Here is a 144,179-nt window from a genome sequence, read left to right on the forward strand (position 1 = left end):
GTGCCTTGGTGTGGGGCACATCTATACCTGAAAGAAATTATGGATGTGACCTGGAACATGGCCAGTGCCTGTCATTTGCCCCTCTGACAAAAGTTGACCCAACTGTTAAGATTTGGGGGGGGGGGTATCACTCCAATTTTGGAGTTGACATCTTCTCTAGCATATTGGACCACCCTGGCCTCGCAGTGTGGGCCACAGAGCAGAAGCCTCAGGAGATGGGCCAATGTACACGCGTGGTTGTAATCCTAGAGCAATGCCGTTGATACTGGTTTTTAGCATTTGGTAGGTGATGGATGGGGAGAGCTGTGTTAAAAGTGTTTTTAAATGATTTATTTTTATCTATGTGTATGAGTATTTGCCCGAATGCATGTGTACCTGTGCCTGTCTGGTGCCGATGGAGGGCAGAAGAGCGTGTGTCAGGTTCCTTGGGACCGGAGTTATGAACAGCGGTGAGCCGCCCCATGTGGGTTCTGGAACCGAACACACTGCAAGAGCATCCAGTGCTCGGAACAGCTTCTCCAGGCCCTCAACTCTTGTTTGTTTACAAGATCTCACTCTGGAGTCCAGCCTGGTCTTGAACTCTCCACTCCTGCCTCAACTTCCCAGGCACTGGGATCTGTAGGTGTGAGTCACCACCCCTGGCATGGGTGTTATTTTCAAAGAAAACATCGTTTAGCACTTGGGACTCAAAGCCCAGGGAGAAAACTGAAATAAATGAAGAGGGGGCGTTTCTGGTTTCCTGAAAACAAAACAGAGCGACCAAACAAACAAACCAACAACATGGGGGAAACGCCATTGTGAACGTGAAGAGTGCTTCTGCTCATTCAGGAGCGAAGCGTGTGTCTGAGTGAACAGAGTGCGGCATGTCCTGTGACTAAAGCCTGTGACTGAGAACAGAGGCTTAGCCGTGGGCTCTCTCGCTGCCTGTAGCCCAGTACTAACCACCAGCAGGCCTGGAAGTAAAAGTGGTTGGAGGACGGCAGTTCTGGGCAGCCAACAACAGCCTGGATCTTTTGGGAAGCGCTGGGGCTCAGATTCACTGGTAGCTGTACCTCCCAGGACGTGCTGAACGTGGCTGGTGCCTTTCCCAGCCTGCTTGTGCCTTCAACATCCCTTTCTAGGCAGAGGCTTTGAGGTGGGCCCCATACCCATAGGGATATTGTAGTAGGGCATAGGGAGTGTAAGCCTGCCTGCTACATCTCTGTTTTCTTCCAAGGTGACTGAAGAACACCTGTGTACCTATTTAAACTGTGTATAGAAAAGTATTTGTAAAATGATGGGGGGGGGGAAAAAAAAACATTTTCAGTAGGGTCTGTACTAAATGGTGCCATTGTCATAGTCCTGTTCCTGACACTCTGGACTAAAAATAAGTGTGGCAGAGGACTGTCTGGCAGGGTTGACGGGACGGAAGATGATGTCACGGGGTGGCTTCCTTGTCGGTGATAGCCTTGCACCCCGAAACCAGATGGAGTTGTCCATATTGTCCAGTCACCATTCTCAACTATTTCAAAAGATGCAGAAACCACATCTCTAAGTGCCGAGCAGACAGTCGGGGCGGGGCAGTGTTTATCCCGATACTCTCAACACTGGCTTCCTGTTGCCAGTTACACTGTCTGCCTCCCTGCCTTGGCAGGAAGAGCTTCAGCTGTCAGGTGGTCACTGAAAGGGTTTTTACCCTTTGATATATCTGTCTGAAGCCCTAGAAGACAGATGACTGCAAAATCCGAATGTAGCCATCCCTTCAAGTATGGTGTGCTGCAAAAGCGGAATCTGGGGGGCGGGGGGGGGGGGGGGAGGGGGATGCAGCCAATACCCATCTGAAGCAGCATATGTGGACATTTTTAATAGCCAAGTTTATCTTTAAAGCCACGTGACTCACATGGTCCTCTTAATGCCACCACCACCCAGAATTTAGAATTACCTTTAGGGCTTATAGATACTTGGCCTTCATATCAAGGACAACTTACTTTTTTCCCTTCTTTAGTATGGCAAGCCTTCATTCTTCTATTTATTTCCTGAGGATAGATTTGAGCTTTTGTATCATCCAAAGCTATTTAGAATGAAGTCCTGTGGATGACTGAGTGATGTAGCGGTGGGATTCCAGGTTGGTGCCAAGCCAGGAAGGTGGATGCTATCTAACCCACAAACTGAACCATACAAGATCAGAAAGGACCCCACAACAAACTGATGCTGCTTCTGGAAGGCGATGTGGACAACAGCACCTTAGCTGCATCCTTGAAACTCCCATGATGAAGGGCTCGAGCGACAGCTCAGTGTTTACTTGCTGCTCTTCAGAGGACCCGAGTTCTATTCCCAGCGCTCATGTTGGGTGGCTCAAAACTACCTATAACTCCAACTCCTGGGGATCCACTGCCCTTTTCTGGTATCTGTTTACCTGCAATGTGTAGGGCCTACACATCCCCCAACACACATGCACATAAATAAAAGTAAAGATAAATCTTAAACAAAACCTACCATGGTGAGAATGTATGCATGGTGAATTCTAGACCAACCCAAGTTCCACACTGAGACCCTTTCTTTTAGAAATTAAAAATCCTCTTTTCACACAACAAGAGATGATGGTCAATCTAATCATCTTTAGATCCCAGGGAAGTAGTTTGAGATTGGTTTGTATTGATGCAAAAATATGTAAAAAAAAAACATTAAAATTATTTATGAATATTATGAATATTAAAAATGTTACTTCTTGTTATAAACAGGCATAGCCAGAGCACATGATGTGGAGGTCGGAGGACAATTCTTAGAAGTCAGTTCTCTCCTGCCACTGTGTTCCAGGGGTGGAACTCAGGTCCTCAGACTTGCACAGGAAACCCTTTTACCCACTGAGCCCCTAAGACTGAATAAACACAATTTTAGTAACCTTGTAAGTTTATAAGGCATTAGCATTAGTCAATGGTAATTTTTTCCCCCTAGGTATGATTATAATAAAAGTTTCAAAGTTTTCAGAATTATTCTGAAATTCTAGGTGGCCTTTACTGAAGAGCCTCCCCTCCAGGGCTGATTTCTGGCTAGAAGTTAATCCCTTGCCTGCTCTGTGCCATGAGGAAAGCATTCCCCTTATACAAAGGACTGGAGTTGGGAGCAGGATAGTGTCAGCTAAGACCAAAAAGCCTCCCCCCCCCATCCCTTAAGCTTCTTAGTTCTGGCTTGCTTGTATTGAAATGTGATGGTTCACTCCACCCCCGCACCCCCCAACTCCCCTATTCCCCCCCCCCTCTCTCAGCTGGGGAAAGCACCTGGGGGTTTCTTTTCTCAATACACTGCATACTGCATTATTCTACAAATGGAAAGGATTCCCATTCTCTCCTTCCCAGCAGGTCTTCCTGGAAGATTTGTCTGTCTCTTAAGGGATGTGCCCTAGATTGAGTAGAGTTAGGAGTCTTAAGAAGTCTGATGATGGATTGCCAAGGAGGAACGGAGATGGCTGTGTGGCTGCCAGTGGATGTGCCGCCATGCAGTGGGACTGACTTTATTTCTAAGCTGTTACTGCCACCTAGTGTGGAAAAGATAGTATGCTACTACGTGGATGGTGGGAAGGTGTATGGAAAAAGGCAGAAAGGAGAATTGATCTTATCAGAAAGTAAAGATGTTGCTGAGCATCTGAAAATCACTTCTGCCTCTGCTTTGAAATTCTCCCCATGGGACAAATAAAAAAACAGACGTGCAGTGATTTGAAACCATATGAGACCCTCGATCACTGGAAAGAAACCTTGAGATTGAAGCCGGCACCAGTGGTCTCACTGATGATTCCCATTATTCTCTACTTACGGTAAGGAGAGTTTATCTGAATAGTCACAAGGAAGTCCAAGCTATGAGGATATCCTCACACGTGGTCACAGTACACATGGACACAAGCAGCAAGCTCTGGCCCAAACCTATCAGCAAGCTGTAATTACAGACTGCCTTCTCTTGATTTAAAACATCCAAGATGTATAGAAATGAAGGGCATTGCAAGGGACAGTGAATAACTATCCATATATTAACAAATTGGACAATCTCGATAAAATAGACAAATGGTTAAAAACTCCTTACTAAAACTGACTTGTGAAGAAATAGAAATCTGAACATCCCTTTAACTAGTTAAAGGGATTGAACAGATCCAGTGAGTGTAAAAGCTTCCTATTATGTTTGCTTAATGCATTTGAGTACTTGGTCCCTGTCTGGTGGCGCTGTTTCAGAAGGCTGTAAAATCCTTGGGAGGTGAGCTCTAGATGGAAGAAGTGGGTTGCTAGGGGGTTATTCTTGAATGTTAGTAGCCTAGACCTGCTTCTGGCCCTTCTCCAAGCTTCCCAGGTATGAGCCAGCTCCCACTGCCATAGACATGAGCTGATCCTGTTGCCATAGCTTCCCTGTTATAGTGGATGCTTCCCCTTACACGAGGAGCCCAAATACCTCTTTGCTCCCTGAAGTTGCTTTTCCCCAAGAAGAGTAACTAACACACCTCTATGCTGGCTAATTTTATGTCAACTTGACACAAGCTGGAGTCCTTTGGGAAGATAGAACCTCAGCTGAGAAAATGGCCCCGTCAGACTGGCCTACGGGCAGGCGTGTGGTACATTTTCTTGGTTGATGGTTGATTTGGGAGAGCCCAGCTCACTGTGAGCAGTGCCACCCCTGGGCTGCTGGTGTTGGGTGTGGAAGAGAGCAGGCTGAGTGAGACACGAGAGGCAAGCCAGTAGGAAGCAATTCTCCAGGTCCTCCGTCCGCATCAGTTCCTGCTGCTGGGGTCCTGCTCTGAGTACGTGCCTTCCCCTCCTTCAGGGAGAGACCGTGATGTGGAGCTGTAAGCTGAAATCAACCTTTTTCTCCCCAACTTGCCTTTAGTCGGTTTTTTAAAATTGCATCAATAGAAACTCTTTCTCCCTAACAAAGGAAGTTCAGCTGACTGAAAGGGGGACCCTACCAAGCATGAGTTGATACCTCTCCTCAAATCTTTTCCGAAGACTGGAGAGATGGGAAAATTTCTGACTTGTTCTAGCAGGCCAGGATTTCCAATACCAAAGGACAAAGAAGACACAAACACCAAGAGAAAGCCATAAACCAGTATCCTTTATGGATATTGACATAATTGTCTTCAATATAAAATGATAGACACTTGATTTCAGGATTATTTCAAAAGAATGATAAACCATGGCCAAATGAGATTATTCCTGGAATGTAAGGCTGGCCCAGAATATAAAAATAAGTCAACATTATACACCCCACCAACAGAATGAAGAGACGGGGAAGAATACACATGTGATCATCTCGTTTGATAAGACTCAACATCCTCCCATAAAAATACTCAACAAACTAGGACCAGAAAAGGAGACTTCAACACCTTAAAAGCTCCAAGAAGCTCACTGACATTATAAAATACTAAAACTAATATAGTAGTAAAATACTAAAACTTTCTTCTAAGATCAGGAGCAAGAAAAAGATGCCTGCCTTTTCCTTATCCATTAGCATAGTATTTGTTGGAAGTTCTAGTCAAAGCGGTTGACCAGGAGAAACAAAAGGTATTTATCTTCATTAGGGTTACTCTGGCTGTGATGAATCACCGTAACCAAAAGCGACTTGGGGACAAAAGGGTTTATTTGGTTTGTACTTACATATCACAGTTCATCATTGAAGAAATCAGGGCCGGCAATCAAGAAAGGCAGGAACCTGGAGGCAGGAGATGATGCGCAGAGGCTATGGAAGAAGCTGTTTCCTAGCTTCTTCCTCATGGCTTGCTCAGCCTGCTTTCTTATAGCATCTGGAGTTGGCCCCACCCACAAAGACTGGGCCCGCCCACATCAGTGACTAATTATGAAATGCCCTACAGGCTTGCCTACAGTCTGATCTTATGGAAGTGTTTTCTCAGTTGAGGTTCCTTCCTCTCAGATGACTCTAGCTTGTGTCAAGTTGACATAATACTAGTTGGCACAGGTTCCCCATGGGAAAAGATGAAGGAAGATTACCTGTTAGCAGGTGACATACTCTTAGGAGCCTACCAAAACACAGAGAAACATGTTACATCTAATAAATGAGAGCCAGGGAAGTAGCAAGCTACAAAATCGGCACTCAGAAATCAGCTGTGTCTCTTTAAACTAACAATGGATAGTCTGGTTTTATAAGGAATTTTAGAAAGCATTTTCATTTATAATAGGCTTAAAAATAGTTCAAAGTAAAATTACTTTGAACTAAAGATTTAGTCACCAGAAACCATAAAATACTGGCGAAAATTTAAAGACAAAAAAATGGAAAGACATCCTATATACATGAATAAAATATTGACATCTTAATATTTTTAGAAAGTCATTACTGTCCAAAGATATCCACAAACCACTGATGCTTTTTTTTTTTTCAGAAATTAAAAAAAAAATCCATCTGACAACTTCTGTGATATCCCTGGGGATATCACAAAATGACTTCAAATGAGAATAACAGATTCAGGAGGTGGTCTCATAATTCATGATTCAAAAAAATACTACAAAGCCAACAGTAATTAAAACAGTGTGATATTAGCGTACAGGATGATGATATATGTATCAGTGGAATAGATTAGACAGCTCTGAAATAAACCTTTCCAAAGATGGTCAAAAGATTGTCAACATGGATGCCAAAAACACTCAATTAGAAAATAGGCTTTTCAAAACTGATGGGGGCTGGATCTCTCCATGCAAAAGAACAGTAACGGACCCTAATCTTACAACACATCTAAAAATTAAAATGGATTTAAATTTTTAAAAATTTATTTACTTTATATCCTAACCATAGTTTCCCCTCCTTCTTATCCCTTAGTCCCTCCCTAACACTTCCTCTCTGCTCACCCCTATCCTCTCCTTCATTTCTATTCAGAAAAGGGCAGGCCTCCCATGGATATCAGCAAAATATGGCATATTAAATTGCAGTATTAAAACTGGGCAAAATAGTCAAAGACAGCCCCAGCTCCCACTGTTAGGAGTCCTATAAGAAGACCAAGCTACACAACTGTCACATATAGGCAGAGGGCCTAGGTCAGTCCCATGCAGGCTCCCTGGTTGGTGGTTCAGTCTCTGTGAGCTCCTATGAGCCCAGGTTAGCTGATTCTGTGGGTTTTCTTGTGATGTTCTTGATCTCTCTGACTCCTAACAATCCTTCCTCCCTCTCATCGACAAGATTCCTGTGACCAGAAGCAACTTAAGGACGAGAATTTTAGCTTTCAGTTTTAGAGGGACAGTCTGTAATGCCAGGGAAGGCATGGCATGGTGTCAAGAGCAGGAAGCTGGTGGATCACATTTTGTCTGCACACAGGAAACAGAGAGAAAGGACAGGAAGTTGAGTGAGGTTATATGACCCCTCAGAGTCTACCTCAAGTAACATAACTTCTCCAGCAAGGCTCTAACTCCTAAACCGACCCATAACCTCCCCAAACAGTGCCACCTGTTAGGGACCATGCATTCAAATGCATGGGTTTATGAAAGACATTTTTCATTCAAACCATAGCATAGCCCATATCTATAGGTCTGTCTCACATGCATGTACATATGTGTTATTGGCCTTTTATAGACATAGATTGAGGAACATTGTTACAGGAAAGCTTCTCACTTAGCATGTTTATAACTGTCTAGGCTCTCTCCACACAGAGCCCTACAGACCTGAAAGAAAAATGTTCTTCTCCTACTCCAATGATCAAAGATGAGGAACTGTCTGACCATATAATCCAGAGAAGAAAAAGTAATGTGCTCATTTACAGCGAAGATTTGGTTGTAGAAAAAAAAAAAAATCCAAGAAAAAACGAAAGCCCATCATCAGCACAAACATCGAAAGGCCATTTGGAATCAACCTTATCCACTGTCCCCTTGTCAGCAGGAACATTGCATATTCCCCATTGAGGTTTGTGGCTCTGGATGTCCTTAGTGGGCAGCTAATTGACAGGCTGAGCTAATGTATTAATATAAGGCTTCAAAAGTGCATGAAGGAATAGGATGCCTAAAATGAGGAGACACCATTGAGTTCCCCATGTTAGACAGGCCTTATCTCCAGAGATAAAGGGGGCCATGGTTGCAGAGGGTAAGGCAGGGTGAAGAGAGGAAAAAGTCTAGACAAGATTCTGAGGGCTTAGCCATCTATCAGGATGTGATTAGGCACCCACACTTAGCCATCTATCAGGATGTGATTAGGCACCTGCTGAGGTGCACAGAGTGGTAGCACCAGGGAGTGACCACACTGTGTAATCCCAGTGCAGAATTTCCAGCAGCACCTGAAAGGTGTGACACAGGTCAGGGAAAGTGCAATGTCCCTTGATCTGTCAATTCTGAGGGAAATGAAGCCACTAAGAATCATCATTGCCATTGAGACAACGTGTACCCCTCGTTCCTGGGTTCTGGATGGTGCAGTTAAGTGACTGGAGCTGGACACTAAGGGCTGTGAGAGAGGAGAGTGGTGACAGTGACCGATGGCAGGATGGCGAGAGGATCCCAGAATACCGGTAGACTTGCTCTCTGGAGTCTGGTGCTAGTCATCAGGTGGTCAGCAAGCAGGAGTGTGAGAGGTGATGCCACCACTCTGCTGTACTGGGGAGGGGATCAGTCACGCCATTTGATTGAAGTTTGGTCCTTCATCTGTGGCCAGGCACAGGCTGTATGGTTCATTACATAATTTTATAGTCAGACCCTTATGCCTACACTTCCTCTGAGCAGCGGGGGCAGCTGATATTTTTGCTACTGAGTCCATGATTCCCCGTGAGTATCTTAGGAATGGTTCATATGTATTGTACAAAACAACGTGTTTAGCAACAGAGTGAATATTTCTGTTAGAATGCCAGCCACAGTGTGGGCTTACACTTGAGGGCCTGGGTATTTCACTGTGGACTTTGCAGTTTGGGGAAAATCAGTCCTCTCCAGAGCCCAAATAGTACATATTCCCAGAAGTTCACAAGTGTAGGTATCTTCTTCCTCAGCAGATCTTACTAACAATGCTAATGGCCAGGAGACCCCTGCAAATAGCCAATAATCTGAGCTCAAGAGGCATATCACTGTGGAGTGCTTGTGAACAAGTTTATGGTATGGAGGAGTGGCTGCCCAATCATGGAGTTATTCGCCTGTCACCTTGATAGTCTAGCCAGACCGTTTTTAAATTTTCCATTTATGAGCCAAGCAGGTGCATGTCTTTAATCTCAGCACTCAGGAGACAGAGGCAGGTAGAGCTCTGTGAGTTCAAGGATAGCCTGCTTTACAGAGCAAGTTCTGGGACAGCCAGAAATGTTACACAGAGAAACCCTGTCTAGAAAAACAAAAAGAAAAAAATTTTCATCTATGTATGTATGTTTATATGTATGTATGCAGATTTGTTTGTATGTCCTGTTGCATGTGTGGAGGTCAGAGAATAACGTTCAGGAGTCACCTCTCTCTTGCTACCATTACGACACCAGGGACCAGACTCAGGTCCTCGAGGCTTGACAGAAAATGCTATGCTAACTTGCTGGTCCTTGCCAAACAGTTCTTGAAAAGACAGCTCCTAGTTATCAGATTATATCTGTGAATATTCAGGCTGAAGGATAAACTCAATAGAAGGCTTTGGAAGGTCATCCAGGCTTTGGAAATTGCAATTAATGTTGAGAGCTGACCTGCACGTGGGTAGTGTCTCTGTGGCAGCCATAGACTTCAGGCTGTGGTGATGAGGAGGATGGAGGCACTCTTGGTCCTGGCAGGCCATGATGATGCATTCTTTTGGGGAGGCCTTTCAGAGTTTTTCTAGCCCAGGGACTCTCTAAGTGTTGACACGGACTGAGTATAGTTCAATGGTCATTTGAAGTACATGGTTATATGAACCAGTACTTGACTTCCAATTCATTATGTCTTAAGAGCTAAGCTTTCTCGTTTTTCTGTTGGGTCAAAACCTTCCACTTAGATGTGAGGCATGCAAGGGGGTCAGCTCTTTCCTCTCCCACGCTTTAGACAAGTCAGCCATTGTCCAAAGAGCAAAGTGATTCTTGTTTCAAACACTTGGATTTAGAGTTTTTGGGGGGCTACTGCTGCTATTCTGAGATAAATGATTTTCTTATCTCTTGTTCCTCACTTTTCTCCTCCCCACCTCCAGGAAGGGTCCCTGTGGCCTTCTGACAGCTCCGTGCAGCGGCCAGGGGCTTCAGAGGTAAGGTGGAGGCTGTGGGAGAAGCCATGGCCACAGTCTTGAATTTGAAATCAAATTCAGATTGAAGTCATTGTTTGGTTAAAAGGGGCAAGAAGGGATTCCCCCTTAGAATCGTATGTCTAAGCTCTATACAGAGAATAGGTTAAAAATTGCTGACCATTAGATTATCTTAGAGCTACCAACTGGACTTTGCAAGTGTAGGCATAGTTTGTATATATCAAAAAGCATGGATTCTTTTCCCATGTCTAATTTAATAATACAAAAATTTTGAGGCAGGGTCTCAGTATGTAGCCCTGGTTGGTCTGGAACTTGCTATGTCAATCAAGCCAGTCTTGACGCAGAGATCCACCAGCTTCTGCCTCCCAAGCTGGGGTTAAAGGCGTGTCCCATAATGCTCATTGGTTATCTGGATTTTTAAAGTATTTCGATATAAATGTAAAAATAACAAAACATATGTACAAAGATCATGAAACAGTGAAATTTGTGGAGCCCAATATAGGTATTGGCAGTCAAACTAAACCAGAACTCTCTCAAAGCTTCTCAATATGCACCTGTAGAAAAATAAAGAAGTCATGGTGGTCCCCCTTTCTGTCTGGCCTCCAGTACTCGGTGGCCTACACAGAATTCATGTCAGACTTTCTTAATGCACACACATGCATGTAACATTTGTCTTCCAGAAGGTAATTGGGATAAAGGGGGATTTGTTTCTATAATGAACGTTTACATTAGCATTAGAAGTAATGGGCTTTGTTATATCATTTCCGTACATCATGTGTCATGCTTGTTCACATTTGGTCCCCTCCCGACGGGCTTCTGTTCCTCTCCTCTCTGACTGCTTCCCTTCCTTCCCCCAGTAGCCTCCTGTATTCTCACCACACATATTCTATACCCTCTATTTCACATCTGTTAAGATTTCTCTACCCCCTCATGTTCCCTTTATAGCTTCATGGCTCCTCTCCCTCTATTGCCACCCCTCCCCCTCATTTTAAACTAGGTTCCTCATATAAGAAAAAAACCACATAGCATTTCTAAGTTTGGTTTATTTTACCTAACAATGATTCCCAGTTCCATCCGTTTTCCTGCAAGTGTCACAGTTTCATTTTCCTTTGTATCTTCACAAAACTCCATTGTGTGTATGTTCAATTTTTTTTTTTTACCCATTCATCTGTTGATGGGTATCAAGACTGGTTCCATTCACTAGATATTGTGAATAAGATAGCAATATATATGGATGTGCAGGTATTTCTTTGGTATGTTTACTTGCATACTTGGTACATATTTGTAAGAGTAGGTGTAGCTGGGGAATTTTGTAGTTCTGTGTCTTCCATACCATGTCCACAAGTCCTGTCTAGCAGGCCTTAAGTTCAATCAGAAAGTAGTCGACTATCCCATCACATCCAGGCCACTATTGTGCCAGTGGGCATAGCTTGTCAAAACAATTACTTGCTCTTGTAGCTCTCAAGGTTCCCAGGTGGGTAAGATGGAATCTCAAAGGAGTTCACATTTTCCCGATGCCTAAGGATGCTGAACATTTTTAACACGCCTCTCAGCTGTTGGCCTTTCTTCTTTTGGGCACTCTATTTAGCTCTGTGCCCTGGTTTTCACTGGGCTGTGTGTTTCAACACTGTCAGATGTATAGCTGGTAAATAGTTTTTCCCCATTCTATAAGCTGCCTCTCCAATGGTGGTGCCCTTTGCTGTGCAGGTTTTTAGTTTCATTTGTCCGTTGTTGTCTTAATGTCTACATTACTGGGGTCCTGCCAGAAAATTCTTTCCTGTTCCTATAATTTGAAACATAGTTTCTACTCTGTTCACTAGCAGTTTCAGGGTATCAAGCATTGGGCTGAGGTCCTTGATCCATCTGGAGTTGAGTTTTGTGCAGGATGAATAGGGGCCTGCTTTCATCCTTCTGCATGTAGTTGTCCAGTTTCATCAGCACCATTTGTTGAAGAGACTGTCTTTTCCACAGTGTGTATGGATGGTCTCCTTGTCTAAATTAGGTGGCTGTGGGAGTGCAGGCTTGATTTGGGTCTTTAGTCTGTCCCATTGACGAATATGTCTGTAGCGGGAATCTTAAAAGTTCTTATTAATAAAACAAACCTGGAGCCAAGTATTGGGGTGAACAGTGGAAGATCAGAGAGACAGAACAAGCCACAGCTACCTCACCTGGCCAACTTCTCAGCTGATCTTGTTTCCTTAGACTGGAAGCCTCTGTGTCTTCATATCCAAATGGCTCTCAGCTGAACTGTGCTGCTCAAAACCTAAAAGCTTAACCAGCCAAATGTTGCTAGTTTCTGGTCTTCACACCTTATATATCTTTCATTCCTACCATCACTCCCTGGGATTGAAGGCTTGCTTTCTGGGATTAAAAGCGTGCGTGAGTCACCATGCTTGGCTGTATCCTTGAACACATGGATTTCTGCCTCTGGAATGCTAGGATTAAAGGTGTGTGCTACCACTGCCTAACTTCTATGTTTAATATTGTGACTGTTCTGTCTCTGACCCCCAGATAAGTATATTAGCGTGCACAATATTTTGGGGAGCACAATACCACCACATGTGTCTGTTTTTATGTCAGCGCCATACTGTTTTCATTCCTGTAGCTTTGTAGTATACCTTGATATCTGGGTGGTGATACCTCTGCTATCCATGTCTTCAGGCACCCATGTTCTCTTTTCCACTTGATCACTTTGTTGGCAAGGCTTTCTGTGGAGCTTCTTACTTGGCTTATTGAACTTTTCATTTCACATTTGATTTCGGTTGGGCCTTTAGAAGTCCTCTTTACTAAATTGTATTTTCATACCTTGAAGTTTTTCTTTGTGTTAGTCAATTGTTTGTGTTTTGTAGTCTTTATTCTGGCATTTATGCATATCCTCATTGAGTCAGTCTTGGACATGTTTATAATTAATATTTTGAAATCATTGAAATTGAAAAAATTGGAATTGCCTTTCCAAGGGAACATAACTATGGGAGTACTGGGTTTTGGAGGAGACACACTCTCTTGTTTATTTCTGTTATTTGTGCTTTGCGATGGGCTCTAGGCACCTAAAGTTAGGTTGTGTTTTTCTTGGGATGTTTTTGTTGTTTGTGTTTTTTGTTGTTTTTTTTTTTGGGGGGGGGGAGTATGGACATCTGTCCTACCTTTATTGAGTAGACATTTGGATCTCTGTTTGCTATTACCCCAAATTGTCAGGTTATGGACCATGTGAATGGTGTTTGAGTTCAGTCTTGGAGCCACTAGGTGGTGTTGTGTGAATGGGGTCCCAGATCACCTGAGGCCAGGGCTATGGTTTGCTTCTGAGCACGGGAGCTAACCTTCCGTAGAGTTAGAATGTTCTCACTGTAGCAGGTTCCCAAAAATGTGTAGAAGGCTCACTCAGTTCTGCAGGTGGTCCTAGGTAAAGGGTTGGAGTCACTGTGGTAGTGAGACTTGAGGTCCTCAAGGCAGTGGGGGATCCTTACCAAGGGGATGTGCTCAGCCACATGCTCCTCAGGCAACAAGGGTGAAGTCAGGAACTGAGTAAGGGGTTCTCTACCTGAGGTGTTCAAGAGACCTGGTCTTCAGGTGACAGGGGTGGAGTTGTGCTATTTTAATTTGCATGTCCCTGGTGGCGAAGGAGGTTGAACACTTTCTCAAGCATTTATCATCTATTTGTAGTTCCTCTTTTGAGAAGTGTCCATTCAATCGTCCACTTATGGATTCAATGGCTTTCTTGGTGTTTAATTTTTAGAGTTCTCTATATAGTCTAGATATTCCCTGTCTAATGTGGAGTTGGAAAATATTTCCCCCATTCTGTGGTCTGAGTCTTCACTCTGGCCTGTTTCCTCTGCTGTGTGGAAGCTCTTTAATTTCGTGTTGTTATTTCTGTGCCCGCCCCCATCAATCTCAGGAATTATTTCCTGTGTCGATGGCATTCTTTTAGAAAGCCCTTGCTTATGCTGCAGTCTGTCTCCATGTGTCTAACCTGTGTTTTCCATGAGCAGCTTCAAAACTCAGGTCTTTGACCCATTTTTAAATTGACTATTGTATGGTACCAGAGGTACAGATTTTGTCTTGTTCTGCTATATATGGAAATCCAGTTTTCCCAGCATTATTTGTTAAAGAGGACTTTTTTTTTCTCTCCAAGGGATGTTTTTTATACCTCTGTAGAAAATTAGGTGGCTGTAGACATTAAGTTTATTCTAGGTCCCCTGGTCCATCCCATTGATCTATATGTCTGTATTTGTGCCAGTACATAGCTGGTTTTGTTATATGGCTCTGTGATATCATTTGATATCCGGAATTAAGCCTCTAGCATTACTCTTTCTGCTAATGATTGTTTTGCCTATCTCGGTTCTTTTATGCTTCCATTTTATGAATTTTAGAATTGCTTCTGCTAGTCTATGAAGAATGCCACTGGAATTTTGTGGACAGTGTACTAAGTTTGTAGATCATCAAATTCAATATGCAGCCATTTTCACAATATTAAGTTTACTAGTCCATGGACAAGCAAGGTCTTCCTATTGTCTAATGTCTTCTGTTTCTTTCTTCATTGCTTTAAAAACTTAATTTTAAGCCAGGTCTATGTAGTGGCACACACCTTTAATCGCGACACTTGGGAGGCAGAAGAAGGCAGATCTCTGATCTTAAAGCCAGCCTGGTCTACATAGGAAGACCCTTTCAAACACACACACACACACACACACACACACACACACACACACACACACACACACACACGCGCGTGTGCGCGCGCCATAAAACAAACAAACAAACAAACAACACTTTATTTTAGAAGTCCCCCATCTCCTTGGTTATTCCCATGTGTTTTATTTTTATTTTGAAGGTATTATGAATGAGATCCCCGCCCCCATATTTCTTTTGGGAAAGTTCATTATCAGTATGCATAGATGTGGATTTTGTATCCTGCTACTTCGCTGAAAGTATTTGCCAAGTCTTAAAGGTTTCTGTGTGGAGTTTTTATGGTCTGTTAAATACAAGGCCATGTTGTCTGCAAACAAGAGTAACTCAACTTCTCTTTCTTCCCTGTTTGTATCACTTCTACTTCATTCTCTCATCGTCACTGCTCTAGCTAAGACTTAGGACTCCATATTGAACACAAGTTGAAAAAGTGGACACCTTGGGTTCATTCCAGATTTTAGAGGAAATAGTATTTTCCCACTAGTATAATGTTGGCATAGGTTTGTCTTCCCTAGCTTTTACTTTGTTGGTATATCTTCCTTCCACTTCTAGTTTCTTCAGGTTTTTGCCATGAAGGGGTATTGCCCTTGTTAAAGGCCTTCTCTGCATCTACTGGTTGATCATGTCATTCTGTCCTCAAATCTGTTATGTCCTGATTTGCATTTGTGTCAATCTGATCATCCATTCATGTCAACTTTGTGTCCCTGGCATGAACTAAACTTGGTCTTGCTGATGTGCTCTTGAATTTGGTTTGTCAGAATTTCATTGAGAATTCCTGCATCTCTGCTCATCAGGGAAACTGGTTTATAGTTTTCTTTCTCTGTTGTGTTGTCAGACACTCTTGCTATTAGGGCATTCCTTGCCTTTGTCAGATAAGCTTCATAGTGTTCACTCCTTTTCTATTTTATGGAAAAGTTTGAGGAGCACTAATGTTGGCTTTTCTTTGAAGGTTTGGTAGGAGTTGATTGGAAGTCCATCTGGTCCTGGGCTTGTCTTTGTTAGAAGACACTTGCTATTGCTTCAATTTCATTGGTTGTTATATGTCTGTTTAAGTTGCTTTTGTTTTTTTGACTTAATTTTGGTACATCATATTATGTGTCTATAAGTTTAACTATGTCCCTAAATTTTCCAAGAATATAAGTTTTCAAATGACTTTTAATGATTCTCAATATTTCATTGGAATCTGTAGTAATCTGACCTACTTTTCTAATTTTATTTGTGTCTCATTTTTGTTTTGGTAAATTTAGTCAAGGTTTTGTCCATCCTGTTTATTGTTATTATTTTTAAACCATTCTTTATTTTACTTACTTTCCATGTATTTTTTTCTTCTCATTGCCATTTCATTTTTGTTGTTGTTGTTGTTGTTATATTGCTTTGGGGTTTGCATTGTTCTGATTTTTCAAGGACTTGGAGGTACATCATTAGGCCATTTGAGTTTCTTTTATTTTTTAATGTAAGCATTCATAGATAGGGCATTTCTGCCTAGAACTGCCTTTTTGTGTCCTTGATGGAAAAGTTAACTTGTGTATTCATTTCCAAATGATTTTGGAAGCTTTAAAATTGTCTTCTTGATTTTTTTTTAAACTAGCCAATTGGTCATTCAAGAGTGTGTTGTTTAGGGCTGGGGATGTGGCTCAGTTGGTAGAGGGCTTGCCTAGCATGCACAGAACTCTGGGTGTGGTTTTCAGCAGTGTATAATCCAGGTGTTGTGGTATACACCTGTAATTTTAGCACTCAGAGGTGGAGTGGGAGCAAAGTCAGAATTGCAAGGCTGCATAATGAACTTGACACTTGATGGTCAGTGTGGAGGCAGGGAAGAAGAGATAGGGAGAGGGAAGGAGGGAGAGAGGGAAAAAAAGAAAGATGAGAGAGGAATTTCCATGTATTTGTGTGGGGTTTGTAGGTTTTTTTTTTTTTTTTTTTTTTTTTTTTTTTTTTTTTTTTTTTAATAAGAAACAATTTATTTCAATGCTTTAGTATTTGTAACCTCCAATGTGTGTGTTTGTTTTTCGAGGCAGGGTTTCTCTGTGTAGTTTTGGTGCCTGTCCTGGATCTCGCTCTGTAGACCAAGCTGGCCTCAAACTCACAGAGATCTGCCTGACTCTGCTTCCTGAGTGCTGGAATTAAAGGCATGCAACACCACCGCCTGGCTACAATGTGGTCTTTTAAGAGAAGATCTCATGGACTTCTAAGAATAGTGTATATTCTGTATCTGTTGCATGGACTATTCTGTATTATCTTTTAAGTTTATTTGACTTATGGTGTACTTTAACTCTGAGGTTTCTTTGCTGATATTCAGCTTAGATGTCCTATCTAGGGATGGAGTGGGGTATTGAAATCATCCAACATTGTATCATCATCTATGACTTTTGTTTTATGAAATTAGGAGCCCCCATATTTGGTGATATATATTTATACTTGTAATATCTTCTTGGTTAATAATTCCCCTTATTAATGTGTAATGAGCTTGTTTCTTCTAATTTTGATATGAAGTCTGCTTTATCTTCTATCAGAATAGCTATACTAGCTTTTGGTTTCTATTTGCATGTCAAATTGACTTTAGCTCTTCGATTCTCAGCCTGTAGGTACCTTTACCAGTGAGGTGTGTTTTTTAGAGACAAGAGAAGTTTGGGTATATATTTTTGTAATCTGATCATCCATTCTGTATTTCTTTAGTATGTTACTTGAAGCCATTTCCATTTAAGGTTATTATTAGGAGATGTTTATTAATTCCTAACTACCACTTTTGTTAGTTGTTAGTCTAACTGGTTACTGTTGGCTTTCCCTTGTTTATCTGCTCCTCCAATGAAGTTTATTCTTTCCTATGGTTTCTTCCTCCTCTATACATAACATTCCTTTTAACTCTCCTCTGTGGTTTTGGCTTAAAGATCAGGTTTGTTTCAAGATTGGCTTTGGTTTGTGTTTGTCTTGATATGTACTTATTTCTCTGGCAATATTAAACCAGCTCTTCTAGATATACCAACCAGCAATTCTTTACTTTCAGGGATTGAAATATATCATCCATGCTCTCTTGGCTTGTAGGGTTGCTTGGAGAGGTATGATGTTAGTCTGATGTTCCTGTCTTTGTAGGTGAGTTTGTATTTTTCCCTTATAGCTTTTAATATTGTTTCTTTGCTTTGCATTTGCTAACTGACTGTAAAATGTCCTAGAGTTCTTCTCTGGTCATGTCTGTTTTGAGTTTTTAGTGCCTGTGCTGTTTGAATCTGTCTCTTTCTCTAGATTTGGGACAATTTCTGTTTTTTTTTTTTTTTAATAATCTATGCCTTTAGTGTTTATCTCATTCCTTTTTTTTCTATCCAAGGAATTCTTGATTGTGTCCTAAAGTTCTTAATCATTGTTATTCTTGTTCATTTTTTTTCTCTTATTTATGTTTTGTAAACTTTGTCCTGATAACTTTTTTTTTGGCATGGGTGAGTTTATTGAAGATTTCTACTGTGTTTTTCAATTTGATTTCTTGGATTTTGCACTTTAATTACTTGTGGGTTTTTTTTCTCCCCAAAACTCAGCTTCCTTGCTGAAGTTTTCTTCTATGTTGTTGAGTTTCTTCTTTTTTCTTCCTTCCTTTCTTTCTTTTTTTCCTCCTCCTTCTTTTTTTCCTCCTCCTTCTTTTTAACTATATATATATATATATATATATATATATATATATTTTTTTTTTTTTTTTCTTCTTCTTCTTGTCCACTTTACTGACTTTTTCCTCTCTGTTGCTGACTTTCCTCTCCAGGTTCTGGCATGAATTATCTTCTTGTTTGTAGTCTCTCTTACCAGAAAAAAACTTGAAATCTTCATCTGGCATTTTACCTATTTCCACATTCTTGAGTTCAGCAGTTGATGAATTATAATCTGCTGTGGAATCATGCAGCCTTGCCTTTTCATGTTTTTGTTTCTTTGTTGCAGTATGCACATCTGTTGGTTTGGATATCACTCCTATTGTGGGGGTATTGTCTTATCAAGCAACCTATTCTTGAGAGCTCAATCCCCAGCATCATGAACAAAAATAATAAAACTCTTGTAACAGCAGTAACAACATGCCATCCATGATATGGAAATACACTTAACATCAGTGACAGCCAGCTCACAAATATATCACCAAGAAGACCATATATAAGCTAGGTGTGGTGGTGGTAGCGCACGTCTTTAATCCCAGCACTTGGGAGGCAGAGGCAGGTGGACCTCTGTGAGTTCGAGGACAGCCTGGTCTACCGAGTGTGTTCCAGGAAAGGCGCAAAGCTACACAGAGAAACCCTGTCTTGAAAAACAAAACAAAACAAAAAACCAAAAAAAAAAAAATAGTTGAGTGTATGAAGGGGAATAATTAAAACATAAAACATTTTTAAAATACAGTACAAATGAAAGCCCTGCTATGTGTGTAATAAAAAGGAAGCATGGGTTAGTGAGACGGCACAGTGGGGAAGATGCCTGCTGTCAAGCCTGATCCCAGAATGCACATGGTTCAAGGAGAGAACAAACTCCTACAGATTCTTCTCTGACTGTTAACACACGTGTTGAGGGCCACGGACCCCCTCACACAAACAAATATAGTGTATAGTTTTTTACTTATAAATGGAATCCCAAAGGTGGAAAAAGATGTGGTGTTGGGTCATGTTTCTGGGCCCTTGGAAACTAGAGCCTGCCAGTTAAATGCAGGGGGTGGGGGGCTGTCACCCTTGTGGACTTGTGTCTCCCGTTACCGAGTCTCTACGGAACGAGTGTATGGTGTTGACAGAGCTGGTATCTTGGCAGTTTTCCTTTACTGGCCGGGAGTCTCCGGTGACTATACTTGGCTCTGCAGTGCTGGGCTGGGCAGGTTGTACCGCCCTCCTGAGACTCCCTGGTCATAATCCTGGGGTGGCTAATGTTTTAGCTGGTGGCTGTCCCCCAAGTACTTTGAAAGTGAGGAAAGTGGGCAACAGTACTGAGGTTGGTGCAAATGGGGGACCTATCTTTCCGCGCTCAAAATCTCCTACTCATCACCCTGCTGGAGGACTGCCACTTGTATGGTCAACTACACCCCTGGAACTTCAGAGTTCTCTGACTTTCTAGCAGCGAAGGGCAGATAGTTGGCTCCAGAATTTCATCCATTGACTGGCCTCGTTCGTGCTCAGAACTATTCAATTCCAAGGTTGTTTTCAATCCAAGACATCTGTCTCAGGCCACCCAGGGAGAGATGATCTCTTGCTATATACTTGCTGGCATGAGCCAAACCTCACGTGGCCACCCCCTTCCCTTTGGCCTGTCAGTATCTACCCATCCTGCAGTCCACAGCTGCTTCTCTGTCTTCCCTCATCCGGGGCCTGTGTCGGGCCAAACTGAGGGTCACTGACTGACTTGCAGCTGTTCCTTGGCTAGCTCATTTTTTGACAATAGATCCTATCTCAGTGTGGTGCCCAGAGCTGCCCTCTGCGTCATAAAGGGTGACAGAATGGCTTTTTCTCTGCTGATGATCTGACCACTTAAGGAGTCGCTGGCTCATCAAGACCTGTGACTGGAGGGCGGAGGGGTCGTCCTGAGGGTAGGGCGCCCGGTCTTTCTCCTGCTCACCTTTTGAAAATAAATCTCTACTTCTCTCCTCTGGCAGCCAGGGAACTGAGTGGCCGAGGCTCTGTTTAGCCCACTTCTCTGTGTTGTTTTTAACCCCCTCTTTTGACATCTCTATGGATTTCTGAAGGGTTTTCTGTCTTTTCAATAATGCCTATTTTCCCTCATACTGACTTTCTCTTCCACCAGCTCAGTACAGAGGCAGCCTGTACTCTACCATTTTACTGAGAAGACCCCAAGAGAGGGGCTTTAAAGAAATACATGCTTTGAGTTAGTTTTTGGGGAAAAAAATCTACAATCATTTACTTTGAAATGTAATTTTTTTCACATTAATAACTAAAAATAACTGTAGTCAATGTTTATTGCAATAACTGTAGAAGTCTAGAAATCCAAAAGAAAGTCGCTTTTCTGATTTATTTATTTACAGAAGTAACCTCAGGGACCCCTGCTACTTTGCTGAACCATGGGTTCCAGAGCTGTCCCATCCCAAGAAAAGTAGGAGGCTTGTCTATTTTATAAGTAAAGCCACCGAGGCTTGGATGAGATTACCTGTGACCGGGTTCCCAGAGCACCGCACCACCGCACCATGCTTCTTGCCCATCCCTGTCCCCTGTTCTCTACTCCATGAGGTCCCATTTGAATCCTTGTGGCCTGCCCAGATAACTCTATTACATCCAAGTCTTCAGTTAGGTCCGGTTCCCCCACTGAAGTTTAGCCTCCCCAGACACACTAATACTTATTAGGTTTAACCCCACCCCCTCTTTTAAAAACAAAGCAAAACACACACACACACACACACACACACACACACACACACACACACCGATTCCGGACAAGTTTTTTCCTGTTTTGCATGGGAAATGGCGTGAGAGATGGTGTGAAAACTGGTGTGAACACAGAACAAGCTTGAGCTTCCCTGAGCCTGTCCCACTGTGGGTCACTGTTGCACTGAGAATGTCCTCAGGCCTCTTCTCTTTTCCTTCCAGATCATGTGTGCCCCACGGGGCAGGGATAGGTTTACTACCCCATCCTTCATCCAGCGGGATCCGTTCAGTCGCTTCCAGCCCACCTACCCCTACGTACAGCACGAGATTGACTTGCCTCCCACCATCTCCCTGTCAGACGGGGAAGAGCCGCCTCCTTACCAGGGACCCTGCACCCTCCAGCTCCGGGACCCAGAGCAACAGATGGAACTCAACCGAGAGTCCGTGAGGGCCCCGCCCAACCGAACCGTGTTCGACAGTGACTTGATAGACATTTCTATGTACAACGGGGGACCATGCCCACCAAGCAGCCACTCGGGCATCAGTGCAGCTACTTGTAGCAGTAACGGGAGGATGGAGGGGCCGCCCCCGACATACAGCGAGGTGATGGGTCACTACCCAGGTACCTCATTCTCCCACCACCAGCATAGCAACGCACACAGGGGCAGCAGACCACAGTTTCAGCCGAACAACTCAGAGGGCACAATAGTACCCATCAAGGGCAAAGACAGGAAGCCTGGGAACCTGGTCTGATTCCCTTCAGGGTGCATTTTGCAAGGAGAGAGCAACCTCGGCAGGGAGAGCGAGGCCACCGGCCCCTCTGCCACAGTGTTGTCCAGCTTTACGTCGTACAGCTGAGTAAAACCAAATGTGCAAACACGGTCTTCGTTTCTGATTCCTGTCCCGGGAATTGCATGCAAACAAGACTGGAACAATACGAACTTCCATCCGGTTTGACCACAAACAGTGTTCATCTGGGGGCAGGGGTGGAGTCAGGGTTAGAGATGGTGTGAGCTTGGCAAAGGGCGTGCAGAGCAAACCGAGGATGCTTTGAAGACTTCATGAAAGTAAGACCCACAGAGGTATTTTTGACATATTTAATTCCAAAAGGAGACTGCCGATAAAGGAGGCCAGAATGGCCTGTTTTTATAATTAACTGAATAAAGAAGGAAGAATTATTATATATTATCATGGGGAAGAATCAGCCAGTTTGCTTTTTCTCCAAAGGTGTGAAACTTTTATTTTGTTTTAAAAATATGAGTCAAAACTCCTGTTTTGTGTGCCAAGGTATGAAGCGGATAGAGGAGCGAGAGGAACTAATTTGTGTTGTATTGGTATGCTTTAAGAGTTGCACTATCTTGATGTTTAAAATACGGATGAGGGAACTGTGTTGTGTGAAGTTCTGTATGTTGTCACCTATGGATGGCTATTACGCCCCAGGAACACCCTTGCGAGTCCACAGAGTCGTCATACACGAAAGGTATTTGGGGGATGTGCCCTGGCGTTCACCAAGTTATATACATTTAAGAAGTGGTGTGTTGCAAGAAGTTGCAGCCAGATGCAGTGCACTACTAGAGTCCTTTGGAGAGGCTGGTGAAAAGAAACGCCTGCATTGTGTGTCAAGTGTCACGCAGAGCCAGCCTTGTCCCCAGCAGCGCCAGAGCAACTTAGACTTTTTTTCACTGTAGCATGAAATATATTCAGATACATACCTTATTTTATGCAATAAATTGTTTAAAATGCAAGATGGTTATTTTGTGTACTGCTGAACTGTGTAGCACAGTGAGTCCCGTGGCCTCTCCCGTCCTAGGCAGCTCTGTTGAGTTCTGCAAGGATCTTCTGTTCAGCACCTGGCACCAGCAGTTGCTCCCAAAGCCCACTTGGTTTTCTAAGTGCCATCCTGGTGATGGTTCCTTATGCTTACTATCATCCCCCTGGGCCTGACAGAGGGACACATTTGGCACAATAAGCCATTACGTATCGCCAGTGTTGCATGGTAGAGGAATCCGGTGCAGACCTACCCACATTCATGCCACAGACTCCCTTCTGTCTAGTTCGTCTTTGAACTGTGGCCAGCTGGAACACAGAGGTGGTGGGTGAGGGTGTGACTCAGGACAAGGCATGGCAAAGTTGCAGCTGGACAATGGCTTCTCAGTTTTTGAAGTCAGTTTACTATTTCTACTATTTCTAAACATTCTTACATACAACAAAAAGCCCCGGTGACTTTCTTCCACAGATAGGAGAGCTGGCCCTGTAACTGCACCAGGGCGGGCTCATGTGCAGTGGGGCAGGGTCTCTGCCTGGTGCTCTGGCCTCTGCACCTAACAGAAAGAACAGGAATGGGGAGTCAGTGGCAGTTGGACACCAAATCAGTGTGCGTGAGTGCTGTGTGCATGTGTGCGTTCCTGTTTCCGGAGGTGAGTATGTGAAGTCACTATTCTCTTACCTGAGGACTAGAGATTGTTTGAAGCCCCAAGCTGTGTCTGGCCCCAGGCTTCCCATTTCTGCTTGTCTCAGTAGGCAGGCCACTGACTGGCTTGGTTGGAGACGTGACATCTCCATGGGATTTGTCCACTTCGCACAGTAGCACCTACAGGAACACTCAGTCAAAAGGAGTGAGGACAGATAGGGAACAGCTATCAGCCCACGCTTCAACACTGCTTGGAAGGATGTACACGTGAGGGTCTCTGGCACTCTGGAGTTGCTTTTCTGTCTTGTCTGGTGATATTCAGTGGCCTCTCAGGCTACAGGTTAGCTGGGCCAAAGATGACCTTTCCCATTTCCTTGAGGCTTCCTGAAAAGTTTCTGCCTCCTGGTCACCTATGCTTCAGACTGCTTGAATGGGGCTCTGAGATACAATGGCAGAGGAAGGAGGTATGTGTCCTCCCTGGGATCTCACCAGTAGGGAACTTGTCATGGTTGACTGCCAGGGAAGGTGAGGTTATGGCTCTGTCATTCCAAATCCTAACTATAGTTTTGGTGAAGCTGGTGTCCACTCCAAATGGCTTCTCAGTCCTTACTTTAGTCTTACTTTTCTGTCAGCTGTGAGAAAGAGCTAAGATCAGAGATTTGTAAATTCCTTCGGAGCTTGGCAAGCATATGGACATTTTGTAGATGCCAACAGTATTGGCAAAACATTGGGTACCCTAGAGGACTGCCTTCTCTCTCTCTCTCTCTCTCTCTCTCTCTCTCTCTCTCTCTCTCTCTCTCTCTCTCTCTCTCTCTCTCTCCTCTCTCTCTTTCACACACACACACACACACACACACCCAACTGTGACTTTGAAGTTTTTGAGGCTGGGTCTCTTTAAGAATTAGTTTAAAAGCCAAAGCCAGCCGGGCGGTGGTGGCGCACGCCTTTAATCCCAGCACTCGGGAGGCAGAGCCAGGCGGATCTCTGTGAGTTCGAGGCCAGCCTGGGCTACCAAGTGAGCTCCAGGAAAGGCGCAAAGCTACGCAGAGAAACCCTGTCTCGAAAAACCAAAAAAAAAAAAAAAAAAAAAAAAAAAAAAAAAGCCAAAGCCAAGGTCATAAAAATGGATTGGGCCATTTCTCTCAGCACAGGCAGGAGGAGATTTAGATAGCAGCCTTCTAGCTGACAGTCCATGCCATGCTGTCTCCTGGCTCTAAGGTGCTGACTAAGTAGCAGCTGTGAGGACGGGGCTTACACAGCAGGGGCTGTTGTCTTTCAAAAAGCTGGGTGCTTAGACCCTCCTGGGGGTTCAGTTTAGAAAGCAGTGAGTTTAGGCAATGATAGATTATTCCCATGGGGCACTGCAGTCAAGATTTGCATTGTTAGAAGGAGCAGTCCTGGGCAGGCCACTCTGACTTATCTGTTGTCTCATGGACTTCCAAGAATATGAAACATAAGGCCTACTGGAATTGTTTTTTGGCCTGCATTTGCTTTTTCAGAAACTCCATAAGCAAACACTAAAGCAATATTTAATACAAGAGATTGTGAAGCCAGCTACTCATCCAATTATGTTTACTGATAAAGCATGCCGCCCCATGCCTTCACCACCACAGACACAGACCTAACCCATGAGAGATCATGACATGGCAGTGACTAAAACAAGTATATTGTGAGAATTAAATTTTTCCTTAGTAATTTTTAGCTCAAACTCAAGAGCCAAGGAGCCAAATGGGATGGATGCCTCTTCATACAAACATGGGAATTGGGTACAAAAAGAGTATTAAATATATATATTTAAATTCTAAGTAGCTCCATTTGATCTTCATCTTTATTTTACTGGGACCAAAAGGAAGTACTTCTAGAAAGCTGCTTTGATCTAGAAGAATCTATTCATATACCTGCCTTTCTCATAGGTGTAGGTTTTCCATCTTATCCAACTGTTCTTTTTTAGAATGACTCGTGGGGTAGTCCTTTTAAGATGCCCTCAAGCTATATTATTGAGGTAGCCCATGTGGCCTCCATTGTGTTTTGCCAACACTGTTGTAGATCATGGCTATTCCTGGACAATGTGCATACTGTGGATGTTTCCAGAGTTTTGCTACTTAGAGTGGCAGCTCTATACCCCCTAAAAATCTCAGCAGTCAGGTTGACGGGAGCAACTGAGAAGGATACTTGCTGTTACCTTTTCTCTCATGTCAGTCACCCATCCAGACTTGCTTGTGCCCTAAAGTGCCAAGCAATTTCATGGCTTCCTTAGACTGTACTGATTCCAACAAACCCTGTTGTGTGGCTGTCAGGAGCTGATGACAGTGCTTGGAGATGTGGACAAATCACAATAGCATTCTCAGTCTCCCATAGTCCATAGGTTTTAGAAATAAAGATGTCATTTGATAGCTGGATGTAGCACAGGTTGATGTCGGAGCACAGGGCCATCTTGCTGAGCAAGGGATTTCTCCCCATACCCCATCTTCATCCCTAGGTTTGCCGGACAGCGTAACATGACAAGGCTAGCCTAGACAGATGATGCGGTTGCACACACCCAAGTCCATCTCGAAGCAGCTGAGGTGCCTTGTGTTCAGATGTCAGATGTAGGACCCCAGCCCCAGCGTGCAGTGCTCACCTTCGTCGTGCCTCACTTGAAATGGTGCTTCTTCAACTGTTTGCTTTCATTTGTAAGGTGCTGTATATACACTGAACATAATATGCACATACTCTACCCAATGGGTAGAATAAGAAATTAATACTGTAATATACTGTATAGACACCAGTTTTACTAGAAATGGCATAGAACTTTTGAATGCCTACGTACTCCATCTTTTGTAAGGAAACTTGCAAATGATTACATACAGATAAAGTCTATGTAGTTTATTTTCCTATTAAATACATTAACACCGTGGAATGAAGTCTGAACAAGCAGGCAGCAGTTGATGACCAGCACATACATAGGAACTGAGTTGCACCTTTGCTCGGAAACACTTTATCGACTTCTAAGATGTTTTTATTTTAATCTCTTTAGAACTAGTTAGACCAGTTTAGTTATATTTTAGGCGGGGGTGGGGGGGAGGTTGCTTTTCAGCTTGCTCTGTATGCAGGCCTTCCCTCTCGGCTGTCAGGCCTCAGTGGGATGTGCAAACCTTTGAAGACATGCATGACGTCAGGCAAATGAGTAACCTGCAGCAGAGGCTATTCAGTCTCAGAGGGCACTTGTGACCATTTGTGTCCCATGTTCTCTGTGCCTTGTCTTATAAATGGAAGCTATGGAGCCAATGAACTGTCTGGAATTTGTAGGGAGAGTGCCTCAGAAAAGAGATCCTAAAAGATTAGGGTAGGGAAAATGTTTGGGATTGTCATTAGAGAACGGTCAATCAGCCAAGTACAGACTCAAGTCTATTCCTATTGTGTTCTGGGGTAGTCCTGACCCCTAAAACAACTAGGTTTTACCATCAGTTAGGTTACATGTCAGGCTATAAGTAAAGTCACACTTCTCTCTTCCAGCTCCTGTTTAGTCTTTAGTGTCCAGTTGTGGCTTTGGTATTTTTACGTTTCTTCCTTTGTCCTCCCCCTGCCCTCCACCCCTCAAGCAAAGAAGCCTTGGTGTCCATTAAAACCACCATGGATACAAAGTGCGATCCATAAAGGCAATCCATGGAATGCTGCCTTCCAATCTAATCCAATATGCCACCAGATGATATTTGAGTAATTCCAGGCTTTTTATTTGTTCTGTGGTATATGCTCTGACTTTGAAAGTCAGAAACAGAATTATCCCCCAATCAGGGAAAAAAATGCTCCAAGCTATTACTTATTCTTAATGTGCAACTCTTAATGCCAATTCAGTTCTCTTTAACACCTCCCTGCAAGAGCTGGGCAAAAATGACAGTGGGTACCTCCTAAGTCTCACCCAAGTCCAAGTTACTGTCTCTGTCTACTGCAGGGCACACCCTCAGGATCCCTGAGGGTCAAGACCTGAGGTCAATCACTGTCAGAAAACAGGCACTCTACTGAGCATCAGAATGTTCTGGACTCAGTAGTAAGATGTGTGACCAACCAGACTCCTTTCTGCAGATCCGGCCCTGCCTGAGCATCCCTCTCAATGATGCTGGTTCTTTCTGATGTGCTTGCCTTTCAAAAAAAAAAAAAAAAAATCACAATTTCAACTAATATCCTTGTTGAGTTTAAAGGTGTTTTAAAATATATACAAAACTACCCACACCATTTAATTTAATTTTTTTTTTTTTTTTTTTTTTTTTTTTTTTTTTTTTTTTGGTTTTTCGAGACAGGGTTTCTCTGTGTAGCTTTGCGCCTTTCCTGGAACTCACTTGGTAGCCCAGGCTGGCCTCGAACTCACAGAGATCCGCCTGGCTCTGCCTCCCGAGTGCTGGGATTAAAGGCGTGCGCCACCACCGCCCGGCTAATTTAATTTTTTATTATAAAGCAATCTACTAAAAAAAGTACAGCTGTATTTGCATCTTCCAATCTTTGTGAGCTATTATAATTAGAAGTCAAAGTCCTTTTGTGTTTAAACAAAAACATGCTTATTCTTTAACATATTCCTGGTCAGGTACGGGAATGATTCACAACTGTTATCCACCTGCGTCTGTTGCCCGGGTGATGATACAGTTTAGGCCTCAGGTCTGTGATTGCAATACTTTTGATGACGGATGTTGCACAAGTGCTGTTTGTTAGTTATGAAATCAGGTTTTCTGCTTGTTCTTGATGCCATGGTCAAATCATAGCACATCATTAAAAATAATCAGTGATAAATACCTGTCCCCTGGGGTTGTGTTTGTTCACCTTTCAGCTACGACGTACAACGAACAGGAAACTGATGTATGATCAGTCTCAGAAAAATACCTTCTTTTTTGTGAGTTGGAGATGGAACCCAGGGAAGAGTTCTTCCTTGGGCTACACCCCAGGCCAAAGGATAGTGCTGATCATGCTCTAGTTACTGACTCAAGGAAAATATTTGTATGTGTGTGCACGCACAGCATATGTGTACATGTGCCACAGCTGGTGTGTGGTGAGGACAACTGGCTGAGTCAGTTCTCTCCATCCACCAAGGGATGGCAAGTTCAATGGTCAAGCCTGGCAGTGAACGCCTGCAGTCCCTATCTCACGGTCTGGTTGCTGACTTTTAAAAAGGATTTCCTAGTGTCCTGTAAACCTAGACAGAGCATAGCACAGACTTCTCAATTCTGAGTTCTAACCCGGGGCATTCAGAACTGGTCCTGAGAACATCTGACCTCACTGGGGGTTTGGATGGCTGTCACACAGCAAGCTAAACAGGCCTGGTACCAAATGTTGAAGACTGCCTGACAGTGGAGGCCTTCAGAAGATGTCTATGACCTACACTGAGAGGAGAGTACTTTATTTATACTCTAAGTGTATGGATTCTAGATGACACATGTATGCATAAAGCCCGCAAACCTACCAAACAATGAGAATAAGTGAATTGAGCATGATAGTAGAAAGATTTATTTTTCCATTTCTGTGACTTTCTAATAAACAAATGGAAACAATTTCAAGATCTTACTGGAATAACTGTGTGGGCCCAAATTCTAGTCCTACTGTTCATCTTCAATTCAGAGTGAGGTTATATTTTGATAAGGGGATTATAAAACTTAAGCAAATAAAGGGACTCTCATCCTAAGGCCCCAGCAGACCACACTGTGCTCTCAGAGAACTTCGCAGTTCGGCAGCTCATTAGAGACTGTCCCCAGATCTCCCCAACCTAACACCAGTGTGAGCAAGGAAAGGATGGCACGTGCCGGGTTCTCTCTTCCCTCTGCCACTGGTCCTGATCCCCTCAGTACGAGCAGATCTGAGTTCCTCTCAGAGTCCAATCCAGGTTGTCAGAGCTGCTGCTTCAGGGAAGCAGGAGACACTGCTGAGCAGTGGTTTTGACACAGCAGGATGGCTGAGCCCTTGAAGAGCACGAGGCTGGCACTCCAGTTCACAATGGAAGACTATCTTCTGCCCAGGTCCCCTGGCTGAGGACCTAGCAGGCTCTGATGCAGAAAACAAAGACCTTACAGACAGCAACTCACCCTGGGCCTTTGAGTGAAAACACCAATTCTGCTTCTCTGTGGTAACGCTTGCATTAACAGTTTATAAGAAACTTGCTAGTTAAAACAAGTTAGATTTCCCTCACTATACTGTTTTGATTTGTTTGGCTTACATAGATTCTAATTAAAACACACACTGGAAATAGCAGCTCCAAAGTAAAGCCTTTGTATTTGGAAATTCATTTTAAACACTGCATTTCTGTCAAGACTTTAACTTTTGCCTCAATAATGCAAATGAGATTTGCTCTGCTGTACTCACTTCCAAAAAAAGAAGTTAAGAGCAAAAGCTGATTCTAATAATGTAACTGCAACAGTGATGACTAAAACCACATACCCCAAAGGCCTTTCAAGTGAAGAATTCCCTTAAAAACCTTCAACACTGCAGTTTATAGTCAGTGGCTTGTCTAATTTAACCTGTGGAACAGTATTCTCACTTAGCATTTCTTCTGTTACCAACCTTTTATGAGTATAAAAACAATCACATGAATGAACAGCAAGTATGTCTGAAGCCCCAGCATAACCAAGCACCACTTCATTCTTCCAGGGGCCACCAGCCCAACTCGGTCCCCACGTTCTAAGCATCTCATGCTACCCTGAGGTAAGTTGGGACACACTGTTTGCCACAACATTTTTGGTGTGGTGTTTTGAGGTGACTTGGTCTTGTAAACATTTCCTAAATACTGCAAAGAGCAGCTCAACCTTGGGCCCAGCAGGCTTCAGATGGTTCAAGAGCTCACCTTAGGTAACTAATGTCCCTGGCTGGAGGTAGTTCCAAATTCCCATCTATAAAGCACATGCAATTGTTTCAGCCAGGCAGAGAGAAAGACAAGGGACCACCTAAGGCAGAGACAGCAGCCTACACACCCTCAGTGTCCACATGAGGTGGCGGCAGCTGCTCACCAATGAGGTCCCATTGCTCTTGCTGTCCAACTTGAAGGTATGGGCACATTAGCCACACGCGGTCTTCTAAGTGCAGGTCCTGTGGAGGCTCTTCCCTGCATATAAGGCACGCATCTGCCAAGGCAGCGAAAAACACACATGCTTTGTTGCACACAGTTGTGTGGAAGTGCCTGGAGTTTTGTTTGCATCTTGTGGTACTGAAAATACTTCATAGGAAATTTGTCCTCTTAACAAATGAATCATAGGCTTTAAATTTCCTTTTCTTGGGACTCAGCGAAGGCAAGCACTCTATTTGGTAAAACCTAGTATTTCCTAAGGCTATCATAAACTTCTCTGCACTAACATTTTCTATAAATAGCAGTTTCAAGGGCTTCAGGTCTTCTAGCAATTGGCAGAAATTAAATGGAAAAATTAGTCTCAGCTGTCTTCAAGTGTGGCCCCGACACAGGTTCAGACAACATGACCACTGTCTAGTACTGTACATGGGCAGGAAGGAAAAGGTGAACTCGTTTTGAACCAAGGAGACAGTCTGAGAATTTCTTGAGGCAAAGTGGTCCCTGATGTATGTAATATTTAAATGTTACTATTTATACTTAATGCATAAAATCTAGACTTGATTGAAGTTTTCCTTCATTGTTTTCAATGTGGTAATTAGGAAAAGGCAAAAGGTATTGTATGACTGGAAGAGAAACAGAGTTTCAAGTATGGATTTAGTTGTGTGAAAATTGCAACCTGAATGCTTTACTAAGGCCAACTTCACTAGGTGGTAACAGAGGACAGAATAAGACTGGACCTTTAGCTTCCCCAGCCTATCCCAAACTAAGGGGGAAACCAAGCTAGAGTAAAGTCACGGACTAGTTCAAGTATCTCCCTTTGAGATCACTCTAAGAAGATGGTGAACAGAGTAGTCTAAAGGACGTTAAGTTACAAGATTAAAAGTAAAAAATGAACAGTATCAGCAGAAGAGCCAGGCTACGTGTTACCGGCAAATGTAATGAACTGGCTTGATTTTTATTTTCCTTTAGTCCAGGAGCGTGGTCTGGCATACCTAAGTACCTGCCACAAAGGGAAAGGGACCACAGGAGTTATGACTGGCTGAACTTCAGACACAGGTCTTTGTGTTTTTTTCTTTAACCAAAACATGCCTTCAATGTCCTAACATGATTCATCAGTGTTATTTTCTACAGTTCTCTAAACTTTGGGTTTGAATTATCGGAGGTAAAAACAAAGGTAAAAGCTAATCTAAAAAACAAAATGAAAGAGTGCAACTAATGAATGGTCCAGCTTGCTCAAGAAAAACTGCATTAGATTTTGTGGACATACTTGACAGTATTTTTTACTTTGGGGCAAAGTACACCTGTTTGTCACTGGTCAAAAGAAGTACAGAATACACAAGCTGTCTGTCTCCCATAACCTGCCTCTGCTTCACCAAGGAAACAGAACGTACATGTTGCCTGAGGTCCCGGGGAACAGAGTCCTATAACTACACTGCTGTGGCCAAATACTAAGCAGGTAAGGACACCCAGGACCCATTGTATGAGAAATAAAGCAACAACTTGGATACCACAGTAAGAATCCTAAAGTATGAATTCAAATAAGTAAAAATACGCTGTTACAGAATCTCCAATCTAGCACTCAGAGGTGCAAACAAGGCAATACCCGAAACCATGTTCATATAAACACACTGTTGCCCTTCCTAAAATCAATCCAGGATTGAGAGTTAACATTTAACTGGAAAAGGACGATATAGAAATGCCATTATTTTGTGTAGCATCTTTATGGAATTGTTAAAATATGGCAGAAAGTGCCTTTTACTATGTGCATGGATGGATTAAAACAGAGGCAATTTTATCTTACTGAAACAAACAGGATGAAGTTGGGTTTCAATGCTGTTGCTCTAGAAGATGGTGGGTCCAGCCAATGGCTCCTGGAAGCTTCAGGTCCCTGTAAGAACGCTGTGCTGCTGTGCACACTGACCTGCAGGGCACACTTGCACTGAGCACATTCCCTGCACACGGGGTGGTCCTGCTCCTATCAGTGATTTTTTGCTAACACTTAAATTAGTCAAAATTCAAGACAGAAAAGGCTGACAATGGAAGGTGGACAGAAGGAAAGTTTCCAGCTAATCTTTTCAGGAAAATCAAGATGCAGGAAGGTGGACAGAAGGAAAGTTTCCAGCTAATCTTTTCAGGAAAATCAAGACGCAGGAAGCATATTGTGGCAGGGAGTCGTGTTTCTCACCACCCAAGGTTTGTTCTTTAGACTGATTTCCCAGAGAAAACAGCATGATGCACTTCCCCATAGCTCACTCTGTAAGAAGCCAGATTCTGAGCTTGATCCCATCGGGGCCATTTAAGCCAATCCTCAGAACAAACCATATCCCGCTCTGCCCTCAAGGGTTCTAAACTCAGGATGCATTCTTCCTACTATGACGATCATTCTTATCAAAATAACCGAATAACTGCCACAGGATGATTAGGATCTGTAATTACTGTTAGCAACTATCAGTGATGTATAGGGAAGAATACACCTTAATTTTCAAAACTCAATCCTGGAGATGTAGGACAATCACAAACTTGTTTTGACTAGTTAGGATGAACACAGGACATAGAAGTCACAAAGGGAAAAAAAAAAATCTCAGGAAAATCAATCCAGTGAGCCTAACTTAGCATTTAACTGTGAGAAGCTCAGAGTACAAGAGAAAGTTCTCTTAAGAAGGCCATGCCAAAGTTCATGGCAAAAGAGACATTCTGGGAAAGGAGTGGTCCTTAGACCATTCCAACCATCAGGAAGATGAGGTCCAGACTCTGCTGTCCTTTGGATCTAGAACTTCTTTCTCTTTTCTTTCTTTCTCTCCTTCCTTCCTTTGCTCATGGAAACTCCACTTAATACAAAACTGGCAAATAACACACACGTGGGCCAGTGGAGAGCAAGCACAGTTACTACTTGAAGAATGAGGAGGGACACCCTCCTTACTGCCTTCCTCACACCCGTTCTGCAAATTTCCAGTTCAGGGACCCACATATCCCTTGACACATGCTCATGCGCTAATCAGGCAAGGGGTCAATGCCTGGATGATTCTGACATCATGTCCTTGCTAAAGTCGATTAAATAGTGAGCTCTTAATGCCAACAAGTAAGTGGCATGCAAGAAGGGCACTTAAATAGGGCAGAAAGAACTTTGGAACATTTAAATTTACCTTATTTTAGGTCTTATGGAGACTCAGTTTTGGAAATCTGAAACAATATTTCAGAAAATGAACTGTAGCTACCAAGAAAATTATTCCTCTAATTCTACAACAACCTCATTTTAGGAGCCCTTTAATAATTAAAAAATATGTGTGTATACTGCAAAAATCTCGATTTCAAAAAGAACTCAGAAAGATGAACTCATTTTCCCCTGCCTCACTTGCTAAATTCACCTCCTGCCCATCCTCACTAGTACCATCTACAATAGTTCCGTTTACATTTGAAGCAGTTATGAAATCCTAAAGACTTGAACCCAGTGCAAAAGGCATTTAAAAAAAGCTCACTGTGTCTAAAATACAGCTTCATTTTCTTCAAACACCTCTTCTGCCCACACTATAAAGATGCTCAAGATTCCCAGAACTGTGGTCTAAGACCCCAGAAACAAGACAACTGCCCAGCTCCAGCTCACCAAGAGCATAAAGAATTCAGAAGATGGAGGCGGATTTACAATGGAAAACTCGGGAATATTTGAAGTCTTTGTTTTATTATTTCACTTTGGGGAGAAAGCTAATCTTAATATACACATACTTCTCTTCCCTTCAGTGAAATCCAAACAGCACCCCATTTTGCACAAAAGGCTCTCAATGATGTGGTATTTTAAAAGGCTGGTTTTACTCTTATTCTTTAACAAACCAAGCCTCTTACCTGATCCATTTTCATTTGAACTTGTTCATGTGCTAGGCAAATGTTTTCTGTCCATTAAAAATAAATCAATCTCAGTCACAGCTTCATTCATGACATTAACATATCTTTCAAAAGGATAAATGTGCATCCCAGACATGGAGCTTCCTGGTTTCCCTTGCAGCTAAGAAAAATGCAAGATTTGCTGTAAATAAAATGCAATTCAGCATATATAAAATCTATATTATACAATGTGATAATTTAAGGTGACATGTTACTGTTGTCTGCTATCAACACACTGCAGGCTCCCCCATAAGTTGTTTGTGGATTGCTTTAAGGATAATATCGGCAACAGCATTTGTATGACATCTCTGATGCCAAGTAGTAATAATGTAACTTCTCAAATCTTTAGAGACTTTTTCATTGGATTTAAAAGCACATACAAGCAGCTCCTCATTTGCTATAATTGGGAGACACAACCCAGACATAAAATTGAATAGTGATAAGACTCCAATGGACTAGGCAGAAGATATCTACGCAGGACAAGAAAGTTGCAGTCTCATGATTATTAGAAATGTCCTGAGAGTCTCAGATTACCTCCACTAGATGATATATATGCCCTACGCACCAGGACAGGTAAAAGGTTTTAGGAGAAAGAATTCTATATATTACTACATTTTAGCATGGCATTCTTGGTCGTTTAAAAGGGGGGAAATGTTACTACATCAGCATTTAGTATTTTACTGTTTAAAAGCATGCTAAAGTGTGTTGCTGTCATGTTTATACTTGAAAGTGTGCCATCAATTTCTAGCAGTGCACTGAACTCTGCCTCAGATTAATCACCTGCCAAGGAACAAAAGAACAGAGGCCCATGACAAATCCCCCTCTCTAATGCTTCCAACCACAGCATTCTCACTTACAGTGCTTCCAGACAGTGACTGGGTATCTCAAATGTGATGTTATCCCCTCATTCTCTAAATCTGGGCAAATGAAGCATTTGACGTAAATCCTGTCAAAAAGCAGGGACTGAATGGGATAGCTATGTGGCAAGGTCTCTGACATTCTCCTGATGGCAAATCAAAACCAATGCCCTCTACAAAGGCCATTTCTTGCTCCAGTGTCACCCCAAGGGTTAGACCTGAAGGAAAGCCGAGAGTGCAAAATGACACACAGGCACTCCCACACCAACAGAGACAGTCTACAGGCAAGGGACTTGCCTGACAGCCACAATGAGATGTCATTACGAGCTATACACAGTCAGCAGAATATTTAAGCAGGAATTGTCCCTTCCAATATGAGAAACATTAACCACAATTCAACTGAGACCATGACAGACAGGCCTCTTGTTTTGACCAGGGATATAAGGACCAAGAATCCCACAAGGGTTTTAAGTATGGGAGAGATCTGAGATGAACCACATGGGTGCACTGCCCACCTGTTCTCCATTCTCCCCCATCGCGCCCCACCAGGAGCCTCCATTCTCGAGCACAGGCAGTTACACAGACTTGCTCCTTACAAAGTCAGCAGTGGTCTTTCAAAACTTGATGTAGTTAAGAAGAGTGAACTTGAGTTGCTCATGTATGTGATGTCAATAATAAAGTTTATAAAAACACTTTTACTTTCCTCCAAAGATTAGCTGGAGAAGACAGAAGTGAATTACAAGAAAGTCTGACAGTCCAAGTGTCCAACCACCATGCATAGTCAAGTTTGAAAAAGAATTTGCTTTAAAAATGTGATTTTGACAAGCTCCAGTTAAAAACCATTTTACAAGGGTCCATTTCATCACATAACCAATATATCTTATAAACATAAGACTGGATTTAGATAGCCTTCTTGAAATAAGATCTACCTGTTAACCGGTAGGTACCTTCTCTGGTCTCTCACCCAGAGTCGGAACGGTAGATGTTCATTCCCACAGAACTTACTGCCTTTGACTCTGGGCGTAGAATGCCCAGCACACACACTGCAGGGGTCAGAGACCAGGAAGCAAATTTGATTCTGAGGATATGGAAAAAGAACTCTGACTTCCAGGACATTAACTACTGCTTACTGCTGCAACTCATATACAATTTGTATGCTGGGTTCATTTCATTTTGAAAAACATTGATTTTTTTCCCTAATGTTATTTATCTTAAAAACAAAGCCAAAAAACTATCTCTGTTCTTTAACCCTCAGAGGACTGATACATTTAGGCAAGTAACCAAAGAAGAAAAAAAAAATTCAGAACACTTTCTTTGCCCAGAGTCTCCGGAGGGTTAAAGAGTGGGGTTTTCTCTAACATCTTACATAAGGCACCCTTATTCCACTTTTTTCTTAAAAGAAACTTTTTCTTTGGTTTCTTGTAATTTTTCAGTGAGTCTGTCCTTTGTCTCCTCCATTTTCTCTGTGATGAGCTCCTTAGTCTCTTCCATTCTGTCCTGCAAATACTCCTTGACAGGTGGTGGAGTTGACATGTAACCATGACTTCGCAAATACTTCACAGTAAAGGATGTTCCTCCCAAGGTCACAGTGTAGCGGGCAGGTGTCGCAATCTTAAGGGAAGGAAAAAAAGCAAACAGGCAGATCAACATCTGGTTATGACTATAAACAAAATTAAGTTGGAATTGAAAATTCTGGTAATAATCAGCATACACTATTCGGTTTGCGAAGGTGAGTATATAATACTCTCTATTGTTTGTCTTTCTAACAATTCTGCAGACTTATTTTAAAATGGAGATTTCAGGGTTATCACAGACAGCTGCACTCAGACCCTAAGGAATGCTAAGAGCATGGGAGCAGGTCTGCGCACAGGGCAGAAAGAGGGCATGTTTCTGAGCCCTCAGCCTCCGCCCTGCACTGCCCATCTGCAGCTGAACTAGCAGGAGGCTGAGCAAGAGTCAGACTCTTCCTTGCTGGTCTCACTTTCACTCCACTCTCAAATCGCCTCCTTTAACTCTTCCTGCAGGAGCGCTGCCATCTCACCACAGGGTCGGGAGCTGATGTCTCCCAAGGCCACTGGCAACCCTTCTTTGTTTTGACCAGAAAAGTAAGGACAAAAGCCAAGAGGCCCGAAGCAGTGGAACGGCTTTGTAAAACAAATGGCCACATGGTCCCGGGGCTCGAGCAGGCATATTACATAGCAACATTTGGAAAGTACCACCTATGCTCCCCATTCTTCTCCCCGTTGTTCCCGAGTCCCACCGACCTGCTCGCGTCAGTTTTAATGGCTTCTGGGAACAACACCCACCATTAGCTGTGAATGGCCTGGGCCACTCTAAGATGATTCCCAGGCACTTGGAGCCAGGACCACCCCCCACCCGGCCTTTCTCAGGTGCACTGGTCACTTCTCTCTAGCGTTTCAACAAGGTCTGCAGACTCTTCACTTTCTCACTCCTGATGGCCTGTCCAGGTTCACTTTTGTTGTCATCTATATATTAAGAATTCTTAATCTATAGCTCCATACTGCACCCCTTCCCTGAATTCAAATACACGTACAGCTAACTACCTAAATCATTTGCACTCGCACTTCTGACTCCATTTTAAAAATTAACATGCACAAACTTACTGACCTCTACTGCCCCAGTCAGACCTGCTTCTTCCAAAATTTTACTCACCACAGGAAATGGTAACTTTGTTCTTCCAGCTACTCAGGCCAAAATGAGTAGCTCTTAATCCGTTTCTTTAACATAATGTGTATGCACATCATTAGGAAAGCCCACTAGTTTCTTTCAAATATATCCACTACCCAATTGTTTCTGACTGCCTTTCCGGACACCACTAGGGTGTGAACATGAGGGCATGCAGTCTAGGCTCCTGCAACAGCCAGCCTCGCCCCGATGGCTTGGCCTTAATGAGAACTATTGTCACTACAGAGGTGCAGTGGTTTGACGTCACATGCTTAAAGTTACCCTATAGTTTCCTGCCCTGCAGCACACAGGCTCCTGATCTGGCAAGATGTCTGCCTCTCTTGCTCATTCCGGTCACAGTGATTCCTAGCTAGCCCTCTAGCATCCAGCAGTCCTCAAGGTTTCCTTTGCTGGGACCAACCCCCTCACCCCCTCTCCCCAGCTCCCAGAGATACCAGATCAATCTGTTAACTGCTCAGAGCACCTCCCACCTAAATCTGCAATCTGGGAGGACCTGGGGTGTGGGGATGGGAAAAACAAACTAACACACACCAAGACACCTCCTTATCTGGTTTATTCTTTCTTAAAATATTTTTAAATATTTATTTTCTGTGCATGTGTGTTTTGCCTACACGTGTATTATGCATTCAAGTGCTCTTAGCTATATTCTCCTTCTCCTCCTCCTGAGACAGGTTTCTCTGTTTAACAGTCCTGGCTGTCCTGGAACTCATTCTGTAGACCAGGCTGGCCTCAAACTCACAGTGATCTGTAGTGGGTAGCCATTCCAGCTTGGATCTGGAAGTTCCAACCCCCATTGAGACTCTGGCAACTGTCACACCTATGAGGCGGAGCCAAGGGAGGCGTCTGGAGACCCGAGACCTGGATGGGTGAGCGTTCTCTCTGTTCCTGGACCCGAGACGGTGGAGGTTGACTGAGCAGAACTCCAGAAAACACTGCTGGACTGCGATACACCTTCCCTAGACCCCCGCGATCTACCTATTCCTTCATTTGTAAGTCACCCACTAAATAAATCTTCCTTTTAACTATGTGGAGTGGCCTTAATAATTTCACCAATATGCTGAGAAACATTAGGTGACTGTCCAGGCTGCCAGCTGTCTCTGTCTACTCTTGCAAGACTCCCGAAAGTTGCTTGCATCCATCTTCCATTTCTCAGGTACCATTATGTTCCCTCTCAGGTCTTTGATGGGATTGAAGACTAGCAGTTATAGTTACAACTTAGTATATATAATATCTTAGATAGAACACATTAAGTATTAGATTCAGGTTCTTTAGGATAGGACACCTTTTGGAATGATCTTTATAACATGCCATTTACCTATGCTCTATACTTCTCTGGATTTTAGTATGTGTTTCTTGCTTGATATTGTTTGCATTGGTTGTAGTTCCATCTTATCTAAGTCATTATCCCTCATTATTTCTGGACAATATTTGATAACCATTCCTTTGTATATAGTCTTGTACTAGTTTAGAACCTTCTTATTTAGACAAAAAGGGGGAGATGTAGTGGGTAGCCATTCCAGCTTGGATCTGGAAGTTCCAACCCCCATTGAGACTCTGGCAAATGTCACGCCTACGAGGCGGGGTCAAGGGAAGCGTCTGGAGACCCGAGACCTGGATGGGCGAGCACTCTCTCTGTTCCTGGACCTGAGACGGTGGAGGTTGACTGAGCAGAGCTCCAGAGAACACCGCTGGACTGTGATACACCTTCCCCAGACCCCCGCGATCTACTTATTCCTTCATTTGTAAGTCACCTACTAAATAAATCTTCCTTTTAACTATGTGGAGTGGCCTTAATAATTTCACCAGTAGTGATCCACCTGCCTCTGCCTCCTGAGTGCTGGGATTTAAGGTGTGTACCACCACTGCCTAGTGTATATTCTTTTTTTTTTTTTTCCTGGTTTTTTTGAAACAAGGTTTCTCTGTATAGTTTTGGTGCCTGTCCTGGATCTTGTGCTGTAGACGAGGCTGGCCTCGAACTCACAGAGATCCGTCTGGCTCTGCCTCCCAAGTGCTGGGATTGCCACTACCACCCAGCCTCTTTTTTCTTAATGTTCAGTAACATTTAGTATAAATACACGCATGCACGCAAGCACGCACACTTGAGTATTTTCAACCCTTCCTTTTCTGTCTCTCCAAATTGCTCATGACCTGCCCACTCGTACTCCCTAGACTACATGCTCTACATGGGAGGTACTTAGTGTTTCATTTTCTTCTCTCCCTTTTTTTCTTTTTAAGAAAGGGTTTCACTGTCTCAGAATGTATCATGTAGACCAGGTTGGCATTGAACTCTGAGAGCTGCTTCCTGTCTCCCAAGTGCAGGAACTAAAGGTGTGCTCCTCCATATCTGGCCTGACAGTGTTTTCTTGAGTCAGAGCTAGATAAATATTAGTAAGCTATAGTGCATTGTTAAAGGGCATTTGAGGGAGCTCCGATGTGTACCCAGCTAGCGGCCTAGTACTCTCTATGTCTAGCATACCTCACTTTGGAGCTTTGCCTTAAGGAAGAAGGCATCTCTGCTGTTCTACTTGAGGTACTGTGGGTTACAGAAAACATAGGACATACTCCATTTCTCACCCTACAGAGGGACATGACGGGGAGAAATCCACAGGGTTTGTAGCTTTCCAAATGTGCTAAGTACTAATGCACCTAAAAGTATACCAGAGAGCAAAAAACCCAAAACAGGCTCCCGAATTCCTGGGAGTTCATAAGCACATAAAGAAAACACAATTAAGTCAGATGCTATGAAGAAAGGAGGAGAAAAAAATGACTTCAACTGCCATCATGTACTCTGCTACATTATGGTTAAATTTAACCTCCCATAGCTATAAAACACTGAATTTAATGTGAGAAAAACAGAGCAATTAAGCTTTGAGAAAAATTGAGCTCTCAGATGATTCTAGTAAAGATGACAGGAAAAATATTACTTCTGAATAATATTGTAAATCATTATGCTATGTACTTTATACAACATAGTAACACCTACTTCCCCAACATTTTCATTTTATTTGGATATAGAAATCATAGAATCTTGTAGTTTCAAATGAAAAATGAGATTAATATAGCTAAATTCTATGATTTACAATGAGACTTCCCTTCTACAATAAAGATATTCAGGTTCATAGAAAGGCAACACTGTGTCTACATATTCTAAGAAGTTAAGACTACAACAAGAACTAAGTCTGACATGTGTCACACAGAACAATTTGGATTAACCCTTTGCATCTCATTTGCTAAGGAAGGGTGAACTATTATAAGCAATAAAACAAATGCTAGAATTCAGTAACAAGTTAGGCTTACCTGTTTTTAAGGCACTTCTCCCTAAAGCCATAGTTTTACTCTTGGACTTGCTGTTCATTAGAAATACAAAATGTGAAATAGGATATTTAAATTATATATAAAGTTCAGAGCTCAATGTGAGTTTGACAGGAGTGTGCACTCTGTCGAGTAAGCAAGGAACCCACCTTAAACATGGCATATGCTGTCAGGGCATTCCCACTTTGGGAGTTTTTCAGGATGTCCACTACACTGTCAGGTAATCCACACATCTCTAGGAAAGGGATGACATTCACTCCTCTGAAAAAGAAACAAAAATTTAGTCACCTATAAGTAACCCTTTAAGGACAGCACTTTAGGGAGATTATCTGAAAACATAAACTACAAGTTAGCCATAATATACATTAAATTTTATTTGCTCAGGAGGCTAAAGCTGCAGGCTCAAGAATTGGAGGCCAGGCTGGGCTACATAGCGAGGCCCTTTCTCAGTAAACTAAACAACAGTAGCAAACCCAACCCAAACCACCACCACCAAAAAGAGGGAACGTTTAGCAGCTGATTCTGTATTGCCTGCTTTCATTTCTCTCGACCCTTTCCTGAAGTTCAATACAAAAGTCGTACTGTCATCCTTCGGCTCGCACGGCTTAAAAAAGCAGTACTTTGGCCGGGCGGTGGTGGCGCATGCCTTTAATCCCAGCACTCGGGAGGCAGAGCCAGGCGGATCTCTGTGAGTTCGAGGCCAGCCTGGTCTACAGAGTGAGTTCCGGGAAAGGTGCAAAGCTACACAGAGAAACCCTGTCTCAGAAAAACAAAAGAAAACAAAAAAAAAGAGCAGTACTTTGATTATAGCCAAAGTACTGGCTTGAACTAACAGAAGAGCGGTCAGAACTGTTCACTTGATGTTCATCCCCTCACCCAGAACACACTGCAACTCACATTTCAGGATCTTAAATTCTTACCTTTAGAACTCTACCAATTATCAAATGAATTATTATTATCAAATGAATGAATGATTCTGTGGGTTGGACAAAGCCAACTATTCTAAAAGCAAGCCTTTATGCTTATTATCAGATAAGGAATATCTGTAATAGTAATTATTCTTTAATAATAAGGAATAATTACAATAAATTGCAACAGATTCTTGGATGGAGAAAAGGGAGAAAATCCCCCAAGCTGGTAAGCCCTGACTTCTGTAATTTTAGTTTCCTCATTTTATTATACCACATCGTTCTAATCTTTCCTGATTGTAATTCTGTATCTCTGTATCAGGACGAGGAATCATCCACACAAACTTGTAATTATCACATTCAGGAAATTTAATGCACATAATAGTATATGGTTCGTGTGGGATATCTTTCTGTATGCTTTGAATATGTGTTGCTCCCACTGGTTAATAAATAAAACTGCTTTGGCCTATGGCAAGGCAGGAGAAGAGCCAGGCAGGAAATCCAAGCAGAGATCCAGGGAGAAGAAGGGTGGAGTTGGGGAGACGCCATCCAGCCACTCAAGGAACAAGATGCCAGCAGACCTAACGCCATGGCCACAAGGCAAAATATAGATTAATAGAAATGGGTTAATTTAAGTTGTAAGAGCTAGTTAGTGATAAGCCTGAGCAATAGGCCAAATGGTTTGTAATTAATTTCAAGCCTCTGAGTGATTATTTACAAGCAGCCTCGGTACAGGGCAAGACAGAGAAAAGCCTCTGTTTACAATGGTTAATACGAAAATGTTTATTAACATAAAATCTGTAATTTAAAAAATTGCCCCAGTATACTCTCGGCCTCTCCTCTTTGCAGTCTCTTCTTCCCTGGAGGTGACTGTGAGAGCCTCTGGGCAGAAGGCATGGGGACTTTTAGATATCCAGATAGCAAGCATGCCATCTGAGAGTGGGATTGTTTTCTCATGAGGAAATTCAGGTTAAATACTGTCCTACAGGGAAGCCTTGCAGGTTGAGCTATGTCTCGTTTAGCATATGACAACAATTTATAGCATCCCTTTCTCTCCCTTGTCCCATTCCTGGCAATTCAAAGGGTGCCTTTTAACAAAGGCAGGGTCCTCAGGTTGCTCCCTTATAACTGTCTCTTTCCTTTGTCATTAAGAAAGGGAACTGCCTGGACATACTAAGACAGTTGTGTGCTATTAATTTATTTTTAATACAAAAGTAATTGAGGTAACAGGGGAAAAGGTGACTTCTCTATGACACTAAGCCACCTGGGAGTAGTCTAAGTAGACACTGCTAATCATTACCCAGGAGGACTAGCTGGCATCAAAAATAAGACATCAGAATGGCAGAAAGAACTATCTTAAAAAGGTAAATTTCAAAATCAACCAGGAGCTCAATATACTACCATTTATCTGTACAGTCAATTTCCTTTTAAGACAACAATAAAATCCTATTAAAGTAAGGCCCAGTATTAGACTTGGCCTTTTAATGGATTAATTCTTTAAAGTAACATCCTATCATAACAACCTAGCTTAATCTTCCAGCACAAAGATGATTATGAAATTATTTCATAATTTCCTACTTCCAACTAAACCCAGCATACAAAATCTGTACAGTTAACACCAACAATAAGTAAAGACAAAATCTGACCAAATAAGAAAATGAAGAAGAAAACATTTATCATAAAGATAAGAATCTGAATCAAACCAGAAGATCCAATGTTTGCCACTTTCTGGCCTGGCAGGAATGTGTGCTTACTAATTGTCAGTTTATGGACAGCTCAACAAGGCCTAAAGAATATTCACTATCTAGAGGAAGTACAGTAAGCACCAGCAGAGCTGTGGCTGAGAGGGCATCTGTGTGATTAGGAACCCGAGTCTATGGACACACAGAATCTGAAGGCAGGGACAACATAGTTGTTATTGAGCTGTATGTGACTACACAGAATACTTATGTTTAGAGAACATAGATCTATCCCACCTTTTCCAGACAGCAGCAGTCAGGAAGCTCAGTATAAAGCATACCCATTTGCATACTTTAGCTCTGTCTGAAATAAATACATTAAGAGCTCTGGAACATTGCCACTTAGCTAAATACAGAATGATATTTTACTTTCAGGTTGTGGGAGTAACTAAGACAATCAGGTCAGAAATACAACACTGATGCCAATGTCCATCCTTCCAGAAACAGTTCTTTCTCCCTGCCTTTTTTTTTTTTTTTTTTTAACAGTAAGTAGGCAACCAACAAGGAAAGAGTGTTTTCCAGTTAGGACAAAATAAAAAGAACTACAATGGTTTTGTTAGCTGGATGGAAAACTGAAGCTTAATACACCCGACTTCAACCTGACAATAAACCATTCCCATTGGAACACATACCAATTTGTTTTCTTCTGTAGACAGGATTTTCTAAGTATATTACTTGTGGTTAAGTCATCCACTCAAATATGTGAACTTTCAATCATGTATAATCTGCACCCATTAGGAGAAGCTGTCATGCTGGGCAGTAGGTGGTAGCTCTGGCTATCAGAGTCCATGTTGACCAACAGCCCCGGGGCAAGCTGTGATGCCCAAGGTGTGTGATTTTAAATCAGGCAGTCTCACTTCTGTATTTTGACACAGCATTTTACAGAAAAAGAGGAAAGACAAGGTCAGGTATCTTACAGGGGATTGACAGAATTACCCCTGCTGCTTTAGGTGAACTAAAGAAATCTAGAATACAGCTAGTATCTCCAAAATATTTAGGGTCTACTTTTTCAATAACATAATTTGTTTATCAAAAAAGCAAGGGGAAGTAAAAGGAAGAAATTCTTTTTAATAGGCTGTTATGTGATATTTTGATCGTATTCTGACAATAAAGCTTGCTTGGAGTCAGAGGGTGGAGCTAGCCACTAGCTGACCAAAATGAACCACAGAGGTTTTGGAGGACTGAGGACAGATAGGAGACAGGAAATAGTAAGGCAGCACTGAGAGAGGATCTCAGCCCTTTCGGAGGGAGGAAGGAGAGAGAGAGGAGATCACTGGTTGCTTCTCCTGCTTCTCTCATCATTCAGGTTCTTACTGGATAGCTGACTCCTGAGTTATTATTGACAAAGAACAATAGGCCAAACACAAACTTCATGTTCAGTTAACTAAAGACTAGGTTTCCCCCAAGACCAGAAACTGGGAGAAGACATGACCTTTGACAATACTGAACCACAAGATTCCTCAAGCAGCTCCAGAAAGAAAATGTAGTATGTCCAAAGCCACATACCAGATGGCAGGACTAAATGGCCGTCAGAACGGAATACCTTCTGTCAACAAATAGGGCAGTTCTGAGGACTTCTACAAATATTCAACATGTATAGAAAGTGTCTTTAACAAACAATATAATGCAAAGAAACAGAACATCATCAATTACATAAAACCTGTTCCTCTAGAACTGCAGTGAAGAACACCCAAACCCCATGTTCCCCAAGAAGAGCACCCCATTTCCTGCCATCTTGGGAAGCTACTGTAGCTATCCTGGCAGGAGGGAAGATTATTTAAAGGGAGACACTTGTCCTTCTGCAGTCAGCTATCTGCAGAGACAGTGGTCCCCAAGGACTGGAACTGCCTCAGGGGTCATCTGCTAAGAGGAAAATGCTAGAGCCCCGGAGGCCAGCCAAAAGTGAGTGGAGGGCTTGTTGACTTAATGAACAGATGTGAGCCAAGACAATGGCGGAAAGTGATGTATTGTGACCACACTTTGACCAGAACTGAGTAGTTATACCTACCTCTTGTCTTCTATTTAAACCTAAACCTCACATCAGTACCACAAAGGTGGACTCAGGTCTGTGTTTGTGGCTAGTGGTAACAGGACCCATGCTGGTCAGTGAATCAACCAGCTTTCTCTGCTTTTCACCATCACTTGTCTTTTAAGTAGAGTAGTAAAGGGGGCTAAGTCTAGGCCCAGAATTTGACCCTAAAAACTCTGGTAACAGTATTTTCCATTTAGCAGGCTCATCAGCTTTTCTGCCAAACACAACTGTTATATTTTGTTAATGCCATATCACCAAGCCATTAAACACAACCAGGCATTAAAAATCAGTGGACTTTGAAAGAGTCAGCAAGTGTCTCCTTCCCATGCTTAGGCCACCCTCAGGCCCAGGCATGTGGCCCTTGAGGGCAGAACTGCAGGGTTCCCCGCTTCCAACAGAGTGATAATACACCTTACCTTAAAAGGTGGGAACTGCAACAAAAAGGATGCATTTCAACACTTTATATTCAACACCAGAGGGCAGGCCTACCAATCTCACTTCTGATCAGAACAAAATGTCTTACCATGCTATTAATCAGAGTGAACAATCAGTCTCAGCCTGCCATGAGTTCAGGTTAGCTAGGCTCTGGCAAAAGATAGCCTGTCAAATTTCCACCAATGCCATTCACCCACCAAAACGAGTAGCTTTTCGCATGTAGAAACACCATAGAAACATGTAAGTACAGAACTCATGATTCTGTGGGCTGGTAAGATGGCTCAGTGGGTTACGGTGCTCACTGCTCAGCCTGCTGGCCTGAGTTCAACCTGGGACCCACATGGAGGAAGGAGAGAAGTGACTCCTGCAAGTTCCCTTCTGAACTCCCATCCATCCGACGATAAATGAACGTAACAAAACAACAACGGTGACCTTACTTCTGAGTCCTCCTAAACATGCACAGCCGTCAGCAATGAGACCAGGAGACAGCTCAAAGAGAGACAAACCTACTCAGTTCCACCTCTCATTAGCTGAATTATTTCCCCTCATCCAAACTTTCCACATTCATAAATGGGAAGAACCGCACCACTTACTGTATTTGGTTGTTGAAGGAGTGAATGAAGATGGCAGTTAAAAACGGATCAAAACACTGTACCCATAAACAAAATGTTAGATATTCTCATTAAATGTGAAGATAGCTACAAAAAGTAGTTTTCCTCTATCAATGAAGGCATGAGAGGAAGGAGGGCTGGAAAGAGAGCTCAGTGGTTAAGAGTGGATGCTCTTTTTGCACAGGACCAGAGTTTGGTTCCCAGCACCTCCATAGGGCAGCTCACAACCACCTCTAACTCCAGCTCTAGAGGAATCTGATGTCTCTGGCCTCTGTGGGCACCTGCATTCACATGTACATACCCCCAACACAGACACATGTGCATATCAGAAGCAAAATAAATCTTTAAAAAAAAAATGAAGGGCCAGCAAGATGGTTTGGTGGGTACAGGTGCCTGCCTACATCCTGACATAGCTCAATCCTGGGCATACAAGGCGGAAGGAGAGAACTGACTCCCACAAGTTGTCCTCTGCCCTCCACGTGCTTGGCCACACACATACACACATACAGGTAATAAAATCAAAACTATTTAAGGCTATCAGTATAAACAAGAAGACTAACATTGTGATAAAACGTGAGAAGGCAGTCAACTAAGCCAAGACTTACTTTATAGCTGCATAGTAAAATGTTCCAAACCAAATACCGGAAGTTATTAGATGCACAGGAATTAAAACTTTTCCATATTGTCTAAAGGTTTTCTTAAATCGTTGATAAAGACTAATAGACTTGTCTTGTAAAGGATCTTGCTCTTCCTTTTTTTCGGATGGAGAGTCTCGGGATGTGGCACTGGAAGATAAAACCCTCTTGGATAAAATATCCTGCTCCCATCGTTCCTGGCGAAGGACTCCTAGTTGGGGTGGCTGAGCATCTAATAGATTCCTTTGCGTTGCAAGGCACTGAACAGCAGGTAAATGAAGCCACTGCTTTCGAAGGTGTGGTGTCCAAACCACTCTGCATTCACCTCTACGCCAAAGTAACGGTCCTTTTATGCTCTGGTGGTGTTCAAAGAGCCTGGCTTTCTGTGGTTCTGAGAATGTCCTGAGTGTCAGCCGAGACATAGTCCGTGGTACATTCCACTGCATTTTGAAGGATGATGATGGATATCAGCTTCTACAGAGACTAGATTTAGAAAAATTATTGTATTATACACAGATTTCCATTTTAAGTCAAACTCTTTAAAAAATTACCCATTATCCATTAGAAATAAAAGGACAGACAAACTGCTACCTAATCTGCAGGAAATGTGGTAAGGTATATAGTTTTAAGGCACTGGGATTTTAATATTTCATAAAACATCCTTCAAACACCAACAGTCTGCTCAGCAGACACCACAGAGGGTAATGTGAACAAGCCCTTTCACAACTAGAAACAGGATGTTTGCAAGGACTCTTCTGTTGTACAAATCTGAGTTCAGACGTTTTGGGGACATAATTTCATGTACTTTGCTTGCAGACTTTGCCTAAGTCAACAAGTAAAATGATGCCTGCTTTAACAGAGTTCTTACAGAATCATGTGCTACTTCTGATATAATCCTCTCTGTAAATACGTTACTTTCACAAGTGTTAAGGTTTGGATAGCTGTGATCAGTAGCATCTATTCTGTAACAGCCTTAGTAATAACAAAGTTGTAAATCACATACATTATTGATGATGGTAAGAAACAGCCTGGTATTTTATCTCCTTTCACCCCTATATCAAGAGAAGAGAAAGAGAAAAAAAGTGTCTCATAATTTGACTTGGCTTTAGTGTTGAATTCAGAGTGACAAGGTACTTGGGAGGCAGGGGGAGCACAAGATGGAGGCTGGGGGACAGCCTGGGCTACAAAGGGTGATCCTGTCTAAAGAATTCAAGGGGCTGGAGAAATGGCTCAGCAGTTAAGAGTACTTATTTTTCCAGAGGACCTGAGTTCAATTCCCAGCACTTTTACCAAGCAGCTTATAGCCCTCTGTAATTCCTGCCCCAGGGGATTCAACACCCTCTTCTGGCCACACATACAATCATGCCAAGATAACCTTCCCTCACTCCGCTGAAAGAGAAGACATACTTTTAAAAGAATATGGACTTCAGAAAAAGACAGTCCTTAATCAAGAATATTTTTGAGCAAAGCATTTAGTCTCTTTAAATGCATGTTTCTCAGCAGTAGATGGAATTTTAAGAACTACCAATGTATAGTCCTTATTCCATCCCAGCAATTTATTACTTCTAACATTGTGAAAACAGATGATCTTATATTATAAATTGCATTACTACTAACAGCCAGTAAGAGTTAAAAAAAAACAAAACAAAACTAGTAGTTCCTAATACCTACTTTTACATGAAGGCTCATTATCTGGAGTAGACAGTTGACAGAGAAAGCAAAATCTGTCATCATATACAAACCTTTATTAATGAATTATCCAGCTTATAAGATCAACTCTAACTTATTTCTTCTCTAGTAATTAATATCATTTCCTACCAGCTCTCACAGATCACCCTACATCAAGTATTATGTGGCAAGTGAAAATTCCATTGTAGCCTCCCTTCATAAAGGGGTACTGCTTGTGTGTTGACATGGGTTCTCTGTTCACTTCCTACTACCCTAGGCCATACATAGGCTGCATTCCATAGCATTAATGCCCTACTTGTAAAAGCTGCTGCTTTAGTGGCTGCTAAAGCTAAGCCTAATCCTGTAGAGATGTCCAACATTGTTATTGCATATTTTTGTGAGCATTGGCTTTGTACTGGTTCTATAGTCTAACTATATAAGGAAGTCAAAAAAGTATCTGGCTTGTGTATATTTGTTAGTATTCTGAATTTAAACTTTTCCAGTGGTGTTTTATGTTCTTCATGTCTCTCTGTATTGTCCTTCATATCTTGTGCCATGTGACTTTCTGGTTCCTATCTATGTTCCACTTAATTTTTTAAAGACTTATTTGTATTTCAATGTGTATGAGCAGATACCTGCAGAAGCCAGAAAACTGTCAGATTCCCCTGGAGCTGGAGTTACAGGCAGTTTTAAGTCATTCAACATGAGTACTGGAAATCTGAAAGAGCAGCAAGTGCTCTTAAAGACTGATTCATCTCTCCAGACCATTTTCCACTTAGATTATTTCAGGGGTGCCCGTATGTCCTTTAAATACACACTAGCTCAAGTGGTACATTTTTTAGGATATGGGTCTTTACTGTCCATCCTCTCCTTCCCTTCTCATTATTTCCTATCCCTTTCCTTGGGAATTCCTAGTATGTCCCATTCTCGCTTTGTAAAAGTTATGGGTAGAAATGTATGCTTATAGTAGCTGTTTTAATTAACTTCAGTTCAGGTAGTTTGCACCCTATGTTCATGTTCTTGCTAGTGCTTCTATCTGGTATTATACTCAGTTGTTTCTGAATCATCTTTCTGAGGCAAATTTTTTTTTAATGAGGTTTCTTATAATCCTTTTCAAGACTGGCATGGCCAAAAGTCTTTGCCATTTCTTTCATAGCAATTTTTGGGTTCACTTGTGGAACCCCAGGGCTAGGCCACTTGTCACTACCCGTGAGTCTCTGAACATGTGAGTTTGGGTTTGTTTTTCTAATTACAGAGTCTGGCTGGAAGCAGCACTGTTCTACTCTCTGCATGCTGTAAGACAGTGAAGTGTCTTGTTCAATGTCCTGGGACTGCACTGTTCTGCAGTTTGAGGGCTATAATTCTCCATTTCATTTTTTCTTGAGCTTTGATGGCTAGTAGGGCTCCATTTCTGATATTGGGGTGGTATGCTCTGCCCTTGGAATGAATTCTGGCAAGTCTATCTCTATTTTGTGTATCCTTTCTTTGAGGAGCCCTGACTTAAAGCCAACATCCCTGCTTTGCAAGCACTATTTCTAGGTAACAAGTTTCTGGCCAACTTGGATACCTGCCAATTCTTTTGGACTAAACTTTATCCAGTAGAGCAAAGGTACCATATACCTGGTTATATCAGGCCTCTTGCTAGTACAAAAGTCTGCATAAGTTAGCTAAATACTTTTTCCAAAAGTATATTATTTATTTGGTGCTACAGAAATTTAGTTTTCCAGAATTTTACTGGAATAAAACTATGTTGTTTATATGTTCCTTGATCCAAAATAGCCATGTGTTTAATGACTTATAACCTTAATTGTGCACTAGGTGTTGTGTATTACGTTTTATAAAGTATAAAAATAATCTTTTAATTGTTTTTGATCCTGCTGTTCTTCTCCCCAATAAAATTCTGTGTTTTTTTTTTTTTTTTTTTGTGTGTGTGTGTGTGTGTGTGTGTGTGTGTGTGTGTGTGTGTGTAGGATAATGTTTACATAGGGTAAATGTTGCTCCCAGTAACCAAATAGAACTTGGCAACCTTTGCACATCCTCTTTAGATGTAAGCACCCTACTGCCTAATTTTTTTCTCTTGCTTTTGATTATATACCTGCTATTTGATGACCATTGAAGTCCTAAAAATCTTTAAGTGGTGTCTGGTCTTAATTTTTCCTCATTAATTCCTTTTCCACCCTGATCACCTAACCACTTTCATAATCAACACACAACACTCTGTGACTAAATATGCACCCCCTTTTCTTCTTTTTTAATTTAAAACACACATATACACACCATGCAGTTCCTCAAAGGGACAACAGAATATTTTCTCTTTCAAGGTGATTTGGACACTACATTTCAATTAAAGTCAGATCTCATTGTACAAGGTTAACATGACTCTGACACTAAAACAAGACAATGGTACAACTAGTATCACTGATGAACAGACAACACTAACAACAACCCCCCCCCCACACACACACACAAAATACTGGCAAATCAATTCTAACTACATAGCCAAAAGTTTATACAGCATGAAAAGTGAGATTTACTACTGGGGTGCAATAATGCAATAATGTTTCAACGTATGAAAATTAAAAGACCTAACAACACATCAGCTTAATGAAAAATTGTGATTATCTTTATAGATGTAGAAAAAGAACATATGCAATAACTATCCCAAACAGATCAGGTATGGAAGAATCAGTACTCAACACAACTTCTACATGTGACAGACCTGTAGCCAATGCCATACTAACATGAGGAAAACCTCACCATGTTTCTTCTCCTATCCAAACACAAGGATATCTACTCTTTTTCAATATATCACTTTAGCCAAAGCAATGATGAAAGGGACATATGTGTATGAAGAGAAGTGAAATCTTTGTTTGCAAATGACATTATCTATTAAAAAAAAACTAGACTCTACCAAGACTCACAGAATTGGCAAATTTAATAAGCTGCATGATTAAAAAAACATATAAAATCTATCATTTTTATTTACCAATTCAAAACATGCATTCTTTGGGAATTAACACCAAACCTTGATACAGACCCAGCTTTCCTCCTTCCAGTGGGCTTTCCTCTCTAACCCATCCCCATTCCATTGTGTCAGCCTCCGATACCAAGACATACTAACTATCTACCTGGGCCCCCTGTGGCAATTCACACCATCCCTCCTGCCCTCCATTATCATCCCCCCTTCTTACCCTCAGCTCTGTAATAACCAGCTCAAAGGTGCCCCTTCTCCCACTTTAATTCCATTCAGTGGAGGCTCTTGATACAAGTGCAGGATCCTCCTAGCCTGCTCATCCCTGTCTCTCCAGATTATTCTTTGTCTTACTGTAACTCACTTTCAGGGGCTCTTCCTCACATCACATCTCTGACTTCCTGGGGAGTCCACCTCTTGGTGTGGACAGGACCCCTTAGCTCTTTCCCTTGGCTTCTCTCAGCCTTTTCTCTTAGGCCATCTCTTACTCCTCTCTGCCACCCACTACTACAAAAACACTCTCTGCAGGCAACCCACAGCCACACACTTTCCGAGATTAGCAGAAGCCAAGGACGGAAACACTCAGCACACAAAGATCAAATATCCACACCTAGAATCACCTCAGTCATCAGAACTCCAGGTGCCTAGAAACCAGCACAAAAATACAAATATTAACAGCCAAGACAATATGCTTCTACCAAAAACTGTAACCTTAGGAACTAGGCCCTGAGAAATGTAAGACAAGGACTTCAAAATAGCAATTATGAACATGTTCAAGTACATTAAAGAGGATATGAACAAATTCCTTAAGAAAGTTTGTGAAAACAGGAACAAACAGTAGAATGAAAATATTGAGAACAATTCATGACAGGAAAGTATTTAACAAAGAAATAGAATCACTAGAGAAAACCGAAACTGAGATAAAACTGGAAATAAAAAACTCAGAGGTAAGCCTCATCAGTAGAGTACAAGACATGAAACAGAATCCTGGGTGCCGAGGACATGGCAGAAGACATGGGGGTCCCAGTCAAGGAAATGTCTAAACCTCTATGCACAAAACATGAAGGACACCTGGGTCACCATGAAAAGACCAGATCTACAAATTACAGGAATAGAGGAAGAAGAAACCAAAGTCAAAGAGAAAATATTTTCAACAAAACCATGGAGGAAAATTTCCCCAACCTAAAGAAGGGGGTGTCTATCAAGGTATAGGAAGCATACAGAACATCAAATAGGCAAGACCTTTAAAGAAATCCCCCACAACACATAATAATCAAAGCACTAAATGTACAGAACAAAGAAAGAATTTAAAAGCTGAAAAGGAAAAAGATCAGGTAACACAGAAAAGCAAGTCCATTAGAATAGTGTTTCTCAACCTGTGGGTCATGACCTCTTTGGGGATCAAACCACCATTTCACAATGGTCACCTAAGACCATTGGAAAACAAAGATATTTGCATTATGATTCATAACAGTAGCAAAATGACAGTTATGCGTAGCAATGGTTGGGGGATAGGGTCACCACAACACAAGGAACTGTATTAAAGGGTCACAGATTAGGAAAGTTGAGAACCACTGCTTTAGAATAACAAATGACTTCTCAAAGGAGATTCTGAAAGCCCGAAGGGCCTGGATGAATGCACTACAAACTTTAAGAGACCACAGGTGCCAGGCTAGACTATTATATTCTGCAAAACACAATCACAAACAATGGAGAAAGAAAAATATTACACGATAAAGCCAAATTTAAGCAGTGTCTATCTTAAAATTCAGCTCTAAGCTGGGCAGTGGTGGTGCATGCCTTTAGTTCCAGCACCTGGGAAGCAGAGGCAGGCGGATCTCAGTGAGTTCAAGGCCAGCCTGGTCTACAGAGAGAGTTTCAGGACTGTTACACAGAGAAATCCTGTCTCCCCCCGCCCCCCCCCAAAAAAAATAAATACAAAAATAAAAAAAAAAATTCAGCTCGACAGAAGGCACTAGAAGGAAAACTTCAGTTTGAAGAGGTTAACCACACATCCAAGACACAAGGAGTAAATAATCCTAGACCAGTAAATCAAGAGGGGGGAAATCCACATCATAACAAAATAACAGGGAATCAATAAATTCAGCTTATTGATAACTCTCAACATTAATGCCCTCAATTTCCTAATAAAAAGACAGATTAACATTGGATAATAAAAACAGTATTCATTTTTCTTCTGCATCCAATAACATCTGCATACCTTAACATCAAGGAGAGATATTACCTCTCGGTAAAAGGATGGAAAAAGATATTTTCCAAACAAATGGACCCAAGAGGCAAGCCAGTGTAGCCATTTTAATATCTGACAAAAATAGACTTCAAACCAGAACCAATTAGAAGAGATAGGGAAGGACACTACATACTACAACAAAAGAAAAATCCACCATGAAGATACTGCAATTCTAAACATTAAGGCACCCAACACAGGATGCCCAAGTTCATACAAGAAATGCTACTACAGTTAAAATCACATATTGACCTTCATACAGTGATAGTGGATGACTTAAACACCCCACTCTCACCAATATACAAGTCATTCAGATAAACACTAAATGGAGAAATGCCTGGGTTAAATCAAATGGACCTAGCAGCTACTTATATAACACTGAATCCAAACACAAAAGAATTTAACAACTTCTCAGCAGTTAATGGAACATTCTCCGAAACAGATACTTGGACACTATACAAGTCTCAACAGATATACGAAAGCTGAAATACCTTTTATCCTATCTGACCACCATGAATTAAAGCTGGATACCAACAACAATAGAAACAATGGAAAGTATACAAATTCATGGAAGCACATGTTAAATGAGCCAAGACAGAAATAAAGAAATTGAAAACTTTTTACAATTGAATGAAAATGAATATACAACATACTCAAACCTATGGGACACAATGAAGGGTGTTCTAAGAGGCAAGCTCTAACACTAGGTGCCTATACAAAAAAAAAAAAAAGAACTGGAGAGATCTCATATTAATAACTTAATAGTATACATGAAAGTTCCAGAACAAAAAGAAGAAATAACACCCAAAAGAAGCAGACAGCAAGAAATATTCAAACAGCTGAAATAAAAAAGACAGAAACAGACACATACAAATACTCAATGAAAGAAAGAATTGGTTCTTTGAGAAAATCAGTAATACTGATAAACTAATAGCCAAATTAAAAGATGAAGAAAGAGAGAAGATCCAAATAAATAATATTAGAGATATAAAAGGGTGCATTACTATAGAAACTGAGGAAATCCAGAGATCTTAAGTACATACTTTAAAAATCTGTACTCAACCAAACATAAAATAAATGAATACATTTCTTGACATAAAAGACCTACCAAAGTCAAATTAAGATCAGATAGGCAAATTAAACAGATCCACAATCCCTAGTGAAGTACCAATAATTAAGAATCTTGCAACCAAAGAAAGCCCAGAGTCTGATGGAGTCAGCACAGAATTAAGACCTTCAAAGAATAGTTAACACCAATACTACTCAAATTATTCCATAAAATAAGAACTGAAGGAACATTGCCTAATTCTTTTTATGAGGCCACAATTACCCTGATAGCTAAACCACACAAAGACCCAACAAAGAAAACTACAGAACTTTGTCACTTATGAAAACTGATGCAAAATTTATTAATAAAATATCTGCAAACCAAATCCAAGAACATATCAAAACAATTATCTACAATGATCAAGTAGGCTTCACCCCAGAGGTGCAGGAATGGTTCAACACATGTAAACCAATAAACATAATCCACCACATAAATAGACTGAAAGACAAAAACCACATGATCATCTTATTAGATGCAGAAAAGAAGAGGCTTTGAGCCGGGCGTTGGTGGCGCACGCCTTTAATCCCAGCACTCGGGAGGCAGAGCCAGGCGGATCTCTGTGAGTTCGAGGCCAGCCTGGGCTACCAAGTGAGCTCCAGGAAAGGCGCAAAGCTACACAGAGAAACCCTGTCTCGAAAAACCAAAAAAAAAAAAAAAAAAAAAAAAAAGAAGAGGCTTTGGACAAAATTGAACATCCCTTCAATGATAAAAGTCTTGAAAAAAAACCTAGGGCTACAAGCAAGTCCATAAGCCAACATCAACCTAAACCTAAAGATGCCCTGAGGGTCACGTATCAGATATTCTGCATATCAGATACTTACATTACGTTTCATAATAGTAGCAAAATTACAGTTATGAAGTAGCAATAAAATAACTTTATGGTTGGGAATCACCACAATATGAGGAACTATATTAAACAGTAACAGCGTTAGAAAGGTTGAAAACCACTGACCTAAACAGATAGTATTAGAAGCAATTCTACTAAAATCAGGAACAAGACAAGGCTGTCTACTTTCTCTATAACTGTTCAAAATAGTACTTGAAGTGTCAGCTAGAGCACTCAGAAAACTGAAGGAGAACAAGGGGATCTAAATATGAAAGAAAGAAATTAAAATATCTTTATTTGCAGATGCCATGATTTTATACATTTACTGTAACAGCTTCTTAACATATATACATGTATGAAAGAACTCCAAATAATGTGGGAGACAAGGCCCCAACCAGACATCTTTCCCCTCCAAATGAAGCCTCCAGTTCCAGGGATAGGTTACATCTGGTTGAGTTGTTGGCTACTGCCAAGGCTGTTTAGTTGCTTTCCACAAACTGATGGTAAGGTTCCATTACTGAAGATAACACCTACCTATTTCATCAAAAGGGAGAAGTCAAGCAGGTTCCTAACTAGAGTCTTCACCCCTACTGACTAGTGTTCATGGTACTGGAAGGTACTCTGCAGCTACCAGAGGAGGGAAGGCAACCAGCAACCCATATACAAACGCTGCCATCTACAATGGTGACCTGCCTGCATAATGGTGCAAACATGGGAGCAACCAACCAATCTCTGATTGGATTTAAGGCCTGCTCCATGATGTGGAACCCATGCCTGACACTCCTCAGGTGGCCAAGAACCTGAGACTAGAAAGGCCCTGGGCCCAAGTGAAAACCAATTAGTATTGTTATGGTAAAGGAATATAGCAATAAAATGACTTCTAACAACATTCTGCCATACCCAACGATCAGTGGCTTGCTTAGTCACTGTGAGAAAAGCTTCCTCCTGGCAGTAGATGGAACTAACACAGAGACCCACACCTGGACAACGTGCAGAGTGAGAGACTTTGCACTCAGTCCTTGCTGTAGGATCATGTTCTTGTACACTGTAAAGACGTCATTCAAATTGGTTTAATAAAACACTGATTGGCCAGTAGCCAGGCAGGAAGTATAGGCAGCGTGACCAGACCAGGAGAATTCTGGGAAGAGAAAGGGCAGAGTCAAGGAATCACTAGCCAGATACAGAGGAAGCAAGATGTGAATGCTGCACTAAGGAAAGGTACCAAGCCATGTGGCTAAACACAGATAAGAATTATGGGTTAATTTAAGTGTAAGAGCTAGTTAGCAATAAGCCTGAGCTACCGGTCGAGCATTTATAAGTATTATTAAGCCTCCCAGTCAATTATTTGGGAAGTGGCTGCTGGGTATTTGGGAACAGGCAGGAGGGAGAGAAACTTCTGCCAACAAGTCCTAAACAGAATGTCTCCATCAAATCCCTCCTCCAGGGCTCAGGGAGCTATAAGAAGTGGAGGATGAAAGATTGTAAGGGCCAGAGGATGATACTAAGGAAACAGTATCTTCCAGAAACAACAGGACTGCCATCTAGGAGCTCATAGGAACTGTTACAGCATGCATAGGGCCTGTATAGGTTTAAACCAAATGAGGTGCCAGCTCTGAGAGAGGGAAGTGGACATGAGCTCCCATTCCTAACTCTTGTGGGTATTAATTTAAGATGTACTACATTCGTTTATGCCATGGAGTATTTGTTTAATGATGTGAAGACATGTTACCTTTGTTTGATTAAATAAAATTACCCTTGGGTCAGAAGACTGAGTCAGCAACTGAATGACAGGAAGTGGTAGGGAGGAACTAGGTGTAGTTAGGGTTCTTAAATGGGAGCTGAGCAGAAAAACATGCTGATTTGGGGTAGACTTGAGCTAGGAAAGGAGGCTAGCTACTAGCTATTCAGCCTCTCTAAGCAAATGTAGTTCTATGAATGCCTCCAACTCTGTTCTTTTGTTTAGTATCACATTTCCTATTATGGATCTTTTGTATTTGCCTTTGAATCTTGAGTTCTACAGAGGAATAGAGATCTAGATACAGTTCCCTTTAGCTGCTGTAATACAGTCGGTGCCTGAAGGAACGGAATTCCCACCAGGCTACAGCCAATGTGGCCAATCCGCTACTGGTAGCTGCGGAATCGCAATTACCAGTTAGGACAGGAGTTGCTTAAGGGGCAGCTACTGAATTTAGTGAAAAACAACACCAACCAAATGGCACCTACTTGCAAAGGAAAAAATTTTCCAATGGAGTCTCACCTAAAGGTAGGCCCCATGCCCAGCAGTAGGTGGCCAACACAACATTAACCTGAAGACTTTTTGTCTTTTACTGCATGTTTGGTCTTTTTTTTTTTTTTTTTTTTTTTTTGGTCTTACTGGTCTTTTGTATATTATGGTTTCTGATTTTGAGTTTTCATTATTTTCTTTCTTTTATGTGTATGTGTGTGCGTATTTGTGTTTCTTCTGCCTTTTCTTTGTTTTTTTATTTTTTATTCTGTTTTTTTTTTTTTTTTTGGTCTGTTTTTGTTGTTTTGTTTTTCTCTCCCCTGAAAAGACAGAGAGAAAGGAAGGCTTGGAAGCTGGGTGGGTGGGGATGTGGAGAGGATCTGGGAAGAGTTGGAGGAAGGGAAACTGTGATCAGAATATATTCTATAAAAAATAAGGGCTGGCCGGGCGGTGGTGGCGCACGCCTTTAATCCCAGCACTCGGGAGGCAGAGGCAGGCGGATCTCTGTGAGTTTGAGGCCAGCCTGGGCTACCAAGTGAGTTCCAGGAAAAGCGCAAAGCTACGCAGAGAAACCCTGTCTCAAAAAAAAAAACCAAAAAAAAAAAAACAAAAAAAAAATAAGGGCTGGAGAGATGGCTCAGTGGTTAAGAGCACTGCCTGCTCTTCCAGAGGACCTGGGTTCAATTCCCAGCACCCACATGGCAGCTCACAACTGTCTGTAATGCACATAAAATAAAGTTTGTAAAAAAAAATAAATAAAATAAAAAAATAAATAAAAATTTAAAACTTGCTAAGCAATCCCATTCACAAACAACTTGGGAATATATTTAATCAAGGAAGTAAAAAAAAAACCTCTACACTTACAAAACACTCGATAAAAGAAAAAAACCCATATAAAAAGACTTCTCTTCTATAAAGGACCAGCAGACTTACTACTGTTAAAATTTCTACACCATCTAAAACAATTTAGACTTTGTGCAATACCCATTTAAAAAAAAAAAAAGAGCCCAGTATTTTTTTCCCAAAAAGCTATCAAGTACAACCCTAAAATTTATAGGTAAACACAAAAGATCCATAATAGGGAATGTGATACTGATCAACAGAACAGAGTTGGAGGTATTCATAGAAGTACATTAATCAAAACAGCTTGTTACTATCATTAAAAATCAGACACACAGGACTGGAGAGATGGCTCAGTGACTAGTCTCGCAGAAGATCCAGGTTCAGGTCCCTAAACCCACATGGCAACTCAACTGTATGCAACTCCATCCAGTTCCAGGAATTCTTACACCCTCTGGCTTCCATAGGAACTAAGCACACATGTCCACATACATACATGCAGGCAAAACACTCCCGCATAAAACAAACAAACAAACAAACAACAAAAATGCCTAGAAGAAACAAGACACAAATCTGGGAGGAACAGAATAGAAATCCTAGAAATAAAGTCCTTATATCTACAGCCATCTGACTCTTAACAGAAGGCACTAAAAATAAACACTGGAGAAAAAAGACAGCCTTTTCAATAAATGGTACTGAGAGGGTCTATGAGAAGAAATTCAAATTTCACATTTTGCTCTCATCTAATACCATCTTATACAAAACCAACCCGAACTAGACCGGGCCATTCAAAGAGATGCTCCTTTAAAAACAAGCAAACAGGATTGATTGTAGCGCAGCTGTCAAGAGTACTTGACTAGCAGTCATAAAACCCTAGGTTTGGGTTTATGCCCAGCAAGGCATAAACCACATGTGGTGGTGCACACTTAGAATTCCAGCACTGGGGAGGAAGAAGCAGGAGACCCAGAAGTTCAAGTATATCAATTATGTAGTGAGTTCCAGGTCAGCCTGGGCTATTAGGTCTTATCTCAAAAACAAACAACAGACAAGCACTCCTCAATGAAATATCATCTCACCCAACTTAAAATGGCTATTATCAAAACTACAAAAATAACAAGTGCTGGCTCTGGTGATATTTCATTTGTGCTGAAATGTGATTTTATTTGTATGTAAATAAATAAAGTTGCCTGGGGGTCAGAGCTAATAGCAAGTCATAGCAGAAGCCGGGGCGGCGGTGGTGGCGCACACCTTTAATCCGATCACATGGCAGGCAGAGTCTTTGTGTTCAAGGATATAGCCAGTTTGGAGACACACACCTTTAATCTCAATACAAACCATCGAGACCTGGAGGTCTGTATAGACAGGCAGTAATGAGGTCATGCGGTTGGGTTTACAACCAATGAGAAGGCAGAACAGAAAGTCAATAAAAAGACACACAGGAAGTAGGTCTCTTTCTGAGGGGAAGGATGGCATCAAGGGGTAAGAAGGCGGTTTTAAGTCTCGGCTCTTAGCTACTGTTCTGACCTCTTGGGCTTTTAACTGCATTTGGCTCTGTGTTTCTTATTTAATAAGACCATTACATCTACAGCTGGCTGCTAAAGATCTAGAGAAAAGGGAATTCTTATGCAGTTGGAGATAACGTAAATGAGTTCCATAAAAAGTTAAAAATAGATCTATTATGATCCTGCCACTCTACTACTGGGTTATATATACAAAGGTGATGAAGTCACTATATCAATTTGCTATATCAATTTGTGTGTGTGTGTGTATGTGTGTGCGTGCGTGCGTGTGTGTGTGTGTGTGTGTGTGTGTGTGTGTGTGTGTGTTGGGGGAAAGGAGAGTGTGAAAGTGAGAACACCAATGTTTATGGAGGTACTATTTATAACAGTCAAGATGTAGAATGAAGCTAGGTATCAGTGGGAAATGAGTGGATAAAGAAAATATGGGCTATAAACATACACACACACACACACACACACACACACACAGATTATCTAGCCATAGAGAATAAAATCCTGCCATTTGAGGCAAAACATGAAACTGGAAGATATACCATTAAGTGAAAGAGGCCAGATACAAAAAGGCAAACATTACATGTTCTTTCTCCTATGTAAATGTTAAAACTATAAATCTAAATGTAGAATATAGATTACTGAGTTTGGGGAGGGTGTGGAGGAGAATGACAGAGGGATGTTAGATGATGGTTACCAAAACACAGACAAGAGTAACTGCTAGTGTGCTATACAGCACAGGGGAAACAACTGTAGTTTACCATAACCAATCACTTACTTTTGAGAGATGCCGGCCAAAACAGAAAAGGAGGATGGGAGGGAGGGAGGGAGGGAGGGAGGGAGGGAGGGAGGGAGGGAGGGAGGGAGGGAGGGAGGGGAGGAGGAAGGGAGGGGGAAGGGAGAGAAATGCTAGTCACCTTGATTTGATCAGGATACCAAGTATGCATTCCTTTAAATATCACAATGTACTGTACTCCATAAATCTTTTACTACAATTACTACGGTAATAAAAAATTCATCTTGACACTAGTGTCAAACAGAAATATCTTCTCAAACATACAAAAGCCTTCAACACTACAGATGGTCTGAATATTTGTGTCCCCTGCAAAGGCAGTAGTATTAGGATGTGGGTCTTAAAAGTCACTGGGTCAAAAGACCAGAGATCTCAAACTGGAGTAAGTACCCTTTTAAAAGACTCCATAGAGCTTATCAGCCCTTTACCATGTAGATTTACATGGGAAAGATGGCTATCTAGGAACCATGAGTGGGACCCACCCAAACAACATAATTGTCTACATCTTCATTTTGAACTCCCTGCTCCAGAAGTGTGAGAAATCAATTTCCATGGTTTCTAAACTATCTAGCTAATGGAATTTCAATATAGCAAGGAAACAAACTAATAACTTTGAAACACCAGTCATAGTATTAAAAGGCTGACAGCAGTATGTTCTACTGGGAAAGCAGATGATATGGTGGACTTGGACCATGTAAGTCAACCTCTGGGACACTTCACTTTGGTGTTGTTGGCTTTCTCTAGCTCTACCTTTCACTGTTAGAGTCTAGAGAAGTAAACAGTCAAAATCCTCAAGTCTTGAACAATGACTTGGTCATATTCTTATCTCTACTCTCAAGTTTGAACTGCAGTTACAAGGAACCCTCTTTCCTGACAGAACTTTCAATTCTACAGTACAAGTTTTTCCTTCTTTCTCTCTCAAGTTTTACCTTCTTAATGTTAAGACCATTAATTTCTTTCTACTGTGCAGTTTTAACTTCTGTTGCTCTTGTATGTTATAAGTATAGAACATATGTGGCAATAAGAAAAATAACTTACACTTTCCATACCAAGGGTAAGCCACTGTCATTTTTGGTAGCATTTTTATCCACATTTTCATGATATATTCCTTATGCTTTTTCCTGACCACTGCTTTAAGGCTTTTCAGTTTCAAAGCACATCTTAAACTCAATTGACATCAACATCACCCTATGTGTGACGTCTATACATAATCTGAGTATGTCTGAAAATAAGAATTAGCACAAACACACCCCTCGTTCCTGAAAACAATACTTGGGTCCTAGTTAGGGTCACTGTTGCTGTGATGATACCCATGACCAAAAGTGAATTGGGAGGGAAAGAGTTTATTTGGCTTACACTTCAACATCATAGTCTATCATTGAAGGAAGTCAGGACAGGAACTGAAGCAGGGCTGGATCCTGGCTGGAGGCAGCAGCTGATGCAGAGGCCATGGAGGAGTGCTGCTTACTGCCCCCCACCCCTGGGCTTGCTCAGCCTGTTTTCTTATAGAATCCAGGACTACCAGCCTAAGGATTTCTAATTAAGAAAATGCCCAACAAGCTTGCCTACAGCTGGATCTTATGGATGCATTTTCTCAATGGAGGCTTCCTCTGCTCTGATGACTAACTGGGTCAAGTTGATATAATACTAGCCAGCACAGGTGAGTACATACAGACGAGCAGGTGATATCTCAGGCCAAGCAGCAGCCCTAGCTCTTTCTGTCCTGACAGTCAAAGGGAATTAGGTCTGCTTCCTCTCTCTACTTCTTCCACTGGAGCCTCTACTGTTTTAGTGGTCAGTACTCAAGCATTTAGTAAGCATCTCTCATTGCCTAACATTACCACTGTAAACTTCACTCTTGTAAGCCTTCTAGGGGTATGGACCACAGTGCCTTATTTTCTGTTGTACCTCTTGAGTACCTACAGTATATCGAAGCAAAATAGTCATAAAACTGTCCTGTGTCTATTTACTCTAAATTAAAGCACTCATTCCTGGATGGAGAAAGCACATAAGTCCCAGACAGCTACAAAATTCATGAGGCCCCTCTCTAAGAAAGACTTGGGTAGAATTGTTTCTTTGGTCTGTCTTCAGGTATTTGCTTATATCTCCCTAGGAAAAGTCATGAAACTAAACTAAATGAATGCATTTTTTATTGACCAAGCACTGGACAGTACACAGAGCTGTAACCTTTTAGCATGAAGAACAAATTTGTATAAATATGATCACTGCCTTCAAGTAGTTTACAATTTAGTTATGAAAAGGTAAATATTCCAAGATTTGAGAAACATTCATAAGCCTACTGGATATTAAGGAGGAAAACAAAAACACAAACACAAAACTAAACAACAAGAAGAATCAGAAAATGCTATGAACTCTAGTGATTCGGTAATAATTACCCCAGATACATTTGAAAGAACAACTCAGACAGAACGGAAAGGGGTGGTTATTCTAGGCTCAGGCAGAAGTGGCAGGTGGAACAATACAGAGAATCAGTATGCCAGGATTCTTCGTCAAGGTGTAATTTTTGGCTCACGGCTGGACAATCTGTCTATAGTTCTGCACTCATTTTGAGACCATGGAGCAGCAGAACATCACCTCAGTAAGAGCATATGAAGTGTCTACCCACAGTAGACAGGCAGCAAAGAAAGGGGAATGGAGACCAGGTACAACCTTCTAAGGCTTCCTCACAAGGACCTCCTTTCTTCTGGAGGTTTCCACCTTTCCCAAAGCAGCAGCACCTGCTGGGCATCAGGCCCTCAGCACCTGAGCCTGTGGAGGCCATTTCAGACTTCAACCATAACAAGGGGCGATGAGAATTAAAGCTGGCACTGCAGCGCAGAACTGTCGTGTACTTACGGAACTACAAGAGACTTTGGATTTGTAAGGAACAAACGGAAATTACGACACTATGTTAAAGGCAGTACTTGAAGAAATGGCAGAGTGGGGAAAGCGAACTTGGTGGTCCCTGAAACTAGATTATTTGTAGAGATCTTCCTAAACAATTATCTAAATGTTCAGTCTTTGACCTTTGTACACAGGAAGCTGCTGACAATGAAACATGGACTTTAATTCAGAATTCTGGGTTACTGTCTTTTGTATCACATGAAATGGCATCTTATTTGCCACTAGTCTGTTTATAGATGAAGAGCTACTCAAATTATCAGCCAGAAGAGCTAGGTAAGAAATAATTCATTTTGAAAAAACAGAACTGATTTAATCATTTACTTAAGTCTAAAAAACTTGTTTCCGCCGGGCAGTGGTGGCGCACGCCTTTAATCCCAGCACTCGGGAGGCAGAGCCAGGTGGATCTCTGTGAGTTCGAGGCCAGCCTGGGCTACCAAGTGAGCTCCAGGAAAGGCGCAAAGCTACACAGAGAAACCCTGTCTCGAAAAACCAAAAAAAAAAAAAAAGAAAAAAAAAAAAAACTTGTTTCCAATTTTAATGTACTCTATTACATAAAACTTTGCCCACCTTTAAAAATCTTTAAGAAGCATCTATAAGCAGAATTTCTGCATTAGTGAGCATTTTATGGCACTTAATACTAAGTTCTTCAGCTCTGATTCTACTTGAACAGAGCTTCAGAATACGGAGAAGATGACACCAAACATATGGGGGTGTTCTAAGGAAAGCAAGGCTGTGCCAGGATTATTACCAGGGCTCTATACCCCTACATAGTCACAACATCATCTCTATTTCAAACTTCAAGGGCCAATACCAAAGTGTTATTATCTGGGAGTACTGGACAATAAAATAGTTTTGTACTTTTTCAATAGAAAGGGGGCTTTAAAAAGCCCAGTAATTTTATTTTTTTGTTTTTTTTGAGACAGGGTTTTTCTGTGTAGCTTTGCGCCTTTCCTGGATCTTGCTCTGTAGACCAGGCTAGCCTGGTCTACAAAGCCCAGTAATTTTAAAAGCTAACTAGTATCCCAAATATTGTATTATCTCATGAATAACCTTTATTTCTCAAGTGGGTAAATTCTAGGTCATATAATCACTAATAAAATCTAGTACAATTTTTTTATGTGTATGTAGGTGTGTTAGTATCCCTCTGCGGCTAAATATTTAGACAAAAGCTTCACATGAACAACTCAGAGCAGCTCTGTCTGTAGTTTTCTGTAACAATGGCAATGTTCCACATTCACAATGAACAATAAGGCAGGTGCTCTTGACAGGCAGGCTACTCAACACTTGGAGTCTGACTAGTGTGACTTAACTACCCCAAAATTTCAGCTTTTATTTAGAAAAAATAAAAATAAAAAGACGATAGTCACAGATTCCTGAAGCTACTGTAGATCTGAAAATTTCAGAGAATAACTAAAAACTAAAATAGATACTATGTCAACTGAACTACTTGGCACATCAATATAATGGATACTATTAGTTGCCTACTCAGAACACTTTTAGAAGCCCTGTATAGATAGTTTTATTAACTTTCTTTCAGCTTCAATATTGAAATCTGATTAAAACTCCATATGGGGGTAGGATACCTGCAAGAAGGCTCCTAAAGGCACTTGCAGCTAAGCCTGATGGCCTGAGTTTGATCTCTGGAACCAACACGGTGCAAGGGGAGAACCTTGCAAATTACGTTTTTGCTGTGGGATGGTCTGTATGTCAAATCTGTTGCTCTGATTGTTCAATAAATAAAACACTGATAGCCAGGCAGGAAGTATAGGCAGGACTAACAGAGAGGAGAATTAAGGGAACAGGAAGGGAAGGAGACATTGTCAGCCGCCGCCATGACAAGAAGCATGTGAAGACACGGGTAAGACACGAGCCACGTGGCAAGGTATAGATTTATGGAAATGGATTAATTTAAGATATAAGAACAGTTAGCAAGAAGCCTGCCATGGCCATACAGTTTGTAAGCAATATAAGTCTCTGTGTTTACTTGGTTGGGTCTGAGCTGCTGTGGGACTGGCTGGTGACAAAGATTTGTCCTGACTGTGGGCAAGGCAGGAAAACTCTAGCTACACATTTTGACTTCCATATGCATCCAGTGGTTCACATGCAAGGTACACATACTCATACACACAAATGTGGGGAGAAGTAACAATGCACAGCTTCTGATGACTGTTGTTAGTTTAGAGTGGGCCTGTTGCTGTGGAATAATCCTCTTGTACCCTGTAAAGATTTGTCACTCGAATTGGTTTAATAAAACACTGATTGGCTGGTAGCTGGGCAGGAAGTTAGGTGGGAAAGCAAAACAGAATGCTGGGAAGAGAAAAGGCGGAGTCAAGAAGTCGCCATCCAGACACAAAGGAAGCAAGATGAGAATGCCACATTGAGAAAGGGTACCAAGCCACCTGGCTAAACACAGATAAGAATTATGGGTTAATTTAAGTGTAAGAGCTAATTAGTAATAAGCCTGAGCTAGTAGGCCAAGCATTTATAAGTAATATTAAGCCTCTGAGTCAGTTAGTTGAGAAATGGCTGCTGAATATTTGGGAACAGGCAGGTGGAAGAGAAACTTCTGCCTACAGCTAGTGACAGAACAGTTTAAGGAACTGGGGGTGGGAGTGGTTTTAGGAGGGAGGTGAAGAGGGTAGGTGGCTAGCTTATTTCCTACCCAAACACATACAACAGAGACTACAGGAAGCTTGACAGCTCTTCAGTGTCCAGCCTTGGAGCCACACTAACATGTTAAGGCAGAGCTAGAGCTCTGGAACAAGGAGAGTCTTGCCTTTTAAACTTCTTGTTATTGTCTTTTCCCATTACTGTTAGAGCCAACTTAAGTCCATTTCTGATACCTAAAGCAGAAAGTAATTGACTGGTAAAGCCAGGTGTGCAAAGCTACCATTTACTACTCCAAGGGGCTCCAAATACACACAACTACCATCTGTTTGGCTTTCCTCCTCACACTGCTGAACCATTTAAGCAGCATTTATGGTATGAAGTCTTTTACACATAAACTGACTAAAGATAATTTCTGAATGAGATTAATGGCACCAGTTGCCTGAATTTTCAATTTCACCACTGCTTATAGAATGATTTTAGTTTACACTAGTCTATGTTGTAGATACACTGTGGAGAAAAAGGAAAACTACCAAATGTTTAGAGATCTACTCTCCAAAGTTTGTTTTTAAAAAAAGGTGCAGAGGTCAGACAAAGACATATTTGAACTATAGACTAAAGAACAAAAACCCATATACCAGTGAGTCTTTTGATAATACAAAGGTTAATCAATTTGTATGAAAATTAGCAGGGGTCGGTGCACTAGAATATCACATCTCAAAAACAGCTTGGTAGGTTCAAGAAAAAAATTTAGGTAGTACATAGGGTAAAAGAGTTTCCTAAAATAAGAATGGTACTTTTAAGCCGGGTGGTGGTGGCGCACGCCTTTAATCCCAGCACTCGGGAGGCAGAGCCAGGTGGATCTCTGTGAGTTCGAGGCCAGCCTGGGCTACCAAGTGAGTTCCAGGAAAGGCACAAAGCTACACAGAGAAACCCTGTCTCGAAAAGCCAAAAAAAAAAAAAATGGTACTTTTAGAAGCTAGAAATCCATATAGGTTCTTGCTTTATCCTTCATGTTAAAATTTATTTTGAAAAAAGAATCAGAATTGAAGATTCTACTTTTGTCCCCAAATACTCTAATGCCTCGGTTTCTTGACCTCTTATCTTTAATGACCTCACCCTCTGATACACCTCAGCCACTCCACTTTATAAACATTTCATACATTTCCACTGGTAATTATCAATAGCTACACTCCACTATGAACTACTTTGTGTACACAATATCCTACATTTCTGTCACTTCTTCTAGACTGTCATCATTGCAAAGTCTTCCACATCATGGAGTCCTACCTTCATTTAACTTTCTTAGGAAGGACAGAAAGCTAGGGAATTACAGTGACATGGGGAAAAGCCTGGGAGATGGAGGAGGCTATGTTCCTGAGACCTTATCTGTTTCAACTACAGAGAAAGGCAGGGAAAAGAGAATGATGAATGCATGCTTCTGGTCAGCTTCCTTTCTCTATGATACAGGCAAGGATCCCAGCAAGAGAATGGTCCTTAGTGGACCTGCCTTCCCTACTCAGTTAATAATCACTGACTACATAGCCAAAGGCCATCTCCCAAGTGAGTCTAGACCCTGTTAAGTTGACAACCGTAGCCACCATGGCTCCCTTATTGGGTATGTAATTCTGTGTACAAACCTTGGATTTCTCGATTTCTCTCTCTCTCTCTCTCTCTCTCTCTCTCTCTCTCTCTCTCTCTCTCTCTCTCTCTCTCCTCTCTCTCTCCTATCTCTCTGTTCCTTTCTTTTCTTTTCAAGACTGGCTCTCCCACAGAGCATAAGCTGGTCTGGGTTTGGGGTTATCCCTGCCTCAATCTTCTAATGGCAGAATTGTTTTAGCCTGTCTGACCGGATTCATGTTCCCCTTTCTCTTCTCATCTACCTTTAATTGGCACTTCTGGCAGTTCCTTTACTCTCTGAGAGTCTCTGGAGTTTAAGAGTATTGTTTGGTTTCCTATTACTTGTCGGCATACTTTCCCAGTGGATGTACCCATCAGCTGTTGTTTCTGTAGTCTATGTTGGACGGTACTGGAGATTGGGCTCAGTGTCCTGAGCACAGAGGTTGAGTGGTTAGCTACTGAGCTCTACCATTAGTTCAGTACACCTCAATCATAGCGTAAACCAGTTCTACCTGAATACAGAAAACACTTCAATTTGAAAGAACAGAGGTGATTAAAATACCTAGTCATGAACCCCACCCCAGAAAAGTCTCAATACAGAAGCACTAGAAACAAGAACTATCAAAGCAATGTGACTTGTTCAGAAAATATTCATTCTACAGTAACGAATTCCACTGAGAGTTGGGTACGCGGACTCTCAGATAACTCAACAGAATGCTTGTAAGAATGTTCAATAAAGTCAAAGATGACGTAAGTAAACTCCTGAATGATTTCAAAGAAAAGTAATCAGTTGAATGAAATAAGGAAGACAGTATAGGTTATGAAAGGGGAATTCAATAAAGAAATAGAAACATTGGGGCTGGAGAGATGGCTTGCCCTGCGTAAGGCCTGGAGTTCAGATACCCAGAATCTATGTAAATGCTGGATGGGCCACCTGGACTTCCAGCCTGGAAGGAAGGCAGAGAGGGGATCCTCAGAGCAAGATACCTAGTGAGATCCTGCCTCAAAATGAAAATGGTGAAGAGTGGTTAAGGATGATTCTCAATATCATCCTTGGGACTCTGGGACTCTACATGCTCAACATGTGCATGCTCATTTGCACACAATGCAAACATGCATATACATAGGCATGCACACTGCACACATGAAAATGGGAAAAACAGATAACAGAAATTTTACAAAATCTCAATATATCAAATAAAAATCCTTACCACTAAAACAGATCAAATGGAAGACAGAACATTGAGTCCTGGAAACAAGGTAGATGAATTAGAACAGTCAAAAGTAACAAGAAAGGCAGAACATGAGAGATCTATGGGACAACATTTAAAACCAAGGTGGAAGGGCAAGAAACACACCCAAGGTGTCCTATGGTGTCCACGTGCCACACTCATACTTGCTACACAAACACAGACATTCACATAAACACATAGACAGCCCCCAAGGTTTTTAAAAATGAAGAAAAAAATAGTAAATATTGCTGTTTGTGGAAATGGGAATCTTTAAACACTGCTGATGAGAATGTAAATCAACTCAGCCAATGTAGAAAAAACTAAAAACAGAACTGCCATATTGATTTAGTGATATCACTCCTGGCAATACACACAAAGAAATACAAACCAATATACTCCAAAGATACCTCCACATCCATGTTTACTGTGTTATTACTCACAACAGCCAACTTCTGGAATTAGCCTAAGTGTACACTAAGAGATAAATGGATGGAGGAAATGTGGTACATATACAAAATAGTTTTGTTTAGCCATACAGAATGAAACTATGGTGGCACTGGGGAGACAGTCTGTGGGTAAAGTGTTTGCCTGCATTTCTGAAGACCTGAGTGAGACTTACCAGAACTCATGCAAAAGCCAGGCCCAGTGGTGCCTGTCTCTAATCCCAGTACCCTATGATGGCATGTGAGAACACAGGAGAATCCCCAGAAGCTCAGGTCACTGGTACAACAAGGAGACCATGTCTCCAACAAGATGGAAGGCAAAGATTGACAGCCAACATTGTAGTTTGACTTTCATACTCCTGCCTGCCTGCACACACACACACACACACACACACACACACACACACACACACACACACACACAAACGCGCGCGCATGAAATACTGCCATTTGCCTGGAAATGGTACAACTGCTGATCACTATGTTAAGTGAAAAAAGCAAGACAAACATTGCTGTTTTCTCATATGTGAATCCAAGTTTTTGCAGGTAAAAGCGTTTACATATGTAAACAAGTGTATGACATGAAAGTGAAGTGGGAGTATCTTAGAACAGGAAGAGACAAGTGGGAGGGAAGAAAGTGAAGGATTTAAAGACAGAGTAAATGTTGTCAAATGTATACTTAAAAAGGGTTTATGAAATTCATCAAAATGACAACGACCTTACTTACATCTATATCTGTATCTATAAATTTTTGGCTTTTTGAGACAGGGTTTCTCTGAGTATCAGAGTCCTGGCTGTCTTGGAACTTGCTTTATAAACCAGGTTAGCCTCGAACTCACAGAGATCTACCTGCCTGTCTCCCCAGTGCTGGGATTAAAGGTGTGCGCCTCCACGCCTGGCCCAGCGCTGCTAATAAACATATTTTTTTTCTTTATTTTTTTTATTTTATTTTACAATACTATTCAGTTCTACATAACAGCCACAGATTCCCTTGTTCTCCCCCTTCCTGCCCCCCTCCCCTTCTCCCCAGCCCACTCCCCATTCCCACCTCCTCCAGATCAAGGTCTCTCCCGAGGACTGGGATCGACCTGATAGACTAAGTCCAGGCAGGTCCAGTCTCCTCCTCCCAGATTGAGCCAAGTGTCCCTGCATAAGTCCCAGGTTTCAAACAGCTAACTCATGCAATGAGCCCAGGACCTGGTACCACTGCCTAGATGCCTCCCAAACAGATCAAGCCAATCGACTGTCTCACCTATTCAGAGGGCCTGATCCAGTTGGGGGCCCCTCAGCCTTTGTGGTTCATAGTTCATGTGTTTCCATTCGTTTGGTTATTTGTCCCTGTGCTTTATCCAACCTTGGTTTCAACAATTCTCGCTCATATAAACCCTCCTCTTTCTCACTAATTAGACTCCCAGCGATCCACCTGGGGCCTAGCCGTGGATGTCTGCATCCAGATTCCTCAGTCCTTAGATGGGGTTTCTGGCACAACTATTAGGGTGAATAAACATATTTTTTAAAGTCACCACCAGAAACACTCTCAATACAAAATCCACAGCAATATAAAACCAATGGGAAAGTTAGACACAAGCTTGAAACATTTATAATTACATCTAAGTTAAAACAGAGGTTGTCATTGACAATAATCACCTTAAATGTCAACAGGTAACTGTATCTTCAAAACACTGTAACAACGAACACCGAGATTAGTGTATGATTAAATATTAGGTACTACAGCCTGGGCTGACATATATTACTCATCACACATAGATTCAATTAAATATTCCTTTCAACTCTAGAAAAAGCCTGTTTTAAAATATTTTTTTTTCCTGCTTGGAAGAGATGTCAGCTTTCAGCTCAGCAAACAGAGTGAAGCAGGAAAACTGTCACTTTATGTAGTGACTATTTAGAGAGACTAAACAAAACTCTTTACACTTTCTGTCCTCACAGAACAAGATCATTCTTAAGAAACTCCAACATCTTATCTACATGTTAGAAACAATATGTTTCAAAAACTACATTCAATTTAAAAACAGAAACCACACATTAAAAGTTCACCTCCGAGAGATATATTATAGCTTTCTTATAAAATGGTTTCAAGCAAATTCTGTTACATTTTTAAAAAGATACATTTTTTTTTTCTTGGAGATTCAGTTATCCATTACGTATGTACTATGTAGCAGGTGCTGTTTAATGAACCTGAGCTAAATCACCAAGGAACATGATGGTTCCAGTCTCAGCAGAGCTCATAATCTGGCAAAGGAACACCCTTAGCCAGCTGTTTCTTTCTCTCTGAACATGATTACTGGAGTGTTAAGAATTGTGAAAATAATTTTGAAACATCTGTGTTGGTAAACTTTCAGTTCTGAGTGTGACCTTCTAGGAGATCCTGTTTGATTACTAGCATAGACGTCCTGGGTCCAAATCTTGGTTCCACCATTTACTAGACCAATCCTGGCAAACAAAACTCAATCCTCATCTGTAAAACAAAGATAATCCTAACTGGGTTACACAAGAGAATGAGCAAGGAATGTGTGAAACAGTAGGAAATACTAAAGCATTAGCTATTATTTCAACCCAATTTCCTGAAAGCCAGATCACACTCAGACAGTAATGAGGACAAAGGTAACTGTGAGAACACTTGTACCTGGTGCATACAGTTCCTCCCTACTTTAATACTTTCAAGAATGTTTTCTCTGTGTCATTTTACATGAGTCAAATCCCTCAAAGAGTAAAGTTTGAATATCTCCTTTATAACATCAATTCATTGTGGGAATCTTATAAACAGGGAGTTAAGAGGCTTTAATTCCATTAAGAGAAAAATGTAAGACATGTATGGCTGGGGGTCTGCCTGTAATCCTTGCATAAGGGAGGCCTGACACAGCAGGATCTTGAGTTTAAGTCCATCCTGGGCTACATAATGAAATTTTTTAAAAGTCAAAATTAGGCTTATTATGTTCTCTAAGATGACAATAGCAATTATGGGGGTGTGTGTGGGAGAAACAACAAAATAAAAATCACTGGATCCAATAAGCTCCAATGCTTCAGTATGCACACAGCACTTCGGGGCTCTAGGTCCCACAAGACCTTTGCATTAGTCAATATTCATGAACGGAAGTTAACTCTTAAACTGGATAACGGCACACAATAAAACACAATCCCAGTTATCTGAAATTGATTTCTCACAGTTGTTAAAAGGAAGCCGTTTAGTTCAAGGCTTATAAAAGAGTCAACAACCTCAGAAGGGCTAATGTCCACACATTGCAAGCGGGAGCTATATCCTACAAACTCTACACCAAGGCCATGTTCATAAAATTGCCTACAAACAGGTAGACGAGCAAAACACACGTTCAAAGCTGCTTTGGACGGATCAGATTTGCTGAGGAGTAACTCAGAATACATTGGAAATCTGATTGTGGTTTTTCCACAACTCGTGATGGAGGGATGGCGAAGCACGTTAACGTGCTGGTGTGTAAACTGTCTCACTGCACAAGTAGACCCTAATCTTGTGAAAGCCTGTAACGGTATGCCTCCCTGGAGCGCACGGCACGACTACAAACAAGGCGATAAGAAATGGCTCGTCGGTCCCAAAGGTGAAGCTGTGGGTTGTTTTTGAAAGGACACCGCAACTACTCCGGACGGAAGAGCAGGGCGTCAAGGATCATAACGCGAGAAGGTGTAGAAGGGCACCAGGAGGCGCGAGGTCGGCCAGGACTCCGGAAGGACCTAGGACAGGGGTGACCTCTTTCGACTGCCACCGGCCGTGGGGGTCGGGAGTGCTGACGACTCCCGCCTGCAGGAGCGAGGCCGCCCCCGACCGCCCCCGCGGCCGTCAGTCACGCGCCCGCCGTGAAGGTGCCCGCCGGGCCCCCCCTCCCGACGCCCCACTTGCGAACATGGCCCCAGGCTACCTCTCGGGATGTGTGCGTTGGGGGGCTCTCCACGGAATCCCGCCACACGGGCCGGAAGAAAGCTGCCTCGGCAAGGCGACCCGGCCGAGCGTGGGGCAGGGGGCCGTGTCGCAGGACTCGGGCCAACGCTCGGCCTCCAGCGCCCGGGCCAGCCGCGCCCACCAGCAACGCGCTCCGACCCTCCGCGCCCGCTCGCAGGGCCGCAGGCACGCCGCCGCGCGAGGAACCCTGGGACTCGTAGTTCCGGCGCGGAGGAAGCCACGCCCCGCGCCTGACCCTCGAGTTCCTTAATCCCGGGCGCACTCCCCGGACGTGACGCAACAAGGCCACGCGTGGCGCCGGCCGGCGTTTCCGCAAACAGAATCGTGGAGGACTGTGTGGGTGAGTGTGGCGTTCGGCGTTCTGGCCTTGCCTTGCTTCTTTGTCTTGAGGCTTGCGCGCCGAGAGCCGAGTCAGGCCGGACGCCCGGACGCCTGCCTGGCTGGGCTCGCTCCCCTTTCGCCTCTGGTCTCGGCTGCACGGGGTTTATTGTGCCCGTAGCCGGAAGCGGTGTGAGCACGGCTGGGTCTTGAGACGGTGGCCGCTGTTGCTCCTCCAGAGCACGCTAGTCCCCGGAGGAGAAGCTCCAGCGCTTCTGCTCGGGCCGAGGGCCTGTGATGAGGCTGCGATGGGCCGGGTGGGGTGTTGGGAGCCAAAGAGGGTTTGTTCTGTCTGGAGCAGTGCCGTAGGAACCTGAACCAGAGGCTGAGTTGCAGCTGGGCCCGGTGAGGGGAACAGATGAATTTAGTTGGAGAACGGCCTGCCGCCCCCCCCCTTCTGTTTTATTGTCTTGTACCCTGCTCTAGACAGTCAAGGTGGTCCGTCGAGGTCATGCTTGACCATTAGCTAGCAGGCAGAAGCTGGGATGACCAAGAATAAAAATGGGTTTACTTTAGGGGCCTTACCTAAAGGGGCGAACTTATGGAGGGTCATAGCCAGTGCACAACCCAACAATCACGGTTCCGCCCCCTCAGTAAACCAATGAACAGAGCCAGGTTAATAATGAAAAGCAGAAAAAGGAGATTCACTCTGTGACCAACCCTTGGGAAGTATCACCGAGATATCCATCTGATAACCCTTCCATCTCTGTGGGTCCTGAAATGAGGATGAAGTTTAAATAGGAGGCAAGAAAACTGCAGTCTGGCCAAGGTGTGGTCCCGCCTACCATTTTGCATCTTTCTCTGGGCTTCAGTCCATTCCTGTAAGATGTTCTTACTCCCGTTGGCTTGCTTCTTTCTTTCCTCTCAGCCTAAGATTCCTAGGAGAAATATTCATTCACAGTCTCTCTTTCTCTCCCATCTCTCCTCTCTCTCGGTGTTCTTTGTTTCAACAATTTAATAGATTAAGAGACCCTGGTATCTCTAGAATATCTTGATTTCTGTGAGGCAAGTTACAGTGTGATTGCAGCCAGGTCGAAATACCCATCTTCATGTCAAGTCTACTTTTTACCATAAATTCCCTTCTCCGTTCTATCGGGACATCTCTCAAGTATTTTCATTATCATTGTTGATAGTTTTATTATAATCATTATTGATGCAAAGCTAAGCATCAAACCCAGAGCCTAGAGAATGCTCTGGTAAACAAGAATTCCTGGAAAGAAGCTGTGACTACAAAGCTGTTGACTGATGTTTTAGGATCTTGGTGATTTTTTTTAGAACTTCAGTGATTCTGATAAGATGGAAGTTCCAAGTCCAGATCCTACTTATCTTGGCCCATTTTTAGCCTCCTTATTAGCCATTCTGCTCTGTATGTGACCTAATGTGACCATTAGGTAAATCCTTAGGAATGTATAAACAGACCTCTGGTTCTGACCAACTAAAAGGCCAAGGATTCTGTCAGATAGCATTTAGGTCTTATAGCTGAGATTTCCTTGCTCTTCTGTGACCTCCCTACCTGATATTTCTGCCAATGTATTTGAGAAGTGTCTGGACTTAAGATTTCCCTTCTTTTGTTACTATAAAACTTACTGGAACTGTTACCATGTTAGAACATGGAATTTGAGTAACCTGAATCTGTGTCCCTTAGCCATTGTCACACGAATTTGGCTCCAGAATAAACTATCTACTATTCTTTTTTGAGGTAAGAGCTATTGCTATCTTGTATACTAAGTAAAGTGCTCTGTAATTGAGTTGTTTGACATATAATTCTAGACATTCATAACCATTTTATAGTCTTGAATGCTTTTATGACAGCTAATTCGTGGAAGTATAGACTGTCTGAATAAATGCCAATACTAATTTTAGGCAGCAGTTACAGCTAGCAATAATATTTTGCATGGTTTCATGATTGTATTTTTTTTTTTTTTTGAGCCTATCTTGGAAGTCACTTTGTAGACCAGGCTGGCCTCGAACTCACAGAGATCTGTCTGCCTCTGCCTCCCAAGTGCTGGGGTCAAAGGTGTACACCACTACAGTTTCATGATTGTAAAAGGAAGTTTCTTTTAGGCATTAAATGGTAAAGAGTTTTGACAATTGGATGAGCAGTTTTCCTTGATACTGATTTATAGTAGTTACTCTGTAACTTATTTTCCTAGTTGATTTTGTTTCTTCTCTGATTCAGTTGTTCCTCTGTAACATATTTTGGTATTTTGTTACTTTGAGTCAATACTCAAAGTTAGTGAAAACTATTGTCTCCTGAAATTCTTCCCAGTTTCCCATGACTTGTTTTTACTAATTTACCTCTTAGTTACTTTTCTATTGCTGTGATAAGACAGACATTGTGACCAAGGCAGTCTTTTAGAAGAGTTTATTTGGGGCTTAAAGTTTCAGAGGGTTAGAGTCCATGACCATCATGCCAGGGACATGGCGCAGGCAGGCAGGCATAGTTCTGGAACAATAGCTAAGAGTTGACATCTTGATTCAGAAGCACAGGCAGAGTGCTATCTGGGAATGGTCTGACTTTTGAAACTACAAAGCCCACTCATGGTGACATGACCTCTACCAAGGCCACATCTGGTCCTTCCCAATCTGGAGCACCGAGATCAAGTATTCAAATATATGAGCCTGTGGGGGCTATTCTCATTCAAACCACTGCATGTCTTCATTACTTTTAGAATCTGAAGTTTCATGGTCTCTAATTGTTTTGATTTTTGTTTTCCCTTTTCCATTTCTTTCAGTAACACAGCTTGATATTTTAGTGAAAGTATTTAAGTTGTGAATTTAGTGATTAGAGTTCACACTGCACTTCTTTGTAGTAGTAGGTTGGCAAATAAATTGAGTGAATAAGTCGAACATAACAATTCCTTTGTAATAGATGACTTTCTTCCTCCCATTTTACATAAATGCCTTAGAACATACTTGAAAGCGATTTAATGGTTGGTACACTGAAGGCTGAGTCTTCAATGTGTTCTAAAGCTATCACCACTCTTTACTTCCTGTACGATTACAGGGTTCATTATTAAGTAAGGATTTCAAGAGTCTTGACTTTTCTGTATTATTTTTGCATAGTCAGAATACCTAATGGAGCAACTTAGAGAAAGGAAAGATTTATTTTAGCTCATAATTTTGGAGATTTCAGGCCATACTACTTGATTTTGATGATTTGGGGCCTGTGGAAAGGCAGGCCATTATGCTGGTGAGAGTGTGTAAAGGAGGAGACAGTTTACCTCATGATAGTCAACAAGTAATTACTGACAACTAGGTATAATTTACATGCATTCTCCAAACAGACTTTACCTCCCTAAAGTCTCTAGAACCTCCCCAAACAGTGCTGCTAGCTGAAGACCAACCAAGCATTCAGCACATAAGCCTGGGGGTGGGGTGGGGGGAATTTCACAAACAGTAACACTGTACTCTAGCCTCAGAGTTCCATGACTGTTTGATAATGCAAATGCTTGTAGCCCACTCTCACTCAGTCCCACTCTCAGTCCCCACAGTTAGCAGTTCCAGTACTGTTCAGAAGTCAAAGTTCACAGTCTCACTCAGGGCAGGCCCTTAGCTGTGAGACACTGTAAGATAAAAAGAAAATTACATGGTAATTCTGCTGGGAACCCAAAAGATTAGAATGCCAGCAGGAATACAGTGAGCCAGGCTTAAGAGGTCTCGGAATAAGGATGCTTTGGGGAATTGGACTACAGGCCATTCACACTATGTTCTGGTAAAGAGTTTGTAAAGATTTGTCCCTGCTGTTGAACTTTGTTCCAGGCTAACTTTAAAAACTAATTAATCTAGTGGAAGAAATGTCAACATTCAAGCTGTTGCATACTTTTTTGTTGTTTTTGCTTTTTGAGATGGGGCTTACTGTGTAGCCCTAACTGGCCTGGAACTCTATAGATTTGGCTCCAACTCACAGAGATCCTCTGATCTTTGCCAGCCAAGTGCTGAGAGTAAAGGCACATACCACCGTGTTCAGCTTATAGCATGGTTATCAGTAACTACTTCTTATCAGCTTTACAGTGAGAATCAAGAGCAGAAATTTGAAGTTGGATCAAATTACTGTGTTTCAACATATTAGGCCCATATACACATATTGTTTCAAATTCTTTCAAAGGTGTCTGCACCACATTGTCAGGTAGTCACAATGTAGCAACCCTACTTCTTTGGTACCAGTCTTAGTTACTTTTGCATTGTTGTGACCAGATGCCAGAGAAAGTGATTTAAGGGAAGCAGGATTACTTTCTCTTGTATTATTTGAGGTTTCAGTTTGGGGTGGTTTGGCTTCTTGCACTTGGGCAAAATACCATGGCAACAGTAGTGTGTGACCAAGGAGCTTCACTTTATAGTGATGGACAGGAGGCAAAGAGCAAGTTGTCAAGGATGGGTATGACCTTCAGTGGTATCTCTCAAGTGACCTACTTCCTCCAAACTAGTCCCCATGTTCTTGTAATACTACTGTATGTTTATAACTTCATATGTAAGCATTTTTTGTAGTCCTGATGTGCACAACCTTTTGACATTATGAAACAATGTCATCTACAAAGTTCATGCTTGAGATTTGCACTGAATAGTTTATCATTTTTGTGTCGAGCCGCATTCACAGCTGTAACAAATGGCCATAAGAGGTCCTGGACCATAGGTTAGACATGCCTGCATGACTGAAATTGTTTTTAAATCTTTTTGGTTTTTCGAGACAGGGTTTCTCTGTATAGCTTTGTGCCTTTCCTGGAACTAACTTTGTAGATCAGGCTGGTCTCGAACTCACAGAGATCCACCTGCCTCTGCCTCCCAAGTGCTGGAATTAAAGGCTTGAGCCACCACCGCCCAGCTTTTTTTTTTTTAAAAAATTATTTATTTTATTTTTACTTATTTGTTTTGCCTGTATGTATGAGGGTGAGGGTGTCAGATCTTGGAGTTACAGCTGCCGTGTAGGTGCTGGGAATTGAACCTGGGTCCTCCAGAAGAGCAGTCGGTGCTCTTAACCACTGAGCCATCTCTCCAGCCCCCTTAGATCTTAACACCTTCTTTTCTTGCCATTACAGTGTTGATTCATGAGTTTTTGCTGTCAGTTCAAGTAACTAGAAATGGAAAGTTCTGCAAAAGCAGACAAACATGAAAAGATGTCTTTTGACAAGGCAAAAGTATCCATAGATTCTGAAACAGCATCCCCTCCCAGTGTTAATGAGTCCATTGCTGCACCTGAGCCGAGGCTTTCTGAAAAGACTCCTACGTGCCAGCAGGCAGATAAACCAAGAGCGAGGAAAGAGTTTGAAGATGACCATGCAGAGGAAAATTCAAGTTACGTGGAGGATTCTCCAGCCAAGAAAAGAAAACTTGATGTTGAAATCATCTTAGAGGAAGAGTGCACTGGTGATAATGGAAGTGCTTCAAAGAAAAGGAAACTGGAGGGGGGTGATGTTTCCAAAGATGAGCCTTCCTCTGGAGAAGTCACCCAGAGAAAGAGAAAACTACAGTCTGAGGATGCTCCAGAAAAGCGGAAAGTATGCTTTGTGTATTTTTTCTTTTTGTGTATTTGTAATTCAGTGTGCTAACCAGAAGTATGGAACAGTCTTGGGGATACATATGTATCTTAAGGCACAATAGGTGAAAGTTGTGCTGTTAACATTTTCATGTTATTTTGGAACGCCTATTTGTCCAGAACCTTGAAAGGTAGTTTCTGTAGTTTGCTTTTTATTAATTTTTTTTTTTAAAGATGGCAGTATGTGGCCCACTTGATTTACCCTTTGTCCTTTTTTTCCCTCTCTTTTTTAAAGATTATTTTATGTGCATTGGTGTTTTGCCTCAATGTATGTCTTTGTGAGGGTTTTGGATCTCTAGAACGGAGTTACAGACAGTTGTGAACTGCCATGTGGGTGTTGGGACTTGAACCTGGGCCCTCTAGAAGAGCAGCCAGTTCTCTTAACCACTGAGCCATCTCTCCAGCCCCCTGGTTGTCCTTTTTTTTAATCAGGTGTTTCAAAGTGTTGCCTGATGATCACTTAAAGTAATGTGTCAAAATTGTGCCCAGCTTTACTCTCCATTATTAATGTGCTACACTATAATTGTTTGCAGCTTCTAGTATGGTTTACATAGTTATTTAGAATAATTTTGGTTAAGTTGATGTAAAAGGCTGATATAGAGCAAGTGGTAACAAACATTTACCATATTGTAAAGGATTCTGAGGCTGAGTCTGGGATTGGCGAGAAAGACTACTTTACAAATTAGTAACATTTGTTATCAGGCCTGAAGAAGAAAGTAGCAGGCCAGGCTTTTACCAGTGGTGTCCTTGTAAAAAGGTGACCTAAGGTGTTAAACATGGGTTTTAAGACTTAGACTGGCAGATTTTTTTTTTTCTAGTAAAAATGTACTCTTAAATTTGATACATAAAGTAAGCAAAGAATTAGGTCCTTTGAAAAGAGAGATAGCGGGTGCTGGAAACCTTTACCTACTATGGAATTTTTATAGAGTGCCTAAGGTTTTACTAAATGCAGATAGAAAATTGTTGGCTTTAGATGTAATGTGTAATAAAAGTCACTGATATTGAGTGTAACCTCCTAAATTCTAACTCATATGCATTATGTAATCATAACAATAATTTCCTACTGATATTAAAATGTAGTAGCTTATTTCTCTTACTCCCTTTTAAGAAGTTTATCCATTGACTGTAATTTATTGTTGAATAAATCAAAACTCTGGAAATAGAGTAGTCTCCTTAAAACATGTAGCCTTAAATGATATAGGTGAAGATCACGATGAAGACCTTAAGCTGGGAGACTTTTCCATAAAGAATTGGAGACACCTCTTAGGTACAGTAGTAACTGCTGTATTACTGTGGGGCCAGCCATCGCTCTGTGAAATGCACTTCAGTTGGGTTTGCTCCTTCCATAGTCAGGTGGTCTGGGGCCTTTACTTACTTTCTAGATCATGCTCTAACCCTTGACTTTTGTCCTTTCCATTTCAGAAGCTGGAGGAAGGTCACAGCTCTGCGGTTGCTGCCCACTATAACGAGCTTCAGGAAGTGGGGCTGGAGAAGCGCAGTCAGAGTCGCATTTTTTACCTGAGAAACTTTAATAATTGGATTAAAAGTATTCTTATTGGTATGATTGGTTTTTGCCCTTTAGTTAAGAGATTTAAAATTTGATTGAATGATATTTTACAGGCTGGACATTGAAGCCAACGGTGCATGCATTGGAAGTGCTCTCCCGAGCTGATCCACAGCCCATTTCTTTGTTGTTGTTTTTTCTTCTCTCTTTTTTAAGTCATATATCAAGCTTCGAAGGCTGTTATTTGTTTTTCATTTTGTGATCACACTTTGGCTTTAAAAAGCTAGAGAGCCAAATAAATTCTTGTTTGCTGTTGGTTAATGGTATTGGAAATTAATGATGTTGCGTTGATAGTAAGTTAAATAGGCTTTCATCTGACAGTGTGCTGCTTTATACCTGTAGTTAATGGTACCCACAGCTGTTACACAGTTGTCTTATCTAATAGTTTTAGTGCGGTGGCACGTGGGATTGAACATTGAGTTTTTGTTATGTCAGGGAAAGGACAGTGTTATGATGAGTCCACTTACAAGCCTTTAGTGAATTGACATCGGTTATCATAGAGCTTGTTTGTCTTATGTGATTTCTTGGGAAAAAGAATGTTTACTTTGAGAATTGATAAAGACATACAGCTTTGGAGCTAACATTTTTGTTCATGGAAACTCACCTTTCAAATTATAATGGAAATGAATAGAGAAAATAGGATTTAGAATGTAGTATTGCTTCCTCTAGTTAAATCAAGTTTTTTTCTTTTATTTTTCTTTTTGTCTGTTTTTTTGATTCAGACAAGTAAAGTTTAATGGGAATTCTGGCAAGTTGACTTTATGTTTATGCACTTAACATGTCATTTTGTTATTTTGGTGAATAAGTATAAGATTCATGGCAGAAACTTAAATATGGAATAGTTATGGTGCTATTTAAATCTATATTAAAAGGCAGAAATATTTGTACTGAATATTTTAGCTACCCAAATAGTATATACACAAATTATAAAGTATGCAGAGTAATAAAACAGGAAAAATAAGTGTAAGATTCATTATTGTATCAAGTTTTAGTACTGCTGAGTACTTCATTTATCTCAGACTATTAATAAGCCTTTTAAACCATTGTTTGAACTTTTGCTTGTTTAGGAGGTAAAAGATGTTATAGTTTTTGGGTATTTCTTAAGCCTGATTATAGAGAATAGGAATCAATTACTATTATCTATAACTACTTCAGTTTAAGTATGTATGAAGTTAAACATTGGCTTATGGGAAGAAATAGAGAAAGCTATAAGAAAAACAAATTAATTCCTCTCATCACAAATGTTGTAGCTTTTTAAAATTAGAACTTAAATATTATGTAATGTTGACTCAAATTTTGAAAATAGCCTTCAAAAAACCACTTTAACATTGTAAAATGGTATATGTGTACCCTTTAATGCTAAAGGATCAAGTTGTTACTATGTTAGATTTTGGAATACAGATTACACTATATAATACATTAATGTGTTATATATAGTTCATATGCTTTGCCAGCTTTGTCAGACAGAAGTTAGTAGGTTTTAAAGAATTGGCTGTAGTAAAAGAAGGAAATGCAATATGATTGATTTCTCTCTTTTTCAGGGGAATTTTTAGAAAAGGTACGACAAAGAAAAAATCGTGATCTAACTGTTTTGGACCTGGGATGTGGAAAAGGTGGAGATTTGCTCAAGTGGAGGAAGGGGAGAATTAGCAGGCTGGTGTGTGCTGGTAAGATAGATACTGACATAGTTAAGCATTACTTTGGGGCCAGTGAAATGGCTGGCGGGGGTGGGGGTGGGGTAGAAGCACTTGCCATGCAGGTCTAGCAGCCTGAGTTCAATCCCCGGACCCCACGTAAAGGTGGAAGGGAAGATGCTTGCCTGTGCTTGGTCTCGCCCTTGCTCAACACACATGCATATGGTGATAGTAATAATAGCTGAGTAACTAATGAGTGTTAACCATCAGAATTGTTTTAGTCAGTTAGGTGAATGGGGAACTAGAAGGTTCTCCTTGCTAGCATAAGATATCTTAAGGCAACTTTTCTCCTGAGACCTATGCATATGATGTTTTGAAAAATTTGTTAAGTCTTTCCTGATGGTTTTGTTACAGTTAATGTTAACTTTTCTTTCCCAGAAGGAAAGATATATTTTTGTTGTTGTTGTTATTATTATTATTATTATTACATTATTATTCCCACCAGGCATCATGTTCTGCTTGATGGGTTGCAGGAAGTACAACAGCGTTGCCTCCAAAAGTACTGCTCAAATCAGTAGTTTCTTTTTTCCCACTTTTTTGTTTTGTGAGCCTTATATACTAAAAATATTACTGAAGAATTAATGATTCTTTGTGTGGCTATAGCTGTTGATGTTTGACCATGTTAGAAATTGAGGCTGTGATTTTGAATTCATACAAAAAGTTTAATGGAAATTCTGGCAAGTTGACTCTGACAAGTGTTTCTACATTTAATGTGTCATTTTGTTATTTTGGTGACTAAGCAGTTGTAAATAAAAGGTAGTGGTAGCCTTTTCAGATAATTGTGGTTATTCATCTTTGGTGAGCAGTCAACAAGTGGCAGTCTGGTAAGGTTAGTTATAATGTGCGATCTGAAGCCTTATTGACAGATGTCACGTATTCCTTACCTTCACACTCACTGGTCTGTCTTACAGTTTCAGAATGGTGTTATAATACCTGGAAAATGCTGTTTACCAAAGTTACATAGATCTTGTGACTGACATCAAGAAATCAAATTTGCTTAATATTACCAGTCACAAAAGTGATTGATAGAAGGGTTTTTTTTTTTTTTTTCCTTTCTTTCAGAACTGTATTTGTTTTTTTTACTTGAAGTCAAATTTTATCTCTGGTAACAAGTACTATGCATTGTGTCCTTTAAAATGACCCTGTTCATCTTTGAAAATACATGTATAATAGTCCGAGTTTGAGAATCATTCTTTCAAGTTAAAGTGACTTATTTCAAACACATGACCAGTATTAGCTGTAACAGGCTTTTTCTTTTAGGCCATCAACCAGCTTCCAAATCATGACACGGAGACTTATTATTAGTTTTGAATGCTTGGCCTAGCTTAAGCTTATTTTTGGCTAGCTCTCTTAACTTCTGTTAACCTGTTTTCTTTTTATCTACCTTTTGCCTTGGTGCTTTTTACTTTTCTTTCCTTCTGTAGATCTTTCTTTTACTGCTTCTCTTGGCTGGCTGGCTGGTGCCTGGCTTCTTGCCCCTGGGGTGTGATCTCCCTTGTTCTCATCTCCTCCTTCTTCCCCTCTTCTCTCAAGCCTAAATTTCTCCTCCTATTTATTCTCTCTGCCTGCCAGCTCCACCTATCCTCCGCCTAGCTTTTTATTAGACCAATCAGGTACCTTAGGCAGGCAAGGTGAAACAAATGCAACACACATTTACATAATTAAACACACATCCTCACATTGTTAAACAAATGCAGCATAAACAAATGTAACATACCTTCACATAGTTAAAGTAATATTCCACAACAGTTTGCTCACAACTCAGAAGTCGTATTCTAGGTGCTGGTGGTAACAAGAGAAGTTTGCTCCATACTTTACCATGGTGATGTTCAGAGATAGGAATCAGATGGCCAAGATTGACTTCTTACTGCTTTATGAAGGATATTCTAAATGAAAACTGGCTTTCCCCACTGGTGTGAGGGTGAAGAACACAGGACACCTACACAGTACCCATCATCCCTCTTTCTGTCACGAGTGCAAATCTCAAAGCAAGGACAAGAACAGAGACATTCATTGTGAAAACAGTAACTTGGTATTTACAAAATGAGCTTGTAGATGGTGTTAAGTTTCATAGTTCAAATTGGAATCTAAGTTGTCCGCCTCATATTTTAAATGAGCCTTTAAAACCTGGGGCTGGCAAGATTGTCAGGCATCAAAGCCCTTGCTGCCTCAGCCTGACAACTGAGGTTGGATCTCTAGATCCCATGACGGAGGGAAAGAAGCAGTTCCTGAGAGCTGTCCTCTGACTTTCACACACCTAATAGCGATGACAAAACTGATCATCCAGCACTTGCCCAGCATAAGTACTGTGAAGAAAGCCTTTGTCTAAAGGAACTAGATGGAACCCCACAGCCATTTCCTTGTTTTAGCCTGAATTTCATGCCCCACCCACCCCAGCTTATCAGTGGAATTGCTATTTTTTTTTTAATACATTTTTTCCCCTGGGCAGTAGTGGTCTACACCTTTATTTATTTTTTATTTTTTTAAATTATTTTTATTTTATGTGCATTAGTGTATGTATGTCTGTGTGAGGGTGTCGGTTACCCTAGAACTGGAGTTACAAACAGCTGTGAGCTGCCATGTGGGTGCTGAGAATTGAGCCCAGATCCTCTGGAAGAGCAGTCAGTGCTCTAACCACTGAACCATCTCTCCAGCCCCGAGTTGCTGTTTTGTGTTATCACTTACTAACGTCCTTTACCCTTGTAGATATTGCTGATGTTTCTATGAAACAATGTCAACAGCGTTATGAAGACATGAGATGTCGTCGTGATAATGAATATATTTTTAATGCAGAGTTTATAACTGCTGACTGTTCAAAGGTACAGAACCTTTGTTGTTTTAATTTTGAGATTTATTTTTATTTTATGTGCATAAATGTTTGCCTGTGTATGTGTTACATGCACCACATGCATGCTTGGTACCTTTGGAGGCCAGAAGAAGGTATCGAATCCCCTGGAACTGGAAGTGAGAACAATTCTAAGCTGCCGTGTAGGTTCCTGCAATCAAACCAGTGTCCTCTCCAAGAGCAGCAAGTGCCCTTAACTGCTGAGCCATCTGTGCAGCCTCATCTTTTAACATTTGTTTTCTCCCTGCGGTGTTGGGGATCAAATGCAGGGCCTCGTTCATGCTTATCTCCCATTTATAGAACTGACTCATTTGTTAAAATGTGTGTGAAATTAAAATTTAAAATCTTAATTCTTAAAATTAAAAATCTTAAGGCATGCATTTTCAGTTTACTGGAAATTTATCCTTGGGTACTTTTAGGAAAGGCTTACCTTTAATAATTGGATATTAGAAATCCCTTCATTGCTTTTTGATTTGGTCAGGTTTTGTTTTTTAATAGTTATACCTTAGTGTCCCCCAGAGTCCACAGAAGCTCTAAGTCCCATGTATGAAGTGTCATACTATTGTGGATAATTGCACATATACTCATGCATTCTTTTTTTTTTTTTTTTTTTTTTTTTGGTTTTTCGAGACAGGGTTTCTCTGTGTAGTTTTGCGCCTTTCCTGGGACTCACTTGGTAGTCCAGGCTGGCCTCGAACTCACAGAGATCCACCTGGCTCTGCCTCCCGAGTGCTGGGATTAAAGGCGTGCGCCACCACCGCCCGGCTAACTCATGCATTCTTTAAAGCATGTTTAGATGATTTTATCATTGTACCTAATGCTGCAGTGAAAGTGCTATGTAATTAGTCACACTGTACTGTTTAGGAAGTAAGCGTCAAGGAAAAGAAGTTACAGATTTGTTTAAACAATAAATTTTCCTCTGTCATATCTTCAGTCCATCGTTGGTTGAATTCACTGTTAAAAAAAAACGTAAGGATGGGAAGGGCTGCTTTATTTTGTAATAGACCTGGACTTAAAAGTGTGTTTGGTCCAACTTGTGGTTTATAAGGGGGATTTCCCATCGTGCTGGTATCACTGTGTTTTCTGCCTTCCATTTGTTTCTGAAATTCTAAACTGAATGGATGTCTCACTGGGAACTTGATGTTCTTTGTCTTTAAGTATTATATTTTAAAACGTTTAAGTGGTACATGTTTAGTGGTCATATTTTGTTCTCAGCCTTGAAAATGAGGATAAAAAACGAATGCTGCTAAAAATAGTTCATACTTAAGCACTATTTCTTTTAGACGCCAAAGGCTGAATGTTTTTTGTTTTTTATTACCCAAGTTATCATTGAATGTCAGTTTATTTTAGCTGTCAAGACCAACTGAAATGTTACATAGCATTTTAATTATTTCTGTGTCTATGAGTATAGTGTGCGTGCGTGTGTGTGTGTGTGTGTGTGTGTGTGTGTGTGTGTGTGTGTGTGTCAGAATGGGGTTTCATTTGTGACAACAGAGATGCCACAGAGGTCCAAGGGCTATGGTCTTCACCTTCCACTTTGAGGTGAAGCCTTCCTTGTTTGCTTCTGTTCTTTATATCCCAGGCTAGTTGGCCTGTGAGCTTTCAGAGGATTTTCCTGTGTCCACCTTATCTCAGGAGAATGGTGGGTCTGCTGACCCATCCTACCATGTCCTGATTCACCTGTATCCCAGGAACCCAAAGTCAGGTTGTCAGGCTTGCAGGACAAGCACTTTTACCTACCGAATTATCTCTCTGGCCTGACATATATTTTAAACACAATTTTCAGAATCCCCAGATTTTTAAAACACTATGAAAATCAGAATCATGATTATTTTATATGAATGTGTTGGGTAGGTGGGGGAGGACATACTCATGTGGATGCATATGTGTGTATTGGCCAGGTGTTGACTTCGGGGGTTGCTCTTCGTTTTCTGAGCAGAATTTTTCCCAGGTGCCTTGGGATCCTCGATTAGGCTGGCTGACTGGCCAGTAAGCTTGTGCTACTGCTTCTCTGTCCCCACTGTTGAAATTACAATCACACAAAACTGCACCCAGTTTTTTTTTTTACATTGGTTCTGGGCAACTAACTCAGAAACTTTCACTTGTGCGATCTACCCAGACCTGCAAATTGTTTTAGGCCAGGGTAAGAATACTCCTTTTAAATGGTCCTTGTAAAATATGTACATGACAAGAGAAAGAATAGGTCAAAGACTGAAGAAATCGATTGATACTGTCAGGGAATGTTTACTTTAAGAACCCGACATTCTAGTAATTTACTAAAGCCACTTTTAATCTATGTTGTATTCATTTGGAATCTTAACCCATTTACATTTGTTACAGGAACTTTTGGTTAAAAAATTCCTTGATTCAGAAATGCGCTTTGACATCTGCAGCTGTCAGTTTGCCTGTCATTATGCCTTTGAGTCCTTGGAACAGGCTGACATGATGCTTAGAAATGCTTGTGAAAGGCTTAACCCTGGGGGCTATTTTATTGGTACCACTCCCAATAGCTTCGAACTGATGTAAGTAACTTGAATCCAATTAAAATTAGTAAGATACCTTTAAAAATTGCATCATGTAGTTTTTCACTTGCATGATTTGATTGATAGGATCAAAAATGTTAATCATAATTCTTTTATTTTGGTTGTGGAATAACCCTAATAGAAGACGCCTTGAAGCTTCGGAAACAGAATCATTTGGAAATGAAATATACACTGTGAAATTCCAGAAGAAAGGAAGTTATCCTTTATTTGGCTGCAAATATGACTTCAACTTGGAAGGTGTTGTGGATGTCCCTGAATTCTTGGTCTATTTTCCATTGCTAACTGAGTAAGAATGTCTTGATCTGTTGCTTTTTCTTTCCCCTCACCCCTTCTCCTAAGGGGACAATGCTGCTATTCATACTGTATTTTAAATGCAACCCCAAGAAAAAGCCTTGGCTGCAGAAGTGGTGTCCACTTTAAAGATTTATTTTTTTATTATGTATACAGAAGAGGGTACCAGGTCTCATTATAGGTGGTTGTGAGCTACCATGTGGGTGCTGGGAATTGAACTCAGGACCTGGAAGAGCAGTCTGCTCTTAACCTCTGAGCCATCTCTCCAGCTCTCATGGTGTCCACTTTAAATAGCTTTCTTTCCTAAGAGAAGGGAGTCAGCCACTTCTACTCAAGGTAGAAGGTAACTGACCCTTCAGGTAGCAGACACAACTTTGATAATATAAAAATGAGAAAGTCTAAGATCCTCCCTTTGAAAGAGCTTATCAAAATTTGTGTTTCAGTATAGCTTTGGAACTGCCTGTGGAGTAGTTATTTTGTTTATTTTTCCTTTTTTTTTTTTCTTTTTCTTTTTCTTTTTTTTTTTTTGAGACACAGTATTATGTAGTCCTGGCTGTCCTGGAACTCGCTATGTAGACCAGGCTGGCCTTGAACCACACAGAGAACTACCTGCCTATGTCTCCATAGTGCTGGGATTAAAGGCGTATAACCACCATGCCCAGCTTCCTACAGTGTTGATTATAAAGTCATGATTCCTGGCTATATTCCTCCTGTCCACATTAATTCCTAAGAATTCTAGTGAACTGCAAGCACAGGAGAAATTGATAGTCTGGACTTTATCCTGTGGCTTCACGACCTTGTGAGATAGACAGACTGATAAATAGACAGACAGACACATTAATCTGCAGGATTTCCCTGCACCCGAATATAATAAAAGCCAACTTAGATCTGAGACTATATACACATGACCAAATTTTATTTTGTACTTTTTAAAAACAAACGTTTTCTAATTTGAATATTAACTGAAGAAGCAGGAGGGTTTTTACTTACCTAGATTTAGCTGGTGATTATTTTGATCTAGACTCAGTCACCTTGTCAAGTTGTCACATAAGGTTTTCTTGAGTTGTGCTAGCTTGGTGGCTCATCCTTGTAGTCCCACACTCAAGAGACTGATACAGGAGGCCAGCCTGGGCTACAGTTAAGACTGTCCCAAAACAATGGAAGCAAGTAGAGAGCTGGGGCCAGAGGAAGGGGAGGGAAGAGAAAATCAAGTAATGAAGCCATGGCAGGACTTTAAAATACTGAACACAGTGTTGTAGATATAAGCTGCCAACAAAATTGAAATTTTAAATCAGTGTGCTTTTTATTTTAAATCATTCAGCTTTGGAAAAATGTTTCCCTTCAACTTTTCATTTGTTTTGTATGTTAGCTTGAAGGTTTTGCTTAACAAAATTAATAGTTTTAGTAGACTCTGAAAAATAAAAGGATAAAGTGAAAACTATTGTTTAATGCTAAGCAAACTTAGCATTATTTTCTACTTAAATTGCTTGAACATAATAAACTTAGAAAGTCATAGATTCTTGCTTTAATATATAATTGTTTTCATCTCATTAAATTTTTTTGAGAATTTCATGTAAGAGTTACAGTTATGAAATCCATCCCTTCCTCCCCATATTCACTTCTTTCCATATTCCTCTCATATCCTCCTCACAAATTATTTTCCTTTTCTATTATTATTATTATCATTATTATTATTAAGTAACCGATTAAGTCCAGTTAGTATTGCCCATATCCTCATGGCCTTTTCCTATTGCTTGTGTTTTGTGATGGGATTGGTCATCTGGAGTTAGTTTGTTGCTTGTGGGTTTGATAAGAGTTTCTAGTCTGCCTATGTTGAGTGGGAATGTGTTTCTGATTTTTCTGTTAACTAAATGTGGTTGATTTAATCTTAGGCAGGAACGTCCAGGTCTGTTAATTAAAATACTTGTTTTAGTTTTTGACTGTGAGGCTCAGGTGATTCCAATACAGGTTTTTCAGTAGATTAATTATAGTCAGTGTGTGTGATTGGCTCAGTGAGGTCCTGGACAGTTCAGGTGTGGTTGAGATACCTAAACACTAATGGAAGTGTAGGCCAGTGGTTGGGCAAGGTTCTAGAGTTGAGGAAGTGGAGAAGGGATCTTACCAGCATGTGTCACAGGTGGGGCAAGAACTGAAGAGAGTGTCTGATTGTGGGGAGCTGAGGAGTCACACCGAGAAAGCCTGCTTGTATTCCTCCTTCCTGGGGCTGAGTCAGTGGAGGCTCAGTATGGATGGAAGGAAGGAAGGACATAATAGTCTCACAAGAAAACCCATGGCTATGGCCTGATGTGTTTGTGCATGCATTTGGTGATCTGAATGTTCAGTCTAAAAATGGTGAGGTTGAAATGGCTTCTTGCCATTTAATCAAGAAACTAAACAATACTCTAACTTATTGAATGAAAAGTCCATTCAAATTGCTCAAATTGGGTTCTTTGTAATGATGTGTTTTTCCCTTTTTTTTCTCGACTATAACTTGCTTTTGTTTCTAGTGGCTTGTTTGTCTAGGAGATTTATTATAATTGAGTTGCCTTAAATAAAAGAAGTACCTATCTATACTCATGCTTTTCTCTCCAAGAAAGGCTCACTCGGTTAACAACCCAGTCTCTGTGTGTGCCTTCTGCAGTGGACAAGTGCAGGAGCCTCTGCCATGCCTCGTACCTTCTCCTCTCACCTGCCCCCTCCCACTGAGCTTTGTCTTGTATGTTTTCCCCCTTTCCCCACTCCCTGAAATCATTTCCAGGAAGAGAATTGTTAAGACTAATGTTTAAGTTGAATGGGATATGGATGTAGAAGACAGAAATGATGTTCCTACAAAACTCAGGAAGTGGCATAGAGGCTGAGCTAAGAAGAGGAGGGCAGACTAGCAGGCTGAACCAAAGACTAGCTGCTAAAGGCAGCAGTATCACGTTAGAAATGAGTGGCTTGGAGACCATGTGCAAGGATTCTGAATTATGTCCTGGAGCCCAGTGAAGGGAACTGCAAAGGATAGTTAGTAATAGGACCAGCTTTGTATATTTGAAAGCTTAATCTGGCTGTGCCTGGGAAGTTCATTGACGGAGAGTAGGACTGGAAGCAGGGCACAGCATGATGGTGCTAGTGATTGGTGCAGGCTGGCAGTGAATGGATGTGGGGAGAAGTGGAGCTGTTTGAAGTAGACATGTTGTGGGTAAGAGAAAGAGAACTTTCTGATGTATTGACCACAGGGAGTATAGAAGAAAGAGGGTGAATTCACTGCATTGATGAAGACGAGAAGTTAGAGAGTGTCTGACACATCCAGGGATGATAGCTAATGAGCAGTGATGTTAATTAGTGTCACAGAAAGCTGGAGACAGGTTCCAACATTCCATGTAGTTGGTACAGCGAAGTAAGTAGGTTCTGGAGCAAGCTTCAAAACTTTAACAGTTAAAGAAATACCTGTAAACAATCTGCAAGAAGCCGTCCAAGATAGACTTCTGATTTAAAAAAAAAAAAAAAAAAAGTTTATCTTACCAGAGAATACAGGAGATAAAAATGAATATCCTACTTTTTTTTTGTTTTATTTTGTTTTGGGTTTTTTTTTTTTTTTTTTTTGACAGGGTTTCTCTGTGTAGTTTTGGTTCCTGTCCTGGATCTCACTCTATAGACCAGGCTGGCCTCAAACTCAGAGATCCGCCTGGTTCTGCCTCCCAGGTGCTGGGATTAAAGGCATGTGCACCACCACCCAGCTAAAAAAGGAATATTCTAAGAAAGATGTTGACATCATTATTGGATGTGGGGAAGTAAATAAAGTAGAGCTGATAGAAAAGTGCTCTTATGTGGCCCTTTGTTCCATGACCTATTTGTAACGCTAAAGGAAGACATGTCTGCAGCTTATAGATATTTAGAATGTTTGTTTCTTCATAGGCATGTAAGTTGTTACTCATCTTCCATTTTTATTTTTGTTCAACATAAGTAAAGAGTACTCTTTCTAGTTAAACCCAGATGTCACTGCTCTCACTTATAAAGTCAACTATGAAATTAAAGGACCCAAGAAATGGCACTTGCTGCCAAGCATGATGACTCGAGTTCAGTCCCTGGGACCCACACTGTGGAAGGAGAGAACCAGTACCCTCAAATTGTACTCTGCCCACCACCCAAAAGCACACACACATAAATTTGATGAAATAATTTTTAAAAAGAAATTACAAACATCTGAAAGCCTTTCCATTAATCTTTTTTGGACAGAATGGCTAAGAAGTACAATATGAAGATAATCTATAAAAAAACATTTCGGGAATTCTATGAAGAGAAGATTAAGAACAATGAAAACAAAATGCTCTTAAAACGAATGCAGGCCCTGGAGGTAAGTATACAGAAAAAGTATAGACACTCTAGGATGTGGTGAATTTGTTTGGTATTTTGGGCTCCTTTCAGAGTTCTTCAAACATTGTGTAGTTAGGTGTATTGTGTAGTTTATAGTTGCTGTAGATACTCTACCTTTAAGGATGGAGGCAGATAAAGACTTCCATAGTGGATGTTCAGTAAACACTTGGTGAATAAATGAGTGGTCCTCTTATCAAATTCTGTTTCCTAGGTAGAACTACTTTAAAACAAGGTTTCTCAACCCCAGAACTATTGGCATTGTGGACTGGAAAGAATCCTCTTCTGTGCTCTGGTAGTACATTCAGAGCACTCCTGACCTCTACCTATTAGATGCCTACCTGTAGTACCCATGTTCCTGCTGTGACAGGCATGTTTCCTACTGGGTAAAAATCAAGATCTCCCTATCTAGAACAGCTCTTTATGACTAGAGTGGTTTAGGGCCCTCCTAGCCAGGATCTACGGCAAGCTCATACCAGGGAGGAATTTGTTCCGTGATGACTCTCTGGTGGGTTACATACTAAGGCCAAGGCTTCTTGACTCCTGTGCTTCTCCCAGTGCAGCAGTGAGAGAGAGAGAGACAGAGACAGAGACAGAGACAGAGACAGACACTGCACTCACTGCCTGCTCTCCCAGTGCAGTAGTGAGAGACACACTGCACAGTCACTGCCTGCTCTCCCAGTACAGCAGTGGGAGAGACACACTGCACAGTCACTGCCTGCTCTCCCAGTGCAGCAGTGAGAGAGACACTGCAGTCACTGCCTGCTCTCCCAGTGCAGTATTGAGAGAGAGAGACACTGCACAGTCACTGCCTGCTCTCCCAGTGCAGCAATGAGACACTGCACAGTCACTGCCTGCTCTCCCAGTGCAGCAATGAGACACTGCATAGTCACTCTCTGCTGCCCCTTTTCCTTTTATTAAGGCTATGTAAAGTATTCAGTGTGCGTGTTATTTGTTAAAATAATAGAGTAGCAGAATATAGTCATGCATTATTTAAGATGTTTCATTTAGAGTATTCTCTTATTTTTTTTTTTTTGTTTGTTTTTGTTTTGTTTGTTATGAGACAAGGTCTCATTCTGTATTACCACTTGGCCTGGAATTCACTGTATAGAGGAGATGGCCTTCAAATTTGCAGCAGTCTTCTTGCCACTCCTGAATGCTGGGCTACCAGTGTGAACTCCATCAACTTAGAATATTCTCTTAAATGCTTGAAACCTAGCCTGTCTTGCTTATTGTATTCAACCCATGAAAGAAGCAAAACAATCACTTTTTAAGAAATGGGCAGCCTAGTATGGTTCAGGGTCACATAGCTGTTAGATAATTCAGTTTTATGGGTAGCTGTCATTCTGTTCAAGTTTCAACCGTAGTTACTCCCCCACATTGTCAAATGGGAGAATCTTAAAATACTAATTGACTTTTGAAACCTGTAATTAATAAACTGTTCAGCTATCCATCCTGTACTTTAAGAATTAAGAATGTGGGCAGGTGTCTTCATGATGGGTAAGGTGATCTGCTGACGTCCCACGCAACCCAAGTCAGAAGCTCATTTTTTAATAAAAGGGGGACCTGCAGGGCCCTGGCCCCTGTTTTGGGTAACTGTTGCCTTGCTTACGGACCTTGACCTTGATATCCTCCCAATGCTATTTCCCTGGTAGGTTTCTCCCTCCTGAATGCTTAAGGGAAGTTCCTTGTCTGTGTATCCTGAATAATGGGCATTAACAGCTTAGATGCAAGATTGTAAAACATCAGTAGCGAACTTCTGCCCTCCGGGGTCCTCCCATTGTGCTGTAAGCCTGTAAATAAGACCTCCTACCCCCTTCAAGAAATGACATTCGACATCTAAGCTCTCCTAGAACTGGCAGTGCCGTGTCTCCTGAGTACTGGGATTCTAGGCATGTGTCACCAGCATGAACAGCAAATAAATAGCTTTAGTTCCATCATCTGAATATACAGTAGAATGTTCATAAAGAAAAAGGAAAAGGGACTGGGGGATGGCTCATTGGAAGACTTGAGTTAGAGCCCCAGACCAATAAAGTAGCTGGTCACAGTTGATGGGGTTTGTAATCGTAGGGCAGAGATGACCTAACCCCCAAGCTCCAGAACTGTGAGAGACCCTGCCTCAAACACTAAGGTGGATGATTCGTCCTAGGTTGACCTCTGGCCTACACTTACACATACCCTAAAAAAGGGGTGGGGGTTGCAGTAAAGTAGACATTTGTACATCATCCCCATGTAAGTTTCTTAGGACAACCTAGGTTTTAAAGTGGCTACGACCAGCCCGGTTTCTTAGAATATTAAAGACAAAAGACTTATAGTATAGGATATATTGCTTAAAATGAATTAAACATAGCACTTGAGGCAATTTACAGCACTACCTTTTTTCAACAAATTTAGATTATAACAGGAAAAGCCCTTTGACAGAAGTCAAGAAGATGTGTTTTCTGCTAAATGACCCCTTTTGAGGATTAAATTATATAGTCCGTCCAAGCTGTAAATAGATTATGATAGAAAGTGACCAACATTTTGGAGATAATTCCCTCTTCTGCCTTTTTCTGTTATGTAAAAACTGTATAGGGCCTGGAGAAATGGGTCAGCGGTTCAGAGCACTTGCTGCCCTTGCAGAGGATTTGAGTTTGATTCCCAGCACCCACATCAGGTGGCTTAAAACCATCTGTAACTCTAGCCTCAGGAGATCCCCAAGGGCTTTCTGGTCTCTGTGGGTACCAACACCTACACACACACACACACACACACACACACACACACACACACACACACCACAAATCTTGAAAAGAAAGAAAGAATGTGCAGTTGTGAAACAATACTTAAGGATTATTCTTATAGTTTCAGTGATTTACTCTGTCAAACTTCTATAAATGTAGTGAGATCTCTTAACTGGAATTTGCATTTGCTTCCTTAGCCATACCCTGCAAATGAGAGCTCCAAACTTGTCTCTGAAAAGGTTGGTGACTATGCACACGCAGCAGAGTACATGAAGAACAGTCAAGTAAGGTTACCTCTGGTAAGTTTCCAGCTTGTAAAGTCAGAAAAAGGAGCATGTGTGTATGGAGGTTATTTCAGTTGTTTACAATATTTGGGCTTACTTAAGGATTACAAATTCGGCAAATAATAATCTGTTTCACCTAAATTGTGATAACTTTTGGTGCTGTGGAACATAAAATATATTTCAGTGAGTAGCATAGAGAGCTTTTATGAGGCAGCTAAGGGTGGGGAAAAATCATAGGCTTGGTTTGTAAGATTCCTTGCTATTTCAGTGTTCTAGAGACAGAATTCCAAGCTCTGTGAAATTAGAGGATGGGAGAATAGTATGTTTTCATTTGTATTGACTTTATGCAGGCTCTCACTTTTTTTTTTTCCTTTTTTCTTTTTCTGAGATGAAGTTTCTCTGTGTAACAGCCCTATCTGTCCTAGAACTCGCTTTGTAGACCAGGCTGGCCTCGAATTCACAGAGATCCACCTGCCTCTGCCTCCTGAGTGCTGGGATTAAAGGCGTGCGCCAGCACTGCCTGGCTTTTTCTTGTTCTCTTTTTTCTTTTTTTTAAGGCAGGCTTTCACTTTTAAAAAATTCAGTATGTGATGGTAAGACAAGCCATAACAGTCCCAGTGAAAATTGCAGACATTTTCATAGCACATTTCTCTTAATATCTTAGAATATTCTTCCCTTGTAATTTCTTCAAACTTCCTAGGTCCTAGAACTGACACTAGATCTTAGGAAGGCAGTACGTAGCCTGTACAAAGCTGCACATACCTTACTTACTGTCTTGAAATTTTCTCTTTCTCTTTTTTTTTTTTTTGGCAAGTGAAATTTATTTTATGATGCATACTTTATGGTTCTTTTGGTAAAACACAATGTTTTTCATTTTTAAGTTATCGATTTAAGTTAGATGTTTGTTTCAGTTATTATGACCCCTTCAACAACAACTCAGCAGTGAGTTTCTTCCTATAAAGAAATTTGTATTTTCTTGCTAAAACATTTGCTACTTCCCAATATTATGGACAATGAATATATAATATAATATAATATAATATAATATAATATAATATAATATAATATAATATAATATAATATAATATAATATAATATAATATAATATAATATATAAACTAAGACTATGTCTTTAATATTTTTCAGAAAGTTAATCTTACTGATTGTTTTTAGATGTGTATATCATAGTGTTATGTGCATTGTATGTGTTTTTATAGTGAAGTTACAGGATTTGCCACCTATCCTCTATTAAACAATAAGCTTATGTTTACTTCTGCATTGAATCTAAAGCTTCCTTTCTTTTATAATTTTAGGGAACCTTAAGTAAGTCAGAATGGGAAGCTACAAGTGAGTATATCATCCAGCTAACTGACAATTTCAGTGATTCTATTTTAAGGAAATCATTGAGACTTGAAAATGTTAGAGTTTTTCTGATATATTTTGTGCTTATGCTGATCATTAAAATACCTATCGCCCACATATTTTTATATATATGTAAAATCTCCACTTGTACATCTGCACAGTGACAAAAGAAAGTATCTGTAGGCTGTTATTCAACATACATTCATGAACATACATAAATATTTTCATTCCATGTTTGTTAATAAGGAGCTGCCTCTGTCTTCACCTCAGGATCCTGTTGAATTCCTTGGCTGTAGGATACTCCCATGGATATTACTTTATTTAGCCATTCATATGCTGACAGTAAAGGGAGTCTGTAGAACACTTAAGCAAAGAAGAGTGAGCAGGGGAAACAGATGGTATACAGACACATCCTGACACGAGACTGGTGTCTTCAGAGGCTAATCCACACTTGTGGCAGATATCGTACAGAGTCCTGGACTTCTGCAGCAGAGTGATGTGAAGGATTTCCATTTGTTTGCAGATCCTTAATGTTAAGATAGAAGGATCCTAATCTTTTACACGGATGTCTTGGGAACTTGAGCACGTTCCTGCTGTCCGTTTAAATGTTTATTGATTATGTTGACGGCAAAAGTAGTAATCAGAGACACTATTTAATAACATTGAATGTTGACTTACAGAATTATATGAAAGGACTTCAGGGGATTAAAATGCAAACATGTCTACCTTCTAGAGTTTAGTGGAAGAAACAAACACAAATAAATATGGCCAGACAATTTAAATGCTGAAGAGGGGAAGGTAGATGGAGAGTTTAAAGGTAGATTATCAAACCAGCAAAATCTGAGAAGTACTAATACTGATTACTATTGAGTGTTCAGTAGTATCTGATGCTGCTCTAAACGTGTCATCTGTTGTAATTCACGTAATCTCCACAAACATAGGAGTTGACTATTTATTATGGCATCACAGGAGATGCAGTTTAAGGCTTGGGCTAAGTGACAGAACTAACCTGCTTGACTGAGTTCCCATTCTCTTAATCATAACCTCATAGAAGTCCTTACTGTGAGCAAGACTTTCAGAAATTGAGTTTCAGATTGTGTATCTGAAATCCGATTCTAGCGTTCTTAGTGGTGTTAAATGGCTAAGAAGATTTTTGTTTTGAAATATACTTAGGTGATTCTATATCTACTCCAAAACCACTCAAATAATAGACCTCAGAGAATGAATGATGTTTTTCTTTCTCAATGCTGCTTGAGAACATTTTCCCTGATGAGATGAGTAACTAAACTCTGACTTCTCTTATTTCTTCTTTAGGTATCTACTTGGTTTTTGCCTTTGAGAAACAGCAGTAAGCACTTAGTTGCCTCAGAACAGCACTCCATCCCTACAGATGGAGCAAACCATCTCAGATACATGTGACAGCTGTTTGTTTATTTGAATAGTAAGTTCTAAATGTGGAGGATGCTGCCAGAAAGTCCATTGTGTAATTGACATTTACTGCTGTGACAGGTTAGCAGTGTGTGTGTGTTTGTGTGCGCGCGCATGTATATAAGAATGCTTCATCTTTAAGACCTATTTTTAAGTGATATTCTAAGAATTGTTTCCCTCTACTTCGAAAACGATAACAGAGCACTTCAGAGCAGCTGACCTCTCCACAGTGCTGTGATTTGCTGAGTGTGTTTACAGAGTTGAATTTACAGCAGCTGTAGAATTGGCAAAGGAGTGCTAGTTCGCCACCGTGCACTCGAGGTTTTGTTACAGTGTTTTTCCAGATGTGTTCTATACATTTGAATGTAAGTCTTCACTATATATTGCTAAAGTTATAAGATTAAAATTGGATTTAACCTGGCTAGATTTTGTGTTTCAATAAAGTAACTATTTGCTAATACCATGAAATTCTGAGAATCTATAGAAAATTTTAGATGGCAGCATAGAGAAATTGTGGAATGGTTTGGTATTCTGTTAAGAATTTCCTACCATAGCAATTAATATATCCAACTATTGAGATTTAATTGAGGTACTTTGAACTTTCTTCATTGGACAATGATTCCATGGTTCACTTTTCCTAAGCTTTTGTGAAAATGCCATGTCATAATCCTGTTCCATATTTTCTTCACATGTATATATGCAAGCGCAACAGGAGTAGCGCAGTAAGGGAAACAGGTAGACTGGAGATGGATCCTCACCACTAAGAGATCCCAGTTACTAATGCTGTTTCCTTCCCAGCCCATGTTCTTTTCTTCCAGCGTTGATACTTGACACAGCAGAACCCACTGTCTAATCGTCATTAAAACATGCATTTGTTGAGGCATTAATGGTATAGAGGTTGGCATGGCTGCCTTCCAAATATTTATTTGCTCTCTCACAATCATTAAAATTGTCATTAAGTTGTGAGTTATAGAATTGACTTCTAGAACTGATGCCTGTGTGACCTGCTGTCTTACATTTAAGAAACTTGACAGCATTTAGATGCATCAAAAAACTTGAGAGCAAATACAATTATATATTCTTTTAAAATTCATTTATTTAAAGGACAATTTACAAAGATCCTGCTTTCTGTAACACTCTATAGTACTTGCTTTAAAAGTAGGCTCGGGGCTGGAGAGATGGCTCAGCAGTTAAGAGTGCTGGCTGCTCTTACAGAAGACCCAGATTCAGTTGCCAGCACCCACATGGTAGCTTATAACTGTCTCTGACTCCAGTTTCTGGGGATCTGACACCATCTTTTGGTCTCCATGGGCACCAGGCATGCACATAGTGTGTGTGTGTATGTGTGTGTGTGTGTAGATATATACACACATATATATACACATACATGCAGGCAGAACACTCATGCATACAAAATAAAAATAATTATTTAAAAAATTGAAAGCATAATCAGTTTATACATTGTCACTGCTCATAGTATTAGAGAGTAGCTTTAGTGCAGGGTTTGGGGTGTGGGGATGAAAGTTGTTGCTCTTAGAAATTTAGGCTCATTTTATTTCTGGGGAAGGTACTAAGTATTTGAATGGTTTGGCAGGTAGGGAAAGCTTTGTCACAATTCATGATCTCAGTTAATAGATAATGCATCAATTTTTAGTCTTTCTGTCCTTTCCATTCCATTCCATGGGTTGTTTTTAGGAGAGAAGAATTCCTCAAAGGGTGGAGTAATTGATGGCTGTCCAATCAACAAGAAGAGAAATGTGGAGTTCCTAGGCCCTTTGCTGAGGAGTCATAAGGAACTGGACTGGGTCTGAGATGGGCTGTAGTTATTACACCTACTGTCATAGGCATAGGAGAGTTCCCATGAGGCCACCCTGCAGGAAACAGGTCAAGCAGCTGCCTTTTTCCTTTTGTGTTCTTATCTGTTCAGCTTCCACCCCTACACTACTTGCTGAAGTTAAATGACTCAAGATGAATTCTTGAGGACGAGAATGGGAAGGTGGCCTTTTCCACTGTATCAACAGATGAGGCTTTTTCCAGCATACTGGAGTCTACATGTTTAATTTTGTCAGGACTTGTAGTGTCTGATGAGAAAGTCGTGGCTTCATTACAGGATCCAGGAAGAGTCCCTTGTTTTGGTTCAGTGATAAGAATGGTTCTGAGGAGCTGTTCAGACACTCCCAGGCCTGCCACACAGGGTATCCTCCAAGGTTGAGTTCAAAATGAAGATCAGGGGCTGGAAACATGGCTCAGAGGCTAAGAATGCTTGCTACTCTTTCAGAGGACTGGAGTTTGGTTCCTAGCACACACATCAGGTGGTTCACAACTGCTTGTAATTCCAGCTGCAGGGACTTCAACACTCTATTCTGGGTTCTGCTGGCACCTGCACACATGCACAAGCATGCAGACACATAAATAAAAATAAATCTGTAGAAATGAAGACCACGTGGGCCATTTGTGAGAATGACACAACTTGAACTGGAGATAGTTGGCTCGGGGACAAATCTGCATTGTAGTAGGACCTAAAAAGCTGACATGGAATTATTTGGGTCTAGAATTTACTCAGGGAAACACTCCAGTGTATACAGTGTTGATGGAGAGAAAGTGAGGAGTTGTTGGTCCCTGCCAGTCCTTCTGGTGGCCTAACGTACAGAGAGCCGCAGGCCTGCTGGAGCTGACTCATACACCTTACAGACTGACTCTCCTCAGTATGAGAAGGCTCTGACTGAGCAGTCCCTTAAGAGTGATGGGCCTGTGTGGTGACTGAATGGCAGAGGGAGGATACAGATTTTCTCAAGACCACAGCAACATAACACTCCCATCCTGTGGTGAGTCTACACTCCTGCCCTCACATACTTCCAAGAATGGAACACGGGAGTCCTGCGGCCTGAGCTGTTAGTTCTTGAGGCACCTTAACTTAGGTGCTCCAGTCAATAGGGTGTCCTGGTAGGAAACAGAGATAGATATCCTCTTCATGGTATGGAGACCTGGTCCTTGAACCAGCCTTGTGGGATCTGGTTATGCACTACGGGTGATGGTGTTTCCCCAACCTTACTCTGGATGTATCAGTGCAAGATACAGAAATGCTGCTTTAGTAGGAGTTAAGTAGGCAGGCCTAATTTTATGGATTTGCTGGTTTAAACTCTATTGAAGTATTGTATCTATACAGGCAGTTGGATTCCTCACAGACAGAACATACATGAATTCATAAGCCAGAAGCTGGAGACTCCCTTCTACTCAACTGTCCCCATCCAGTTCTAAGCAAAAATCCAGTTTCATCTGGCTTGGAATATTACATGAATGAAATTAAAAATACATTCTTTGGCTTTCATTTGTCAGTGTTCATGAGATTCTTATTCTCAACAGTTGTAAATTGTTCTCATGATTGTACAGTATTCCATTGTGTGAATAAACAACATTATCCAATGGTATTTTGGTTCATTTCTAGCTTGGGAACTGTACTACCACAGTTATTTAGCAAATGAGTTTTTGTGCACATAGCTATATATTTCCTACTAGGAATAAGATTGCAGGACCATAGTACATGCACCATATATTTATTGACAGCCACCCAGAAGCTTTCCAGAGTTTCCTACATTCTTGATAACATCAGCTATAATTTGAATGAGAATGGAGGCTCAAATATAGATTTGAATACTTAGACTGTAGTTAGTGGAACTGTTTGGAAAGAGTTAAAGGTGTGGTCTTGGAGGAGGTGTGTCACTAAGGAAAACACCCAAATGAATAGAGGTAATGAGGTGTTGCAAGAGACACCAGTGAAGTCCAGAGGGTTGTAAGGACACACTTCAAAACTCAGATTCTACTAAGTTGGAAAAGCTAAAAGAATGAATTTCTTAATGCATCTGACCTACCAAAGTTAAACCAAGAAGAGATTTAGAAAAATGACATTGAAATGTCATTTTAAAACCTCCCATCCAAAACAAACAAGCAAAGAAATCCAAGCCCAGATGGATTTCCCACAGGACTTCACTGGATATTCAAAGAACTCACACCGATGTTTGTCGAACTAGTCCGTAAGACAAAACAGGAATGATACCTCCAAATTCTTTTTATGAATCCAGAATGACACAGATGCCTAAACTAGATGAGCACACATACAGAAGAAGAAAATTCTAGAACAAGCTAACTCCTTCATGAACATAGATGCAAAAATTCTCAATAGAAGATGTGTGAACCAAATTTTAGAACACATCCAAAAGATCGGCTACCGTGATAAATGAGCTTCATCCCAGAGTTTACTGTGAGCGAGCCACCCCAATTAGATGTTTCCTTTATAAGAGTTGCCATGGTCATGGTGTCTTTTCACAGCAGTAGAAAACCCAACTAGGACGGATCTCAACGTAAGACTTGATAACTTGAATCTGTTAGAGGGAAAGGAGGGAATATGGGCGTGTACATAGGACTATAGCAGGAATTAAGACCTAACAGTTGACAAATGAGACCTTAGGAGACTGAAAGACTTCTGTACAGTAACCTATCAACTGAGTGAAGAGGCAGCTTACAGAATGGGGGAAAAATAAACAAGCTCCAATTTGACAGAGGGGCAATATCTATACAATGAACTAAAAAAACTAAACACTAAGAAAACAGACAACTCTTTTCTCAGAAGAAATACGAGTGGTTAAGAATTTCTTAAAATAGCTGTGAGGTGGTGGCGCACACCTTTAATCCCAGCACTTGAGAGGCAGAGGCAGGCGGATCTCTGAGTTTGAGGCCAGCCTGGTCTCCAAAGTGAGTTCCAGGAAAGGCGCAAAGCTACACAGAGAAACCCTGTCTCGAAAAACCAAGAATTTCTAAAAATAATCAACATCCTTAGCTGTCACAAAAGTGAAAATTAAGACTACCTTGAGATTTTATCTTACCCCAGCCGGAATTGACTAATATTAAAATCAAATCCACAGATGACACCAAGTGCTGGTGTGGATATGAGGTAAGGGGAATACTTATTCACTGTTGGGAGTGAAAGCTGCTGCAGCCACTGTGGAAATCAGTATGGGTGTCTCCCCAACACTAGAAGTAGATCTATTATGTGACCCAATAGTACTCCTGGGTATATACCTGACTATAGAGAGATGTTTACTCATCACTGGTGCTGTTCTATTTACAATAGCCAGGAAATGAGCATATCCCAGATGTCCATCAACTAGTGCATGGATAATGAAAATGTGATATATATGTACAATGGAATTTTATTCAGCTTTAATGAAAAATGAAACAAAATGTGCAGGTAAATGGATGGAGCTGGAAACAATCATTCTGAGTGAGGTAATTCAGGTCCAGAAAGACAAATACTGCATGTACTTTTTCATATGTGGATCTAGCTTCTTTAGATGTGTGTGCTTAGATCAGAGTGGCTGTGTAAGTCAGGAAGCTAGAGTATGGGATTCAAGAGAAAGAGACGGTAGAACACAGGTAACATAAAGAAGGAAAGGAATAATGAGGCAGAAAATGTTAGTGGGGTGAGGGGTGGAAGGGCAGGATCGAGGAGCGAGTACAACCAGGAATGCCTAACTGTAAAGTCCTTTGAGAAAAGCCACACGGGAACCAACTATTGTATAAACTTCTTAAATATACACACACATGTATAAAAGTTTAGATGGGGTTACCATATATAGGGGGGTAATGCTCCCATATGCCATAGGCTATCATACAAAAAGCCCAGTGACAGGTTTGTACTGCCTTTTTTCTACTTGTTGGTCAGTGGAGTCTCACAGAACGCCCTTCCTCCCCCCCCCCCAAAAAAAAAACCTTTAAAAGTCATTGCCATGGCTTTAGTTGTCTGTAGAACTTGGTGATAAGACCATCATATTTCCATCATGTGGAAGACATCACATACTCAAGTAATAGAATATGGAGAAAGCAAGCCAGTGTCCACCTGGAAGCTTCATCTATATTGGCTAGCTCTCGTAGGGTAGTGGGTGCGGTGCACCACTCCTGGGGGAGAAAAGCAGTCAACGTTCTTACCCCACTGAGAGGCCTGCAAACTATGGTAACAACCAGCTTGGCAAGATAGGCCCATTGGTACCATAGTGGCATAGATGTGACAAGGTAGGCAACTACTTTCTGATTGCATATAGAGCCTGCTCCACAAGACAACTCATGCCTGTGTCAAGAACCCATAGCTGAGTAGGTGATGGGCCTACTATGACTGACTGCTAGTATTCTAAATGGATAAGTTTCAAACTGTCCTCTAAATACTTATCACTAAATACAGGGATGGGTCACTGTATAAATCAATGTGTAATATATAAATGGACTGAAAGACAAATCACTTAATTATCTTAATAGATGCAGAAAAGACTTTTGACAAAAACCCTACATCTTCGTAGTAAAATGTCTGAAGATACTAAGAATATGAGGAAACTACCTCAACATAATAAAAGCTATATACAACAAATTTACGGTCAGCATTATATTAAGCAGAAACCTTAAGGAATTTCCACGAAAACCAAGAGGAGTAAGTAACTGCTTTTCTCCACACTTATTCCATATACTTGAGACTTCAATGAGACCAGTAAGATAAACACATAAAAAAAGATACAGATAAAAAGGAAGAAATAAAATTATCTTGACCCTAAAGAATTTGGATAAGAAAAAAACACAGCAAAGTGGCAGGATGCAAGTTTACACATCACAACCAGCAGCCTACCTGTATGTCAGTAACAAACATACCATAAAGAAAGCTGGGAAACAATCCCATTTGCAACAGACAAAACAAAACAAAAACTTGAAATATACCTAAACAAGGAAGTAAAAGACCTGTGTAATGAAACATTTAAAACTGAAGAAAAAAGCTGAAGATGCTAGAAGATGGAAGGACCTTCATGCTCACAGATCAGCATTTTGTGAAAATAGCTATAATATCAAAATCATTGTACAGATTCATTGCAATTTTCATAAAATTTTCAGTAATGTGCTTCACAGAAATTAAGAAAAAATTCGTATGTAAGTACAGAGATCCTAGATAAAGCAATCTTGAGCAAAAAAGAACAATTCTGGAAGTATCATCATGCCTGGTTTCAAGTTATAATAGAGTTTAAACTCAGCAGCAACTTGAAGGAACCAGTCCTGGTGGCTGTGAAATGTTCCTCACAGAGACCGTGGTGTGCCAAAGCACGGAGCTCCTCAGCTGGGCTGCCAGCTGTCAGATCCCATCAGTGCTTCCCAGAGCTGGAAACGGGGTTTTGCTGTATAACCTCAGTTTGGGCCGCCTGCCCTCCCTCTACCCATCTCCCTCCCTCCCTCCCTCCCTCCCTCCCTCCCTCCCTCCCTCCCTCCCTCCCTCCCTCCCTCCCTCCTCCTCCTCCTCCTCCTCCTCCTCCTCCTCCTCCTCCTCCTCCTCCTTCTCTCTCTCTCTCTCTCTCTCTCTCTCTCTCTCTCTCTCTCTCTCTCTCTCTCTCTCTCTCTCTCTCCTCTCTCTCTCTCTCTCCTCTCTCTCTCTCTCTCCTCTCTCCTCTCCTCTCCTCCCCTCCCCTCCCCTCCCCTCCCCTCCCCTCCCCTCCCCTCCCCTCCCCCCCCCCCTCTCTCTCTCTCTCTCTCTCTCTCTCTCTCTCTCTCTCTCTCTCTCTCTGTAGCCAAGTCTCACCAGAGCTTTCCAAAGAACGAGTAGCAGGCACACCAGCTCTGACTTTTCCAAAGAACGAGTAGCAGGCACACCAGTGAACCACTTTGTCCCAGAAAGACAAAGAACAGGGCGGATCAGGTCATTTGAGCCGGGCAGTATTTAATCAGTGAGTTAGAGGAAGAGAGGGGAAGAGGTAAAGAGAATCATTAGCTGGAAAATTCATCTGTGTGCACCTAAGGGGGAAAAAAAAAGATTTGTCACAGAGCTAAGAGTTATTAAGGTGGACCACTAGGTGGCATTGCAAACACGACTCCTAGACTGCTTGCCGGTGGCAGCAAGTAGCTGGAGACCTGAACTCAGTAGGTCAGAGAGGCGGCGATCTGGGCGGGAGTAGACTGTTTAAAGGCAGAATGGTGAGGTGCTAGGTCAGGTTGGGAGGCGACTGCGCGCTGGTGATGGCCCTGCTCTCTTGCTGAGGTCCGCTTTGGTGGAGATCAGGTGCTCTCGCAGAGTGAGGCGTCAGTGAGGGCGCCTGGCCCGGATGCGAGACCAAAGCCGGGGAAACAGACACAACTCTATAATTTCCCAGAAACCGCCTGGAAACAGTGAGAAATCATGCCTACCTTTGCATGGAGGAGAACAGAATGGGTGAGCCAGCTTGTGCAGGGAGATTTTAAACAGCTGGGTATGATGTTTAAAGCAACAGTGGAATGGGTCCATACCTTTGAGGTGTAAATGTTTTGCAAATGATTACAATCCAATAGCTTTACCTCATTGCTAATACAACAGCTCTCTGAGTGTGTCTTGTTCTAACATTTCATAGGCATTTCTTCATACTGTGCTCATGTGGGACATATAAATTAGCAGTCAGACTCAATGAAATTCAGATTCTTTTTTTTAGAATTTAAGGAAAATATTTATTGAGGGGAAAGTACTGTTGTTTTTCTCTATTTAACATACTGTCAAGTAAGCTTATGTATTGGAGGCAGTAACTGCGTTTATTCTCAAGCTAAGCAAGCACTTTGCTGCAGTCTGTTACAACCCTGGAGAGTATGCAGTGAGGATTTGTGGAGAGCTCTGGCTAGTGAGAAGACAGATCCACCTGCCTTTCTCCAGGGAATGTTGGTCTGTGTGGTCTTCAGAAATCTGGGCTCCCTTAAGCAAAATACGATGCAATAGCCCCAGTCATGTGAAAATCTGGAGACTGGCTGGGACTTTTATGGAGTTTTGATAGGGTTCAGGGGACGCTCTGAAAGTGGACTTAGGGGCCAGGAAATCAGACATGGAAAGAGAAGCTGTGCTTGGCATAAAGATGATGGAAGCTATTCCTGTAACTCGGGAATGACAGAATATGAGTAAATGAAAGCAGAGGCCTGCGAGAACATTATGTCTGTGTGTTACAGGGATGGAATTCCAGGCTCCAGGAACACCGGTCAGGATGAGGTGAACCAGGGTCCAGCTTCCAGTATGTTGTATCTATCCACCCATCCTCTTCTGTGTACTTGTTCTTGACATGCTAGCGTGGTCTGTGTTGTATACTCTTACGCTCTTGAGATCATAATAACACAGCAACAAACACATCTGTCTTAACAGTACATTTGATGCTAAGAAGTGGAGCCGTTTTCTTCCAGCCATGAGCTCCTCGTTTCAACTGCATTTCTTGAATCTTACTCCGAATGCCACAGAGGACAATTCAGGACCAAATGCCAAGAACATGTCTTCAGCCTGTGCGGACATGGGCATCGCTGTGGAGGTGTTCCTGACTCTGGGTCTTGTCAGCCTCTTAGAGAACATCCTGGTCATTGGGGCCATAGTGAAAAACAAAAACCTGCACTCACCCATGTACTTCTTTGTGGGAAGTTTAGCAGTCGCTGACATGCTGGTGAGCATGTCAAATGCCTGGGAGACCATCACCATATACTTGATAAATAATAAACATCTGGTGATAGCAGACACCTTTGTGCGTCACATCGACAATGTGTTTGACTCCATGATCTGCATTTCTGTTGTGGCCTCCATGTGCAGTTTGTTGGCCATTGCAGTGGACAGGTACGTCACCATCTTCTATGCCTTGCGCTACCACCACATCATGACAGCGAGGCGCTCGGGGGTGATCATTGCGTGCATATGGACTTTTTGCATAAGCTGTGGCATTGTTTTCATCGTTTACTATGAATCCAAGTATGTCATCATTTGCCTCATCTCCATGTTCTTCACCATGCTGTTCTTCATGGTGTCTCTCTATATACACATGTTCCTTCTGGCACGGAACCACGTCAAGCGCATAGCAGCTTCCCCCAGATATAGTTCTGTGAGGCAAAGGACCAGCATGAAGGGTGCTATTACCCTCACCATGCTACTGGGGGTTTTCATTGTGTGCTGGTCTCCCTTCTTCCTTCACCTCATCTTAATGATTTCCTGCCCCCAGAACATCTATTGTTCTTGCTTTATGTCTTACTTCAACATGTACCTTATCCTCATCATGTGCAATTCTGTGATTGATCCTCTGATCTATGCCTTCCGCAGCCAAGAGATGCGGAGGACCTTTAAAGAGATCATTTGTTGTCATGGCTTCAGACTAATTAGTAGGCTCTTTGGCAGGTATTAAACACGTTCTCCTCTCTGTGGCTCTCATCTCTCAGTCAATTAGGTTCAGCCAGAGGATAAGCAAGGTCTCTAGGGATCTCAAATGTATTCTCCTTTATCTCTTCTGCTGTTCAAACTTTTTTGAAAACTTGTGTTCATTGTGTATCAAAACTATGCACATGTGGATTGTCTCCATCGTGGGAATGGTCTGTGACACGTATCTTTTAACATCTTACTCTTTCTCTACTTCCCATTCCATTTCTAGGAGGCTTTACCATCCTCTACCTGGCCTGATGAGTGACCTTATGAGATGTATAATATCCTGGGTGAACTGTTATCGAAAGAAACACTGTGGAGGTCTATGACACCAGGAGTGGCTATTTTGTTTTGTTTTTCTCTGCATTCTTTTCAGGAATAGAGAGGCATCCAGATCTTTTCCATTTGAAACTTCTGTTTTACTTGCTACAGGTTTCCATACAGCTCTCCTATCCTATGCTTCTCATTTGTAGCTTATATTTAGAATTGTCTGAGGATCAACCTTAACTCCCTATTTTTCCATCCATCATAGTTTTGGGCTTATTCAGACATAAAATTCTGTGCTACAAATCTTGCTTCTTGTTTTGTGAAAAATCTCCACGACTCTTTCCCCCTGTCTTATTTTGACTCAACTCAGCATTGTCAAGAAATGGTTTGGGGTCACATCAGGCACACTCCCACCCTTCCTCCACGTAGCACATGCCCGTGGTCACCCTAGACTGGCTCTCTCCCACACTGTCTTTCAGCATCTCTTGGTGTCTGAAGCTTGTCACTCTATGCTCTGCACTATTTTAACCTGACTTGAGCAGTCATCAAAGGCCCATTCTACAGCAAAGAAACACCAAGTTCTCCAGTCTGGCATGGAGGAAAGGAACGCAAGCTCGGGTACTAACTGCCATTCCTTAATTTCACTCCAGGCTCCACATCTGTGCTGACCTCCCAGGATGGCCCAAAGAACTACCCGAAAAAAAAAAAAGGGGGGGGAGAACTTCTTGTAAAATTCAAAAAACACAGCCGGGCGGTGGTGGCGCACGCCTTTAATCCCAGCACTTGGGAGGCAGAGGCAGGCGGATCTCTGAGTTCGAGGCCAGCCTGGGCTACCAAGTGAGTCCCAGGAAAGGCGCAAAGCTACACAGAGAAACCCTGTCTCGAAAAACCCAAAAAAAAAAAAAAAAAAAAAAATTCAAAAAACACATAGGATTCTCTTTTCACATAAAAGAACTGACCCACATGGGCTACCACAGACAGACATGAAGGGAGGATTCAGGTGCTGGTGACCAGGGCAGTGTTTGGACACCCAGACATGCTTTGCTCAACTGAGCCAGTGGCCCGCTGGGTCCCAGTGTTCTCATTGGAAGGGAAGGGTATGAGATTCGAGAGCTCACAGGCTCCATTTTGCAGTAGTATCTTGGTTTTAGTATTTTCTCTTTCACTGGACACCTGGCACCTAGACTGTTTCCAAATGAAAGAAAAAATGTAAATAAAGCAATGGGTAGTGAGGTCATCCCTCAAGGAGCTACTGGTGTAAGAGAGACCCTTTCTACAGAAGATTTTAAAGGCAGAAGAACTTTCAAGTGTAGTTACATAAACAGCTTGTGGGCATGGCCCCCTACCCCTCTAGGAGCTCAGTATAGAAAAAAATGTGCTGGTATTCACAGCAAAGTGCATGAGATGTCCAAATCTTTACAAAATGGCAAATTAACAAGTTGTGTGCAACTGATTTGAAAAGAGCATCTATCCTTTCAAAATGTTTCCTGTTCATTTGTATTTGCTGAAAATTCAGACACATCTATGAATAGGAAGTAAACGTTCTCATTATAACCATTAGAGAAAACAGAGGCCATTGTCATCATGGATGTCACAGAGATATGGGTTGTATGCAGGCTTCCTCTCATCTGTACAGAGCAAGTAGCAAGTACTTGTAACTGCTTGTAATTTCCATGTTGAATCTTCTGCCTGTCACACTTGAGTATTAAACAAAGTGACTAGAGTTGCAGTCATAGAATAAGACATTGATCGTTGTGGTTACACTGTTCATCTGGACACTCAACTCTCAGTAGGCTAATTCTGGGCTCTGGGTGCTAAATGGCTTACTACAAATCCTAACCTTATATAAGGTATCTAAGAATGTATTCAACTGCATTTTAAACTCTATGTAAACAAAATAGCCCTTGTGTTCAAATGTGGTCACTTTTGGGAAAATATATGCATGTAGTAACTTGTTAAATTTTTGCAAATAAGCCGACCTCTGGCACTCAAATTGAAGTCCCCTTAACAGAAAAAAAAATATACATACGTGTCAAACATGTACCATTGTAAACTTTCTGATTCTGTGGGAAATATATTTGCATGAAGTCCCCTTAACAGAAAAAGAATACACCTACATGTCAAACATGTACCACTGTATGTTAACTTTATGTTTCTAAGAGAAATTTGTTTGCTGTAAAATAGGTGTTCAAAACTTGTTAGTAAAGTAAAAGGATGAATCAATTAAAATATACTATTAAATATGTAAATTATAATTAATAGAATAAATGTACTAAATTATACATTTGAATTGGTCATTTAGATATATGATATTTGGAGGTTTTTTAATCTTTCTGGAAACTTTCTAGTAGGTATTAAAAAATGAGAATGTACATACATTGGTGAATTTTACTTGAAAGTATTTATTATCTATTGTATTGACATTCAAAATTATATTAATCTTACAAATAAAATAAAATAAAATTTATACTTGACTATATATTGTTGAAAATATGCCTTAGTATATAACTATTCTGGGGCTCTCACTTATTATGAGCTCAGTATGGGGCTGGAAGTACTGGCTGTCAGAGAAGATCTGCCACCCAAGAGCCAATGACATGAATTGTGTCAGGACAAGGTATGTGAATACATGCACACAACTCAAGATACTTTCTATAGTTAAATGTAAAGTGGTAAGACATATATGTTATATGAAATGACACCTCGACACCTCTAATGGCACATCTCCCTGGTGGATGTAGAGGCGAGTAGGTGAGCTTTGAGGTAGGTGAGTAACTGAGAAATATTCCAGGTTGCCTTTAAATCCACGAAAGGACAAAGACAGGGCAATTCTCCTGCTGTAGCCTCTTGAGTCCTCAGATTATAGGAGTGTGATGGCACACCCATCTGGGATTTTGCATTTTTCAACAAGTTACCAAATACTGTAGGTCCAAGATCCCGCTTTAAGAAACTCTGGTTCCCAAGTCTCAGCAAAATCACATGACAACAGCTTATTGCTTGTTTTTCTACCTTGCTCTATGCTCAAAACAAATTAGCAGAGACTCTTACAGCTTCTCAGGGACCAGACTGTTTAAGGTCTAACACATGTGACTTTCTGACTCACACATGTGAGTTTCTTTTCGTACTCAATTTCACTTGGAATGTCTAAGTGGGCCAGGAAAATCCTGTGTGCCTGAACATTCACTATTCATGAACAGTGCCTTTGGTATGCTCGGCATGGTGCCAAGTGTGTGACCAGCACTGTCGTATTTTTAAGAAGCATATAGGCCAAGAATAATGACCATGGTTATGTGTATGAAAAGGATACATTGTATAGTTAATAAGTTCACATAGCACGACCGCACATACCTGGAATGAGGGGTTTGATGCCCCCCTGCACTGGACTGAGCACTGGAGCAGGTACCGCAGTTCCAGGGTGTAGAGATGAGTTTGGGAAAGCTCCTAAGCAATCAAGATGTTTGGTTCTTTCCTCCTTTCTCATTAGGAATTACTGTCATGTATAAAAGAGGACATCTTAAGTCTAATAAAGTCAAGAGAGATGAATCTATCGGCCTGCAGAAATTCTTGAAGAATGGATGGACTTTTAACAGAGAAAAGGGGAACATAGGGTGGAAAGGCCATCTGATTCCAGCCAAAGTGAGAGGGCAAGAACACTAAATTGTGCCAGAAATCTGAGTCAAGATCTGTGGTCTTTCAAAGACAAAGAGAGTGATGTATTTTATGTCAACTCAAAACAGGGTAGAGTCATCTGAGAGGAGGGAACCTCAATTGAGAAAATGCCTCCACAAGACTGGGCTATCGGCAAGCCACGTGAGCAAGTCAGTAAGCAGCACTTTTCCATAGCCTCTGAATCAGCTCCTGCCTCCAGGTTCCTGCCCTACTTGAGTTCCTGTTTTGACTTCCTCCAGCGATGAACTGTGCTGTGGAAGTGTAAGCCAAATAAACCCTTTCCTCCCACATTGCCTTGGTCATGGTGTTTCGTTACAGCAGCAGTAATGTTTAGTAAGACATTATTTTACCTTTCTGTGACAGAAGCTAGGGAACACTTGGAAGCTTTTCTTTTTTCTTTCTCTCTTTTTAAATGAATGATACCATCCAGAAAACCCTTATAAATTAGTTTGAAAGAAACTTGCATTTCCGCAGAGAGGTTCAGGAGAAGGCAGAAACACTCAAGGATGGTGAAAGTCAAGGCTGGGCGCTGTGTTAGGTGGCAAGGATGGAGAGAACAGGAATTCAGTGATGTTAAAGGTGTGATCCCTCAGTAAGATACTTAGTCAGGAAGTTTCATAAAAGGAACTCAAGCCCAGGCTGGCCAGGCCTGTGACTGTCTTCCTATGTCATGTTCCTTTTTCTTTCGGCATGCAAAGGCATCTTTTTGATATCTTTCATATCAGAACTTGCTGTGTGTCTTTTCCATTCTCCCCATCTCTTCTCCCTCCCCTCCCATCCCTTCCTGCCTGGCTCCCTTGCTCTCTCCCTTCCTTCCTTCTCCTCCTTTGTTTCCCTGTTGGCTCCCCCCCCATTTCCATATTTCTAAAGAAACTTAAACTTTGTTAAGCCTTTCAATCTTAGCTATAAAGAAAAGACATATCCAGATTTTTTTTTTCAATTTGCCTTCTTACATTATGAAGGAGTCTCTGTGCACAGAGGCAGGGGGAAGGCCAGCTTAGCCTGTGAGTGTCCCCCTGCCCAACTTGACACTTGAGCAAGCCTTGATCATATCTGCTAGTGCTATGTTACTAGACATACATGAATATTGAGAAGTAGAGCTAGCAGTTTTGCAACACATCCTTGATGGTTTTTAAAGCTAATTCCCAATTTTCTTGTTCTTTACCGCCAACTTCCCTGTTTCCTTTTATTTTACCTTTGCCGCATCACTGAGCGCTTCTCACCAACTCCACAGTCTTCTCTGTCTCTAAGTGCCTTGCCTCATTTGCTACTACTGTCTCCTCTGGAAACATCTTTTCTCTGCTTCTGGAATAGTCCCTGTCCTGATTTACGCTATCTCTTCTTGGTGCAAACATTCCAACCTTGTCTGTCTCTTTCCCCTGTCTCATATTTAGACATGTCCTGAGTCTTTATCTTTAGCAATCTTAATTTTTTATATCTAATTTTTCTCTCAGTGATTTCATCAACTTCTATGATTTTTGGCCCAACAAATAAAAACACCCTTTTGATGAACAAATGATAATTCTACACATTAGTAGAGTTCAGGTATCTACATTTGCAAACAATATGCACTGGTCAAATTTAGCTCAGTTTGGCCCACTCTCTGATACTCAGCCTCTAGTAGTAATCACTATAGTCCATTCAGGTTGACTTGCTTTTTTAAGATTTCACATATGAGAGAACATGAGGCACTTGTTTTTCTGTGTGCAGCTTTATCTCACTTTGGATCCTGTTCTCAAGGTCTATTTTGGTATAAAGGACAGGACTTCATTGTTCTTCATGGCGGATATAGTTTAATGCCTTGTTGTTATGATAAAATACTCAGGCAAAGGCAACTTTGGGGGATAATGGGCTCACAATCCTAGGTAATAGTGCAGCATTTCAAGGGAATCAAGCTGGCACTGAGAGAGGCCAGGAGAGGCCATTGGTGAAGGTGCAGCCTCAGTGGCAGTTGAAGGTCCAGGACTGAAGGGGTCATGCAAAGAAGTTGAGACTTGGCACCGTGAAGAGAGCCTAGGAGAGGCTGTGGGTGAAAGTGCAGCCCAGTTGCAGCAGAGACCCCAGCTTGGGGATGCCTACCAAGAACAGCAGCAGCAGTAGAGTGGAGCCAGCTGGAGCCTAGAAGACAAGCTGTGTGTGTTGCAGAGGGCAGAGCTGGAGAAGTGACCCAAGCCCTTTGGAGGAGTCCAGAAGATCATGAGTGGATCCCAGCCATTGGACAGTTGCAATTTGGTTTTGCTTTGATTTGATTGTGACTGCCCTGATTTTTCCCTCTTGAAGTAAGAAAGTATTTAATTGGAGTCCGCAGTTGTGAGACTTTGAATTTTAAAAGACTGCAGATTTTAAAAGAAATTGGCTATTTTAAAGGGACTGAAATTTTAGTGTGTTTGAATTTGTAAAGACTGTGGGACTTTTAAAGTTATGTTTTTAATGTGGTATCTTGGGAATGAATAAGAAAGGAAGGGTTGTGGCTTAATAGTGATGCGTTTGTGTGTCAAGCTGACAAGGGGTCAGTTGGACTGGCTGGTTTGTGTGTCAACTTGACACAGACTAGAGTCATCAGAGAGGAAGGAGCCTCAGTTGAGGAAATGCCTCCATGAGATCCAGCTGTAAGGCATTTTCCCAATTACTGATCAGTGGGGGAGGGCCCAGCCCATGGTAGGTGGTACCATCCCTGGGCTGGTAGTCCTGGGTTCTATAAGAAAGCAGGCTGAGCAAGCCAGAGGAAGCAAGCCAGTAAGAAGCACCCCTCCATGGCCTCTACATCAGCTCCTATCTCCAGATTCCATCCCTGCTTGAGTTCCCGTTCTGACTTCCTGCAGTGATGGACTATGACCTGGAAGTGTAAGCTAAATAAACCCTTTACTTCCTAAATTGCTTTTTGGTCATGGTGTTTCATCACAGCAATAGAAACCATCACTAAGACACTATGTAAGCCAGGATAGCCTGGAACTCATAATTTTCCAGCTTCAGTCTTAAAAGTGCTAGGATTATAGGCATATACTACCACCTTTTATTGAATTTTAAACTCAGAAATCTGTTGCATTTATATGACTTTTTATTTATCCATTTGTTGTTTCCTTTTCATGGCAAGCTATTTTTGAATGCATGGCTTCATACCCTGTCTAATTCTCCCCTAGTTAGAACAAATTCAAACTTCATACTCTAAACGTTTTCCTTTCTTCAAAATCAGTGATTTCATTTATAATGCTCTTTCCTTTTTGTATGGCTCATTTCCATCAAAGACAGGGAAGTCTCAATTTTACATTAATATTTGTAAATGAAGGGCTGGTGTGCTTGATTGCATATTGCATGAGTGTCCTTGCAGCATTCTAGACTGAAACATGCAGGTAGGCTAACTCTGTGAGTGGGTGGGTACATCAACCATCAGACTTTCCTCAAACGGTGCTTATACTGGAAACAGGCTACTAGACTGGGCATGCAGTACTCTTCTGGCCCAGGATGAGAGCTTCACTTAGGTATTTCTTCTGGGAGCTTAGCTGTCACTTTTGTTGGTATCTGGAGGCATGATTCTTCACTACTGTGTGTATTTGATAAGGTGCAGTGGAGAAGGCCATGCCATGTTTTGTAGGCAGTATAGACCATCTGTTTTTTCATTCTACCCTGACTTCCAACATGTCACCAACCATCCTCTTTCCAGATTGCTTGTGTGTCTCTTTGTCATTCAACCCTGTGAACTTCCAGCTGCAGAAGTTCATTCTGAGTTCTAGATCTTTGGTATCTTCCGTCTCTTCACTCTTACAACTCATCCGTTTTATACTTCTAACTCATTTCTGTAGAGGTGCAAGTAGGTACTTGAATTTGTACACCCAATCTCTTGTAGGAGAAATTTTTTGAGTATGGTTTTTAGAGGTGGTTTGAATCCAGCAGGGTCTGCCTCTCAAGCAAAGATAAGGCAGGAGATTGCCAAGGTACAGACTGACTTTTCACCTTGGTTCTATTTACAAGCTGGCAGCCACATCTACGGCAGGAATCTGTGCCAATGCCAAGTAGGTGGATGAATCTTATCTTCTGCCACTGTGCTCAGTCTTTTTTTTTCTTGTTCTAGATGCTAAGTAAAGAGCATCTATTTCAAGCAAAGAGCATAATCAGGCCAGAGGAGATAAGGTTCAAAGTTCAAAGTCTCAGGGTCTCTGGACAGAGGCATCCTTTCAACACTGTAGTGAAACATGCTTAAAAAGTTGTCCAACTCTTGGATGCCAGTAGGTGGCAGTGAACAGACCACCAATGGATAAACTCAAGCAGCCCCAGGTGAGAATTCTTCTCAAGCTCTCATTGCATAAGGTACTCAGAATATTATGAGTGTACTTTTGCAATGCCCAATGCACTTGAAAGGGATTAACTCAATTCTATAACCACCTTAAAAAGTAGGTAAATATTACTAAGCTTTACCTAGAGCTCAAGCAACTTGCCTAAGGTCACACTTCTAACATGTGCTTATCTCTGAATTCAACCTTAAGAGCTTTGAAAAGTCATCACATCTTTTTGACTGTTAGCTTTCAGTCATTGGTTGTCTTTGCTGACTTTGGCTTCCTGTTGCTCTCTGCATGGGCCAGATGGATTCTGTTGTTTTAACTTTGGCACAGTGGCTGCACCTTCATCTACTGCTATCTCAGCCAGCAATTGCAACTCCACAGTTACTGGCCTGCTTATCTAGCACTGGCCTAGCTACTTAGGCCGCAGCCTGGTGAGAATTCTGCTCCTGCAGGGAGGGACCAGCCCTGTTACTGCCTCTCTATCATCCTAATTATGAATAAGACTAGCGATTCAAAGGGTGGGGTGAACCTGTGAACTTTGAGAGGCTGCGTAGTTAGTAGACTAGTTAACCCACTCTCCTTGCTGCCATCCACAGAAAGCCTGTGCTTCCACTTTGCCAAACTACAAAAAGCTGCACCATTCCAAACCCTACACTACTACTCCTGTGTCTCTCCATCTCTCCTGAATGCCCTCTGGTGCTCTATGATTACTTTCCGTCAACTAGTTGCTAATGCAGCCTCCTGACCCAAGGCTAATTCTATTTAATTAGCACAAATGCAAACTCAGGGGTTCCCAGTGTGATCGCATATCTACCAACACTTCCCCCCCTTTTTGTCTAAATAAAAAGGAAAGGTTTTAACTTAAACACAGTGAAACTATATACAATAAGAACAATTATCAAGTAAGGATTACATTTACAATGTCCAGTCCATTTGTATTTGGCATAGTCAGAGAAACTATTCTATTATCCTATTTTAGTGAGTCCAAAGTTTTATAGCTAATTTACTTTCTATTCTAACTTGTATTACCAACCCAAAACTATCTTAGAACTCAAATCATTTTCTTAGATGAACAATCTAAGCTTTATGTCTCTCAACCTTATACCCCTTGTACCTCTTTTGGGAGTTTCTTTTATGAATTTGGTAACAAAGAAAACTGTAACTATAACTATTTCATTTTCAACTCCATCAGAGACCTAAGAAGGAGATAATATTACCTGAGTAAACAGGAAATGCAGAGCAAGCACCTTCCAAAACTATAGAAATGACAGAAACAGTTGGCTGCCTGGACAGTCACCCAAGGTTCCTTTGCAATGTTGGGGCATCCATTTTTGGCCTATAGGCCTTTAAAATGCCTAACAAACTTTTTTTGTGAAGCAAGAATTTTGAGGGATTGTCCCACCTTGCCTTGGTAAAATTCAGCAGTCTTTTTCCTTTGTGTCCTGATTGTCCAGTTTGTACTGCATATTGTCAACAATCAAGGCAAGGGCAGTTTCTTACCCAAATGGCTAGCTTTGCCACAGTAAAGTGAACTCTAGATAGAAGTTCTTTGACATCCACCATCCTTTTATGAAGTAGATTGGTGCTGACAGGAGCAGACATGTCTCACTGTCAAGAAAAGTCTTAGGTTATTAACATCTTAAATGTAGGTCTCTGAAGAATTTCAGGATCATCTATCTAAAATATATCTGTTTAACCTTAAAAACATACCTAACATGACTACAAGTTTGATTGTTATAGATGACTAACTACTAACCTGCAGTTTTTAATTCTCCCAGTTTGTAATAATAGCTTTCAAAGACTAGAACTTTATGTTACATTTTAAAATGAGCTGCATATATAATACCTTAAACAAAAGTAGAAACACACACACACACACACACACACACACACACACACACATATATGGCATAACAAAAATAACCTTAAATTTATATCAATGTATAAAAAACCATACCAATATAAAATATTTGAGATAAATAGTTGTCTTTTTATCCTATATTCCTTATATTGTAGGGGTGGTTGTCTGTGCCTTACCCTAAAGCACTGCCCCTAGTGAGGCAGCAGGTGACTGCTAGGTACCTGCCCCCACCCCCACCCCGGGCATGGCCCAGGGTGGGGACCTCTTAAGACCTGGGATGAGTACATGCTTGATCTCTCTTTGCTATCTCATGGTCTTGTACGCTAGTGCTGCCAATCAAGGCAGAGCTCTCCTGAGAACAGTGCTGAGCCACACCTCACCCCTCCTAGATTTCATGACCAACTTATTTATTCTTGTTGTGAGTTAAACCCTGAATAAAATTTGACCTTCAAATAGACTCTGTGGAAGTATCCCATTACTATATCCCCACTAAATGATGACAAACATCCCTAACCCACTACCTCTTGGGGATGTAGGCATTGTGTTCTCTAGAGTGCTTCTTGTTGTCTGGGGGTGACAGCATCCCCAGGAGACCCTGAGAAAATTGAGATAATGGTCAAATCCTAAGAAAACTAGCTATAGCATTTGTTGTCCAGTCTCTGTGTAACAAGAAAGTACAAGGCTTATCTGAAGTCCTGGCTAGAATAGTCTGTGAGGCTGGACCATCTCAGCTAGCAGCCTTGAAGTTGTTCTGAATGCAGAACTCTGAGGAAACTGCAACAGAGGCACTCTGAAAGTCTGGATCACCTGGGCCACCCCTTCCATTGGTGTCTGGTCCACTTGCTCTGAAAACACACAAACTTTCAAAGGTAATGTGTGTGTGTGTGTGTGTGTGTGTGTGTGTGTGTGTGTGTGTGTGTGTGCTCATTAACACAAGTGTGGACTATGCATTGTACACAAGCCAGCCAAAGATGAATTTTTGTTTTATGTTTGAAGACATAGACATCTGTTAACTTTATATGTTTGTTTGGACTGTATAACCAAACCTCTATCCATGTTATATAAAAGGATGACATATAGTAATAAGTCATGAGGACTCTGTAACCAACAAGATTTATCTTGTCTCATCCAGTCTCAGAGCTATTCCAGTATCAAAGGATCAGCATATATATCACCTGTCTTGTAGTTTTTCTAGGTTTATTTCTTTATGTCTGTAGCCAAGATTTTCAGGGTGTCTCCTCCAATCAAATCTGGTCTCTATTAATTTTGAAGGAATCCACATAATCTCTCCCCCAATGCAATACATTTTCTGAATTCCATTTTAAAATTAAGACATCCCTAAAGTATCTAGGCTGGTTTAATTCAACAGTTCACTTTACAATCCCATGTCTCTCAGCAGCTGTCATTCACTCATCATCATTAAAAAAAAATTCAAAGTCAACAAAGCACCATACAGGATTCAGACCCCCTGTGTATTTCCCATCTTTGTGTGGCTAATTCTTTTTATAGTACTTTATTCTTTTGTTAAAGACTTTAATTGCTTTTATACTATTATTTTTCCTATGACTGTCAATACCCATTTTCTTCTCTTTCTTAAACACCTCTGCACAACTTACCCTCTTTAAAGTTTTTTTCAGTCTGAACCTGTATAACTGTGCGCCTGTAGCATTCTCTGGACACATGAGCCAAACCTTAAACTACTAAGTGGCAGCAAGGCTCTTCCTCATGGCTCTGGCAGTTGCCTCCACCCCTTCCTCAGGTCCATGAGAGCTGAGCGTTAAGCCCATGGACCTGGCTGAGAACTGCATTTAACTGCCCCAGCTCTAGGAAGCTGGTACCTACATTGTGACAGATGTTGTTACCTAACTTGCTGTTTCTTAGCATACCAGCTGCTCAAGTGCGCTGTCGCACAGCAGTGCCTCTTAAAGGAGCCACATACTTTTTTTTTTTTTTTTACCCCAACTTTCTCAAGCCCTAGGTGGAAATTCAGGCCCCATGTTGGCCGTGATTTGTAGCTGGAATTTTCTTGGGGCCACCAACCAGCCAAACAGCTCCCAAATAAAGACACAGAGACTTTCTATTAATTATGAAAGCTTAGCCTTGGCTTTGGTTTGTCCCACTAGCTCTTATAACTTAATTTAACCTGTTTCTATTCGTTTATGTTTTGCCTCGGGGCTTTTTACTCTTCTTTCATCCTGTATGTCTTACTTTCTTGCTTCCTCCATGTCTGTCTGTCTGGCTCTCAGTGTCTCCCTGTTGTCTCTTTTTCAAGCCTTAATTTCCTCCTCCTACTTATTCTCCCTGCCTGGAAGTTCTGTCAATACCTCTTCCCCTGCTATTGGCCATTCAGCTTCAGCTTTTTATTAGACCAATCGGGTGCCTTGGGCAGGCAAGGTAAAACGGCAACTTATCTTTACATAATTAAACAAGTGCAACACATCTTTACATAGTTAAACAAATATTCCACAGTAGGATTCTGTGCTCCCATATCAGAATTCTGGCTTATCATGTGCAGGTATATAGGTGTATGTGTGCATGTAGCAGAGAAGAAATGGGTATGGGAAATACCAGTTAAGATTTACTGATAAAAATAGGTGCTACTGGTGGCTGTATAAAGCCTGATATAGATCTTGGTTGTCCAGAATCTATGCTGGTCTACCCAGGGACTGCATTAGAGGGGATCATGGTGATTAGCTGTTCACAGTCACTATCAAGTGATGTGCCTCAGGCAGTATTTCCCCCCCCCCCAGCTACTGTGCTTGCCTTAGCCCCTTCTGCTAGGAGTGCATTAGCACAGCCGCTCTAGCATCTCACCAATATTTATGAATGGCAGGAAGAGAGGAGTAATAAGACAAGGGGACATGAATGACAGCAGAAGAGGACATGGATCTGAGTGGAAGAGACTAGTATATGGCATCAGGAGGGCTCTGTGAAAAGCCATACCATGATAGTGGCTCTTTATGACTCAAGTATGTGGTATCTTCGACAACAGGATCTTGCTGTCAAGTTCTGGAGAGTAACCAAGAGAAATGCCAATAGCCTGTAATGTTTGGGGTCTATGGGACCTAATTGGCCATCAACTCCAAAGGAGGTAAGCCATTCCTGGTCAGGGTTTTTTATTTGCTACCATGTGATGTCTAGTTGGGGTATTGTTTCCCTGTTGTAAGGTAACTTTATTTAAAATTTCTCTCCCCCTCCAGTTTGGTTTTTCAAGACAGGGTTTCTCCCTGTAGTTCTGACTGTCCTGGAACTCACTCTGTAGCCCAAGCTGACCCTCCTTGAACTTACAGAGATCCACCTGCCTCTGCCTCTTGAGTGCTGGGATTAAGGGCATGTGCCACCACTGCCCGACTTTCTTGTTCTCTCCCCCTTCTTTATATCCCTGTACTCTATGTCTCCACCCTTGAAACACCCTGTCCATACCCAATGGCCCTTACTAGGTTTCTAACCACTATGAGTGTATTCCAAATGAAACACACATATCTTAAGATTCAAAGTTAACTCCCACATATGAAGAGAAAACATGATGTTTTTCTTTCTGGGTCTGCATTACCCCACTCAGGTTGATTGTTTTTAATTCTGTCCATTTAATGGCAAATGTCATAATTTCATTTTTCTTAACAACTGAATTAAATTCCATTGTGTTCATGTAGCACATTTGCATTATTTACTCATCAGTTGGTGAAAATCTAGGCTGTTTCCATTTTCTGGATATTGTGACTGGAGCAGCAATGAACACGGTTGGGCAAGTATCTCCATAGTAGGATACAGAGTCCTTTGGGTAAAAATCTTGAGAATGGTGACTGGATTGTGCGGTAGATTTATTTCTAGCTTTTGGAGAAAACTTTGCACTGATTTCCCTTACGGCTGCATTTCACACTCCCACCAGCAATGGATGAGTATATTCCACCTTCTCCATATCCCTGCCAGCATTTGTTGTGATATCTTTTTAATCTAAACAATCTTACCGAAGTAATAGGAAATCTCAAAATAGTTTTAATTTGCATTTACTTGGTGGCTGTGGATGTTGGACATCTTAAAAACGTGTCTCAGTCAGCTGGCAGTGGTGGCACACACCTTTAATCCCAGCACTTGGGAGGCAGAGGCAGGTGGATCTCTGTGAGCTTGAGGCCAGGCTGGTCTTCAGTTCCAGCTGGTTCCAGGGCAGCCAGGACTGTTACACAGAGAAACCCTGTCTGGAAAAACAAAAGCAAACAAACAAAAATGTGTCTCATTTGTTTTTATTCGTTTGAAAACCCTCCATTTAGTTCCTTGGCCCATTTTAAAATGGGTTGTTTGCTTTCTTGATGTTTGGTGTTTTGAGTTTGTTGTATGTCCTAGGTGATAATCCTCTGGTGGATTTATAGGAGATAAAGATTTATTTCCCACTCTGTAGATTGCCTCTTCACTTGAGTGATGGTGTCCTTTGCAGAAGCCTTTTAGTTTCATTGGTCCCATTTGTCAATTGTTGGTCTTAATGACTTTTGGGGTCTGTTCAGAGAGTCTTCTCTAGTGCCTGTAAGTTCAAGAATACTCCCTACTTTCTCCTCTATCAGATTTAGGATCTTATGTTGAAATTTTATCCATTTGAAGTTGAGTTTTGTGCTGGGTGAGAGATAAAAATCTATTTGTATCCTCCCACATACAGCTGTTCATTTGCTCAACATCACTTGTTGAAGATGCTGTCTTTTCTCCAGTGTGTATTTCTGCTTCTTTGTCAAAAATCAGGTGGCTGTGAGTGCATGGACTGAGTTCTCAATTCCATTCCCTTGATCACTGTGTCTGCTTATATGCCAAGGATATACTGTCTTTATTACTACAGTTTCTGTAGTAAAAGTTAAAATCAGGGTGATGATACTCTACTGTGTTTTTATTGTCCAGGATGGTTGGGCTGACCTGAGTCATTTATGTTTCCACAAACAACTTTAGGTTTTTTAAATTTTTCCTTCCAATTTCTGTAAAAACAAAACAAAACAAAACAAAACAAAACAACAAAAAAAAACTACTTTGGAGTTTTGTAGGATGGCCATTTTCACAATATTATGTGAGAAGTCTTTCTGTCTTATAATATCTTCTTCAGCTTTTTTCTTCAATGTCTTAAAGTTTTTACTATACAAGTCATTCACTTCCTTAGGTAGATTTATTTAAAGCTTTTTGAGGCTCTTGTGAATGGGAATGTTCCCTGATTTCTTTCTTGCTGTGCTTATCCTTTATATATAGGAAGGCTACTGATTTTTGTGTGTTAATTTTGTATCCTGATACTTTACTAAAGTGTTCATCGGCTTGTTGGGCTTTCTGGTGGGGTCAGGATCTTCTATGTACAGAACCATGTCATCTCCAGTTACTTTACTGTCTTCCTTCCTCACTTGTATTCCTTTCCCCCTCCACTCATCTTACTGCTCTGGCTGACACCTAACATTGAACAAGAGGCGGGAGAGTGGACACCCTTGTCTTGTTCCTGACTTTAGTGAAGTGCTTTGAGTTTTTCTCTGTTTAACATGATGATGGTTGCCTGGGTGCTTGTTGTGTATTGCCTTTATAATGTTATTTGTCCCTTTTATCCCTTAATTCTCCTGGCCTTTCATCATGGAAGGATTTTGTCAAAGAGCTTTTCTGTATATGAGATTCTCATGTGGTTCCTGTCCTTGAGTCTATTCATGTGTGAATTATATTTGTTGATTTATGCATGTTGGACCACTCTTCAATCACTGGTATAAAACCAGACCAAACCTGATCATGATGGATAAACTTTGTTGATATGCTCTTGAATTTGGTTTGCAAGCATTTTATTGATAATTTTTGTATCCATGTTTACCAGAAGGCTTAACCTGTAATTTTTTCTTAGGTTGGGCCTTTGTTTGGTTTTGTATCAAAGTAATAGTAACTTTTTAAAAAGAATTCAGAAGTGTTCCTTATTTTCTATTTTATAAAAAAAATTGAAATGTATTCATGTTAGCTCTTTGGAGGTCTAGTAGAATCTGTACTGTTTCCATGTATTTCTGTCCTTCTTTTAACTGGGAGATTTTTAACTACTGCTTCTATCTCATTATTTGTTATGTGTCTGCTTAAATTCTTTACTACATCTTGATTCAAATTTGGTAGAATATATATACACAAACATACTCATCCATTTTTTGAGATTTTTCTAGTTTGGTGGAATATAGATTTTTAAACCATATCCTTAAGATCCTCTGAATTTCCTCAGTATACATTGTAATGTTTCCATGGTCAGCTCTGATTTTATTACTTTGGGTCTTCTCTCTCTTTCTTTGGCTAATAGTCTGTCAATCTTATTAATCTTTTCAATGAAATAACTATTCAATCCATTGATTCATTGTATTTTTTATTATTTCATGAATTCCAGTCTTCATTTTGATTATTTCTTCCTGCCTAATTTTTCAGTGTTGTCCATTCTTATTTTTCTAAGGCTTACTCTTATATAATTAAGTTATTAATATGAGCTCTCTCAAGTTTTTTTAATTTAGACACTTAGTGGTATGTTCTTTACTTTTAGGACTGCCTTCATTCATCTCATAAATTTATGAATATTCTTTTTATTTGCATTTAGTTCTTGAAAAATTTAATTTCTTTCTTAATTTTTTCTTGACCCAGTTTTCATTCATTGCTGTACTGTTTAGTTTCCATGAATTTGTGTACTTTCTGCCTTTTCCATTTTCATTAATATCCAGGTTTATTCCTTTGTGGACAGATAGAATGTAGAATGCTGTTTCAATTTTTTTAAATCTGTTGAAACTTGCTGTGTGTTCTAATATATGGCCAATTCTGGAGGAAGTTCCATGGGTCCTTGTGAAAAAAGTATGTTCTTTAGTGTTTGAATGTTCTGTAGATGTCTGTTAGATCCATTTGATTTGTCATGTTATTTAACTCCAAAATTTCTCTGTTTAGCTTTTGTCTGGATGGTCTGTCTATTAGTTAAAGTTGGATACTGAAATCACTGTTACTGCTTTGAGGTTAATCTTTGGTTTCAGATCCAATAGTATTTCTTTTTATGAAATTGGGTGCCTCTATTTTTGTTCCACAAATGTTTAGAATTGTAAAAAAATCCTCTTATTGAATTTTACCTTTAATGAGCATGGAAAGTCCTTTCCTGTGTTTTCTGATTAGCTTTGTTTGAAATATATTTTGTTAGATATTAGAATAGCCATGTCTGCTTGTTTCCTAGTTTCATTCACTTAGAATACCCATCTTTTTTTACCAGAAGGTGGTATCTGTCATTGATGGTGTGGTCTGTTTCTTGGAGGCAGCAAAAAGATGTATCCTGTTTTCTAATCCAATCTGTTAGCCTATGTCTTTTGTTGGGGAATCGAGATCATTAATAATGAGAGTTATTATTGAAAAATGTGTATTAGTTCCCATTATTTTGTTGTTGTGGTATTTATTTCGTAGACCTCTTTTGATTAACTGCTCTTGAATTATTTATTCATGTGCTCTCCTGGTTGTATTTAATCTTTTCTTAAGTATTCATTTTAGTATCTTCAATAGTCCAGCTTAGTTGTCAGAAATTCTTTAAATCAGTTTTTGTCACAGAATGTTTTTCTTTCCCCTTCAGTCATGACCCATTGTCTTGCTTGTGTAAGTCTGGGATGGCATCTGTGGTCTTTCAGGAACTGTCAAACATCAGTTCAGGCCCTTCTGTCATTAGAAGTTTCCACTGAAAAGTCATGTGTTATTGTGAAGGTCATGCCTTTATGTGTGACTTATTCTTTCTCTTTTGTTGCTTTCCATGTGGTTTCTTTGTCCTGTACATTTAGTGTTTTGATTATTATGTGAGTGTGGAGTTTCTATTCTTGTCCTGTGCATTTTGTGTTCTTTATTCCCTGTTCATCTTGATAGGCATCTCTTTTCTTAAATTATGGAAGTCATCTTCTATAATTTTATTGAAAATATTTTCTGTGCCTGAATTTCTTTTCCTTCTATATTTGTAATTCTTAGGTTGGGTCTTTTTATAGTCCCCTGTGTTCTGTTCCTGGATTTTTTTAGAATTAATATTTTCTTTGAATGAGTGGTACAATTCCTCTACCTTGTTTTTGAGACCTGATATTTCCTCTTCAATTTGATTCACTCTATTAACGAGGCCTGCCTCTGAGTTTCCTGTTTGAACTGAGATTTTCATTTCAAATTTTATTTTGCTTGTCTCTTCTTCAGGGACATTCTCTTATTAAACTCTATTTTCATATCTTGAACTGTCATCCCTATTTCCTTCAACTGTTCATGTTTTTGTGGTCCCCATTCTGGAATTCATACACATTTTCTTTGAGTTCCTTGTACATATTTATAATTGCTATTTTGAAATCATTGTCTTGTACATCAGCCACGTTGCCTTTCTTAGAAAATGTTATGACAGAGGCACTAATTTCTGGACGAGACACACTGCCTTGGTTATTCATATTGCTTGTGATTTTATAATGGGATATGGGCTTCTGAAGTTAGGTTGTTGGTGATGTGTGTGTGTGTGTGTGTGTGTGTGTGTGTGTGTGTGTTTGCACGCGTGTACTTGGTCTTGCCTTTGTTGAGTGTGTGTTTGAATCTTTATTTATTTGTATTTGTCAGGTTGTACTAGCTGAACAGTGTTTGGTGTTCAGCCTTCAAGTCACTTAGAGTAACGACTTAGGGTAAACACTTAGAGTAACGGCTGTCAAAAGAAAACTTTAGTCAGTTATTGTGTGACACATCTTTAATCCCAGAACCTGAGAATCAGAGACAGGTGAATCTCTGTGATTCTGAGGCCATCCTCGTCTATATAGCAAGTTCTAGACCAGCCAGGGCTACATAGTGAGACCCTGTTTCAATAAAAGAAAAAAAAAAACTTTACATGGAAGACCATTAGAGGAACATGACTCCCAGGGGCCTGGGTTAATGCACTGGAGATACTTTTTCAGTTTCAGGCCATTCTGGGTTGATGTATATATGGGGTGTCCAAAGTGTTCTTAGCTCAACTAGGGATAGGTGTAAATTCTGAGGCCAAGAGCAAACCTTCCATAGGGTTAGAAGGTACTCACTGCTTAGCTTTCAGTGTCTGTGGAGGTCTTGGATTCTCCAGGTAGTCCTTGAGTGTAGGAGCTTGGGTCCGAGTGGGAATAGATGGTGCTCCCTGAAACGAACTGAAAAAGTACAGTGAAACTAGAAACGTTATGAACCAGAAACTACTAGCTAACTTTTTTTTCTTCTTGAGACAGGTTCTTGCTGTGTGGCTTATATTGGCCTGGAACTCATTATTTAGCCTAGGCTGAGATTAACCTTTAACCTGCCACCTCTCTTCTCTCTGCCTTCCCAGTGCTGGGATTACAGATGTGTATCTCATAACACCAGCTGCCAGAAATTTCTAAGACAGAATTTACCAATCAGAAAACAGCTAACCTCTCACCACAGACCTTTCATCTAACAAGAGAGCTTTTCTTTATGTTGTTTCCATGAAAATCTTACAAGGGCTTCTCTCTTCCTACCCACCTAGTGGAATGCTCAAGCACTTGCAGTTACTGCCATGTGTTTAAAATTGTCTGTGCAAGAAATTCTTGAAAGCTTTAATGTGCCTGTTTACATGTGCACAGTTTTGGTGTCAGGAGTGAGGATCCTTAGGAGATGTCTAGCAGCCCAGGAACACTGAGGTATGAACTAAGGTACCTATCAAACCTGGTGTCTTAGAGTTTCTATGGCTGTGAAGAGACACCATGACCACAGCAAGTCTTAAAAAAACAAAAACAAAAACAAAACATTTAATTTAAGTGGCTCACTTACAATTGTGAGGTTCAAACCATTATCATGGTGGGACATGGCAGCATGTAGGCAGACATGGTGCTGCTGGAGAAGCAGCTGAGAGTCCTACATCTTGCAGGCAACAGGAAGTGATCTAAAACACTGGGTGTGACTTGAGTATATGAGACCTCAAAGCCTGCCTCCACAGTGACACACTTCCTCCAAGACCACACCTAATCCAACAAAGCCACATGCACCAGGCTCTTTTTTTGGGGGGGGGGGCCACCAACCAGCTCCCAAATCATGACACAGAGATTTATTATTGGTTTTGAATGCTCAGCCTTAGTTTATGCTTGCTTCTGGCTGACTTTTTTTCTTTAACTTAAATTAACCTGTTTCTCTTCATCTATGTTTTGCCTCAGGTCTTTTTACCTTTTCTTTCTGTATGTCCTACTCTGTCTAGCTGACTGGCAGCTGCCTGGCTGGTTGGCACCAGCCTTTTCCCTGTTTTTTTCCTCCCTTGTTCTCTTCTCCTTCTTCTCTTCTCTCCTTTCACTTTCAAGCCTAGATTTCTCTTCCTAGATTTCTCTACTTATTCTCTCTGCCTGCCAGCCCTGCCCATCTCTCTTCTGCCTAGCTATTGGGCATTTAGCTTATTAGACCAATCAGATGCCTTAGGCAGGCAAGGTTAAACAAATACAACACATCTTCACATAATTAAACAAATGCAGCATAACAAAATGTAGCACATCTTTATATCATTAACCAAGGCGACAGAAACAAATGTAACACACTTTTACATAGTTAAAGTAATATTCCACAGCATAAACAAATGCAACACATCTTTGCCCAGTTAAAATAATATTCCACAACAGCCACACCTCCTAATAGTGCCACTCCCTTTGGGGGCCATTTTCTTCAAATCACCACACCTGGAATATCCAGTGTCCTCCCATTTGCAACAGGAGATCATAGGTCAGTTAGTCTTTCATGACTTGCAATTTTGAGTTCTCTGGATTTAGTTTATCTATTTACTTATTTGTTATGTTATGGTGCCAGAGATGGAACATAGGCCTAGAACATGCTAGGCAAGCACCCATCACTGATCTATATTCCTTAGCATTTTCTAAGTTTTATTGAACATTTAAATCAAAACTGGGCCTGGAAGTCAGATTTGTCTTCTGGATTTGGTCTAAAAGAAATTTGCCTGGTGCCAAAGAAAGGCCTCGTGTAGATAGGATGTGGAAAAAAAAGAAGGAAATCATTGGCTTAACTAATGCAAAGAGTCAAGAACTCTAGATAACTGTATATGCAGAAAGTGTGGACCAGAGCCTACATTTTCCTGGAGTAAGGCATAGAATTTGTCAATGACAATTTAAACTCCATGATCACAGTAGAGAAGTTTATTTTTATCCCAAGCCAAGATAGTCATCTCTGGGGTACATTAGTGGGGAAGAAAGGATCCAGAATCTTAGAGTTGATGGGAAACATCCTTAGACCACCTTCACAAAAGTCCCTGTACAGAAGGCACATGAAAATTATATGCAACTGATGAAACAAAAGCACATTGCCCAACTCCGCTCTGGTTGCGCCTTCTAATTCTATGTCCATGGCTTAATAATTATCATGAGCCTGTTGGTCTTTAAAATAAAACACTAAAGAGATAGCTCAGTCATTAAAGAGTGCATACAGCTCCTGTAGAGGTCCTGGGTTCACTTCCCAGCATCCACATGGTGGCTCACAACTGTAACTACAGTCCCAAGGGATCTGATATCCTTTTCTGACCTCTGTGGGCATGTTGAATGTGATGCACAGATATACATGCAGGCAAAATACTCACACACAGGAATTAAGGAAACCTTCATTTTAACCAGTTGTCTCTATCTTAAAAATGACAAGAAACTTAGACAAATGCTTGTAAAGACTTATTAACCAGACTGAGATCTTTAATCTCCTTTTTCCCTTGGTCAAAGTTTCAGCTCAGTACAATAGTAAAAAGAGTTTTCTGATTCAAAGGAAAACACCTGGAAACTTGATAAATAATTTGGAACATATGATCCCAGATTCCCTGATTATTATCAACTTATGATGTTAGGACCTGGTGAACATTGCTAAGGAATGGCTGAAACTGCATAGAAAACATGAAGACAATATCAAGGATTGTCTTCCTTAGATATTTGTGAGGGGTAGGAAGAAAAAAGCTGGAAAAACAGCAGAGTTTTTGAAACTTATCCCTAAGGTTTTAATATAAACACTGGCTGATCTGTCAGAAAAAATATTAGAAGCGAAGGGACTAACCATGTCAACACAGAAACACAATTCTCACCTTAACAAAATAAGAGATAATTCTGGAGTCAAATATGAATAATGATAGCCTGGGAACAAGGATTTGGGTTACACTAAATGCCATGTGCCAGTGTAGTAAGTCCCATGAAGTTGTTATTGTGAGACCAAAATGAGCCATCTTAGAAATAAGACCAAAATGCTTTCACCCTAAAATTAAGGCCTAAGATTTCTCCTTTTGGGAATAGGCCATTAGTTACTGAAACCAGTCAGTTCAGATTCCAGAAACCAGGAAGTGTAAAAGTACAGAGTCACAAGATAGTTATGAGGTAATGCCTGCCAGACTATGGAATGTCCTCTCCCTGGTTTCCAGGGAACTGACCATAGAAATGCCCCCACCTGAGGGCAGCCAATGAGAAATGGTGGCAGGCAACCATTCCCTTAGAAGTAATTTCTAGAAGTCCCTAGAAGTGAGCCAATCAGAATTGTATCCATACTAGCACTGCTAAATGATGTAACCTTGTGACTTTTCCCTTTAAAAACTGAGCTTGCAGACAGGTGGGCGCTTCCTCCAGCCTCCACTGCGTTGGATGTATTGGACGAAGTCCCTGCCTAGGCTTGTATTGTTTTTGGATATCCAGAATTAAACCTTGCTTTTGCATTCCGGCATGCTCATCTTTGGTGGTCTCTCTGGGGGTCACGATCTGGGCACAATAGTTACAGTAACAGAACAAAAGAAATTAATGAATAAACGCAGTTAAAATACTTCAGTATGAACATCACGTAAGGAAGTTACAGTGAAGTAAGGACACATCTGCTGCAGGTCTTGGATGCTGTCTGATGACACCTGTAGCCCCCCAGTTGGTAGAAGGTAGTTATCTCTCAGTACATGCCAGAAGGATTTACTTAGCAGTCACAATGTTGTCAGGTCAAACACAGACACAGGCAAGGAGTGGCTTTTAAGAGGGCTAAATATAGTTCAGGAAAATTCATTCTAGACCTACAATATTCTAGTTCTCTACAATCAGAGACATTCTAATCTATCAGTCGGGCTTGTAGAATTTAAATCACAGCTGTGTGTGTTTGTATGTGTGTATATGCATGTGCGCATGTGTGTGCGTTTATATCATTACATGTGCATGGATGGAGATGGAGACAACTTGTGGGGGTCAGTTCTCTCTTCCTACCATGTAGGCTCTGGGGATTGAACTCAGGTCATCAGCCTTGGCAGCAAGCTCCTTTACTCACCAAGCCATCTCATCAGCCCTTACACACACTTTCCCATTCATACATATTTTAAACCAACAGCAAGAATTCCAAAGCGAAGAATTCCATGCCTCACTGTGGAGGACCCCAAAACAGCTTGACCACACAGCAGCCATGACAGGCTCAGAGGTCTAGGTAGACACAGCTGTGAAAGGCTTACTGGCAGGCAACATCCAGATCCAAGAAAAGCCTTAAGCTAATACCACCCAGAGATCCACCCAGGGATGAGGAAGTGCCTAACATTCCAAACATTTTAAGCATTAGATAAGGTGGCCAGATGTCTTTAAGTCGAGCACACACTATTTTTTTGTTTTACAGATATCTCTAGACAGTTGTCAGCCAATCAGGGTCTTGAACTCTGGAAATCCCCTCACCCCACCCTCTGCTATGATAAAAACTCTGCCCCACCTGAGCTCAGGACTCTCTTCTCTCACTGCTGAGTTGGACAGACAGAGGGACCAAGCTCCGGAGCTTGAAATAAAGGCTCTTTGCTTTTACATGTGGGATTCGGTCTCCATGGTGGTCTTTTGGGGGTCCCTGTGATCTGGGCATAACATCACAAAGTGTGCTTTCATTATCAATACCCAGATATTGAAAAAGAAAATATCCACGTAAAAAGTTAATTTCGTTCTAAGGATTTCATAGATGTGTATTTATGTCATTTTCTCTCCCTTTCCCACTTCTAATCCCTCCCATGTCTCCCCTCCTCAGCTACCTCTCAAATTCATGGTTTCTTTTTCTTTAATTATTGTTACATACATACATGCATATGTGTATGTGTGTGTTTAAATGAATATGTACACAAACACTACCTGCTGAATCCATTTATTTCAGAAATTATTGAGGACTAGACTCTTTAGATTCTTAACCAGGGGGCCAGAAGAGATGCTACTAACAGCAGGGGTAATCTGTGGGAAACTAATCTAAGTACACGGAGCTCTTTCATCCCTCCACTTTATTCCTCTGAGATTAAATTCTATCTACACAGCTTCAATTCTGTTCTTATACTTAGCTCCTCTCTGTCCCTTCTCCTCCTGTCCTCTCATAACTCTAACTCTTTTCTGTCTCCATCCCCATCTTCATCCTCATTCTTCTCCAACATGGTTCCTTCCGGTTCCTCTCCCAGAACTGGTCTCTCCCTACCAGCAGCCTGACCTTACAACACAATTCGAAGCTTCCTAGAGCTATGATAGCCAGCTTCATTTGCAACCCAAAAGGGGAGTGAGTAGAGGAGGTGGCGTCAGACAAGGCCTGGAATAAGTCAGAAAGGGAATTTATGTGCTCAAAATATATTTCTATAAGTGGTTAGGTGAAATGATGTGTCTATCATAAATGTGCTCAAACTACAATCTTACAGGTGGTTAGGTAAACAAGTCTATAAGTCACTAAAATAAAACTGCCTCTATTTTCCTATGCCGCCATATGCTGGCAGGGTGAGGTAACTTTGCTCAGAACTAGGAAGTCTGCCTCATATCTACAGTGCACCTGGCATGCAAAAAGCCCTTTTGTTCTGAGGCAATTGCTCTGGAATGCCATTTGGGCTGTGAGAGAAAGGAGGGTCTGAGCTTCTGCACAAGAAACAAAGTTATGCCTGGGGTAAATGCACTGTTAGAAGTGCTTGGAAGCATACATAGCATACAAGAAAATCATTACAGGAATCGGCTAATATATACACAAAAGCTAAAATATCACAAAGACTTCTTAAGCCATGGCTTGACCTTTGGAAAAGTTCTTGACCTTTCCAAATAGTAGCTTTTGTGACAGTAGCTGGGTTCCATTTCATTTTCCTGGGGCTTGCAGCACACTTAGTGTTGTATATATATATATATATATATATATATATTTTAGGGTTGACCACTTGATATTGGATTGTGCCTACTTACTCTTGTCCAGATGGTTTCTCACTGGAAAAGCTCCCTTGATCTGACTCCCAGAAAGAGGATCAGTGTTGCTCTGATGGGTTCTCTGTTAAATTGCTTCTTATCATACATTTAAATAAAGAAGATTAAGATTAATAGGGAATCCACAGTATTGGAAATATGAAGTCACTGGATAAACCCAATCATCATGTATCAACAAAGATATTTTTGCAGTGGTAGTTAAAATCAGGTCCAAAATGCCCTGTGTCTAAATATACCATTTGTCTCTTGGATAATTTTTATAATATGTCTTCTTATGAGGGGCTACTGCCCACACCTACGGAGGTCAGATAAAGAGAAAGAAATTTCAGAATTTCTCATCTATCCCAAACCTCAGCTGCTCTGTCCATTGCAGATAGAAGCTGGCAATTCGGTGGCCTTACTCCCGAACTGACAGGGAAAATTAAAAATTAAAACCACAGAAGTTATAAAAATCCAAATGGAACTTGTGAAATTTCTCCCCAAATTACAAAATAATGTAATTAACAGTGATAATAAATGAATTCCAAATCAAAAGAGGACGAGGGGGACACAGGAGGAGTTGGAGAGGGTAGGGATGGTTGGAAATGATGTAATACATTGCTCATGTAAGTATTTCTTGATGGTAATAGGGCGCTGGTTGGTCGGCGGAAACGTCATGGGCCACAGCGGAACCCAATGTTAGTTTTTAGAGCTTTATTGGAGGGAAAGGGGAGAGAGAGAGGGAGCCAGGCCTGGGTGGGGGGGAGACAGAGAGAGAAAACACAGGAAAGAGAGCACAGAGAAGAAACACAGAAAGAGAAGGGTGGGGGTCTGCAACAGGTTTTTTAAGGCAGAGACTACGTGATCACCAGGGAGTACGCAGTCACCCGTGCCCACTGATGATGTAAGACATTAGACACAGGACCCACAGCTGCGCATGTACAGAATCCTAACATTTCTCAAAGTTTTAAAATTAAGAAGTCCAAATGTGGGGTATTTCTTTGTGGATTCATTCTAAGGTGTTCTTTAAATTATCCCTTGGCCTGTGTGTTAGGATTCTGCCACTCCAGCTATACGACCGCACATGCGCAGTTCAGTAGCTAAGCAAGGGGTCTTACGTCATCTATGTGCTGCGTGCATTTGCGCAGTCACGCAACCAGCGCATGGTGGCAGAGCCCGGTAAGCCCATCTACGCATGTGCAGGGAATCCTTAAAAAGCTAGGAAAAAGCCGGGTGGTGGTGGCGCACACCTTTAATCCCAGCAGAGCCAGGTGGATCTCTGTGAGTTCGAGGCCAGCCTGGGCTACAGAGTGAGTTCCAGGAAAGGTGCAAAGCTACACAGAGAAACCCTGTCTCGAAAAAACAAAAACAAACAAACAAACAAACAAAAAGCCGGACACAGACCCCTCCCTCCTCTATTCTGCTCTTTCCTCCTCCTAATAAAGCTCTGATACTGTGTTTTGTTGTGCCTCTGACCTTTCCTCGAACGGTAAAAGCGCTGCATTTAAACCCAACACTGTGAAAGCTAGGCCTGTTCAGGGACTCTTGCCAGTTTTAGTGAGCTTAATTAAACAAGAACTTTCAATTTTTGCTCTAGTTCTTATAATACTTCAACCCTGAAAGGCAACAAACAAACAAACAAACAAACAAATAAATAAAAATCAGTGGATGAAGTTGGCAATTAGTTAAGGATATTTGTGAAGTAAATAAGAAGGCAATACTAAAGATACTAGTAGTTTGCTAGTGTAATCCTTTCTTTGCTAGTGTACCCACAGTCCAAGTGGTTCCCAGTTCCCTTTACTTAGCTTTCTTTAGTTGTTTAAGACTGTCAGGGACTTGAAAAATCAACAACATGCTTTGCTTCAACTCTAATGGCAGAGAGGTTTATTCAAGTTCTGTCTATTTTTCACACACTAGGATTTGGCCAAGGCACAAGCCCCTAGGAATCCTGTTCTTGTTCAATATGTATGGGCAGTTCTGAGCTCCTATGGCAGATTCAGACTTAGATTACAATTACTTTTTACAGCCCTTGGCATGAGAAATCCACAAGACCTTCCCAGAAAAATCTCTAAGTTGCCAGAGAAAAGATCCATTATTCAGAATAAGATCTGACTGTGGAAGTGGTTGCTTTTTAAGCTGAAAGAATAAAAATAATTTGCAGTTTTCTCATTTCCCTTCTTAAAAGGTGATTACTCGAATTTTCATTTAGACCCTCGGAATCTTATAGGTCTTACAATGTTTATTTGCTGGCATCTCCCTTGAGTTACTTCCAATAACCTTTCTTCTAAAAGGATGCTACCAGCAGCCCTTCGGCCATCTAAAACTGGCTCCAAAACAGTATGCAGCCTCAGGACTATCAGGTGACACTCGATCTTTCACCTCATTTTTATAGATATGAGTTTTTACTCAGGAACTCGTAAAAGTAGGAGGCATTGCTTATTCTAGTCTGTAATTGGAGCCAGTGACTAAAGCACACACAGTTACCTAAAAGTAGTCAGGGTGGCAGCCAAGTTGTTAGAAATTTCACCTCAGCTAGTATTGGTAAATAAGCTATATTTGTTCATCCCACATGCTATTGAAGGCTTCTTCAATCCTGACCAGAGCCAACATTTTTCTGGTGAGCAGACTGATATCTTATATGACATCTCCTATGCCCGTCTAATCTTTCGCTCAGGTGCTGTAACCCATACAGCACTGCTACTTGTTACTCTTGCCTGATAATCAAAACCAACCATGGGAATGTGTAACACAGATTTTGACCCTCATTGGCTTGCAAGATTGGCTTGCAAGATGCTAAACAATCTTAAGCAAATACTTTTTGTTGATAGGTTGTATGCCAAACATCAAGACGGCGGGGGCTGAGGGAAATGGCTCAGTTAGCTGACAAAGTGCCTGCTGTGTAAGAATGAGGACCTGGGTTTGGATCTCTGGCACCTTAAGGCAGGGTTATAAAAACATCTGTAACTTTAGCAGTGGGTGCAGAGGCAAATGGATTCCTGGATCTCAGTTGTCATCCAATTTGTGAGTGTTAGATTCAGTGAGAGACCCTGTCTCAAAAGATAAGGTGGAGTATGATTGAGAAAGACACTGAATGTCAACCTCTGGCTTTTACACATGTGTGTGCATACACACATGCACACTAACACATGTGCACACATATAAACACAGAAAGAAAACCTTCTTCCAGTTCTTGCACTTATTTTCCATTATCTGCTTTGGTTTGTGGGGGCTTTCCAGTTTTGGTGAACTGATATTTGAAGTCCTACTCAACTTGAGTCTTTCAAACAATAAGACAAGATGTGCCCACTTGTACAATAGTGGCGCAAATAGTTGGAGGGTAACCAACTGCTCTCTGATTGGGTTTGAGGCCTACTACATAGGAGGAAATTGCCTGGTATGGTAAACCTGGAATGGTAGGTGAGGTCTGAGTAGTATTGTTTAGCCAAATGTACACATCAAACTGCTTTCTAAATATTTTATATGTTTACAGCCATAGGCAAATATTAGTCTCAGCTCTAATGGGAGATGCCTCTTTCTAGTAAATGAAGGTAAATGCAGAGATTCACAGCTGTAAAAGGTGCTAAGAGTAAGTGACAAATGAGAGCTAAGTTCTAAATAATAAATTTATACCATCCCTGCTGAGGCTCAGGGAACATTGTAGATAAGCAGAAAGCAGGTAAGAACTGGAAGATAGGTGTGCTGACTAGTTTTGTGCCAACTAGATACAAGCTGGAGTCATTTTGGAAGAGAAAACCTCAATTGAGAAAATGTCCCCAGCAGATTGGCCCCTGGGCAAGTCTGTGATATATTTTCTTGATGGAGGATGGGGTGGGGTGCAGCTCACTGTAGGTGAGTTCTATAAAAAGCAGCCAAGCCAGTAAACAGCATTCCTCCACAGCATCTGTATCAGTTTCTGACCCAGGTTACTGCCTTTTTCTTTTCCAAATGATGGACTTAGAAATGACAAGGTGACATAAACGTTTTCCTGTGGTGATATATTGTGTCCCCCAATATATTGTGCATCCTAATAAACTTATGTGGGGTCAGAGAGCAGAACAGCCACTAGATAGACAAACAGACCAGAAAATGGTGGCACTCACACCTTTAATTCTAGCATTCTGGAGGCAGAGATCCATCTGCATCTCTGTGAGTTCAAAGCCTCACTGGAAATCGCCAGTCATGGTGACGTAAGCCTTTAATCCCAGGAAGTGATGGCAGGAAGCAGAAAGGTATATAAGGTGTGAGGACCAGGAACTAGCCTGGTTAAGCTTGTAAGCTTTTAGCAACAGTTCAGCTGAGATTGATTTGGACAAGGACACAGAGGCTTCCAGTCTGAGAAAACAGGATCAGCTGAGGAATTGGCAAGGTGAGGTGGCTGCGGCTTGTTCTACTTCTCTGATCTTTCAGCGTTCACCCCAATAACTGGCTCCAGGTTAGAACTTTTAAGATTCATGCTACATTTTCCTTCTCAAGTTGTTTTTTGCCCATGGCATTTTGTCACCTCAAAATGCCGTCTTCTGAGCAAGACACAGCCCTCACAGTCATGATCTCAGAGCATTGGGTCTGCCCAATAATGTGCTTGAGAACAGAAGAGCATAGCTAGAGGAAGGTCTGGGGGTGGGCCCTACCCCTCACTGCTGGCTATTTGCTCCTAGGAAGTTCAGGGGTCAAAGGATTTACTGCCTTTAATCATATACCCCCTGGTGACCTCACCAGACCCCAATGGATGGTTCCGATCTAAAGGTCACACAGATGATTTTTATTAAACTAAATGGGTTACAAAACAAAATAAATCTTGGAAAAAGATTAATAGGGAAGAGGAGGAGTTATTAGGGATGAGAGGGAGAAGAGAGAAAGCAAGGGAGAGTAAATTAGAATGTATTATATATGTATAGAATTATCAGAGAACAAACTGTAAAATGATACCTTTTGCTACCTATGAAACCAGAGTAAGGGAAATTTAAGCAGAAAATTCCATATTATTCTCATACTTAATATATTTTAATTTACTAAACTATTAAAAAGGGAAGCAGCATTATAAATGCCTTCTTAGTGAATATAGGCACTGGCATGGCTGAGGCAGATATAAAGACTTTAGGGACCATTGCTAAGTCTGGCACAAAAGCACAGAGGGCCTTTAGCCTGGGCAATTTGGTGATGGCTTTATCTTATCTCCTTTGTGGCTAAATAAGTAATCATGATCATTAGGCACAATGATGATGAACAGAGTGCTTAAGAGTCTTCTGCTGGAGGGTCCTTGGATTGTATGTGCTCACCCTGCTGAGCCTGCTGGCTGGGGTACCAAAGTGACCCTCTGTCTTGAGGAAGAATAGACAGAATGCTGAGAGGAGATACAGGTTAAGTGGTGGCAAACTCACTGATCTTAAGTTATCTAGCTACCCTCGATTTGGAGGAGGAAGTGGGAGGAAGATAATGAAGGCGTAGATGAGGGTGATAAGGAGATGCCCAAGGTGGAAAATGTAGTCACAGTATTACAGTGTCAGGGGTAAGAGGAAGGACTCCATGAAGATCCAGGAGGAATATATTGGTCAGAAAGAACCAAGCAAACCCACATCCATTTTGAGATCCTGAAGACATCACCAAGGAGGAATGTGGAGAACTGTACCAGAGCCTCACTGATGACTGGGAAGACCAGTTGGCAATCCAGAGGCTCTCCGTAGGAGGGCAATTGGAATTCACAACATGAGTCTTCAGTTCTCTGTGGGCTGTCTTTGACATCATTGAATACAAGAGCTGAAAGAACAATGTCCAATACTACGTCTATCAGGCGTTCATCACGGACAGTTGTGAAGGGTTGCTATTAGAGTGTCATAACTTTATCATTGTGTGAATGACTGAGGACTTGCCACTGAGTATACCCGAGAGACTTGCAAACACATTGTTAAGATTACCTTTTCTTAGCTGTGGGGAGACAAGAAGAACTGTTGATATGAGATTCTAAGAATAAGAAGTTGGGACCCCCGAGAATGAAACTGGGGCTTGGATGGAGGACTTTCTGTGTAGAAACGAGTGTGCTCTCTAATGTCCTCGTGGCCTCAAGCAGCCTTGAATGGTCATGAATTACCAACACCTTCTGCTGATGTCTAGCATTCTCTTCTCTCCTGACCCTGTGTCTAAGGCCTTGCCCACCATTTTGTTTTGTCTTCATTTTTTTTTTTTTTTTTTTTTTTGAGACAGAGGCTCTCATTGGCCTGAAACTTACCTAACAGGCTCAGCTGGCTGGCCAGAGAGCCCCAGGGATCTACTTGTGTTCGCCTCGCTAGTGGCTGGATTACAAGAGTACCCTAACACCAGTTTTTAGTGTGGGAATTGAACTCAGGTTTTTGGGCTTGCAAAGCAAGTTCTTTATCAATTGAGCTATCTCCCCCACCCAGAATCTAGATAAAATTTTTATGAAAAAAAAAAAACCAAAATGAAATCCAAAACTCAGCTGTGAAGTGATGGTGCATGCCTTTCGTCCCAGCACTTAAGAGGCAGAGGTAGGTAGATCTCTACGTTCAAGGCCAGCCTGGTCTACAAAATGAATTCCAGGACAGTCAGGGCTATTCAGAGAAACCCTGTCTCAAAAAACCAAAGCAAACAAAAATAAAAATAAAAACAAAAACAAAAAAACAACCCCCCAAAACCCCCCCAAAACCAAAAAAGAAAAGGAAAGGAAAAAACTCTGCCATTATTTATATCTGCAAATATATGCATGCCCAAGCCACAGACCCACGCTCCTAATGACTTCCATGCCCTGACTATACTTGGCCTTTCCCTCATATCTATATCTGTTATCCTCACCCACATATAGGTGCATCACCACACCCATACCTTTATCTGTGTATGTTTATATAATAGAATTCTTCTTAGGTGCACTGTATTTTCAAGTTTCCTTTGTGTTCATGTGTGGCCACAAATCCCAAATGGCTGATAAAAGTGCACAGCTTATCTCTGAGTGTGGATCTTAAAGCCTGGGATGGACTTTTCAGGTGATAGATGCTGGAGAACCCGGGCAGGGCCTAAATTCAGGGAGTGAGAGTGACTGAGGAGAAGGAGGAATGTTTCAAGGATGGGCTGTTTCCATTCTGCCTCACAGTACCAACCGTGGGACAAGACAGACACAAAACATTTTATTATGCTGTGTCACTATGGGTTTAGGGTTGGTTTTTTTCTTTTGTTTTGTTTATTTGGAGACATGGTTTCTTTGTGTAGCTTTGGATCCTATCCGGGAACTTGCTCTGTAGATCAGACTGGCCTTGAACTTACAGAGATCCGCCTGCCTCTTCCTCCCGAGTGCAGGGATTAAAGGTATATGCCACCACTGCCTGGCCCTAGCGTTGGTTTTTCTACGTGAGGTTATTCTAACTAATATGTACGTCAATTGGAAAGCAGCGCCATCCTTGTTTTTATCTGTATTGTGGGATTATGAATGACTTTTATTTTCTAATGGATGACAATATCTTTTCTATTTGCAGCAAATCAGTATTTCTCCAGAAAGAAAACACTGGCTTTATTATGTTATTAAATTGTGGGAGCCCGTTCTGGGGTTCCTCGTGGCTTTACCCAGCAGGTCCAAATAGAAGGATGATCAGGACCACGGGCCTGAGTGCAGGTGTCTGAGATGGTCTGCACTTGGCTGTGCTGGGGGAGGAGGTCTTTTGCTCCACCCCTTGGCGTCTCTATAAAAACCCTGGACCAGAGACAGTCCAGGCCCGTTGGAATAGGTTCCAGGCCCTCTCGAGGCTATCCTTTATTTTCTATCTGTTTATCTCCACAAGATTCTCCGCTATAAATCCTTCTATCTAATATTTCCTGCTGCTCGCACTCAAGAAAACTCTGGGAAGCTGTGGGGGTGGTGGGTAAACGCCCCACATTAAATTGTTTATATTTTTAGTCAAAACTGCCTTTGAACTTGATTTAATGATGTTTAATTAAAATCTGAGGAAAACTCAGGGTTTCACCATTGCATCCACATTATCACCAGCTCGGTGAATGGGAAACATGCCTGTTATTGTAGTTAGGTCTGTCTGCAGTGGGAGGCGCAGCCTGAGGAAGAGTGGGCACAACCTCAGTGCCTTCTCATCTGTTTTTAAAACTTTATCTATTTATATTACTTTTTTATTAGGTCGTTGGGGATTTTATACAATTTATTCTGAAACACAAATGAAATACACATGTCTGGAGTCAAGTCTACAAATAAGAGAAGACATGTAACCTTTGTCTTTCTGCCTCAGAGTTACCTCCGTCACTCAGATGTGTTGTTTCCAGGTCCATCAATTTACCCGCAAATGTCATCATTTTATTTTATTTTTGACATCTGCATAGTGTTCCATTTGTGTAAGTGTACCACATTTTCAGACATCTCTGTTGCGGAGTAGAGTCTATATGGAATATGCTCTGGAATGGCTTAGCTGGATTGTGTGGTGTATCTAGCTCCTCCTTTGTGAGGGGCCCCCACACTGATTTTCAGAGAATAAGTGGTCCCCTTGCCTCCCATCCATGGCAGCATTTGTTTTCTTTTGTTTTTAACCTCAGACATTCTGACTAGAATAAGACGGAAGTTTTAATTTGCATTTCTCTGATGACTAAGGATGTTGAACATTTAAGGAGTTGTTTCTCAGGTATCTGTATTTCATCTTTCAATTACTCCGTTTAGTTCATTATCACATTTTTAATTAGCTTGTTTGTTTTCTTGAAGTTTGGTGTTTTGAGTTCTTTGTATGTCCTAGGTGATAATCCTCTGATGGATTTAGAGGTGATAAAGACTTATTTCCCACTTTGTAGGCTGTCTGTTCACTTGAGTGATGGTGTCCTTTGCTGTACAGAAGCCTTTTAGTTTCATTGGTCCCATTTGTCAATTGTTGGTCTTTATGACTACTGGGTCTTGTTCAGAGAGTCTTCTCTAGTGCCTGTAAGTTCAAGAATACTCCCTACTTTCTCCTCTATCAGATTTAGGATATTGGATCTTATATTGAAATTTTATCCATTTGAAGTTGAGTTTTGTCCTGGGTGAGAGATAAAAATCTATTTGTATTCTCCCACATACAGCTGTTCATTTGCTCAACATCACTTGTTGAAGATGCTGTCTTTTCTCCAGTGTGTATTTCTGGCTTCTTTGTCAAAAATCAGGTCGCTGTGAGTGCATGGAC

General features: G+C 41.2%; 4 protein-coding genes across 27 annotated transcripts in view; 3 read left to right on the forward strand and 1 right to left on the reverse strand.

The window, feature by feature from the left end:
- Window positions 1-22,867, forward strand: part of Ldlrad4 (low density lipoprotein receptor class A domain containing 4) — a 361,303-nt gene extending 338,436 nt beyond the window's left edge. For 12 of the 18 annotated variants that reach the window (XM_076555414.1, XM_042263752.2, XM_042263753.2 and 9 more), the window contains 2 exons: window positions 10,066-10,119; window positions 21,345-22,867. In XM_076555414.1, the coding sequence (XP_076411529.1) occupies window positions 10,066-10,119; window positions 21,345-21,875 (585 nt within the window). In that variant the 3' untranslated portion in view covers window positions 21,876-22,867. The remainder of the gene's footprint in view (window positions 1-10,065; window positions 10,120-21,344) is intronic. The other 6 variants (XM_076555420.1, XM_076555419.1, XM_076555418.1 and 3 more) reach the window with 1 other exon arrangement.
- An 11,340-nt stretch (window positions 22,868-34,207) lies between these two features.
- On the reverse strand, window positions 34,208-74,865 carry Fam210a (family with sequence similarity 210 member A). Of its 3 annotated transcripts, none has more exons than XM_015999677.3 (4): window positions 74,565-74,865; window positions 47,632-48,144; window positions 41,451-41,562; window positions 34,208-36,894 (listed from the first exon to the last, which is right to left on the reverse strand). In XM_015999677.3, the coding sequence occupies exons 2-4, from the start codon at window positions 48,105-48,107 to the stop codon at window positions 36,661-36,663; spliced, it is 822 nt and encodes a 273-aa protein (XP_015855163.2). In that variant the 5' UTR covers window positions 48,108-48,144; window positions 74,565-74,865; the 3' UTR covers window positions 34,208-36,660. The 3 variants fall into 3 exon arrangements, with proteins under 3 accessions (XP_015855163.2, XP_076411538.1, XP_042119694.2); XM_076555423.1 differs by lacking the exon at window positions 74,565-74,865 and adding an exon at window positions 71,909-72,286; XM_042263760.2 differs by lacking the exon at window positions 74,565-74,865 and adding an exon at window positions 48,665-48,708.
- Rnmt (RNA guanine-7 methyltransferase) lies at window positions 74,829-103,034 on the forward strand. Of its 5 annotated transcripts, XM_076555412.1 has the most exons (13): window positions 74,998-75,328; window positions 75,578-75,752; window positions 76,629-76,682; window positions 80,020-80,478; window positions 81,939-82,074; window positions 83,622-83,747; window positions 86,481-86,593; window positions 88,960-89,141; window positions 89,284-89,448; window positions 93,675-93,792; window positions 96,730-96,831; window positions 98,130-98,163; window positions 99,493-103,034. In XM_076555412.1, the coding sequence occupies exons 4-13, from the start codon at window positions 80,062-80,064 to the stop codon at window positions 99,528-99,530; spliced, it is 1,431 nt and encodes a 476-aa protein (XP_076411527.1). In that variant the 5' UTR covers window positions 74,998-75,328; window positions 75,578-75,752; window positions 76,629-76,682; window positions 80,020-80,061; the 3' UTR covers window positions 99,531-103,034. The 5 variants fall into 5 exon arrangements, with proteins under 5 accessions (XP_076411523.1, XP_076411524.1, XP_076411526.1 ...); XM_076555409.1 differs by having other exon boundaries at window positions 74,945-75,752; XM_076555410.1 differs by having other exon boundaries at window positions 75,005-75,752; window positions 76,591-76,682.
- Window positions 103,035-103,183: 149 nt separating this feature from the next.
- Mc5r (melanocortin 5 receptor) lies at window positions 103,184-113,444 on the forward strand. The gene is made up of 3 exons (XM_076555413.1): window positions 103,184-106,081; window positions 107,666-107,836; window positions 108,782-113,444. Exons 2-3 carry the CDS (start codon window positions 107,730-107,732, stop codon window positions 109,794-109,796), a joined length of 1,122 nt encoding a protein of 373 aa, XP_076411528.1. The 5' UTR covers window positions 103,184-106,081; window positions 107,666-107,729; the 3' UTR covers window positions 109,797-113,444.
- Window positions 113,445-144,179: the final 30,735 nt, after the last annotated feature.

Source organism: Peromyscus maniculatus, chromosome 19 (genome assembly GCF_049852395.1).
Source record: "Peromyscus maniculatus bairdii isolate BWxNUB_F1_BW_parent chromosome 19, HU_Pman_BW_mat_3.1, whole genome shotgun sequence".
Classification (NCBI taxonomy): domain Eukaryota; kingdom Metazoa; phylum Chordata; class Mammalia; order Rodentia; family Cricetidae; genus Peromyscus; species Peromyscus maniculatus.

Coding starts and splice junctions, on each gene's coding strand:
- Fam210a (XM_015999677.3), bottom strand. CDS start 48,107: ATGCAGTGGAATGTACCACGGACTATGTCTCGGCTGACACTCAGGACA. Junction 41,563..47,631: donor TTTTACTATGCAGCTATAAA/GTAAGTCTTGGC, acceptor TTTCTTTTTCAG/AGGAGTGAATGTCATCCCTT. Junction 36,895..41,450: donor CAGCATATGCCATGTTTAAG/GTGGGTTCCTTG, acceptor CCTTCCCTTAAG/ATTGCGACACCTGCCCGCTA.
- Rnmt (XM_076555408.1), top strand. CDS start 80,062: ATGGAAAGTTCTGCAAAAGCAGACAAACATGAAAAGATGTCTTTTGAC. Junction 83,748..86,480: donor TAGCAGGCTGGTGTGTGCTG/GTAAGATAGATA, acceptor TTACCCTTGTAG/ATATTGCTGATGTTTCTATG. Junction 89,142..89,283: donor CCCAATAGCTTCGAACTGAT/GTAAGTAACTTG, acceptor TAACCCTAATAG/AAGACGCCTTGAAGCTTCGG.
- Mc5r (XM_076555413.1), top strand. CDS start 107,730: ATGCGAGACCAAAGCCGGGGAAACAGACACAACTCTATAATTTCCCAG. Junction 107,837..108,781: donor CATGGAGGAGAACAGAATGG/GTGAGCCAGCTT, acceptor CTGTCTTAACAG/TACATTTGATGCTAAGAAGT.